Raw genomic sequence first — 108,222 nt, 5'->3', positions numbered from 1 at the left:
GGAACAACAGCTGACAGAGAAATGTGAGAAAGGAAGTGTGCCCTTCAATTCCAGCATTTTACAATGAGGGGGAAATAAAACCGGTCTGGACCTCAGCAGGCCTCGCAAATTCTTCCCAAGGTCGGACCATCAGTACTGAGAGAAGCTGCATGTCATACTCTACAGTCCTCAATTAGCAGGTTAAAGTTCACAAGAGTAGGACTGAACAAGTATGGCTTGAAGGGCTTCTAGGAGAAAGCCTCTTCTTTCTATAAAGAGCATGGCAGCACAGCAAAATCCTGAGGAACAATCAATCCATTTATTGATAAGCACATTTAAAAACAACAGGTTGACCAAAGTGCTGTAGATAGTAAAAAAGTAGCTCGAACACGCACAAAGAACAAAACAAAACTCAGTCACAATCAAAAGCTAGAGAGTAAAAATGTGTTTTCAAACGGGTTTTAAAAAGTGTCGGAGAGAAGTTTGGGTGCAGCAGAGGCCCGATCTGTGTTTCCTGTTTCCTGTCAGCTGGCCTGAGAGTTCTCTTTGGAGTATTATTAGTTATCAGATCAGAGAGGTATGATGGCGCTAATCCAGTTAGAGATTTAAAAACAAGCTTAAAAATCAATTCAACAACGTACTGGAAGCCAGTTTAAATGAGCCAAGACTGGGGAAATATGGTGTGTTTGGTCTGTGCAAGTGTAGATGTTTGGCTGCGATGCACCAACACAAGCACCTGTCAGCGTGGTGAATGTTTGCAGCCACACAACCTGTCCAACAACTAAAGCGTGGACAGCAATGACCAAAGGACAGCGGGTCTGTCTGATGTCTCAGTGTTGGTGTTGAAGACGGAGAAACTGTTTAAATTATGCAGTAGAACAACTATATGACCAAGTTCGGTTTTTTGTCAGCCATATTTGGGTTACTCATGTTGATTAGCATTAGCCGACTTCTTGGCTAATGCTAACTGAATGACCAGACCAGGGATTGGTCAGTCCTAGACCAACGTCATTATGATGCAGCACCATGAGTGATGGTTAACTTTCAAAGGGCTGGTCAGTAAGTTTTCTTTTTTGCTATTTGATTTAATTTCTTTCTGTTTTGTACGGCGCATAACTCGGAGCCCCTCTGATGACATGGTCCCAAAAATCAAAACATTGTGCCCACAAAATACTACTTCGTGGGCATGAAATATGTATAACGTGCGCACAAAATGCTTATCTGTGGGCACGAAGCAGTATTTTGTGGGCACGATTTATTGATTTTTTGGACCATGTCTCCGTACATAACAAATAAAGTAGTTTCATACAAATAAACCATTTGTGGTGTTGTTGCGATGTTGCAGAGCCTTATATATAAATGGCAGATGAAGTTCCTCATACTGGGTCTATTCTGCACGAGGTGATATTCAAGGATCAAGCACGGCGCTCATAAACAAGAGGCCTGGTCTTGTGCAGCATAAGATCAGTTTTGGCAGAGTGACGGTGAAAGAAAGTGAGACTCACACAAACAGAGACACAAATGACTTAAAAACATAAAGGGGTCTGGTCCCAATGTCCTCACACACTTTCAGTTGTTCTACTGTAATAGATAAAGTTGTGATGTGACAGAAGCCTTTACACAGAAATATACATTTTATCACAGTAAGGCATAGCTTCAGAATTCTAATTTATAGCTAAGGGTCACTTCCCATGTCTGTTGTTTCTCCACCAGTGGCTTCCCGCTGCCTGAATGGGTCTAATCCCACAGGGCTTTGGCCAGCGAACACTGGGGCTTAGCCGCTCCATGCACCCACAGGCCAAGAGCAACTGGGCTGGGTAGCTGGGTTGGGATGTTTTGGGGGCAGTTTAGGCAGCTTGTTAGGGTTCAGGGTTGCTACCGGATGCAGATGTACTTGCACTGGCTGCATTTCAGCAAAGTCAGCATTCTGAGGGTTTTTTCAATGGTTCAGATAATGCCCGTGTTCTCCATGTTTTCACAGCTCTGAAAAGCTGTTTTGGTCCACAAACTGGCGACTCATGCCCATATTCAAGAGTTTTTCATAAGAAAATAAAGTAGGTTGATCAGGGCAAACACTAATGGTAACATAAATGTTTACATTTAGTTAAAAGCATCCCAAAGTCAACCTGCCATATACACTACAATATATACTGGTCAAGAGTTTCAGAATGCCCCAATCTTTCCAGCTCTTCAAGTCATTCAAGTCCAATGAACAGTTTAAGGTACAAAGGTAAGTGCTGAACTGCCAAAGGTTATGAAAGGTAAGGTTGGCCAAAACTGAAGAATAATGTGCATTTCAGAATTATACAAAAAGGCCTTTTTCAGGGACAACATGGGTTAACAGTTTAAATCTGTTCTGCAGCAATGGAGGTTGATCAAGCCTTGAAAGCTGCTGCTACTAATTCCCACAGCTGTTCCAACCTTTCTGGATTACTTCCCCCTCTGTCTGCATAAAAGCAGTGCTGGGACACACTGATGTACCCTCGTGAGCATCAGCTGAACACTATTGTCCTGCAGAAAGTAGTGTGTTGCTACAAACATGGTGAGAAAGAGGCAATTAACAGTGGAAGAGACACAGACCATCATAACACTTATAAATGTCGGCCTGTCCTACAGAGAGACTGCAAGTCAAGGTGTCAGTGAGTCCAGTTTCCTTCAGCATCAAAGGCTCAGAAACTGTGACAGCAGGAGGTCTGCAGACCCAAAGACACGACTGACTCAGAGGACGAGTTTCTGAGAGTTAACAGCTGTGTGATCAGCAGCTCACAGGACAGCAGCTTCAAGCAGCTTCATACTGGTCGTAGTGAGAAAGTCTCAGTTTCAGCTGTGAAGAGAAAACTTCAAGCTGCAGGTTTGACAGGACGAGTTGCAGCAAGAAAGCCCGAATAAGACAAAGAGGCTCGTCTGGGCCATGAAACACCGACACTGGACTACTGAAGACTGCAAGAAGGTTTTATGGACTGATGGATCAAAATCTGAAACCTTCGGTTCATCACGCAGGATCTTTGTACACCGTCAAGTGGGTGAAAGGATTATTAGAAATATTAAAAATTAGATTAATAGATATTTAAGTTACATACTCTCTTCCCAGACATAAAAACATTTACAGCAAATAAAATGATTTGATGACAGGTCTTTAAAAACGAAATTAAACCTTTAAACACACACAGTGCACATTAACTTCTTGTCTTTAACATTTTCCATGTTTCAACCTGAGAACATTTTTTCTCACTCTCACTGTGTCAGAAGTATTTCATCTAATCTGTATAGTAAGTACCACATTACAACAGTTATATTGTAAGGGTAAGGTTCTTCAACAACACCGTGTGCTCTGCTGCCCCCTACTGGACTTTCAGAATATTTTCTTACTTATATACTGTCAGAAAGTATTACTTTAATATACGAATAGGTATCTATTATTATTATTATTATTATTATTATTAGCTACACATTTTAATACTTTTTTTCCCTTTCACAGAATTTTCCTGTTATTTTAAATAGATATCAACACAATTACCAAAGCAGAATTAACACGTCTAACATAAAATGACAAGAAACACCAATAACTGTGAATGAGGATTTTTTTGGACGAAAACTGTTTAGTTTCTGGTTTGTTTGTTTGTTTTTCAAATTAAAGACTAAAAAATATTGTTGCAAACCATTTCCTGGTGACTGCCATCATCCTCCAACAGCCACTCACTATTAGTCAGGGAATACTGGTTCGTTCCTTGTGTTAGGAGCCTTTTTAGGCTTGAATCAGAATAATTTGTTGTTCCCAGAGGAAATTATGTGGTCACAGTTGCTCCTAAACAGTAAGTCATGGTCAAATTTATTTATATAGCACTTTTCAAACAGCCGAGGCTGCACAAAGTGCTTAACAATATGAAAGTGGCATTAAAAAGCAACAATGTAAAACAATAATAACAATAAAAACAATAATAGGACAATAAAAGAATTAAAACAATAACTAAAACTAATTCAAATAAGACCAAAATGCTTGGGTCATAGTGTGTTAAAAGCCAGGGCATAGAAATGTGTCTTTAGTAATGATTTAAATTGCTCAAGTGTTTGTGCAGATCTAATATTTAAGGGGAGACTATTCCAAAGTCTGGGACCTGCCACAGAGAAGGATCTATCACCACGGGATTTGAGGTTAGTCCGTGGGATGGACAGCATTAGTTTTGAGCTAGACCTCGTGGTTTTTCCTGGAGCATAGGCAGAGAGGAGCTCAGACAGGTAAGGAGGAGCTCAGGCATTAAGTGACTTAAAAACAAAAAGTTAAAGTTAAAATTGGATCCTGTAGGAGACAGGAAGCCAGTGTAAAGAAGCTAAAACTGGGGTTATATGCTCTCTCCGTTTGGTACCAGTTAGCAGGCGAGCAGCTGCATTTTGAACCAGCTGAAGACGGTGGATGGAGGCCTGATCTAGACCATAATACAACGAATTGCAGTAGTCCAACCTGCAAGTAAGGAAAAGGTGAATAACACGCTCAAAGATGTTAGCCGGGAGGGATGGCTTTACCTTGGCTAGCTGCGTTAACTGAAAGAAGCAGGACTGAACTACTGCACTCACCTGCTTATTCAATTTAAAAGAACCATCACTGTAGACACCGAGGTTTTTTTTTACATGTGTTTACAATACGAGTAAAGGGTGCCCAGAGTGCTGTCGATATGATTAACGTTGTCAAAAATGACAACCTCAGTTTTATTTTCATTTAGCTTTAAAAAATTAAATGACAACCACTGTTTGACATCATCAAGGCAGCGTAATAAGAGCTGCGGATGGTCTGACCCTGCTTTTAAAGGTAGATAAATCTGCAAATCATCAGCAAAACAGTGAAATGAAATGCTGCACCGCGAGAAGATGGAGCCCAATGGCAACAAATAGAGTGCGAACAGGGCAGGACCCAAAATAGAGCCTTGAGGTACACCGTATTTAAGAGGGGCTATTTTGGAGTTGTGGGGGCCCATATTGACAAAAAAACCTTTCTGACAAATAGGACCGAAACCACTGTAGGGCAGATCCTTTTAGGCCAGCATGAAATTCTAGCCGTGATAACAGGATGTCACGGTTGACCGTGTCAAATACTGCTGACAAGTCCAACAATAAAAGGGCAGCAGTGCTGCCAGAGTTAAAAGAATATCGTTAAAAATCCTTAAAAGTGCCGTCTCAGTGCTATGTAGTGATTTAAAACCAGATTGAAATTTTTCAGAGATCATATTAAAATCAAGGTGGGCCTGCAACTGTAGGTAGACCACTTTCTCCAAGACTTCAGATAGAAAAGGAAGCTTTGAGATAGGCCTGTAGTTGGACAGAACAGGTGGGTCCAGGTTTTGTTTTTTTAAGAAGAGGCTGAACTACAGCTTGTTTAAAGCATGATGGGACGCAGCCTGTAGCAAGGGACGTATTAATTAATCTCAGGATGAAAGGCCCAACAGTATTAAAAGTGCTTTTAAGCAAGCTCGGGGGGAGACAGTCAGAGGGGCAGTGTGATGATCTTGGGTTACTAAGTTTCTCTTCTTAACGGTATAAATGAAGGGTGCTGGATTTGCGCCCTGGGATGTACGGCTTATCTACCGAGCAGCATTAGAGTGAACAACACAGGAAGATGATCAGAGATGCGCAACTCTGATATTTCCGTGATGCACACATCCAGCCCGTGGGAGAGCACCAAGTCCAGTGTGTGACCTTTTTCATGCGTGGGACCAGTAACCCACTGGGTCAAGTTAAAAGAGTCAACAATATTTAAAAAGTCCTTGACCAGAAGTTTAGAGTCACAGCAGACATGGATGTTAAAATCAGTTTTTCTCAAATGCTAAAACACATTTCACAAACATGTTCCCCAGTGTCTAAACACAACCACACCGTCCCACTGCTAAAATCAAACTTTCACACCAAAAGAGCAGCTTTCAAAAATGTGAACACATCATTACACACTACAGCAAAACAACTGAAAACACAATGCTCAGTTTGTGAGACGGTTCTTTGTTTCATAACTGCCAGTGCATATTTTAGAAACCACACAGTAACGGATCGCCATAGATCTCTGCAGAGGCGTTTAGATTTGTGAGTTTCATATGAAGAGTATAAATCTATAAAAACATCCTGCATGTAAGTACACTACTGTAACACAACTCAATGCAAAAAAGGAATCTATTGCACACAACAGTACTCCTGAAAACATGGTCAGGGTGTGAAGTTTTTTTTATTTACGTCATTCACACCACTGTGCGGCATCATGTCGCTGAGCTGCATCGGGCCACATCACCTCATCCACATCGCAGGATATATTGTCTCTTGCCAGGCACCGTGGGAAAACGCCCTGGAATGGCGAATCCATCCTTGGAAGGCCTCCACTGGGATGTCAGCACAGGCCAGCTCCATTGCCCTGAGGAGGTTCTCTCTTGTGTCTGTCATAAACCTTCCATCTCCACGATGAGAAGAACTCCTCTATAGGGTTCAGGAAAGGGGAGTAGGGTGTCAGACAGACGTTTAAAAAGTGGTCACTGTTGGCGGTGAACCACTCTCTGATTTGGTTTGTTCTGTGGAAGCGGACATTGTCCCAGATGATCACATAAATGTGATGTGCGGGTCCAGGAGGATGTCTTAGCTCCTCTAGGAAGGTGAGGAGACGTTGGGTGTTGTAAGACCCAAGGACAGCATGCCGGTGGACAAGCCCCTCTGAACCCATGGCCACACAAAGGGTAATATTACCCCCCTCCCCGTTTGCCAGGGACCTCAGTGATGGCTCTTTGGCCAATGACGTTACGGCCTCTTTGCCTTAGTTTCTGCAGGTTGAAGCCAGCCTCATCCAGGAAGAGGAACTCATGAGGTCTGGCCATCGCGTCCAACTGTAATATCCTCTGTGACAATGCACAGGTGTTCAGAAGAACAGTCAATCAGGTAGCGCAGGATTGTCCAGAAGTAATGTAGGCCACTGAGCAACACAGTATGTCCACTGACTGTACTGTGGACATGTATACTTACTTGTAACGCAGGTCTTTGTGTCGCGCAGAGTGGCGCTCAAAGGGAACCCTATAGACCTGTTTCATCCGCGTGTTTTGGCGCCGGAGAACTCGGTCTATTGTGGCCAAGCTGACATCGTCAGTGTTCTCAAAGTTGACATTATCAGCAATGACTTTGTCTCTGATCTGCTGGAGTCTGATGAGGTTGTTCCCACGAACCATATCCACAATGAGGGTTTCTTGTGCCGCTGTGAATATGGCAACCCTCCCACCTCTGTGGCTTTCTTTCAGCTCTAAAGAAACATGTGTTGTCACATGTGTTACAATACAGTCTGATTTGAAACCAATAGCCTACTTTCACAGGTTTGTAAAACTGTATTGTGACAAAGAAAGCGATCGAGTACCTGTTGTGTTGTCTGAATGCTCTGATAGTGGCCACGGTGACCCTACTCAGGTTTGGACGGACTCAGTCCTGCTTCAGCCTTTGTCATGACACGGTCAATGACTGCTGCTCGCATCTCGTCCGTAATGATGGTGCGAGGTTGTCTTGCTCTCCCTCCTGGACCTTCTCCTCTCTCATGTTGGCCTCCTCCTCATCGGCCTGCTCCTCTTCCTCGTTGGCCTGCTCCTCTTCTTCCAGGGCCAGCTCTTCTCCCTCCTCTGCATCGACTTCCTCCTCCCCTGACTCTGCCTTCATCCATGGTGTTCAGGCATCTTCAGCATACTGTGCACTCTGAACTTGCTTTTATACATGTGGTCACAGCATTAGCAACAGGTGTCTTCAATTTTGAGTCGTTGTGTGTAATGAATGACGCCAGGTGTGTTCATTGTGTTCAAATCTTGCTGACTGTGGCAAGCATGTTGCATCACATGAGCTTTCATTTGAGAATATGAGCAGAGTTCTTTTGCAACTTGTGTTTTAGGAAAGATGTGTTTAGATTTATGACAACGGAAGATTGTGTTCTGTGACTCGTGTCTTCATGTGACGTGTTTATGATATTGGTAAATGATGGCTAGATTTAGATGTGTTTAGACAACTGGTCATTTGGTTTAGAGGATTGTCTTTTGTGTTTTAGCATTTGAGAAAAACTGTAAGAACAATTCCAGCCATAAAACCGAAACACTCTTTGATAAAATCCTTATTAAACTCTGGAGGACGGTATATGAGGACACACAGCAAAGGCACAGCAGAGTTCAGGTGTAACTCAAACAGCTGGAGTTCAAAACTAGAAAATGAGTCGTGCTGTAATGTTTGATGGCAATGAAATCGAGCGTTGAACGCGGTGGCTAAGCCTCCCCCCCGCCAGAGGACCGAGGGAGGCTGAAGAACCAGTTCAGACTCACCAGGTTGAAGCCATGTTTCTGTCAGAAACAGAAAGTCCAGCTGTTGTGACTTTAGGAAGTCGTTTAATACAAACGTCTTGTTTGCTAATGATCTTACATTTAGCAGAGCCATTTGGAGTGTGTAGATCCTAACATCAGATGGTCCAGCTCGGTTAAGTGTGTGAAGATTTCCGTGGTCCACGCCGCATCCACGGGTCCGAGGCCGCTTAGGGAAATAGAATGCTGAGAGCGCGGATCAAGTGTCGTGGGAGCTCCAGGGACAACAGGCAGGATCCATCTAAAGATGCACTCTGCTGGTCCAGTAGCTCCACGAGAAGCACGGAGAAGAGCTCGGACTTTGATGAGTGTACCAGCCCGCTTTCCTCGGCGCTTCTTCCAGGAAGTGGTGTAGGAGTGTTGGCACAGATAAATCTGAATACAGGGTTATACATAAAAAAGTGGTGGAGGAGGCCCATAATCATCTCCTGTCTCTGTTTGTTTAAGAGCCAGGTCATACGATGCTTTGATTTCTAAGAGTAACTGGTGATTGTACACTCGCAGAGCGAGGGCATTTTGGGATAAAATAGAAAAGGATAAGACCAGCCAAGCCAAAGCAAAGCTAGCAGACGGACGTGTCGCCATCTTCCTGTCACTAAACTAAATGAAATAACACAATGTATCTCAAAGTTACAAAATATAACAATATAGTTCTAATAAGTATAAATAACTATGTAACTATATATATATAAACATTCCTGTATTTTAGACAAAATTATGTCTAACCTGGGGACATTTAACCCTAACTTTACATCTGTGCTATTTCACATGCTTGCTCAAGTCTTCCAACAGATAGGACCGAGAATGTTAAGCTAGCTTTAGTTTCTGCGGTTGATACCAAACTGTCTCATATTATTGCTCAGTCTCACTTTTAAAATGAGCATGTTTCACGGTAATAAGCATCGCAGTTGATGCGTGAGAAAAATGCTTCAGTGTGAGAAACACTGTAACACCAAGAATAGTCATTTGTAGAGCTAACACATAGTTAAGACACAGACTCAAGAGCAACACAATTTTATCTTATTATTTCAAAAATGATCAAAAATCAGTGACAGTGTTGACTCAATGAAATGTATTTAAAATACTTTCTATTGTTTTCTGCAACAAGTCAAATTCCACGAGGTTGGATGACGATTAGAACCTACTTGGCGCCATATGTGTGACGTAATATTGGCGCATACATGTCTCCCAGGTCAGACTCCTGTCAAGGACGTGAAGTTTGGGACACACTGGTCGTTACACGCGTGTAATTCATGTAGGTCAAATTATGCACTTGCAGTACTGCCTGTATAGGTGGCGCTCTAGAGCCATTTAAACTTCCACGTCCCGAACCAATAAAATACCGACATTTTCCAGACCAGACCTGACGTGTGCGCAGAAACCCCTGAGTTTGTGAACATGTGTGTGCTCTCTGAAAGGCCAGTCGTTTACTAACATTAGAAGCTGCGCAGAAACAGGCAGCGCTCCGATCAAACACTCGCAGCCTCCCTCTAAGCTCCAAGCAAACTCTTCACACACACTCGCTGTTCTAAATGCCAGAACTGCGTAAAACCAAGGACCACCGTCAATGATATAATAAAACACGAGACGTGTTTTATTTCTTACCCTCAACACAAGTCATTCAATAGAGAGCGAGAGAGAGAGTGGGAGGGGTGGGGGGAGGACGCGAGCGCTCACAGCTGATTTCCGGCAACACGTTGCGTGAGTGGACGGTGCGGGAGGGGACAGGAGGACAGCTCTCACCTGCCGCACGCAACTTTTATCGTGTGCGTCTCAAGGACAGTTACGGTCCGCGCCGGGTTAGCGTGTCGCGCAGCGTGGAGGATGGGACTGTAGTTTCGTGGAAACGCGCACCAAAATAAACACAGCAGCAGCACCGGGATCAGCGACACCGTGCCGAGGACAGGAGCATTAATCCGGGTAAAAGCACGCAGGCCGCGCTGATCGCAGCGATGATGAGAGACTCGGAGCGGCCCGAGCTGGAAGACGTGGCCGAGGAGGAGGACGTGCTCGCTGGGCTGGAACACTCCAGGAGCGCACAGGAGTCCGGTGTCTCTCAGGTGTGTGCTGCTCTCCTTCCATGCTTACCGCGTACAGGAGCCGCTGCTGCAGGCTGCCGGCGCCCGTGTGAGGCAGCAAGCTTTCATCGGAAACAACAGATGTGTTTTGATTTCAGGTACCCAAACAGAAAGAGCTGAAGGGGGCTGAGCAGCAGCTGGCGGTATCCCAGATGGAGGCAGAGTTCGTGCAGCTGACCTTCAGGAAGCAGGTGTCTTACAGGTAGGAAGTCTCCAAACAGACCGGAGGAGTGAACGTGGCAACGAAACACTGATAGTCCCCACGTTGTCTGCGTGCTGGGACTTGCTGTGGAAAGGCACAGTTACACTTTAACAGGAGGTGAATTGTTACCCACAGTGAAGTGGTCACCTGACACTGACACGCACACTGTTCCAGCTTAAGATGAGGTTATATGTGCTGTAAGGTGCGAGGTAATCAGTGGTAGTGCACACTGAGTAAGAGGCTGAGGTGAGCTTAGTGATTCTCTTCCTTGCACTTTCACCACAAATCCTGATGATTATGACCATGAATGTGACCTGGTGTGTTCTCAGTATAGACGTGATGGCAGCCATCATCAGGTACATGGACTGGTTCTCATTCATAGACGCACTCTTTTCTGTGCTTTCCAACATTCACACTCTGAATGGCTGAACGAGACGAAACCACCAACCTTCCAATTAACAGATGACCTGTTGTGCCTCGGAGCTACAACCACCTCCAACAGATTTCCCAACTGAAACTATTAAGACAATAAAAGCATGTGCACGACTTTGCTGCATACGAAACTGGCGCATGCACCGACTGGTGTGACAGAAGAGGACACTATGGAGGCTGAAAGAAGACGATGTACAGACATAACAGGCGTGTTTACAAACTGGCTTGAAAAATTGGAGGAATCAGAAAGAGAAGCAGTGAAACTGACGAGTTGATTGGTCTGGAGAGCGCTGCTGCAGGTGACTGCTGTGCATGTATGTGTGCCTCATTCAGTCACTCAGCCTGTTCACAGCCAGAGAAAGGTGACCGTAAGGGCTCCATTAGTTTAACTCGCTGTGTTTAGGATCAATGTTCGAATCCATTTCCTGGGTTACCAGGGTGACGCCCTCTAACACAGCTAATGTAATTGGTCTCCTGAAAAGGAGCAACAGGAGCAAAGTAATAAGTGAAGCTTGTAATCTAAAATCCATTTTACCATCTGATCCTTCTGTGTTTACAGAAGCGGCACCACACTGGGCTGGCACTGTAAACTGGATTGTCCTTTTTGTTTTCTCATCAATGAAAGAAAGAAATGAGTCTGTTGCCTTAGAAACTGCAGTTACGATCTGTTTGTCTTTAATCTGATTATTGGTCCTCGTCTCCAGCTCTCCTGTCACTACTGCAGCTAAAAACGTGCACTTCTATTAAACGCTGAGCTGGTGTCCAGTGTTTCACTGGTGTCAGGTTGTGTTTTAGTTTTTCCACCTCCCGATCAGGCCTCGCCGACACATGCCGCTTGTACTCAGGGAGGATAAACAGCAAGCGCTCCACGTGCCCGAGATGCACTGAGCAGGTCTGGGTGAGGAGAACAAAGTCAGATCTTCAGATACAGGAAGTGAAAGTACTTTTACATCAGTGTCATGATAAAGCACAGTGAAGTCACGTGTGCTGCCTCCTTCATGCTCTCTGCATCACTACAGCCTGATAATAAATAGCGGGGCATGCTGTGAGCTACACGCGTGAAAAGGTGACTGCAGACATGTCTGACCTAATTTTCCTGATATGATTCTCGGCCTGTTGCCGGTGAACCAAAGCTAATACGGAGCGACGATCTGAGGCGGTGGGCAGGCGTCTGTTTTCCTCACGAGCTCTGCTGTCAGATATGAATGCTCTCCAACTTCCTTCAGCTACTGACGGACTTGCTGTTGATGTATTTTGAGCAGGACTGCAAATAGCAATGATTAAAGTACTTGCAGGGACTTTATTGGACAGTTTTTAGCCTGTTTCTCCTGATTCTTTTTTCTCCCCTCTCTTCTTACTTACACTGATCGTCTGTTTAGTACGAAGGTTTTTGTTTGTCTTGTGGGACTCGAGATGTACCCGATGAGTGATGTGCTTCTTACTCTTTTCAAAAGAAAGAAGTGGGACATGCATATGGAGTGTCTTTGAGCGCAGCTGCAGCTGCGTGTGCTGACTGAAGCTGTGGCTGTGGATGTAGCTTCTGTTCTGGCTTCACCTGCATGTGTGGTTGGATGTATGATGCTGTGCTGCACTTTACTCCTGCTATTAATAGACGGTAGAGCATTGTTAGCTCACATGGGATGTGAAACCTTTACCAGATGTGTTAGCCGTACTGCACAAACATCATCTGCAGGCAGTATTACGCCTGAAACATTTCCTCCAGCTGTGCTGGTCTCTCATGTTAGAGGCGATTGATAAACTGAACTAAATCATGACAAACACCCACCTGTCTTCCTTCAGATTTCCTTGTGTTCCCTGTTGAATCTGCCTGAGGTCCTCAGCACTTTCTCTGAAGTGTTCAGGTGGAACACTTCAGAGAAAAGCTTTGATGTTCTCCATCCCTGCACTGACGTTCTCAGTGGAACTGTTCATCAACTAGTTTCTTATGTCACTGCCACCATGAGGCATAATCTCAGCATAATTTAGTATGGTCTGTAATCCACATGGGATTGTGTGTGTGGGGGTGGGGCGGGCTGCCTGGCTTTCAGCTCTCCTGACTCAGACGAGTTATGTAAGGATCATCTGTAGCTGTTGCCTACAAAAGTGTGTGTTGCTGCGTGTATATTTCATGCTGTGAGATAATCTACATAAGATTCGAGGTCAGCCGGAATTCCATGAGCATCAACACAAGTGTGTGACATGAATGAAGTCCACATGAAGCAAGAACGATCGGATACAGTTTGCAGCTGCAGCTCCTGAAAGGCTTCAGCGATTCGAGCTCGAGGCAGCGCGTTTCATTTTTGGTGCTATTGATTAAAATGTGTTTGTCCAAAGTTGTTATGTTGTTGTTTTTAGTGTCTGTGTGGCAGCAGAGACACTGTTCATGCTCGGTGCCTCACAGCTATTACAGTAGTGCTGCTGCATCATACGAAGCCTCAGCCGAGCACGTAGCCTGTAGCTTCATGTTGAATAGCCTGATGCAATTATGTTACATGTAGACATTTTAATTATTTGCATTTCTTATAATCAAATGGTTTTGCAGGGTGTAAAAATTGCAGAGAAGAACAAAACCTTGGCGCTGTGTTTTGCATGATGACAAAAACTGTTACAACAGTCAGGAACATGTCAGATGTGTGTGTCTGTGTTTGCATAAAACAGGCTTGCTGTCGTGTTTGTATTTCTAACCACACGCTGACAATGGCAGTCAGTGACAACAGGCCCGTGCACTCCACGCAGCTGCAAACATACAGAAGCAGCTGGAAGGAAAGGCCTGCACATATGGAGCAGAGGCTGATAACAATCAGACATTAGACGCTGCTTCCCTTGTGATGATGATAGTAATAGTAACTGGAATAAACTGCGTCTGTTCTGTAATTAGATGAACTTATTCTGTTTAAAGGCTCGATGGTGAAACAGACAAAGACGGGCAGATTGGTGCCACCTCCACAGCTCTGCTGATGGCGTCCAGCTTGACAGCTCACTCGTGCTGTGCGTCTGACTAGCTAGTCACACGTGTTTTATGTCCTTATCTTGTGAAACCTTCAGGAGGAAATATTGCTTTTCTGTACACAAGAAAGTAAATATAATTATGGATTTTAATTAGGACACTCATGCTCCTGCCACCCCCCCTTTTTTGTCGGTGCTGTAGCTCTTTTGTAGCACCATTATGCGAAATGCTTTCTTCTTACACAAGCTAATAACCTGGGGCTGTGTTCATAAAGGACAAACAGCCGTGCGTGGACAAACGACAAAAGAAGACCAGCATCCTGATTCCTTCCAGTGAAATTCAGCCCAGTGTTTACTGAAGGGGGAACAGAAGGGCTCATGCTAAAGCTGGAGCAGCATTTCCACAGAACAGGGAACGTGAATGCAAATTCACATTCCCTGTAAGTTATTTTTGAATGTGTGTATCAGTGGCCTAATATAGCACAGTTGTTATCTTTGATATGCTGTAGAGCTCTGTTTACAATCTGAACAGAAGCTGGTGGGTGTGCGAGCCTGGAGGAGAAGGGACGATCCAACAGAAGATTTCAGAGACAGAGAAGACAAACTGAGCTGTGGCTCACTCTGTTAGCTACAAACATGGAGCGGAGGCTATTCCAGGCAGGTGGAGAAGAATACTGAGCTGATGAAGGAAATCTGGTTGGTTCGTCCAAGTCAGAACAACAAAAAAAAGTTGTTAAAAACAGACGGAGAAAAGAGTTAAAGTTCAGGAAATGGGACTGACTGAATGAGCAGAGTGTACTCTGGGACAATGTTCCCTCTAATGTTTCATGTGTCTGAGCGAACACACAAACTCCCTGAGTTTGGACCACTGTGAGCAGCAGCAGGCGTGTGCACTGTGGTCACGCCAGCATCAAATCCATCCAAGTCACATGTTTATTAAAATAATCCAATTACAGCATTTACATTTATGTTAGACGACTTTTAATTAACTGCTTTAGCCCACTTACAATGAATATTTAAAATATCTTGTTCATGACCTGCAGCATGTTAACACTACTGGAAGTAAAAATAACTTCAACTCCAATTTTGAAAACACAACTTTCTTTATTTTTTAATAAAGCTCTGACTGTATGATGAGTCTGTGGTCTGGGAGAGAGTCTGTAACTCTGTCTGCAAATACAGTAAATAATGACCAATGTTGGGTAATTAATTATTTTGTTACTTCTTCAAAAAAGTAACTGAGTTATGCAAACAACAAAGTTTTTTGCAGCTATTACCTAAAAACAAACATTTCAAACTATTTACAGAACAATCAGCTGTTCTGCATCAACTCTGATGCCACACAAATTATTTGTGTCGCTCCAAAAATAATTTGTGTCCACTATGAGATGAAGGAGAACAACAGCCTGATACCTGCAGGCCTGACAGCAGCAGATGTGTCACTGCTGTAACACCTGTAACACTCAGCAGGCGCCTCATTGTTCTGACACACACAACACTACTGACTACACTACACACTGACTACACACTGACTACACACTGACTACACACTGACTACACACTAACTACACACTAACTACACACTGACTACACACTGACTACACACTAACTACACACTAACTACACGCTCACTACACACTCACTACACGCTAACTACACGCTAACTACGCACTAACTACACACTAACTACACGCTCAGTACACGCTCACTACACGCTAACTACACGCTCACTACACGCTAACTACACGCTCACTACACACTAACTACACGCTAACTACACGCTAACTACACACTAACTACACGCTAACTACACACTAACTACACACTCACTACACACTAACTACACACTAACTACACACTCACTACACGCTAACTACACGCTCACTACACGCTAACTACACGCTCACTACACACTAACTACACGCTAACTACACGCTAACTACACGCTAACTACACACTAACTACACGCTAACTACACACTAACTACACACTCACTACACACTAACTACACACTAACTACACACTCACTACACGCTCCACACTAACTACACGCTCACTACACGCTAACTACACACTAACTACACGCTAACTACACACTAACTACACGCTCACTACACACTAACTACACGCTAACTACACACTAACTACACGCTCACTACACGCTAACTACACGCTCACTACACGCTCACTACACGCTAACTACACGCTCACTACACACTAACTACACGCTAACTACACGCTAACTACACACTAACTACACGCTCACTACACACTAACTACACGCTAACTACACACTAACTACACGCTAACTACACGCTAACTACACACTAACTACACGCTCACTACACACTAACTACACGCTAACTACACACTAACTACACGCTAACTACACGCTCACTACACGCTCACTACACGCTAACTACACGCTCACTACACACTAACTACACGCTAACTACACGCTAACTACACGCTAACTACACACTAACTACACACTAACTACACACTAACTACACGCTCCACACTAACTATACGCTCACTACACGCTAACTACACACTAACTACACGCTAACTACACACTAACTACACGCTCACTACACACTAACTACACGCTAACTACACACTAACTACACGCTAACTACACGCTCACTACACGCTAACTACACGCTAACTACACGCTAACTACACGCTCACTACACACTCACTACACGCTCACTACACGCTAACTACACACTAACTACACGCTCCACACTAACTACACGCTCACTACACACTAACTACACGCTAACTACACGCTAACTACACACTAACTACACGCTCACTACACACTAACTACACGCTAACTACACACTAACTACACGCTAACTACACGCTAACTACACGCTCACTACACGCTCACTACACGCTAACTACACACTAACTACACGCTCACTACACACTAACTACACGCTAACTACACATTAACTACACGCTAACTACACGCTAACTACACGCTAACTACACGCTCACTACACACTAACTACACACTCACTACACACTAACTACACACTCACTACACGCTCCACACTAACTACACGCTCACTACACACTAACTACACACTAACTACACGCTAACTACACACTAACTACACGCTAACTACACACTAACTACACGCTCACAACACACTAACTACACGCTAACTACACGCTCACTACACGCTCACTACACGCTAACTACACGCTCACTACACGCTAACTACACGCTCCACACTAACTACACGCTCACTACACGCTAACTACACACTAACTACACGCTCACTACACACTAACTACATGCTAACTACACACTAACTACACGCTCACTACACGCTCACTACACGCTCACTACACGCTCACTACACGCTAACTACACGCTAACTACACAAGATTTGCGCTAAACGTCTCAAATCTCTCACATCTCAAACACGCCGTCCCTCCTAAAACTTCCCCCTCCCTAAACAACTAAAGGCCATGTTGCCATATCGTTTTTTGATTGGTCCACATGGTACATTTTTCCACCAATAGGAAAGGCTGGGAGTTTTGTTTTTGCTCACAGGCTTTTGAGCGTTTTCCTTATAAAACGCCGTTTTTACCGTTTCTTGCTGCAGTAAACATAAACAACGACAGTATTCAGGAAGAAAACCAAACATTGCAGATATTTTATCATAACTCTGGTTTTACGTGGCCGATCAACACGATTTAAAAACTGGTATAAAGTCCACACTTTGTCCGTCAGTTGTTCGTCTGTCCTGCTCATGTCTCCAATGGTTGGACATTAACCTGGCTTCACTCCACATCAGCCGCTTTGCTAAAACACCGGTGTCGCACATAAGGACGCTGTCACAGCCTGTCAGCGACGCTGATCAGCTGCGTATATACGAATGTGAATCGCATCATTGGCTGGACTATGGTGGCATCGTTCTGGCATCGTTCTGATCCCATACAGGAGCAGCCAGTCACTGACTCACACTGCAGAAGAGGATTGTTAAAGTTTTAATTTTAATTTCAATTCAGGTTAGATTTGTTTTGTGGGCAACGCAGATTTTCTGTGCGCAGAGACGTGCCAGCAGTGCACAATTGTGCACAGCGCAGCTTAGAGGGAACGTTGCTCTGGGACTATTTTTTCGCCTTAGTCTGGTCAGTTTTTATTGTTCCAGCCAGTAGCTGCAGCTACGCCTTTAGTTCGTAAATCTTCTCGTCATCACTGGCATACAACGGTGTGGCAGCATACTGATGTTCACGCTGATGTTTGTGAGCGGCACGCATTGGTGCATCAGCTGAACCTGCTGAAGCAGTTGCAGAAAACAGCCACTCCTCTCTCGTCTCGCGTCATTGGCTGCATAAAACAAAAACTCTTCTTTGTAAGCGTGCAATAATAATCCATAAGGCACCAGCTCTAGCATGGTGACTAGAGATCTGTGGCCTCCTTATTTATTATAGCTCTGGCACTACCTATAAGCAGAGAAGAGTGGCAGAGTAAGTAATCTTAGTTCAGATTAAGTTAGATCAGGTGTTTTGAGAACTGGCAGCTACATAAAGGATATGCTGTTAAACGGAGACTGAAGGGCAAAGGCAGGTGGAAGCTTGGGGGAAAACTCAGCCAGTGGTTCATCTTACCTCACGTCAAAGCTGTGTTATATTTGTGTTGCAATCAATTTCAGTTCAATTTTCTGTATATAGCACCAACTCACAACAAGAGTCACCTCAAGGTGCTTAATTCTAACTGTAAGCAAATGACGTGCGATGTGCTAACATGGGGCCAAGTGGCTAAAAACGCTTCAAAACACCAAACCAGCAGCATATACAGGTGATGTGAGCCATAGATGGTCAGCGGGTAACTGTGGCGACAGAAGAGCTTCCTGGTTGGTGACCTTTGACACAATTGATTAAATTGGCACGATCAATGTAAAACTCTCTCCTGTCAACGTGCGAGAGGAGCTCATGTTTGTGTTTGAAGAGTGAGCTTTCTGTCCCGTGCTAACGTCAGGATTTCCCTCGGCCTTGGCCCCGGGGTCTTTTGGCAATTCATGATTTGCTTTAGTTTTTAGAGAGGCTTTATGACTAGCTGTATAGTGAGCTCATAGTGCTTTGGTCATTTGTTCCTTTGTGCCTTTGAGTTTAATGCCCTTGCATAGCTTTGGTTCATTATAGGTTTGTTAGTTCCCTTTTGTAATCCCTGTCTGTTCCCTGTGTCTGCCTGTGGTTGGCTGGTTCTTCTGTTTAGTTGTGTCTCCCCAGTCAGTCCTGTCTCTTTAGTTTAGCTTTTTGTCTGTCTCAGTGTCGTGTTTCCTGTTTTATGTGCTTTGTGTTCACAAAGCAAAAGCAGATGTTGTTTTATGCAGTTTGTGTCCCTCCGTTTGGTAATGAAGCAACAGCTGCAAACCAAATAACTCGCTGCAGTAGTGATGGGATTTCTGGCTCTTTTTAGAGAACCGGCTCTTCAGGTTGTTTTGTTGCTTTAATTAATTTATTATTAACAACAATATAAAATTATACACAAAAGGAATTACTAATGTAAAAAAAGTGGTTTTATTTATATATGTTTATATATAAATATATGCGGTGGCCCCTAGAGACAAAGCACGTACAAACTCCAAAGTAGGGCTGGGTTTTAATAATCGATTCATCGATTAAAATTGATTCTGGCTTGGATAACGTGATATCGATTCATTAAAATCCTGAATCGATTTTTTAATATAAATGTATTTTGCCCGAAACTCCAGAATCTCAGGTGAAACGTCACAAAATTTTGACAACCACCAAACATTTAAAACAGTAAATGAGAGCAGGTACAGGCTTCTGTACAAAGACGTAAACACACAGCGCGACCTGCAGATCAGAATCAGTGAGATGTGACTTTCTCACCGACGGCACGGACACGGTCGGGGCTGAAAGCCGACAGCTCGCTGATTCTGGTGTTTCGGCAGGTCCGCGCTTTGTGTTCACGCCCTTTTTGCGCTGATTCTAAAGCTGTTAGTTTGATCTACCTTCAAACAGTATTGACCGAACCAGCAGCAAAAGAAGATCCAAACTACGCTTCACATAAACATCGTCATGGACTTTCTCTGACTGTGTACTGTGTACTTCAAGAACAGTTTCCCGTCTATCCCTGAAATCTGTTTTCTGCATTATTCGCTTGTTTGTTACGCACAAGACTACCGTTATTTACAGGCTGTTGCCGATGTTTTTTTTTCCTTTTACTTCTGAAAAGAAAACCTAATTTCTGCAGTTCAACAGGCTTCTGAACAAATTGAAACTTTTTAAAATTATGCAAAATGCAAAACGCTGTGTCTCTAATAAAACCGCTGTAACTTCAGAGGTGATGTTAATAACTTGATTAAATGTTTTCTTTCGTTTTTGATCTACTGCAGAATATTTTTATAAAATCCAGGCCAGGAAAACCTTCATGTTTTTCTGTGTTTTATCTTCAGCTACTTTGACACAAAGGCCTCTGCTGTGATGCTCACACCTTTGATAAAGCCTTGCGTGTGTCAGCTTCCTTTTTATAGATACAAAAATATGTAAATGTACTGATGATTTCCCAGATTCAAATTCAATTGAATCGAATCGAATCGAATCGTGGATCGATTCTAGAGACGTGATTCTAGAAATCAATGACGATACCCAGCCCTACTCCAAAACACATTTCTAGCATGAACTGAACTTCCAAACAGAGCTACAAGATCACTTAAATTACACAATTGAAAGCATGTGTGTATTGTTTGTGTATTTATACACAGGCACTCATATATATTCAAATAATTTAAATAAAGTTCATTTACCTGTTATTACCACACACCAAATCCGGTCGTTGGTACTTGCTGGCTTGTGTAGCCACGAGTTAACAAAAACTCAACACTGCCCCCTAGCATCCTGGAGCACTTCTGTTGTGTGTTGTACGTGTTTTGAAGTTTGTATGTGCTTTGTCTGTAGGCGCCACTGTAAACATACTTTTATTTATTCACTCCACATAAAATGTAATAAATAAATCATATAATACAAAAACCAACTATTCACATTTCAACTTTTAACTAATTAAATTTTCAGCTTTTTCCTTTTACAAATTTAAAGTGAAACAACACAAAACACTGCAAACCACAACACAATTAAATATAAATTAAACTATGAAAACAAAAAGAACATGCATATTCTCTGTCATATGGACCTGCATGAATAAACTTTCTGAATCCTTTATCATCTGCAACCGAAAATAGCTGTGGATGATTACTATACCTTTCTAATGTGACGTTGTTGTCCCTGCTCTCTCTCTCTCCCTCCCGCTCTGTTCCTGTGCTACTGAGTGTAACTACTGCCCCTCCCCCCTCTGCCCAGCGCAAAGCACAAGGCTGGCGTGCAGAGTGAAGCGGGAAAAAGTGAGAGAGAGAGAGAGAGAGAGAGAGAAAAAAAACGCCCACGGATCCCAATAAGGAGTCGGCTCGCGTCGTTCACTTGAAAGAGTCGGCTCTAAGAGCCGTTTCGTTCGCGACCGACACATCACTGTAGTCAACACCAGCTACTCTGATAGCACCGTTTTTGTTCTTGGTGATTTTATCCACTGTAAGCTGCACCTGTCACTGCCTGATTCGGATGTTCAACACGGGATAGGCGAGTGCTGCGAGTGCTACCTGCAAATGAAAGACCAAAACAGTAACTGTGGACAAGCACAGCGCTGCCCCACAGAGAGCTGGTTTTGTGGTACTGACTGAATATTTTTCATCGTTCTGACATAAATGAGGCTGTAAAACCAATAACAGATCATTCATTTCTGCACAGACTGAAAATCAGTGCTGAAAATCATGCATCGACAGGAAGGAAATTTCCCTAAATCCTGATCGTGTAGCACTTCGATCTGTGCAAGGAGAAGCGAATCAGCTTTCGAGTGTAGCTAGGAAGCCACAGATGGATATTTTAGAGGAACACTTCTATAACTCCAAAAGTGTGGGTTAGGCTTTGGCTGGTGGTTTCACCAGCTGGAGTCCTTATCACTGAGTGGAGATTATGACGGCCTGTCACCTGATCCATCCGTCTCTGTCTCAACACGTCAGCTCTAAGAATTCTTCTGACAGAATTTCAGCTTTTCTTCTAAAGACGGAGCAGCCGGCAGCAGCTTGGTGTCTGTATTTCAGCAGTCCGTAGATACTCACACTGTTCCTGATGTTTGTTATCATTCCTGCTCCAAAGAAGGCTCATCCAGCTGATTTTAATGACCAGTATCACATACAACTGTTGTGATGCTTTGGTTTCATGGGTACTGAAACTGCAGATTAAATCCACTACGGTTTGCCTACAGGCAGGGAAGAGGTGCAGCTGATGCTATAAACAGCACGATGCACTTGGCTTTCAAACACCGAACACCTCACAGCTCATGCTTGGCTGTTTTCTATTGATTTGTAGCTCTGCGTGTCATCGGATCCAGCCTGTAGTTTGAATTCAGCAGCTGTAAGGACTGAGCGTCCATCCTGAGTTAAGTGGCATCATGTTTTTTAAACAAACAGAACAGAACTTGATGGATTAAAGCCAATAAAACTTAGAACTGCCAAAGTCTAAACAGCAGCTACAGGATGGCTGCAGCTCAGGAGGTAGAGCAGGTCAGCTACTAACTGGAAGGTTGGTGGTTTGATTCCTGGCATGCCAAATATCCTTGGGTAAGATACTAACCCCATGTTGCTCTCTGATGCATCCATCGAAGTGTGAATGTGTGTAAATGTTAGATACTGAGCACTTAACAACCTAGTGGTCAGCCACTAATCAGAAGGTCGGTGGTTCGATCCCAGGCTGCATCCTGGCTGCATGCCAAATATCCTTGGGCAAGATACTAACCCCGTGTTTGCCTACTGGTGGTGGTCAGAGGGCCCGGTGGCGCCTGTGTCCGGCAGCCTCGCCTCTGTCAGTGCGCCCCAGGGCAGCTGTGGCTACAATGTAGCTTGCCATCACCAGTGTGTGAATGTGTGTGTGAATGGGTGGATGACTGAATGTAGTGTAAAGCGCTTTGGGGTCCTATGGACTAGAAAAGCGCTATACAAATGCAGACCATTTACCATTTACCTAGAAAACGTGCTTGTGTGAATGAATTTGCTCAGAGTAGAAAAGCACTATATAAGAATCATTCCAGTCCATACATGAAGGATGTGCCTTTAACAAGAAAGAGGATATAACCATTTCCCATTTTGAAATATCCTTTCTGTTCAGTCTGTATGTCCCCTAACACACATGAGTAGCAGATATGATCTAATCCTGCTCAGTAGCCAGAGGCTCAAGTATCTGTAAGCTTGATAAACTGTGTGAGAACTTTGCAGATGAAGGAGGAAAAACACAAGCATGACTTTCACTCCTGGCTGAAGATTGCTGGGAGCGAATAATCCATAAGTGTTTTTTTATGTACATAAACACATAAAATGTTGTGCTGTAGTTATCATATCTTTCTCTGATTTCACTAATGTTGCTCTTCATGTATCTGTCATAAATTACACACTGATGAACACACTGGGAAGTGAAAAGCGGCCTATCAGACTGAAGTTCTCTTTCTACGGTGAAGGAAATAGTTTTATGTGCCTCTTATCAACTGAAATTAAGCCTAGTTAACATCAGTTTGCTCATGTGTAAGGACACATGCATTTATTAAAACTTTGTGGACACGTGATACAAACAAGCTGACATCGGAGCCAAACACTTGGCAAGCATGCATTCAAATATTTTATCTGCATTAGCCAGGAAGCAGATGGTTTTCATTCCATGGATATACATGCCATGGGCTGATCTGACAGGTCTGTGCTGTGATGACTGACAACAATAAATGCTGTCATGGGTCAGCTGCATTATACTGGAATGGGATGTTTTTGCAGAGAGCAATAACTCATCACAGTTTTGTTACCATTCCTCCTCATTTCTGTCATGATTACTTTGCTACATTCAACAAGGAGAGGACTAGTTAGCATTAGCTATCAGTCTGCACGCCCTCATTCAGAAAGTAGGTCAATCAATGTCTCTGATCAGTACTGTCCCCCACAATGGACAGAAGATCACTTAAAACTAAACTCTATCATCTGACTGAAAGTAAGAAAAGTATGACAAACAATGATGTGATTGTTTTGTGATGAATAATCAGCAGTGGATCAGGCCCCACGAAGTCTGTTCAGCACTGTCGCTCTGTGACAACACCAACAGTAAGACATGGAGCTGACAGTCAGCAGGACGATGGTGCAGATCTATACTCGTGACTCGTCAGCGTCTCACATCACGCTGAATACTTAGTGTAACTCTAATTCTGGGAACTCACGTGTTATTACAATACAGCTGTATGCAAGGTGTGCATAGGTGTAGTGAAGTGTGGCTACATGCAAAATGAAAATATCGCAGTCTTGTATAAAGAGCTTTACAGTTTTATTGCAGATCAAACCTCTAACTGTGTAATCAGTTACCTGCTCCAGTGCAATATGTCCCAGCATATAATTTGTTAAAACAAACAAGCTTCACAATGAAATGCTTTTCCTTAAATATGTAGTTATGGTGACCATGTTGGCTTAAAGAGAATCAAAGTTGTGGCATTTGACTGGTCCAGTGTCCTGGGTGTGACCTTTAAATGGGATGGGTCCACAGTCCACTCTGCATGCAGCAGCAGTTTTCAATTCAATGTTATTTATACAGCGACAAATCAGAAAAACAGTCTCCTCAGTGTGCTTTATACTGTAACGTCGACCCTACAATAATACACAGAGAGAAAAACCCAACAATCCCCTATGAGCAAGCACTTTGGTGACAGTGGGAAGGAAAAACTCCCTTTTAACAGGAAGACAGAACCAGGCTCAGGGAGGGGCGGGGCCATATGCTGTGATTGGTCAGGGAGAGAGAAGGAAGACAGGATAAAGACATGCTGGTTCCAAACACTCACAGCTTCCTTCCACAGACCAAATACATGCTCCAGTTCACAACAGCTGCCACTCACAGAGCTTCACACTGTAAGATAAATAGCCTACAATATTAGACACTCATTTTAATGGCAATAATAACAACTAGTGACAACATTCACTGTTGTCGAAATGGTAAATGGCCTGCATTTGTATAGCGCTTTACTCAGTCCCTAAGGACCCCAAAGCGCTTTACTACATTCGGTCATCCACACATCCACACACACATCCACACACACATCCACACACTGGTGGTCGAAGTCTTCAGACCAGTGCAGAATTTTCAAATCTGTAAACAGAACCAGGATCAGCTGGCTCTGCCTTCACTGCTGCAGCAAAGCGGCATTTACAGAGTGCTTCTCTGATCTTACATAGACAGTCTTCATTTTCATATAGCACCGTATTCTATGCACCTAATGTATTTGGTCTGTGGAAAGAAGCTGGAGTACCCAGAGGAAACCTGTGCTTGAGGAGAGTTAAACCAGGAACCTTCTTCCTGTGAGGGCACAGTGCTAACCACTGCACCATGTTGTCCTAATTGAAAACCCATGTTGCTGCACACGTATTACTGTAACTGAAACATACGTTGACACATAAGTGAAACATTTGCTTATAATAGTATAAGCAGAAGAGTCAGGACTGAGCATGTCCCAGTGATCGATTACTCTGGACTGTGTGTGTTTATGAACAAACGGAACAAATGAACTGTGAACACAACACTTCCACTTTTCCACTGTGTTATCAGTTGTCAGTGTCCCTCTGACTCCGTAAATATCATCTGTAGAGAAGAAATGAGATGATCGGGCTGTATAGGGTTATGGTTACGATTCAGAACCTGAGCCCTTCTTTACATAGAAACACAGAAAATGGGTCAGCTGTGGGTGTTTGGAAGTTAAAAGGATTTCTCTGAATTGTGTGTCATGCTGCTGAGTGGCTTTTTATTTGTCATGGAAATATGGAGTGGGCGAAGTGAAATAGAAAGGAGAAGAGCAGGTGTGTGTGTGTGTGTGTGTATCTATATATATAATATATCAATATGTGTGTGTATACACAAGCAGTGTGAATGCTGCCTGGATGCTAATTCACACGTCCTCCGCTTGTAGGGTTGCCAACTCCCTGAAAAATAAATAAGGGACACCTCGTGGCCAGGGCCGGGCGACCCAGTTGTCTTCACCCTTCCCAGTGTGGTGAATTTTCTAGCTCTTTTTTTGTGTGTGAAATTATTTTTTAACCATTTGACTTGAATTTGATTTAAGCAGATGCATATTCTTTGTGATATGAACACATGTGAAACAAATGATCATTTAGCCATTTATTTCTAGCTCAAAATGACAACATTAACACAGTAAAACAGGTCTCTTTCTTAAACAGAAGCCTGTCATGCTTAACTTTTGAGAATATAAGTAAATCTTTCTTTAAAAGCACTCTGTCCTGCTTAACTTAAAATAATAGAAAACAATAGAAAGAAAAACATTCTTGTAACAGTGCACATTTAGTGCATTTAGTACAATCGGCTTCAGCTGAGGTATTATTTCAGCTTTTCTAATGCTAATCAGCTGCTCCTGTTTGTAAACCCGCTTGTTCCCATGATTACGCATCTTAACTCATCATCATTATTCATCTATGTATTACTTTTATGTATTAGTGATCTATTTGTTGTAATCATCTATCCTTGCAGTTGTTTATTACACAAAATAAATTATATTATCACACTTCTGGCCACATAGCGCTGATATTCACTGCACATGCCCATATTAACTTTTTCCAGCCAGGTGTTTTCCTTTTCCCATTCTTCCCTTTCTCTGAGGGGAACAAACATTGCTGCTCTAATGCTGGGCTCACACTGTGCGGTTTTAGGCCCATTTTGAGCCGATTTTTGAGTCGTGCGACCGTTTTGGTGATCGGACCGATTTTTGGCCTTCATCGTGCGTCGTGTAGTATACGTGGGGTAACGAGAAGTGATTAACACCTCACGACCAGCTCCCGATCATCAATCGCTCGTGAGCCGCTCACACTGCTCGCGCGCAAACACGTAAACGCCGTGAAAAAGACGGAGCAGCACAGCAGTGCAGCGTGTGATCTGGACACAAGCGATGGAGGAACAACTTGTAGAACTTTGGAAAGCTCATCCGAGCCTTTTCGATGTGGCCTCACAAAATGATCACGACCACAACAACCGTGAAAATAGTTGGATCTACATGCTGCTCAATCACAGCTGATCAATGTTTTTCATTAGCAATTTAGCAAAGTTGATGGTGGTGGTGTGTCTGTGTGAGTGAAAGACAGAGAGAGCGAGCGACAGATTGTCTGTTATAACCTTAATTTTATGGACGCACAGTGTGAGCACTCAGGTCGCATCAGAGCATCGGGCGGTATAGTGTGAGATAGTGATGGCCAAATGAAGCTTTCCGAAGCACTGAAGCTTGTATTGAAAAACGGTTCATTACTCGAAGCTTTTCAACACAGTCCTCTCCGGTGACATCTGGTGGTGAAAATTTTGAAGAGCAGCTTGAATCTGCAAAATAAAACGGACTGCTCAATCATCACTGCTCACTCAAGAGTGGAGTTCTCTCTGATATTGGGCCACCGTTCCGTTGCTTTGAACATGTAATTGGTTTTGTTTTCTCGATTGGGGGGCTGAAAAAAATGTAATGCGTATCTGCGTAATACATTTTGATCAATAAACTTTCCCTATTTAAACATGCACTATGGTGTGGCCTTTCTCTGCTCATAACTCCTTGATGTTGGTAAATACAATAAGTGAGCAATATATATAATATACATATGAGAATGCACAGCACATTATGGAGTATGCCCCTGCTGTGAAGTCCTGCCTCCATCTACTTGTCGTTTAATCACTGGACAGCTGGACAGGTTCATACAAAATATTAGATGAGGCCAATTGTCCTATACATATTTTTGACCTAGGGGTGGGATTGATTGTGAACTGGAAAGGGAAAATGCTTAGGGAGCTGAGTACGGCTGCATCGTCACTGATTTGTAGAATCATTTTGATTCGATACAGGATCCGATTCAATTTGATTGGAATCTGGAAAGTTTTGCCTCAGTCAGAAATATTAAAATTCTGATCATTTAACAGTATATATCCATAATTTCGTATCTATTAAAAGAAAGCTGACACATGTGAGACTTAATTAGAGATGTAAACAGAGAGTTATGAAACCTGCAGCTGCAGAAGCCAGCGGAAAAAAAAGAGGCAAACACAGCGCGGACCCGACGACGCACCAAAATCTGACTCTGACGCGTCGGGTCCGCGCTCTGTGTTCACGTTTGTATGCAGAATCCGTAAACCTGCTCCCAGTTACTGTTTTAGCTGCATGGTGTTTGACGACATGTTGTGAGGTTTAACCTGAGATGCTGGCGTTTCAGGCATAATAACGTTAATTTACAAATCGACACGGGATTTTAATGAATCAATATCACTTTATTCAATTTAGCATGGATTGTAATCAGAAAGGCGATAATCAAAACCCACCCCTAATCAAGAACTTGCAAAGTAAAAACATGATCTATGTCAGGTAGCCCTTTTGTTATTTACATTTAAAAAGAGGATTAGTGTTACTGTGCGCTGGCTGAGTCTGTTTCTTTTCTTAGAAATAGTTTCTCCTGCCCTGGAGAAAATCCACTTGCATGGAACAGAAGAGGCTGTGGAGTGCAGGAACCACACTGCAAGCTGGTAGATATGCAGGTATTCCTGGGTCCTGCAGACTATCACCTAAAAACAATAAACAAAATGATTTTCTAAACTGTAGCAATGTAATGTACGTATAGTGTCAAATACATTTTTGTAGTCTTCATTAGCTTTAATTCACATGGAAGTGTTCCTGAAGTCATATGCTGTAATGATATTTCCATTATGAAAACATGATTTTGGACATTTCAAGTTTTTCACTTCGGCAGATAAAATGAATTGAGCAAAATCAACTCAAAATATCTCCACACGCCAGAACGTCCTCTCTTCCTCGCTGGCTCCATATCTGTCAGTGGAATGATCACCTCTTCGCTCTCTGTCACCATCAACACACTCCACGAATCCCGTGGATGATTCACTTCCTTATATCCGTTTGAATCAGGTACCGAAGCAGTTACGTGCGTAATGAAGCTTCGGACGTCACTGGTCACGTGACTTTTGCCAAACGACACAGTGCTTCTGAACCAGTGTGTTGTTTTTTTCGACACACGCTCCGGAGCGTCAGCTTCAAGCGGGCCATCACTAGTGTGAGACTCTGCATCGTGACCTACCAACTTCTAACCCCTGCGAGTCAATCATGCAGTTTGAGCAGGAGCTGAATAACGTGACTGAAAAAATCGCACAGTGTCTGCCCAGCTTTAGGTGTACTGTCGTCCGAGACTTGCACCGCAGTGACGGCGTTTGTTTCCCTGTTGGCCATGCTTCTTGTTGTGGTCATCTGTTGTCTTCCGGTATTTTCTCCGTAAGCGACCTTTCCTCGACCAATGAGATGAGCGGTAATCTGAATTGTCATACTCGAATTGTCATAAGTGTGCTGTCAGCTCATTGGTCACAAAGCAGGAGAGGGGCTGGGAATTATGTTTTCAAACAAAGCGTTAATTCCATTAACATTTATAGACTACTTTTGATTCTCACTGTATTACGGGACAAAGTGCGTCCCTTATTAGCTCAATACGGGACGTGTACTTTTGTTTCGAAATACGGGACGATTCCGTATTTTAAGGGACGGTTGGCAACCCTATCCGCTTGTTGCATGCAGACCAGTTCTTGTAAAAAGTATCACAAAATGAAATTTAAGATTCATTGCAAAATGTTTGCACAGAACAATCCTGGTCTGGTGTGGACTCTAAATCAGCGGTCTCCAACCTTTTTTGCACCACGGACCGGTTTATGCCCGACAATATTTTCACGGACCGGCCTTTAAGGTGTCGCGGATAAATACAACAAAATAAAACTAGTACCGGTACCGAAAAAAAGAACATTTATTCATAACACACGTGAAAAGACCCAGGAAAACCGAGTAAACGATAAAAATGATAACAAAATAACCCTGAAAACTGATAAAACCCTGAAAACCAGACATTTCACACCTGAGCCTCAACTCTCGCGGCCCGGTACCAAACGACTCACGCACCGGTACCGGTCCGAGGCCCGGGGGTTGGGGACCGCTGCTCTAAATGATCAGCTGTTCTCAAAACTCCGAGTTTCCTCAGAGTTCAGGGTTGGGCAAAAGCTGCGAATATGTCTGCTTTTCACAGTAATTCTTCTCCACATTTAATTCTGCGCTCACTCACTAATTCTGACTCTGTCTCACTTTGTTTGAGGCAGACATCAAGGTGCACGTGCTGTGTAAGAGGCAGTGGACATGTGATAAGTGAGGTATTAATATTTGCTTATTAAAAAATGTGAACGGCATTTCTGATCGGATGCCTTAAAGCTGTGTTCGTTTCCACATCGATCGAGCGGTGAGTTTATGGTGTGCACGTGATCCTAACCAACCACCACGTGAGAGCTAAACGGCCCGTAGTGACGTGCGGTCTGCCGTCTCGATGTGGGAAGGTGCAAAGCTCTGTACAAGCTAGCAACACACCGTGAAATGAACGTTAACTGCCCGCGTCCAGAACCAGAACACGGCACCTTCTTCCTGTATTTACCTTTGTGGCTCCCGCCCCAGATACTTCTGGCCAATGAGCGGACTGAATATTCTCACGTGGTTTGTAGACACGCCTTTTTGTTTGCTTGAAATGTTGTCTGTGAAAAGAAACGAAAACCACGGAAAACGGTACAAGTTTACAAAATCAAGAACGGATTCAGACCACAGTAAACCCACTACCGGCGTGAAAACGCCCCGACGAGACAGTGAAATCTGAAAAATTTTTCCCGCGTATTAAACCTGTCAATGAGCTGATGTTAGAAAGTGTAACCCTACAAAACGGAAGCAGGAGTCACGGCCTCTTCGGTGATGGTGTAGCTTGTATTAGTGTTGCAACATCCGAGCACTGCTGAAACCACACTAACGACTGTCTGGTAATCCCGGGTTAAAGAAACTAATCTAAAACAAATATAGCAGAAAGTAAAATCCTGTCACGGACCGAGTGGCTGTCCGTTACACAGCACCCTCATGTGGGCATTTACAGCAGGGCAGAGACAACGGCTGATCAGTGTCGCCAAAGTCTGTGCGTGAATGTGTTTCAGTGACGCTGAAGTATAGAGCCAACGCAAATGTTCAAGGTAGACTCACAGCAGGCTGCGTGCGCAACCTGGTTTATAGTAATGACCTGCAGAGAGAGCGAAGTGCAGCAGAGAGCAGTCAATTTGAAAAATCTCTCACCAGCAAACTTTTTACTCTTTCTTTCTTTCTTTCTTTCTTTCTTTCTTTCTTTCTTTCTTTCTTTCTTTCTTTCTTTCTTTCTTTCTTTCTTTCTTTCTTGTGTGTATAAAACGTTTGTATAGTGAACAGCAGCATTAATTCATTTGCAGACATTCAGTCAGGCACGTGACAAGGCAACTCGCGCCGAGGCCCTGATTGTTTTCATTATCCACTTCCTGGGTTTAGCCGGCCGAGTAGTACTACACAGGATCAGTGTGTATTTACCAAACTGCGCGTGCAGCAGTTCGCTACAGTAGTTATAGTGTTTGCGCACGCGCGTCAGTATCCACGTTACATGAAGTGTCATTAAACTCAACACGAATCCAAAAGGAGGAGGCGAAGAAGACTGAGTGTAAACTTTGTCAGAGGAAGAAGTGTGGAGGGTGAGATGCAGAGTGAGTGGCTGTGAGCTGCTGCTGCTTACTGCAGGCGTACATGTGGACGGCTGGGAAGGATTAACTCTCCCTCAAGACGCACTAATCCGTCTGTAGACTCACACACACACCTTGTCTCTCTTGTGAACGACCTTTGGTTTGTGGATTATTGACTTTGTAGCTTCTGCTGGGTAGCCATGTTTGAAGTCCTTGACCAGCTCGTAAGTGTTGATTATTATTCAGGCTAACAGTAGTTGAACTGCACTTTAAGGCTTTACTAGAGTTGTGTTTGTTACATCACAATTCTTTAGACACTCTAGTAACAGGTAACTTTTGTCATTACTGCTAGAACTCTTTTAGTGTATGGGTCACTGTAACTGAGGCACAATACGTTTAGTTGAGCTGTGCTTTAGTACTTAGAGTAGTGTTCTTAAGTAACTGCAGGAGAACCATGTAGTGTCTTGTGTAAGGACACACTTCAGTTACTGACATGTTGTGATTGCTGGTGTGGTCCTTTAATGATATCTCTGTGGACACAATGTACACTCACTCTCTGTCTCGTGATTTCAGGTCATATCTCACATCTGTATAAGTTGAGTGAAGCTGGTGTCATTGAGAGGTAGAGTGTAAAGGACTTGCAGGCAGGAGGAATAATTAAAGTGGTCCTGTGGGAGTTCCTTTGTAACACAGGAGCTGGACTGACGTCATAAGTGGACTCGTCTTTAACGTCATGCTTTTCAAAGACTACCCAGAAATCCAGGAGCGTTGCAGGTCGTTCTAACACAATGTGAGATCACAGGACCTGAACAGACTCTCTCATGGATTCGGAACCGGGAGCAGGTACAGATCTGGAGCACGACACTGACCCGGAGGCCTGCAGTGGTGAGCTTGAAGAAACCAGTGTGGACACAAACGCAGAAGGGGAAGGAACGTGCTTACAAAATGTTAACGTAGATGATGGAGACTGCAACTCTGCATCCTCATCCAGTTCCTCTTTGCCTTCTTCCTTTGCCCCCGGTCCAGCCTTGTTGCCTCTTTTCTGTGTGGAGGAAGAGGAGATCCACAGTGGCTGCTCCAAGTCCTTCACTGGATTCAAGCTGTTCACCAGGAGGTAAGGCTGAAAGAGCGACAAGACCTTAAGAGAGAGTTGCACTTTGTTGGTGTAACATCTGTTAATGACCAGTAGGTGGAGCTATTGCCTTCTGTGCTTCAGAGACCTTGGCAGGGCAGATATGCCTGAAACATGCTCAGAGGCAACACACACACAGGCTGTAAGTCTCTGCACTGTTATTTCCTGCTCACGCTGGCACTCACAGCAGGATTGTTTGTGTGCAAATGTGCATCTGTGTCTGTGTGTATAACCTTGCCAGTGGTTTACTAGTGATCCTGTGGACTGGGAACACAATTCCCACGGCAACGGGGGCTGTAGTTGTCAGGTCAACAGAAATAAAGATGACAGCTGTGCTTCCAGCTTGGTTAGAAAGTGTCAGTGAGTCACTGAGCGTGGTGTGCAACTAGTGGATAATCTGGGTTGCTGTGTGTGTGAATAGACTAAATAATCTACATGTTAAATGATGACACTGATTATGAAGATGAACCTGGCATCAACGTGTAGATGTTAGGTTGTAGCTTGTTTTGAGCAGCCACCTGTGCTACATGGTGACGAGTACCTGAAGTACCGCGTGGGCCCGAAATATTCCCACTTTCAAGGTAAAACCACAGCAAGCTTTATCCAATGTGCTGGAGTTATTGTGGAAAAACAAACCAAAAAAGCCAGGCTCAGGTTGGAACCTTTTCACGTTTAGCTGATGTTAAATAGTCTGACCCGTCGGGACCAGTCCCCTCTCAAACGTCCAGTTCACAGCCTGTAGTTAAAAGAAGGCAGGATGCTGCACAGCGAGAAGCGTGGCCCCGTCCACCTTTGTTGCTGTCATCACATTCATAATGACCTCACTGTCACATGGTTGGTTTTAAGTTAAACACTGAACATGTTTTCTGTTGTGAATCAAATCAAAGTTTAGGACTTTCTGATTTTTATTAGTATTTAACGCGGCGTCCCGGCTGGAATTGGGGATGTATTTTTAGGTCTGATGGTCATCTGTTCGCTGTTCAGTGCTCTTCATTGTTCCCTCCTGCGCTGGTGTAAAGACGTCCTTTGCAGCTCTGAGTCATAGACTTTGTGTTTGAGTGGGTGCTTTGTGTTTCGTCTATCCTCACTGTACACCTACTCTGAATAGCTCGGTGTGCCTTTGAAAGACTGCGGTGTCATAATCACTCGCTGTGTGTTACTTCAGTTTCCTCTTTCTCACAGAGGCTGGTTGTATGTGTGTGTCTGTGTGTGTGTCAGTGTGTGAGCATTTATCAAACAGCTCTGCACTCGGCTTGTCAAGGAAATACAGTAGTTATTTTAGTCCTCTCTCAGGCTCTCCGTGTCTCAGGGCCACGCCCACTCTCTCTTCCTCTTAGCACACGCCCCTAACCCCCCTATGTGCACACACACACACACACACTTCCCTCCCCTCTGTTCCTAATAGCCGTCACCGTACACCAGGGTTTAGTCTAAGCTCGACAAATAAGAGGCGTGGACTCACGGATGGATAGTTTTCTGCTTTCTTTGACAGGTTGGCTTTTAATTTCTCCTTTTGATTTTTGAATATTTGTTAGGTTAAAAAGTTTGCTACATGCTAACTTAAGATGAAGTCAGTGTTGAGTTGAGTGAACATTATTTCCACACAGTCTTAACAATAATAATAATGTCTCAGCTGGAGGGTTTGATAGTGAAAGAAAGTGTTGAACATGAGGCTGAATCCACTCACACTGAGTCTGTGTTCTTGCAGGCTGATGCAGTGCTGTGTTCTTCCTTGTTCTTGTGACTTCAAGCAGAGAGCAGAACAGTAATGATGAGTCTAGCAGGCATACAGGGGCACTTGCAAGATGAGCTGACATCTTTGCACAGCTGTAGGTTTTGTTCATATAAAGAGTTTAGACTCCAGTGTAGCAGGAGGCCACAGTCGCTGTCCTGTAACGTGTGTGTGTGTGTGTGTGTGTGTGTGTGTGTAACCCAGTAGTTCATCTGGTAATCCTAAACATGTAATGGCTACATTCATTTGTTCATCCTGTGTTGCTCATGCGCTCATTTTGGAAAATCTGTGACATTTTCTCCGAGTTGAAGAATGTGCAGGAACATCCAGTGCTGCGGTGCATGTACGACAGTCGGAGGCTACACACAGTGGACGACAGGCAGCGTAGCTCTGACAGGAACTCCGTCGTTTACTTTAGAGCAGTCAGAAACTCTGAAAAGCTTTCTTCTTTTTGGATGTCTGTTTCAAGTAATTTTGGTCCGTATTCGATTAATATTAATACGTACAAACGCTGACAGACCCAGAACCGTCTTGCTGTGAGGTGACAGTTCTGATTACTATTATATACGACTGTCCACAGTGGAGTGACGAGTTTATTGCAGACTGTGCAGCACTCTGTGTTTTAGCTTCTTCAGCTTCAGTGCTTTGCCTCCATCTCAGTATCACATCTGTAGAACATCTGTCCAGAGGCAAGCAGCACATAGACTTTCTGTGCCCCACAGAGTCCAAGCGACGAAGGGGTGTAGCTGTCCGAGTGTTGTGGGGGAAGTGCACTCGGAACCAAAAGAAGATTTTATTCAGCAATTGAAAGTAAAACGACAAACTTGTCACTCGTCAAGTGGATCAAAGCCACCTTCCTTGACACATAAATATCCTGTCGGCTGTGTGCAGCTGCACCAGCTCCACACAGAGTGGGTGGTACCCAGGTCAGGGGCACACCCTGAAACTGAAATGTGTCACAGTGCTGTTCTACATGTAATGTGCATTTCTGAGCCAAAGGCCAGCATGCTGTGGAAATTAGCTGCTCCCTTTGGATCGTGACTCTTGTATCGTCATGACAATGAAAGCATCGGTGATGTCAGATGGAACCAGAAGAGAGACTAGAACTGAAAGGTTGACGGAGTGTCTGTAGTCTGCTTTCAGATGACACTGTGACACGTCCTCTGACTGCCCTGCTGTTCAAATGCTTGTGATTAGAGGTATGTTAGCACCATTACTTACGCACGTCTACGTGTGTTTGTTAGTGTGATTTTAGTGACTTTGCCTCGCTGTGGTTTAGAATGGAAGCGTGTCACTGTTTAGCCTGACAATGGTGCAGAGTGGTAATAAGAGCAGGGCGCAGCTACCAGACAGAGGGACAATGTCAGAGAGTCAGTGTATCAGCTCTGTGGGCCGTTGTTCCTGTATTATTAGACGTCCCTCGACGCCAACATCATCAGTCCAACGTAAACATCTCAGCCTGACTGTTTTGCTGCTCTGGATCCTGAATGTCTCCCAGTGCGCTGTGAAGGTTTCCTGTGGTTGGCTTAGTCCCGCCCCCCACCAGGCTTTGGGTGCATGTGAGGGTGGGGGCAGAGAGGCAGAGGTTATTTGCATTCATTTAAGAAAAAACCTCTTTGCTAGCTGTCTCACTTTGTTGTTGTTGCCATTATTATTATTGCTATTATTAATTTTGACTCTGTTTCCAGGAAACGTTTTCCCAGTAACTCGGTGTGTAGGTGTTGTTTTGCACAACTGCAGATCAAAACTTTGGGATCAATAAAGACGAACCTGTCTGTGCTTCTGTGGGAAAAGTCTGATCTATGCATCAGAACATGAGGGGGGCTGGGGGCTAAAAATGAAATGTAAGGAGCCCTTTACATGCACTTTACATATAACCACTTAATCAACCACATCACATTCCAGTCAGTGTTTCCTCAGTGCCAGACTGCGCTGCTGTTCGGCTGTGTAACACACGGTGAGCGTTGCAGTGACGGCAGGATGTGGCACTGTTCTTGCTGGATGCAGCTGGATGCAGCTGGATGGCTGAAGAACTTTGTGAGCTGCCTTGCATTCAGTATCTGTGGTTGTATATGGATGTGAGGCAGATCCACATGTGTTCCACCTGTTTCACCTTCCTGCTGCACGTGTACATTGATGCAGTTTTATAAACGGATTGTTTTTGCAAGCATCTTATTAAGAACATGAGCTATAGTTAAATTACAGTTCTTGTAGTCTTGCGTTTGACCGTCTCTTGAAATCAGAAATAGCTCTTCAGTGATGGAAAAACGCAGATTGTGGTGCAAAGCAAACAAGCCTGAAGCGGCAGAAATGACTGAAAGTCCTACCTGTGGTTCATCTGATGGCTCAGGTGGCGTGCAGAGCATGACGGCGTTCTAAAGTTACCTTTACTTTGTCGCAGGCATAAGCGCACTCATTGCACTTTATGCTTTTTCTTCACATAAAGTCTGGAAGGCATTTATTAAGGTCAATATTACATATTGTAAAATTCAGCCATTGATCTGACAAACGTTAGTCTCAGTTATTGCTGCATTTCTGTTTGTTTGTAACAAATGTTACAAACAAACAACATTTTGAGAACGTTCTTGTTACTTTTGGTGAGAAAGCAAGTTATTGTTTCCCGTCACTGCACGCCTTCAAAGATGAAACCAGTTTAAACAGTAACACATGACAGAGTCCTATTGGTGGATTAATCACCAGGATGTTGATTCAGACGCTGCCTGCAGTGGAGGTAGAAGAAACAGGCTGAGGTAAATCTACCATCATAGCTCACTGGGGCAGCAGGCGACCACATGCTATACAGTATGGCTGAGAGCGGCCGGCCCGGGTTCGAATCCGACCTGCGGCCCTCCCCGTCAGTCTTCACTGTTTCTATCAAATAAAGCCAGAAAAGACCCCAAAAATCTGCCATCAGGATGTAAAATAATCTGATTGCTGTGTGTGATAGCTGCAAAGCCCCTCTAATAATGAAGTGTTGGTGTATAGAGGTGATTGCCACATAGCTCTGAGGCGTTGTTTCACTCCAATAGAGGAAAACCACATTTATCTAGAGCACGCTTTGTGTGCTTGCGTTGCAGACCACTGCTTTTCATGTAAATATTTAAGCCAACAGATCAGAGCTCTGCAACGCCTCACACCCTTTGGCACACTTACGGACTAAATATCTTTAATTTTTGGTGAAGTGTAAAAATAGTTTCCTAAAGTAGCTGCTCATTGTAAAGATGCTTTCAAGGCAGACCTGTTCTTAGTGTCCTCTTCCCTTGTACCTCAGCCATTTATACCACCAGACCATGCCACAGACTGAACGCTGCACATATCATTTATTGCACTGCTTAGTGAGAGCGGCACATCTTGAAATGTCAAGGCTAGCTTACCAAGATGGGATGGTGGAGCCTTATTAATGTCACATTGTGGGTTCCACCAGCCAATAAGAAGTATTTTTAGCTGCATGCACTTAGCCAGTCAAACGATGACGTGCTGTATCAAATTCTTGGACGGAGACCACGTTTGTTTCCTGTTTGCAATGACTGTTATCGTCCCATGATGATAATCATGTGAATACTTGGTCGGTTATTGAGAATAGTCTAAATCAACCCCAAGCACACTTTAAAGCAGACTTGTTGTTCTTGTGATTAATTTCACAACATTTTTCTGGCACACTTTGGTAATTTCATCCCACAGTGTCAGTGAGAGAATTTGAAATGACTGTTGTTAATGGAAATGAGTGCAGAGCTCGTCCACAGTGGATGCCTCGGAGCACCACGATGTCAGCATTGTATGTATGTTGAATGACACTCGAGGGAGAAGACTTAACATCCAGCTGAGCACTCTGTGACCTGCTGCAGGATAACTGTCACTGAGCTGTGTCATTTAACTTGAAGAAGTAAAGTGTTGGAAAACATTTAGAGCACATATTGTGTCATCTCTCTGCATCCCAGAGTCCCTCACTTGACCAGTGAAAGTTACTGGGAGTGTGCATTGGTCTGAACATTTGGAACATCTGTATGTAAGCAGTCAAAAACCCTGCTGGTGTTCACAAGTTTGTACTAAAGCTGCACATACTAGTAAATTATCCCAGCATGCAAAGTTGTGTTGCAGGGCATCACTTGAGCCCAGCTCCGAGCAGCAACGTGTTGATGCGTGAGTACGTGCGGCGGTGTGGCTGCGCGTACTCGCGCCCAACTTCAAAGTTCTTTGAGCGTTTTCCAAAGAGTCCAACTGTCTGTTTTAGTGTGTTTTACATTAAAGATGGTGGACTGTGGTTGGCCCCTGATGCATCCATCAGTCTGCTTTTCCACAGCCCTGCTGATTATTCATTCAGCACAGTTAAAGTTTGGCAAGCACGCCGCGAGAGTATTACCAGAAACACAACAATTCGATTTTTCTTCTAAGTATGAAAAGAGCCTTAAGGTTTGAAATAAAGCAGAAAAATGGTAACGGTGCTAATAACTGAAGGAACATGCACTGCACTGAGACCGCACCTGTGACACACAACTGTTCCAGCTGTGTGGTGTGGTTGCACGGTGTTCTGCTAAGCACCCAGTTAGTGCTGGGAAACTGCAACTGCTCTGTGGGAAGCTTGGCTTTGTAGAGCGACAGCAACTGGTTTGGCTGCTTGAAAAATGCACGTTTACATTTTTAAAGATTATATAACAAAAGTATTTGTTGACAGCTCGACTGCGGGGATGTCTGATGGGTTATTACCCTGTACTTTCATCCCATCGCTGCCTCACTTTGGCCCATTGTGGGATTAGAGCCGGAGAAAGAAGCCGTTATGTAACAGAAAACACATCGCGGAGGAAAATATTAGAACTCGATTAGAAGGAACTGTAGACATATCCAGCCTGTTACTGTCATATAACTTGTGTGTGACTCTTTTGAGCTTATCCCAGTTAAAAAACAACTGTTGTGTTGGAAACTAAGAAGTTGTAGATTAATCATCCGCGTCACATCAGCCTGCAGTAAGTCGCTCTGGTTCTGATTGTGGTTACGTAACCGTAAGGATCAAATGTGCCCACATTCAAGATTCAGAATAGAAGAAATGTATGTCAGTGTGATGATCTCTGAACGTAGTGAGTGGCAGAGCCGTTTGCTGCTGAATGTCAAGCTGATTACTGTAAGCGAACAGAGGAGGTTTCGGTGGGCTAATGAGTCTGTGATGGGACTTCCTGTGATACCCGAGGTTTCAGCTTCACGGTTCTAAAACGCCTTTTTCTCGCTTTACTGTCCTCATCCGATGCGCTGCGTGATCTTCAGTTTGCTCTTATACGTTCAGTTAGTCACACCACATGTCAAATGTTCTGCCCCACTGTTATCATCTCATCTGTCGTCTCGAGGTTCGTTTGTGGTGGTGTGTGCTTCGCTCTGTTTCTTGTAAATTCAGTGTTAGAAAAACGGAACTAGAACAGAAACGGTTCAAAACCGTCTTAAGTTCCATCCAGTCATCTTGGCTGACTTTCATTTATAGAAAATGTTTTCTGTTATTTATTAAGACGAGAAACACAAACAAATATCTTTGTACAGTCATGGTGAATTAAAGCACAGCTTTAAGGTTTCATAGATCCGTAGTTTGCTGGTCTGGAGCATTCAGGTGTTGAGGAGGAGGAAAGACATCAGCAGTGATCTTAGAGAATATTTAAAAATGTGACGTGTTGGTGTTCATCTCAGGTTAACTGGTTTGCCAGCAGCCGAGCGAGCGGCTGAAGCTGGAGCTTATTGCTGAGTATAATAGTGTGAGCATTAACAAACTGTTGGGTTGCTGATGGGCGAACACAGAACAAAGCCACGGATGGTAAAATGAGCTGGTCGTTCACCGCTTAACCGTGTTGTTCAGACGTGTGACTCGTACAAACTGTCTATATGCTGAGTCTCATAATCTCCTGATTAAATATCTACACTCATTTCCTGTTTGCTACCCACCAAGCCAACGCTACGAAGCATGCTTCCTCACTTCACTTATTTAAGGATGAAGAGCCTTTTAAACAATCTGCCTGTTCACGCCGCGGGAAGCTCCACGTAGAATTGATTTTTCTAGTTAAAAAGCAAAGAAAACGCTGCGTTTGGTCACAGCTTCGTCTACTGAGGACTTTTCTGGTCTTGCTGACTCTCGAGGATCGTATTGTTTAGACAGCGTCGGCAGCCGCAGGGCCCAAATTCATATTTCAAAGACCACAGAAGATGAAGTTTATACAAATACTGAATAGCTGGCCTATGTGCCACACATCCACAGGAATCTAATTTTAACCACTCGCACACTTCAGTCAGTGGTTGGAGGTCAAATTGATGCAACATTTTTCAGTTGCTAAGTATGTGGCTATGGTCAGATTTCAGAGCTGAGCTTTGGTTTCATGCTTTGTCATCTCTGAGGGCATAAATTGATACTTCTCAGAATCAGGAACTGAAATTTATTTTAGCACTTTTATATTTACATTTGACTTCTTCTGAAGAACCACAAAGATTAGATTGACTGATCGAATGTTACCTTTATTTAGTAACTCTAACTCTAATTTGAGTGATTCTTCTGACTGGAAAGTGAAGCTGTGTGTTTTATTAAGATACGTGACACTACAGTCCACCCTGCTGTGCTGCGACACACTACGGTCCCTGTGCTCACACATGAGCCTTTTCATTGGAAGCAGCTTCACAGCTGCAGTGAACAGTGTAGCTGCTAGTAAAGCAACTTATCAGTTAAACGTTTCACTTTATATTGTAACGATCCTACAATAATGATGTGACCCTGTATGAGCTTTAGTTTATATTTATGATACAGTAGGTCTGTGTGTGTGTGTGTGTGTGTACCTGTTTAGATGTCTTTGTGGGGACCAAAATCCCCGTCCTCACAAGTTTGAGACTCAAAATGTGGTTTTAGTATCAGGGTTATGGTTAGACATTCATTTTTTAAGGTTAGGGTGAGCGGCCAGGGAAAGCATTATGTCAATGAGATGTTCCCACAAGGACATGAATACATACCCGTGTGTGTGTGTGTGGGGTGTCAGATGTTTTGGTATCAATAAAGTTTTGGTCATAATTTGATTGACTTTGAAGAAAGCAGCACTGCATCATGAAACAGCAAGTTAGATCATCCAACCTGAGAACAGCTGATTGAGTCTGATTTGTTTGGAGATTCTTTTAGTCGTTAACCTCAGTAAACTCCTTGGTGGGAACATTTTTCTCTGTTAATGAGAAATGACAGATTTCTGTAACGGCCTGTTTGCCTCTGCAGCATTTCCAAAGGAGGGCTGGAGAGTCAGAGATGTCCAGCAGTAGCTGTACCAGCTTCGAGTGGAGGAAACCAATCTTCGGTCGCATGGATATCTGATATCTGACTGCTAACCCGCAGTCAATGAAGACAAGGAAAGGGCACTGTGTGTTCTTTACCCAACCGTATCTCATCAGATGCATTTTGAGTAGCAGTGTACTATATCGCTCTCCAAGACGAGATGGATTTGTTTTTCCAGCGACACTTTGGTCGACGCCAAAAAAGACAAAAGCATTTTGCTGCAGTGCGTCACAAATGTCCCTCTGTTCAGGCCAGTAAAGCCAGGAGGCGCTCCAGCGTCGGTCTGCCCTCTGTAGCATTAGTACAGTCCAGACGCTCCTCTGTCGGTTTGCCTCTGGTTTGCACTGACCAGCGCAGGCGCCCGAGTGTTGGCCTACTAGTGGCTAGTGGACAGAAGCGACAGTCTATCATCGAGCTTGGGCTAACAAATGCAAGTGAAGGAAGAGGAAGACATCGTCCCTGCTGCTCAGTCTCCTGTGCACGTCGTTCGAAAGTGAAATCTATCGAACCTCATTTACTGGGATCCTCTATGTTACTGGCAAGTGTAGTGCATATGGGCACAGGACTGCAAAAGGAAGAAGAGGATGAAGAGGGCATGGATGTCTCCCCGTGCTCCTGTTCTGAGTCGGGTGAAGAAGAAGAAAGCGATGATGAAGCTGATGAAGAAAGCTTCACCCTGGCAGCTCACAGGCACCTAACGCAGGCTGTGGTTACGGAGAACATCAAAGCCCGGCCCTTGCTCTGGCCTCCTCGCTGTCTGAGACGAAATTCCTCACACTTGCTTCCGGCAGACTCCGTGTTTCAGGACAACGAAGCAGGGTTTGGCGTCTTCGGCCGATATAATCCATTAGAGTCGAGTCTCAGTACAGCGAAGTTGACGAACGCAATGTCGACTTCCGTGACCAGTCCCAGCCTTGGCCAGCCGGCTCCAGCAGGCCTGAGCTTTGATGTTGGGGCGGCTGCAGCAGATGCTACCTCATGTGGCTCCATGCTCCATAAAGGCTGTTCCTCTCCACTAGATGGACCCCAGCAAAGCATTTATTACAATCCTTACCAGGATACATGGGACAACTTCCTCTCGTATGTCTCTCTCTCTCTGTCACACACACACACACACACACACACACACACACACACACACACACACACACACACACACACACACACACACACACACACACACACCTAACATAGACCTGACAGAACTGGTGTTTTATGTTTTGCAGACATACATTTTTTTTCTTCAGATGTTAAAAATATACAGTGACATGTAACTAAATAATAACTAAGCAGCAGTGTATTATTGTGCTGGTTCAGTTTGATTCTATAGTCAGACTAATTTACTGGCAGCATACAGTGGTTTGCAAAAGTATTCGGCCCCTTGAACTTTTCCACATGTTGTCACATTACAGCCACAAACATGAATCAGTTTTATTGGAATTCCACATGAAAGACCAACACAAAGTGGTGCACACGTGAGAAGTGGAACGAACATCAGACATGATTCCAAATAGAGCAGGGCGATATGGCCAAAAATATTTATCACGATATATATTTGAAAATTTGCGATAACGATATAACCGACGATATAATTGATGCGAGACAAAATACAACTCCACAACATTACTAGCGCAAAAAGACAACCTTCCATTTATTTTCACTTAAACAAGCTGGTTTTTATGTACATTAAAGCTTTATAAAAATGTAACAGTGCAAATGCAAATTCCTTGCTGAAAGTTTAACCAAAAGGCATTTCCAGTAGAAATGGGCTGACATATCCTGAGCATAACCATGTATAATATCCACTGAAGTTAAAAAGAGGTGCTTTGCAACATTAAACTGCAGTGTGCAGTACGTATTTTTCGGACCATAAGGTGCACGGGATTATAAGGCACATTAAGCGAAACAAAGCAGTCAGATAAATCAAACTTTATTAAACTCATTCTTCTTGCTTCCTCCACTTCTGTACCATTGATTCATTAATGTTGAATTCTCTGGCAGCGGTTCTATTCCCATGTTGTTGCAGTATATTAATGACTAACCTGGTATTGTGGATGGATTATCTCAGTTGTTCAGGTTTCCTTGTAGCATCTGATTCTGCCACAGGCACAATTTCGTTTTAAAAGCTCTCACTGCAGCGTACATATCTGTGATGATACGCCCCCGTCCCTGAAGCTGCAGGTTCAGCGCATCGAGATGGCTCGTGATATCACACATAAAGGCCAGTTCACACAGAAACTCTTGCTCCCTGAGCTCAGCTGTGTCTTGCCCTTTGCTTTCCAGAAACTGAAATATTTCCTCGCGTAGCTCGAAACATCTGTTCAGTACTTTCCCTCGGCTTAACCACCTCACCTCCGTGTGATATGGCACGTCTCCGTATTCCGAACCACACTCCTCAAGTAGAGCTGGGCGATATAACGATATGTATCGCGATATAACTTTTTCTCGATAGAAAAATTAAACTATCGCGATAGACCTCGCCGCTCTTGTCCTCTTAAAAAAAAAAAAAAAACAGCCAATCCAAATTAAGTAGCGCAGAGCCGAACCAATCACAGCCGCAGCGTCACGTCACGTGACTTGTTACGTACAGCACAAGTGCCAAGCCGCACGTGTGTTTGTTTGGGAAGCAGCCAGCGCGTAATGGAGGAAATGAGTGTGCCGACTAGAAAAATCAACCGAGCGTGACCTTAAGAGAAAACAGATGATGGTTCCAACGCCGGAGAGATTGTCGAACGGAAGAGCCATAGAAGCTCCGTAGTGTGAAGGTATTTCGGCTATTTCAAGTCTGACAAAAAACAGAGTAGCGTGCACTGTAAATTGTGCCGAAAGCAAGTCTGGAAATACAATAAACTGGTGCATGCGTCACACTGTGCGCCACGTTATTGTTTCGGTGAAATGAATTTCTACAATACTGTTAATTCTACTCTCTGCAGTGTTTAAATGCTTACATATACACAGTTACTGTCCCTCCACACATACGACTCTGTTCTGCTTCTATGCCCCAGCTTTGTTTACTTTTTCCCACCGAGGCTTCTAGACTTCTGATTGGCCAACATTTCTACATGGTTAGGAATCTAGCGCCACCTGCTGCTTTGGCATGTTCATAGCAGCGTTTTCCTTCATTTCTGCCTTTATGTGTGGACGGGATTATTTTTTAAAGCGAAAACGGAAAATCTCCGTTTTCAAAAATACCCGTGTACGTGTGGACGTAGCCTCAGTGTCTGACTGGAAGCGCTAATTCGTCATTCGGCTTTTGTCAGACTAAAGTAACTGTTAAAACTGTTTGAAAAGCTCAGCTATACAACAAGGAGAGATTGAGAATTTCCTTTTAGTTCTCAGTTTATTTGATATTGACAAAAGTTAGTCAGTTTTGTCTGTTCTTCTGTAAAACAAACTAAGATTTATTTTTAGAATTAATATTTTGTTTCTAAGTGGAATTGACAGTTTAGTCTGTTTCGTTTGTTCTATTTTGAAACTTAAACGCTTTAGCGGCTGCCTTTTGTGTAGTTTGCAATATTTGCCTTTATTTATCTGAAAAAGTCTCATGTTCCTTAAGTACATCTACCCTGTTGAACTTATTATGGGAAATAAATATTTAAATAAAAACAAGCTGCTGATTATTTCACATTTTACTTGTGAGCAACGGCACATTTAAATCTTACAAATATAGTTATTTGGCTGATATCGTGATAGATATCGTTATCGCCTGAAATGAAAAAAACATATCGTGATATGAAAAAATCTCATATCGCCCAGCTCTATCCTCAAGAAAAGATTTGAATTGGCGGTGATTCAGGCCTTTGGCTCTTATAAAGTTAACTACTCGTGTTACTGCGGTCATAACATGTTCCATCTTTAGGGCTTTGCCACAAAGCGATTCTTGATGTATGATGCAGTGATAAACAGTCAGCTCACCTGCACAGTTCTCCGCTCGCATCTTCTCCCGTACCCTGCCCACCAGTCCGCTCCTTTGACCACACATCGCTGGTGCACCATCTGTCGTTAACCCCACAAGTTTTTCCCATGGCAACTTCATTTAAGTTAGACATTTGGAAACCTCTTCAAATATTTCCTTCCCTGTGGTTGTTCCATGCATTGATTTTAATCCTAAAAGTTCTTCCGTAACACAGAGAGTTGAGTCCACACCACAGATGAAGACTGAAAGCTGGGCAGTATCAGAGGCGTCGCTGCTCTCATCCACAGCGAGGGAGAATGCAACGAAACTGTTTCCCTTCTCCATCAGCTGGTTATTTAGATTGTTGGCAAGTTCACGTGTGATCAGCTACTGTTTCTGCTCAGGCTAACATTTAAAAATGCTTGCTTTTTCTCTGGGCACACAACGTCGCAAACTTTCATCATACAACTTTTCACAAACTCTCCCTCACTGAAGGGCCGGGCTGATTTTGCGATCTCTGCTGCCACAACAAAACTAGCCTTTACAGCAGCCTCACTTTGTGATATGGCTTTTTTGAACATAGTCTGTTGTGAAACAAAACTTCTTTTCATCTCTTCTGCTTTCCGGCGCCTTTGAGTCATGTCCAGGTCCTTGTACTTCTCTTGGTGTTTCGTTTCATAGTGTCGTCTAATGTTGTACTCCTTGGTTAAAGCCACATGAGCTCCACATACAAGACAAACAGGTCTGTCTTTTACATAGGTAAACAGATATTCTGTCTCCCACCTGTCCAGAGAGCTCCTGTTTTCGTTCTTTCTTTTCGCCATTTTGGGAGAGGTAGCGCGGCAGTATTCGCGCGGTTGCTATGACTACAGTCAACAGAGGAGAGGGCGTTAATGGGTCCTGTCCTGACTGACGCGCCAAAACGCCAACAGAGCATTCTGGGAGTTGTAGTATTAGCAGTACATGCGCTGTATAAGACCGGCGGGCCAGCTCTAATAGTAATTTGGTATGGCCTTGCGGGCCAAATATAATTAGGCTGCGGGCCAAATTTGGCCCGCGGGCCAGAGTTTGACACCTATGCTCTACACTAATGAATATTTGAATGTCAGTGATCACATGACACTGGCGTTACCGTTGCAGGATCTGAGGGCTGATCTATGCTGCTGTGTTTTTCACTGGCAACTCAAATCAAACTTTGAGCTCCTTGGTGAGATGAAGACTGGAGGTTAGAGCAGCTGACTAGCAAAGCGCGAGTAGCTGGTTCGAGACCCTGAACAATGCTGGCGTTTCCTTTCTGAGATACCCGACAGAAATAAGAATGAGAAACCACTTGACTTCACTATAGTTACAAATACCTGCTTCAGTCTTCTTGTGGCAGCTGTGGGAACAACATCTGCACAGTTATCACACACACAGGCTAATTCTCTCAAACCCTCACAGTAAAGTTTGTGTTCCCTGAAACAAACTGCAGCTTCTTCACTAACCGTCGCGCCTTCTGCTTCACGTACAAATATAATCTAAGAAAAAGAGCTTTCTTTCAGGCTGCCGTGCTTCATAAAGCACTAAATAAAACTGAGCTGCATATTGAATATTAAAGAAGTCTGTGGAAATGTTGAAATGACACCATAACATAGAGCTGTGGGAATGTTTGTATCACACACAGCAGCGTGTTCAGAGCCCTGCAGTCAAAAAAGATGCAAATTAGGGAAAATGTCTGATGGTTTTAGCAGAAGTAACGTCCATTTCTACCAACCGACCCTTCATGATGATCCGTCACTACATGTCAGACGTGGTCAAACAGTTGGGACGTCACAGCAGTATGTTTGTGTGTCTGTGGCATGTTCAGGATGTGTGCAGTGAGCTGCAGGCACCAATCAGATCTTAGAAATGCTAAGTATTGGCGTGGAGGGCACCCTGTTTGGATGGGTGTTGGTGATCAATGATGCTTTAATACAACCTCTTTTTATTAGCCTGTGATAAATGTCTAAAACGGTGCATCGTATTTTAATACTCAGTCTGTCAGAAAAATGACAAATGCTACACAATTTTGTGGCAAAACACAGATGTGAGTGTGATATGAAGTAAGGAAGGGTTAAGCTAACAGGCAGTGCACCATTATGCCTGTTAGGGGGGGGCAGGATTTTGCTTCAGTCCATTAAAACAAGTTTTGAAATCCCTGCTAGTTATTTTGCTCTGTGGCTGCTTTTTACATTTTTCTGACGATTATGAGCAACGACTGTTTTCTACTAAGCCGCCTGTTATCTCAGTGTTCATCGTGATTAACAGGCAGTCAGCAGCCTGGCTGGGCAGCTGAAGCTTCTGCTACGTGTAGTTGTTGGTTAGACTCCAGTTATGCTCTGATGCTGTACATCTGCCCAAACTGGGACGCTTACGTGACTTCTTGTTACCAGTAATACATAACATGCAGTCACCAGCACAGCCGTAACTGCCCACACACTTGCTGTACGTGCGCTGTGTTACACCCACGCACCACCGTGTCAGCCAGAATCACAGCAGTATGAAATATGCAGAGCAGCTTCTGACTCACACGTAGCTCGTGCTTTATGCAAATAAATAATAAACATTTCTTTTCCAAATGTGAATGACTTTGAATAGTCAGTGTCTTCATATTTATTGAAAATGAAAAGGGAAAAATGAGAAAGGCCCAAACTCCCCACGCTGCTGTGCAACCTTCATCGACCTTCTTTGTGTTAGTGTGTCTGGTGTTTTCCACAAACAGATTGGTACCCTGAAACAAACACAGTTAATGGTAAAAGGTATCAAAAACATGACTGAATCGTGAGCAGGGCTGTCTGGAGATATGTTGGGCTCCGTCTGTACATGACATCATTTATGACCATTTGAAAACGCGTCCCGTCAGAGACTTTGAGACTGTGAATGCGGAGTCTGAAGACTGGGTTGCTTTGAGGCCATTTGGCAGAAATCTGTAATTCCCACAATAATAAGTCACATTTTCTGAATCCTAACAAAAATACCTACGTTTCGATGTATGATTTGTGTAGGGTAGGGTGAAAATTGAGCGAGGAAGAAGAATTTGGTCAGACGTGAAGAACAGATTCAGAAAACTAGAGTGGTGCGCTGTAGCTGAGCTGCATAGCAACCATAGCGACGCATGTATTTTCTGAAAAATCTTCACGGTGTCACTGAAAACTTCAACAGGGATTTTACGAAAACGGTAAGAGACACGAAACAGCTGAATTATTTGGTAGTAGCCCAATAATTTGAGTGCATTTTAACGTTGGAGTGGTGTTTGTACGTGAAAGTGTGAGGAAGGAGTTGAGCTTGAAAAGAAGCAAGTTTGAGTGCAATTTGGGATGTTTGCCATTCATTTCAATAGGAGAAAAAACTCATAAAAAGCTTAATAATTTAAAATGTGTAAAAGTAATAAATACCAACAGATATAGCCTTCATAAGCAGAAATAGCAGAATATTTTAAAATTGAACCATGAAAGTAGCACAGAAACTGTGGAAGTGGTTTAACAGCAGAAAACAGGAGTGACTTGAAGATTAGGAACTCAAGAGATGTCCAGAGATGTATTCTAAGACACTTCTTCAGCTGAGAGTCAGAGAGGAGAAACACAGTTTTACTTGCAGCAAGAGCAGCCACAGAGCGCTCGCACGGAGTGAGGGCTCCGGGACTCTGCCCTGGTCTTTATACATCAGCAGGTGTTTGTTCCTTACATTGGTGTGTGTGTGTGTGTGTGTGTGTGTGTGTGTGTGTGTGTGTGTGTGTGTGTGTGTGTGTGTGTGTGTGTGTGGGGGGGGGGTCAATGTGACCCCATAAAGACTCCCCTAAACCTGCTGGTCTGGACGTCCAGCAGTTCATCTAAACAAAAGGCACTTAGACTAAAACAGACATCGTTACGTTTATCCTGCCACAAAACAATAAGAGAAGCTCCGACCTCTCCCACGCCCCCAGGGTGTGCATGCCAGAGCGCTCTGGAATGCACACAACAGCCTAAGTCATCAAAAGGTCAACATGCAGTATTCTACCACATGCAAACTTATCACTAAAAGCTTATACTGACTGCTAAGTACAATTTTCCATTGACAATAGTGTAAATGCCTCAGCACTCACACGACTGCTTGCACATGTGTGTGTGCGTGTGTGCATAGACCTCCACATATGTTCCTGTCACCTTTTGTTACCTTGACGACTTTGCGTTTTCTCTGTTTTCTCGGACGCTGACAGTTTTCCTGGTCTTTGTGTTTCCAGAAAAGCCATAGCCAAGTCCGGTCTGCACCATCTCCCCTGTCAGCCCAGCACATCCTCTGTGACCGACCCAGAAGCAAACATCTCCAGCACTGTGGACTGGACTGTGAGTGTGACGGAGACGTACAGGGTCGGCTCTTTATGCCATGTCAGACTGCTCAGCAGAACTGCTGGATTATCAGGAGAGGGAAAGCTACGGCTTTCATAGGCTTAGGAATCAATCATGCATTTCAGTGGGTCTTCAGTCCATCTTGTGTCTGCCAATGAGAAGCACATTAGACTGAATCATACTGTATGAAATATTAACATTTGGGTATGGGTTTTTTTTCTTGCTAGCTGATCGTGGTTCACTCACAGGATTTTTCACAGTGATTTGAAATGTCTTCTGTCAAACACTGTGCACATTTCATCAGTGAGCTGATACTTCAGATCTTTCATTGACGGTCCGTAGGAACCGCAGCTCTTCTTTCAGCTTCTGTCCTTTTCTTAGCTCTTCTTTGTCTCTCTCCATGTTTGTCTCTGTAGGAGGTAGCTGTGTATGGAGATCATATCTGGTTTGAAACAAACGTGTCTGGAGACTACTGCTATGTGGGAGAACAGCACTGTATTGCCAGATTACTGGTTAGTATCTGCCTGTGTGTTTCCAGCCCGGCCGAGTTCTGTGCAGCCGCCTGCACTCACACTGCGCTTTGTTCTGTTTGGGGTAGAGTGTGATTTATACATGGCTCCAGGTTTTCTTTACTGTGTTACACTGAATGTTTATACAGTCGCATGCTTCCACGTGCACCTGCTCAATGTCTGCTGCTTTCTACAAGTCCTTGCATTAACATCAACAACTAAGCAACCGACTTACGGAGAACACGCATAACAATCTGGAGGAGATCAGTGTGAAAGCATCTCCTTGCACAGTGTGTACTGGCTGCTCAGCAAACATACTGTTAAGTTTTCTTGGCAACAGCTTTAAACAAATGACAAGTTACTGGAAGCAACAAGAAGCAGAATTTAGACTGGTCAACCCCTCCATCTTCTGTGGACGCAGTGAAACAGCTATGAGCACCACCAGCTAGCACCACCAGTTAGCAGGTGTGCATCACACTCCCAGTCCCAATTAGGGATGGGTATCGTTTAGGTTTTATCCGATACCGGTGCCAAATCGGTACTTTTGAAACGGTGCCGGTGCTTAAACGGTGCTCGAACCGGTGCTTAAAGAATGGAGAACACAAACCTCTCATGTTTTTATTTTTAGCAGTCTCTTTTTTTCTGCAAAATGATAACCACCGTCCAGCCCCACGCACGGGGCGATCCGCGCTAACTCACTAATGGAGATTTACCACACCCGCAGTAGATGCGCTCGGTGTGAGGTCTCGCAGCAAGCTATCAAATACGGCGCATTTCTCGGCTTTTAAAACAACGCTATGCGTCGCCAGGTGTTTCGTCAGATTCGAGGTCTTACCTCTTTTGCAGAGTATCAGCTTAAAGCACTTGTTGCTGCTGAGTTTGCACCTTTTGTTGTGAAGTACAGCCAGACTTTGACCGCTTCGCCTTGGGCGTTTTTAATCTGTAGCTCTGCTCTAAAAGAACCTGGGCCCGCCTACTATCCTTGGAAAGGTAAAATGATTGGCTGGAATCCAAAGTGTATCACAGCTCAGGTTACTACCGTTCATGCCATAATGGCACCGGATATCGGTACCCATCCCTAGTCCTAATGGGACACCCTGAATGAGCAATGAGCTGCACTCGGTGTCTTTATAAAGTGCTGCTGGTAAGAAGAGACGTTACAATCTTCACATGTGAGACTTGCACAGTAAGAGCTCCAACATTTTATCACGGTTTAGTCAACATTCCCAAAAAGCCTTTGACAGAATTCCCATTTATTTCAGGGATAACTTTCTATAGAGTGAGATTGTTATGTTGCCTGTAGTTTAATGACTTCATCTGAAGTTTTTCAGTTGTTTTTCTTGATTGGCGAGCGATATCTAGGGTGTTTGGGCTCGAACACGTGCATCCAAGTTCTGAGATGGAGATGTGAAGGACATTTGGATTAGTGACAACAAGATCCTCCTTCAGACTAGAACAACCTAGCACACCTAGCCTATCCAAGCATGCCAGCTTCTGTCTCCAGGAGAAACCGTCCACATTGTCTGCTTGGCTCGTTCTGCTCTGGATCAGTGGAGTTCTTGTGTTTCTCTGCATGTTCAGTCTTGTAATGGTAGTTTAAACACAGCAGCGTGCTCTCCACAAACTAAGCACACAGCTCCACCTCTGACACTACCACATAAACACTTAAGTGCAGCTCTTATTAAAAACTTTACATTCTGCATCAGTCTCTCTTTTTAATGTGAGCCGTTAGCGTTCAGGGATAGCAAACCAATATCTCCCACAGGCTGTTCCACCACATTTACAATACATCTGTAAACTCATGCACTCATTCATGTTTGGTGGCTGGAGAAACCTGCATGACGTATACTTGTTTCTGTCTGTATCCTAATTCCCGTCGACCTCACTCATAAAAATGTTGACTAATCAGATGCAAATGACCTTTGACCTTTTCAGTTGGTGATGGGAGAGCATTTTCACTACTGTGTTTTAAAAAAATCAGTGCAGTGCTGCTTTTGTAAACATCTGTAAATATGTGAAAAGTCCAAAGGTTTGTAAAAAGATGCAGCCGAGTCAGTGCCACAGGCTGTGCTGGTTACAGGCTGCCTTCAGTGTCCGATCACAAGGAAATAACAGGGTTCTGTTGAAAATAGCCGTTCTGTGTTTGAACCATGAACTCGTCCCAGGTTCTCCTGTATTCTGTCTTATCATTCAGTGACATAGCGACAAGTAAATCAATAGATAATATAGTTCTTGTAATGTGTGCATATGAGTGAGACCTGCCCACCTCCTGAGCCACTGGACTGAAAAGTTATTATTTCCATTTGCCGGCTGTATGAGGCCTGAACCCCTGAGTGCTTTGATTCATCTGGGATAGTAAACGCTGTGTTTCTATAATAATAACATGCACACTGAGGCTGCTCTCCTGCAGCACCGTGTCAGCTCATATCACTGTCAGACACATGCTGGCTGTATCACACGCACAAAGCCGTCATATTTTTAGATACTGTCAAGTCATATCATTGCTATGTTGTGTATCTGTGGTGGTTTCACTCACGTGGTGCAGGACTGTCTCCCAGTGGTCATAGATGGAATTAAGGCTTCATAGTGACTGCTGTTCTTTCAGGCTCATAAAGCAAATGAACGACTACAACACAAGAACCCTGTTTTTTTTCTCCTGTTCATGTGATTTAATTGTTAATCAATGTTTCTATTCAGAGCTGATCACCTTTTCCCTTTTTTCTTTGTAGCAAAAGTCTGTCAGTCGAAGGAAGTGTGCTGCCTGTAAGATCGTCGCTCACACCGTCTGCATAGAACAACTGGAGAAGGTATAACGCTGCCTGTGAGGATACATGAAGACACAGAGGTGTATATTAGTCCTTATGACTACCAGTAAGGTGAGTCTCTGTCCCAGAGACTCTGTGCCTTTATTATCGCAGAGAAGTGTGAAGCAAACTGAACGCTCCCTAGAGCAGGGGTGTGCAGCTCCAGTCCTGCAGTTTTTAGATGCATCCCTACTCCAACACAGCTGAATCCGATGGTTGGATTCCCTCCTCAGCAGCCATCACGTTTGGCCTGATAACAAACCATTCATTAGATTCAGGTGTGTCGGAACAAGGATGCATCTAAAAGCTGCAGGAGCGCAGCTCTCCAGGACTGGAGTTGGACACACCTGGAAGTCTAACATGGATCCAGTGTTGATTGCAGCTGGTGATGATTCTGTATGTCAGTGCAGTCGAATTCATCATTTGTAAGCAGAGGACAACAGGTTGTGTTTGACTGAGCGTCCTGTCTGATCTGCAGTTTCCCGGCTCTAAAGCTATTCTTATGGATGCCACGCTACCCGTCAGTGACCCCAGCTTTAGAGTGAGATACACAGAACTCGTCCTTGTCTTCTTTCTCTGTCCTCTCTCCTCCTCTCTGATCCTCGGCCTGATGCACAGGTTGATCGTGGGTGCTCTGAACCTTACATCAGTCTATTATAATGAATCACTGCACAGCAGCATGGGATGAGGGGTGGCATATGCCACTCAAAAATAATTATTGTTGATGGAGATGTCATTTCCACTGGGAACAGGTGTAGGTATTTAGACACTGAGTGAATCAACGTGGAAGCTAATCCAGGGCAGACACGTCCTCTGAAAATTCTTCTTCTGTCAGGGTCCTTTTTTCTGAAATCCTTCAAATTTGGTCCTCTCGTTTTTCTTGTGGTGTGACAATCTGATAATCTTGACGGTTTGGGTGCTTTGATCTGAAAACACAAGGAGGTCATTGATCTGAAGCTGCTTTCTGAAAGTGTTCTGGTGTAGGAAACTATCAAAAAGGGCCACGATTGGTTGCAGACACAATGCCAGGATGGAGGTAGCGCTACACAGTGCTAACTAAAGATGTGTGTCGTCACACCTGTGTGACGTAATTCTTGCTTGGGGGGTCCCGTCTGCTTGTTCCTTTCTGTCAGCGAGTCCTGTTGAGGAAGTCATGACCCTTAACTGTAAGACACATGACACCTAATTGGCCTGGTCCCACAGGCGTGTCAGTGCTGCTTACCCAGGAAGTGTGCCAGTCAGAGGCCCAGTGTTCAGCTGTGCCGTTAGACCCCGGTAACCCTCTTCTTCTTCTCTGCTCCAGATTAATTTCAGGTGTAAACCATCATTCAGAGAATCAGGATCCAGAAATATTCGAGAGGTGAGTTCTGGTTTCTTTCTTTCTCTGGGGTTCAAACCTGCTGCTGCAGCTGGATCATCGTACAGTCACAGCTATAATCACTCATGTTCGTTGAATTCTGAGTGTTGTAAATTTCTGCTGTGTTTTTTGTGTGTGCTCAGCCCATTGTGGTTCGCCATCACTGGGTGCATCGGAGACGACAAGAAGGCAAATGCAGACAGTGTGGGAAGGTGTGGAAATGATTGTCTTACTGACGAGCAGTAGCGCTGTTGTCCTAAACATCTGCTTTGCATCTTTAACTGAACAGGAGTGGAAACAAGTTTAATTGTTATAGCAGTTTCTCCTTCTGTGCTTTCAGGGCTTCCAGCAGAAGTTTGCGTTCCACAGTAAAGAGATTGTTGCCATCAGCTGCTCGTGGTGCAAACAGGCTGTGGGTACCAAACTGATGCCGTTCATGTCTCCAGAGCTCAATAAATGCACATATTATAACCATGCATCTCTTCCATTAGTACCACAACAAGGTTTCTTGCTTCATGCTGCAGCAAATTGAGGAAGCTTGTCCAATGGGTGCTCACGCTGCCCTCATAGTGCCACCAACATGGATAATTCGGGTCAAACGCCATCAGGTAACGCTGTTCTTAGTGCTTCCATCCTGCTTCAATTATGAGGTCATTTTGTTGTCTGCTGTCATTCAGGCAGCCATCAGTCAGATCAGTGGTTTCATGTTACTGCAGGTCCTTTAAGTGGTGTGTGGATAGAATAAAAGGAACTGTGGGGAGTAGTGATGGCAGTACAAATGATGAAATGATGTGAAATCAGCTGCTTTTTCTCCATCTCACAGTCATCGATGAAGTCCAGCAAAAAGAAAAAGAGAACATCGTTCAAGAGGAAAAGCAGCAAAAAAGAGGTTAGTCTTGTGCTACAGGGTGGGCTAAGGCACACTGCAGAGGAAGCTTGAACTCTGGCGTCTTAAGCAAACAGCGAAGCCTGTCTAGTGTTTGTGAGTCTTTGTCATCTTAAATCAACACACGAACACTTTATATATTTTATTTTTGGAAAAAGAACCTTTGAACAGCACGTTTCCGATGATATCATCCAAACACGGAGGGCAAGCTCAGCCCCGGTTCACATGCTGACATCTTTGTACAGTCCATGCATCAACGTTAGTGCCTTACCTACATTTATACACGTTGTAAAGATGCTATATGACTCCATTAAAGGCAGTACAGTGGTGCGGTGGTGAGCACTGTTGCCTCACAGCAAGAAGGTCCTGAGTTCAGTTCCACCACCTGGCCAGGTTTGCGTGGGTTCCTCCGTCCACTCTCCATGACGTTAGTGGGGTCAGGTTAATTGGTCATTCTAAATTGCCCACTGGTGTGAATGTGAGTGTGAGTTGTTGTTTGTCTCTACGTGTTAGCTCTGCGACAGACTGGCGACCTGTCCAGGGTGTACCCTGCCCCTCCCCCTAAGACAGCTGATATAGGGAGGAGCCTATCCCAGCTGGGACAGACACAGCCAGCGTCTGTGAAGCTTCTCGGTCATCCAGGCCATCGTAGTCTGAGGAGCTTGGAAAGAAAAGCGTCTGGACGTTCGAGTTTCTTGAAGACGTTTCTTAGAGCCGAAGAAACTTCTCAGTTCTAAGAGACAATTGGTGGAGAGTCCCAGATTTAAGCCCTATGAGTGTCCCCAAGGCCCATTGTGAAACCTGGCCCCACCCTATCATGTGGTCTCCTGAGGTCAAGTGGCCCAGGATGTGAGTGGGCGTTAAGGCGTCTGGGAAGGATCTCAAAGCTGTATCATAGATGGCAGACAGTTGGTGTGATAAGCCCCGCCCTCTGTTCAAAGATGGTCGTTCCGTCACAGCGGACATAGATGCTTCTTTCACTCCTCTTTCAAACTTCGATGACCTGGAGGCTGAGGACCTTCACAGCCACAGCTGGGAGAGGCTCCAGCCCCCCCGTGACCCTGAAAATGATAAGAGGATGAATGGATGGATGTTTTTACGAATAGCTATAGATGATTGGAATTGATTGTAATACCACAATCAGTCTGTTTTCTAACTCTAGTTCTATTTTCTTCTATTTTTATTTTAGTTTTTTGTTTTAGTAAAAGGTTGATGTGAGTGTGCGTAAGATGCACTCAGTTTATTGAATTCTCATAAAGTCAAAGCAGAGCTTCTTCCATGTTCACTTCATGTGTAACAGGACGTTTATGAGGAGGCAGCAAATCGGGAACAGTCTGCACTGTTCTACAGTCACACATTAAATATTGTTTCTGTGATGATGACTGGTTAATAAAGCCTGTTTTTTAGGACATGACTTGCTTTTAGTTTGGCACAGGAAACCTTCAGATGTCTTCTAATGAGAAGCTAAAATAGCTTTTAGTTTTCGGTCCTTAATTCTATTTTTTAAATACTGCAGTGAACAACAGCTGCTGTGCTTTTGACCATCTGAGCAGATCCTGTTTTTTCTCTGACAGGACGGGCGGCAGTGGAAGCCATTCATAATCCGACCCATCCCATCACCACTTATGAAACCCCTGCTTGTGTTTGTCAATCCCAAGAGTGGAGGAAACCAGGTACTCAGATTTGAAACAGATCCACACCAGTGCAGGCATGCAGTCAGTGGCCTCGTAGTAGTCCTCTTTTTGTCCAAAATGATTTAGATCTAGTGTTTTTGGCAACAGAAAGTTTTACATTTTAAATAAAAACAGTAAACCACAGGACAAAAGCTGGAAAAATAACTAAAATATAAACTAAAACAAAGTCAATTCTAAACAAAAGTAAAATAATAACTTGGTGTAGTTAACTAACTCATTACCAAAGAGAGAACATTAGTGATCAATCGTGTCACTGTTGATGTTTGAGGCCACAATGAAACAAACATGAACATATCTGTGGACTCACAGGAACAAAAACTGTGACGAAGTGTGTCTGACTGACTGCTTCTCTGTTGGTCAGGGCACTAAGATTTTGCAGTCCTTCATGTGGTATCTGAACCCCAGACAGGTGTTTGACCTGAGCCAAGGAGGACCAAAGGAGGGGTTAGTGTCTCACACACATACACATATACATGCACATATACATGCACATGTACATGCACATACACATATACATGCACATGTACATACACATATACATACACATATACATATACATGCACATATACATACACATATACATGCACATGTACTGTACATGCACATACACATATACATGCACATGTACATACACATATACATACACATATACATATACATGCACATATACATGCACATATACATGCACATATACATACACATACACATACACATGTACTGTACATGCACATATACATATACATGCACATATACATGCACATATACATACACATATACATGCACATATACATATACATGCACATATACATGCACATATACATGCACATATACATGCACATACACATATACATGCACATATACATGCACATATACATATACATACACATATACATGCACATATACATGCACATACACATATACATGCACATATACATACACATATACATACACATATACATGCACATATACATGCACATACACATGCACATACACATATACATGCACATATACATGCACATATACATGCACATACACATATACATGCACATATACATGCACATATACATGCACATACACATATACATGCACATATACATACACATATACATGCACATATACATGCACATGCACATACACATGCACATACACATATACATGCACATATACATGCACATACACATATACATGCACATATACATGCACATATACATGCACATATACATGCACATACACATATACATACACATATACATGCACATACACATATACATGCACATATACATGCACATATACATGCACATACACATGCACATACACATATACATGCACATATACATGCACATATACATGCACATACACATATACATGCACATATACATGCACATATACATGCACATATACATATACATACACATATACATGCACATATACATGCACATATACATACACATATACATACACATACACATATACATGCACATATACATGCACATGCACATATACATGCACATATACATGCACATATACATGCACATATACATGCACATACACATGCACAGTTGTGTGAAATAATGTTTTCCACCTTCCTGATTTCCTATTTGTTGTTCAAGGTTAGTCACCCTTAATGTTTCAGATCATCAAACAAAGTTAAATATTAGATAAACAGAAGATAATATGAGTAAACACTAAATACAGTTACTAAATGAAGCTGTTTATCATTGTTTATTATTAAAGGGAAAAAATTCCACCCCACCCTCGTTTAATGTAAATTAACTGTGGTATATGTGGTTTACTGTGGTGAAGCTTAAACCCAGGCCTGATTACTGCCACCACCTGTTCTTAGTCAAGAAGTCACTTAACTATGACCAGCCTGACAAAGGGAAGTAGACCGAGACCAGAATGAGAGCCATTATCCACAGAAGGCAAAGACAAGGAACGGCGGCGAACCTTCCCAGAAGTGGCCAGCTGGCCAAAATTACCCCAAGAGCACAGTAACGATTTATCTAAGAGAGAAGCATCCAAAGAACTGCAGGCCTCACTTTGACTCCACCATAAGACAGACGCAGGGCACAACTGGCCTGCAAGAGTTCTGAGATGAAACCCACTGCTGAGCAAAAAGGAACATAAAGGTTCGTCTCAGTGTTGCCAAAAAAACATCTTGATGACCCCCAGTTTGAAAAGTGTTCTGTGGACTGAAGAGACAGAAGTTTAATTTTTTCAGTGTGCCTCATCACATCTGGCATAAAACTAGCACAGCATTTCAGAAAAAGGAACATCATACCAACAGTAAAATTGGCTGGTGGTGGTTGTGTGATGGTCTGGGGCAGGACCTGGGAGCCTGGCTGCAGCAAATGGAAGCATCAGTTCTGCTGAAGCTTTCTGAAGCAGAATGTCCGGCCATCTGTTTGTGACCTCGAAGACGCTTCTGTTCTGCAGCAGGATAATGATCGAAAACACACCAGCGAGTCCACCTCTGAGTGGCTTAAGAAAAACAAAATGAAGACTTTGGAGTCCTGACCTGCATCCGATCTAAAAGGCTGTTCATCCTCAAAAACCCTCAAATGAGGTTGAATTACAACAATTCTACAAAGATGATACTTGTGTTGTCCTTGTCTAATATTTGAATTTGTTTGATGATCTGAAACATTTAAGTGTGACAAACATACCAAAAAACTCAGGAAATCGGACACTTTTTCACACCACTGTATATCTGCTGTGTTAGAATGAACTGAATTAACCATCGACCTTTGTCTTGTAGTTTGGAGCTGTATCGTAAAGTCCATAACCTAAGGATACTGGCCTGTGGAGGAGACGGCACTGTAAGAATGACCACATGCACACAGACATGTACCATTAATATGTTCACTTTGCAAAAGTCATGTGCATTTGCATTCAGCTGCCGCCTGGGAATAAATTATTTACTAGGTGGAATGATTTCTCTTACCTCTATTTGAAAATAGTCTCAGATATAAGAAAATATGGTAAATTGCTGATCATTAGCTACGAGTGTTTTTGCACTCCCAGGACCTGCTGGACCAAGCTTTTTAAATGTGCACATTTGCTTCTTGTCTGAGCTCATGCTTGGACAAAACAGTACTGTAATAGTAGTACAGAGCCCTGCTTAAACCGTTCTTGCTTTTAATCAGGGTGTAAAACTACAAATCAAATGAATTATAATGTGTATTTAATTTGCATATTATTTAGAAGTTGATAGATGGATGGATAGATTTCCAGTTTCAAGCTTTCGGCTCGGCTTCCCCTCATGAGATCTGGTTTAGTGATGCTGTTCTTCCTCTGACATCACAAAGTCTCAGACCTTTGCTGACTGGAGACTTGGGCTCTTTATGCTCAAAATCTCTAGTGATCAACTTTCTGCAGAGCGCTTTAGAGGGCTGTCCCTGCAGGCTACACTAGCTGCAGGTTGATTTAGTTGAATGAACCTCTGACTGGCAGAATAAATGCATGAGTGTCATCTGAGCACTGCTTCAAGGAAACCTTACTTTTTGTACTAAGGAGTTAAAATGTTCAAAGCCACTAATTAGCTTCCATTTGATTGGTTTAGACAGGTAGTACAGAACAGTCTGTTTCTGAGCAGTGTCTTTATTTATAATCCAACAGGACTAAACAATCAAACAATAAATATGTCATTCATATCCTATAAAGTCTCTTAGTAAAAGCAAAGTAAAGTGTAACATGGAGCATATTTAAGCTGAAATCAAATTCTCATTCTTCACACTCTGCTGTGAACTGTTCCATTCGCCTGATGAGGGCAACAGAACCACATCATCTGCGAAAAGCGGAGATGAGATTCTGAGACCTCCAAAGTGAAAGCCTTGTGCCACTTGGCTACACCTAGAGATGCAGAGCAGAGGGTGGCTCTGGCAGAGTACATCACCAACCGGAAACAAGTCCAGCTTATTGCGGAGCTGCAACGGTTGTATAAGGATTGCATGGCCCGAGGGACATGGTCACATGCCTTCTCCAAGTCCACAAAGCACATGTAGACTGGTTGGGCAAACTCCCATTCACCCTCAAGTATCCTTGAGCCGTTAAAGAGCTGGTCCAGTGTTCCATGACCAGGAACATTACCTTGTTCCTCCTGTATCCGAGATTCAACTAACGGAATGACTCTACTTTCCAGCACCCTGGCATAGACATTCCCAGGCTGAGGAGTGTGATCCCCCTATAGTTGGAACAACCACCCCAGTCTGCCAATCTAGAGGTACTGCCCCTGACCTCCATGCAACATTGTAGAGGCGTGTCAACCAGGACAGCCCTACAAGATCCAGAGCCTTCAGGAACTCAGGGCGAACCTCATCCACCACATCGCCCTGCCACCAAGGAGCAGTTTCACTGCCTCAGTGACATCACCCCCAGAGATAAACGACTCGTCCCCCTTGTCGGGCGGTAGAAGTATTCCTTCTACCGCCCAACAATGTTCTCAGTTGCAGTCATCAGTACTCCACCCGTACTATGCACCAACTGCCTAGTGTCCGCAGCTCAGTGCAGCAGCTTGGGCAATGGAGGTGCTGAACATGGCCCATTCAGACTTATTGAAGCTCTGCCAGAGGTGTGAGTTGAAGATCTTGTGGTCCAGGGCCTCTGCTACACCAGGTCTGTCCAGTATCCTCCCCCGCCACCTGATCCAACTCACCACCAGGTGGTGATCAGTTGACAACTCTGCCCCTCTCTTCACCCGACTGACCAGAAGATATCCCGCAGGTCTGGTGATACGATTCTAAAATCAATCATCGACCTGCGGCCTAGGGTGTCTTGGTGCCACGTGCACTTTTGGACGTCCTCCGCGTAGGACAACAGAGTCTCCAGGTGGAGCACCCTCAAGCACTTCACCCAGGGATTCCAAGAAGGCTGCGTTTCTGAACCGTTGTTTGGCCACAGTCAAGACCCATTCCCCGACCCGTAGGCGCAGGGAGCAAACTCTCTCGTCCACCGGGAGAAACCCCAACGTAGAGGCAGCAAGCCAAGGGGATACAAGCTGCCTTTCACCAGGGGCAACTCCAGACTAAGACAGAGTCCAACCCCTCTCCAGGAGACTGGTTCCAGAGCCCAAGATGTGCATTGAGGTGAGCCCGACTATACCTTCCCCACCAGGGAGGTGACATTTCATGTCCCAGTCACTAGTTTTGGTAGTCAGGGATCGGTCTGCCAGGGCCTGCTCCTGGCTGCCACCCGACACACATTGCACCCGACTCCAACAGTGCCTCGTGCGGGTAGTGGGCCTACAGGAGGATGGGCCCATGTCCTTTGTCGAGCTGCACCTGCCCCATGGACTAAGGCCCGACCACCAGACGCTTGTCTCGAGGATCCTCCCGAGGACTGGCTCCAGGGTGGGGCCCCGGTAACCCTATCCCGTGCAGTGTGAACTGTTTCCTCAATGTTCTACTCATAGTGGTCTTTTGAATCGCTCTTTGTCTCCCCCCTCATGTTGACAAGCTAAACAAGCGGCTAAACAACCGTTAGCGTGGTTAGCTCGTTAACGTGTTAGCGCTGTACAGCCCACGCACAGGACAGACTGCGTTAACTCGCTAACGGAGATTTGCCATATTAATGCGGTTGTGGTGTTAAAGTCATTTTGTGTGTGTTGTGTGTGTGTGTGTGTGTGTGTGTGTGTGTGTGTGTGTGTGTGTGTGTGTGTGTGTGTGTGTGTGTGTGTGTGTGTGCATTGAACCAGGTGGGTTGGATCCTATCCTGTCTTGATGAACTGGCATTAACCCCCCAGCCTCCGGTTGCTGTGTTACCACTTGGGACAGGAAATGACCTCGCTAGGACCCTTAACTGGGGAGGGGTGGGTACAAACTAAGAAACACACACACATCTAACATGAATAAATCCAGACTCCAGTCGCTGGCTGCTGGAAGTCAAACTCCTTTGTATCAACATTTATCATGTCTTCTAACTCTTGTGTGTGTGCCATGTTTTTACGTTTAGATTTACCTCCAGTCTGTTTATAGGTTTGGATTAACCCTGAGTTTCACCTCCTGTAGCGTTTGATTTTGGAAGTGACAGTTTTTTTAAAAGTAAAGAATGAAGTAAAAATGCAAAGTGTTTTAGTGAGCCTTTGACTTGGCATGAATTCTACAAGTGTCTGCAAAGTGCTGGATGGATGGAACAACATTCTCCCCAAATTTATTTTGGTTTGTGGTGGTGCCTTAAACATAGGCACATAATCAGCCACAGGAGGGGCCATAGCTTTTTATTTATTTTGATGTATTTTAATTTTGTGCTCTGCGGATGTTTGTACGCTGGAAAGCATGCTATGATGAAGGTGAACCCTCAGAACTTTCCTTAAATGTGTCACATATCTGTATATTTGTGCGTGCATTTCTGTATGTGAATGCATTCAGGGCTACACGGATGAACCTCTGTCTAAGATCCTGTCTCATGTGGAGGAGGGAACAGTTGTCCAGCTAGACAGGTGGAACCTCCTGGTTGAACCAAACCACAGTGCAGGGGCTGAGCCAGATGAACAGCAAACTGATAAGGTCAGTGCATACGCACGCACATGGACACGCACACAAACCTGGGACTCTCTACCATTTGGTTTTGGAACTGAAGTAGCTTCTCAGATGACAAGTGAAACATCTTCAAGAAATGTAAAGAACTCCAGATGCTTTCTTTCCAAGCTCCTTACAACACACACACACACACACACACACACACACACACACACACACACACACACACACACTCTCAAGCAATGGCTTTACCAATGTGACCTCAGCTAACCTGTGTGTGTGTGTCTGCATGGTCTCAGCTTCCTTTGGATGTTTTCAACAATTACTTCAGCCTTGGATTTGATGCCCATGTGACTCTTGAATTTCACGAGTCGAGAGGTACAAACACCACTGTGACACAAAGATTCACATTCTGACTTGTTGTTTGGTGGCTCTGCATGTGCTTCATTTACTGTCTGTGACTGTTTCAGAGGCCAACCCAGAGAAGTTTAACAGTCGTTTCAGGAATAAGATGTTCTACGCTGGGGTGAGTTTACCCTCAAGTTTAAAATCATGTTGGAAGCATGTGTCTTTAATAATGATCCAACTTAAAGGACCACTGCTCGTTTTTCAAACTCTGTTCCAATCAGTCAATCATGTCTGTGTGACTGGTGCAACCAATAAGCAAAGAATAAGGGCCTGCTTTGATTTCATGATGCACTCCTGCTTGTCTCACACAGACGGCATTCTCAGATTTCCTGATGGGAAGCTCCAAAGACCTGTCAAAGCACATCAAGGTGGTGGTGAGTAGCTGTCAGCCAAACCTCTGTCTGTCCGATTCAGATCTTATACACCGTATTCAGATACAGTAGAGTATGGCCCAAGCAAGAGAGTACTTATCATTGGTAACTGCAGTGTGTGCACACACCCAGTCAGAGGTTTATGGAGCACTCAGATAAGAGGAAGTGTGTGATTGGGTGAGTGTGGCATGTTGTATAGAGCACTTTGAGTAATTGGGAGAGTAAAAAAGCTCTATATAAGAATCAGTCCATTCACTGTCTGAACAGAGTTTCGTCATGTTACGTTTGCACTGTTATGCATGTTCTGGCGCATGTTGTTATTACAGGGCTTGATTAAGGCACAGATTAGGCTGCCATCTGGGCCAGCAGTGAGTCTGCAACTGGCCCGTGGCTGCACACCACCTACAGATGGCCCACATACTGCCTTTGGTGGCCCAGATCAGGTTTGCCAGAGGTAATCCACACATGGGCCAGCTCAGGACCACCAGTGTGTCTGCAACTGGCCTTGTGCTGGCCTATGTGTGGGCCACCTCTGGCAAACCTGATCTGGGCCACCAAAGGGCCGTCATTCTTTGCAGTATGTGGGCCATGTGTAAGCACATTGTGTGGGCTGGATCCGGGCCATACCAGTTTTGCTATGTGGGGAAGTGTGAGTAAGGATCAGCTGAGTGAGGCGGTTAGTCTTTGTGCTTCTCTTTGGCATTTTAGGACTTTTTCCACGATGATGCCAAAGTGATGAGTTTAAGTCCATCTGTATCTCTCTTCCTCTCTTTGTCTCCCTCTGCAGTGTGATGGGACAGATTTAACATCAAAGGTTCAGGACTTGAAGCTACAGTGCCTGGTCTTCCTCAACATCCCCAGGTCAGTCAGTGTACTGACAGAAAACTGCTAGTTGTACACATTACCATCTATGTAAGCTGTGACTAGTAACACAAAGACATACATACCAGTCAGGCTGCCGGGTGTGCAGCATTAACAAATGTAAAGGGTGCTAGATCCTAAGTCAGCCCTATCAGGAGAGCTTTGGTTACAAAAGCATGTTGTGTTTGTCATGTGTTGTTACATTAATGGCGAGAGTCCAAAGGCACATTTCCTACTCAGATTAAAGAGAAGCAGAGCAGCTGTAAATATCATAAGAGAACTGCAGCTGTGGTGTTTGAGCAACGTTCATTCAAACAAATACAGAGCGTTGGACACTCACGTTGAAGCAGGTGTTTCTGTGTTCGTGATGGTACTTGTTGTGTTCCCAGGTATTGTGCAGGCACCACACCGTGGGGTAACCCCAGTGAGCATCATGACTTTGAACCTCAACGCCATGACGACGGATACATCGAAGTTATCGGATTCACGATGACTTCACTGGTATGGCGTTCTCTCTGTGTCCTGGTAACCATGGTTACAAAGGAGGATGACCAGCTCCCACCTGAGAGCCTTTGTCTTGTGTTCAGTTTTGTTTTTGATTTAGAACGCATCTAAAAATCTGTCATAATTACAGAATTATGACAGATTATTAGGTACACCTTGCTACTACCACATAGATACAGCAAAGAGATGGAAACATCATCATATTCACATGATAGCATCACATGGCTGCTGCAGATCTGTCAGCTGCCTGTTCTTGATCCCAAACCCCATTCAGTACATCACAAAGGTGCTGTGGGGCTGATGAGTACAGTGAACCCACCTTCATGTTTGAGGACCCCGTGGTCAGCAACAATACTCTGGCAGGCTGTGGAGTTTAAACAATGCTCGTTTGGAACTTGGGACCCAAAGGGTGGCGAGGGGATATGTACCAGCAGCAGCTCGAACGGTTTAAACCAGGCAGGATGGAACTGTGCTCTTTGTTCTTTACACCACACTGTGTCATCAATCATCACGCCGGGCATCGTCTTCCAGTCTGGCTGTCCAGTGTGAGCCTTTGCAAACTGTACACTCAACTTCCTGTTCTTGGTTGATAGAGGGGCAAAAGCTGTGTTCTGCTACTATAGCCCGGCTGCTTCGAGGTTCAGTGTGTTGTGCATTCAGAGATGCTCTTCTGTATCCTTGGTTGTAACATGTGGTCATTTACCAATCAGCTCGAAGCACATTCTCCTGACCTGATACGTCAACGTCAGGTTATTTTATTATCAGAGGCTGCTATTCACGCTTGAATTCAGCTCTATGGCCAATTTAAACTCACTAGTTAACCAGCTGGTAATGTTTGTTGTGGGCTGCAGATGTTTCAGGTGGAACCTCCTGGTTGAACTTAGAGTTTCACTTCGATGGGACAGGTCTACATTTAGCTTTTTCTGTTTACGTTTTCTGATAGAAGCAAGGATCTGTCCTAATTATTACATAATTATTATTATTATTATGTTGTACAGCTGAAGTCCTTTGATGCAGAGCTCTTTAATAGGAGCTTTAATTGGACTTAGTGATTTGAAACTTCCCCCATAAGTGGGAGTGTTGTGTAAAAGCACTGTATTCCAAGCAGTCTGAACTCAAGTTGTTCTGTGTGTGTGTGTGTGTGTGTGTGTGTGTGTGTGTGTGTGTGTGTGTGTGTGTGTGTGTGTGTGTGTGTGTGTGTGTGTGTGTGTGTGTGTGTGTGTGTGTGTGTGTGTGTGTGTGTGTGTGTGTGTGTGTGTGTGTGTGTGTGTGTGTGTGTGTGTGTGTGTGTGTGTGTGTGTGTGTGTGTGTGTGTGTGTGTGTGTGTGTGTGTGTGTGTGTGTGTGTAGGCTACTCTTCAGGTTGGAGGTCATGGTGAGAGGTTGAACCAGTGCAGAGAAGTGATCCTCACCACTACTAAACCTCTCCCGGTGCAGGTAAATGGTGCACATGAGCCTCGTTCTGTAGCCATGTGCTTTTTAATATTGAATGTACACCTTTGGGCTGAGGTAACATCCAGCACTGTCACTGAACCTGCTTCCTGTTTACACTTGTACCCATCGTTCCCACTGACTGGCTCTCAAGTAACACCTCGGTCTTCTGCTGATGTCTAAGTACATTTGGGTATCAATCTGTGGGCTGCTTAGCTGATTGCATTTTTGATTGAGGCTATTGCTTTTGTATTGCTTTTAGGTGGACGGTGAACCTTGCAGACTTGCTCCATCAGTCATCCATATCAGCCTCAGAAACCAGGCCAATATGGTTCAGAAAACCAAACGGCGAACCTCTATACCACACCTCAACGAGTACGTTCTTTTTAGTCACTCACTGCAGCAGCAGCCAAATCCAACCCTGTGAGCAGCGTGCGTTATATGACACGTGCGGGTTTCACTGAGCATTTGCTAAAAGTCTTTGGGCCGTGTTTGTGTCTCAGTCAGCAGCCGGTCCCGGAGAGGCTGAGGATCAGAGTCAGCCGGATCAGCATGAGTGACTACGAGGCTCTGCACTACGACAAGGACAAACTACGGCAAGCATGTAAGGAGAGACACCCTCACTAACATCTGTGTGTCCACTCGGTCACATTGCTGACGCTGTGAACGCATTCTGCTTCTGTCTTCATATGCACGCTTCACTCATAATGTCACAAATATTCCTATGTTTTTAATCATATGACCTGTACTTAGCAAGAATATGCCGTGGCTTCCTTACTGGAAGTTTATAACATGATGAAGTTACTCAGTTTGGGTTGATCCGCACAGACATGTATGTCTAAGTTATAGGACAATAATATTTATATCACTATTATGAGGCTGCCAGATAACTGAGGATCCCTTCAGTTTAACATGCGGGACAGCCCAGCCTGCCACATGCTTTCTGTAGCTGTTTGCCAAACAAATATTTTCATCCGTCTCAGTCAACATCCAGGGACTCAGCTGAGGACACTGTACCAAGAGTACTGTTGGATCTCATGTATGGGTTCTGGTCTCGTGGCTGTATTGTCACTTATCAAGTAAAGTGTTGCTGATTGGCCAACACAACACTCAAACACCTGGAATTTGGCTGAATTTCCTGCTGGCTGGGATGCAAGTAACTGAATTTGATAACATCAGCTCAAAGAAGTAGAGACAGGAGTACATAGTGATGAACCTGCCACACACCAACTTTTTAAAAATATGTAATTAAATGAAAAGTTGGCTTGGAGATTCAATAAACCGTCGGCTTATGTAGCGTAGCTGAATGACAGCAGCATCTTCAGGCTGACAAGGAAATAAAAACTGCTCGATGATTGAAAGGTGGAGAAGAGGCGTGAAGGTCAACATGCTCATTTTCAGCCATCTCAGTCGTTCCTCATCGCTGTGCTCGCGTCAGACCTCCTCGTTTCAGTTCATGCTGCACAGACAGCAGAGAACAGCGCACGTCTCCGATGTTTCAGGAATATAGAAAGGGACGGCTCTATGATCTTCCTCATTAGAGACAATTACAGTCAGTGGGCTTTGCAGCCGTGCACATGCAGTGCTATGTCAGACCACATGGTGGCGCTGTTACCTTTGTTGTTACAAACAGCACGTTTCATAACACTGTAAACTGGTAATAATGGTAAATTTTATGTGTTTCATTTGCAAAGACAACATATGATTGCAGGTCTTTGCCCAAAGTGGAAACATCGATATTAATATTTTTCATTGCTTATTAAGAATTCATAGTGGCATTACCTCATTGCTTTGTTTTCAATATATTTCCAGCATGTTTTGGTTTCAGATAATTAGCGTCATATTTTATGCCTCGTTCTCTGTTCTCGCTTGCAGAAGTTTTCATTATGTAAGTCCATCTCTGCTCTCAGCTTGTAGATGTGTCACACTCAGGGAGACGATTCAAAAAAGAAAAACATTTCATAGCCAGAGGCTCAGTGTATCATCTCAATGCCACTCCTGTGGCTCTGTGTGCACGCTAAGCACAGAATAGAGACTCTTAATAAAGGTTGAAGGATGTTTAATAACTATACGGTTTCATTACATTTATTGTTACTACCATCTGTGAAATGTGAAAACAGCAGCTCACTTTTAGTTGTAGCTTATTATCTGTAAGCTGTGACTGTGTTTCCAGTCAGGCGCCGAGTCAATAGGAAATAAAAGAGAAGAGAAATTGCGAATGTGCAAGCTGCTGAATCGAAACCACTGAAAACAGCACAATAGAAAGAGAATAGAAACGTAAAGTTAGCAGTGCTGTAGTACTGTTCGCACTAACACTTCCAAACACTAGTAGGGATCTTTAGAAGTGTTGGAATTATGGCTAACTGGAGGTAAACACTGCAGTCTGAGAACGAAGGCGTTCTTCTCTTTGTCTGAAGGTTCACAGTTTCCCTGGAAAACAATCTGCCTGTTTTACTGGTTCTACATGTTTTTGCCTTGTCTGTTACTTGAAAAGGTCAGTGTGTGCGGCTACAAATGCAGCAGCTGCCTTTGAAAGCAGCGCTGTGGTGACTGTTTGAAGGTGTGTCTGGCTAATAGACCGCTGTCCGCGCCTGCTTTCAAGAAATATTGTGAGAGAAGTCAATTAGCAAAAAAGTAAACAAGCCACACTTTTCTTGAACCTGTCAAGCTTTCACTGGGCTGCTGTTAGTGAAGCAACCGTCGACTTTGTCTCCCTCGCTGAGGTGTGTGTGTGTGTGTGTGTGTGTGTGTTCAAGTCTTCACGCAGTCTGACAGCTTTTCCAGCACAATGAGCTGTGTGATGTTCAGCCAGCAGTGCTGTGCTGGTGCAGGCTGCTGGCCTGGGCTGCCTCGTGGGGCACTTTTTTTCTTTCAGCATCCACATCGGCTTACTGATGGGAAGCCAGCTTGGTCAGGCTTATTTATTAAAATAAAAGTTACTGGTGCCATTATCAATTTGGCACTAAATACTAAATTCTGGCCCTGGATGAAAACCATCTGATGTGCAGTTGTCCAATATGTTGTCATTTTACGGACTCAATGACTCATTTTAAAGAAAACGTCTTCTGCTCCTGCTTGTGCTGCTCGTTTTGTCACAGGGAAATTAAATTCTTACGTTAACTGAATGAAGGTGTTTACTTACAGTGGGGGAAACAGTTTGCAGTTCCCAGTTTGGCCCATAGGAACCACAGTACTGCCGACCGCTCACATGTATACTTTGTACCATTTAAGTGCGATCCCAGCTCTGAGTCACGCTGCTACATGACCAGAATTAGACTCTCAGGGTCCTGAGGACTGCAGAGTGTATAAGTAGATATCAAAGTGCTGGTGGATAATTGTCCTGTTCCTCTGTATCTCCAGCCATTCCTCTGGGACTGATCGTGGTTCCTGGTGACAGTGACTTAGAGACCTGCAGAGAACACATCCAGCGATTACAAGAGGTAAGAAGAAGAAGAGAGAACAAGAGTGGCAGAGGAGATACGTTGAGATGAAAGGGTCATTGTTCTGTGTTATTAAATAGAAAAGTGCAGTGACACAAAATCGTGAAGAAGCACGAAAACTCTTTTTAAAAGTTGGAGTAAAGCTAATTAAGCTCCGTGTCTGTGCGTGAGTGCGTTTCCTTCTACATTCCTGCTCTTATCTTTACCTTTAGGACTTCTGCTCTCTTCATCCTATACCTGTGGGACTGCAGGTTGGTAGTAAAATGTCGGGCTTTATGTTCTACACTTGTTTGGCTCAGAGACACATGGGAAATAAAAGCTTGCTCAACGCTTTTGTATTCTAGTTTTAATCGGAAAACGGACTCCTGTAGCAACGAAAGCCGAATGTTTACAGTAATCAAGAACATTTAAAAATTTAGTTTTTCCTTTTGTTGTTAATGAAACTGATTATTTTTTTATTAGCTTGAACGTTTTGGTTGGTTAAGAATCCCCCTGAGAGGTTCATCTTGGTAATATTGATTTCTATGGTGTGCATAGCCTGAATATGAGAGCATCCAGAGTGAGTGTGTCTACAAAGACATCTGCAGTAAAAAGTGTGACTATTGGCCAAAATATTACTGACTTGTTCTGTTGTTCTATTATCTTTGAGTGCAGTTTTATTTAACTTTATAGAAAAACTAGAATACCATAGTTGGGTTATTGACTACTACTGATAGAAGCATCCAGAATAATCCTCAACGTCTTTTAGACCCCATTCCTACAAAACTGCTCAAAGAAGTCCTGCCATTAATTAATGCTTCGATCTTAAATATGATCAACCTATCTCTAATAATCAGCTATGTACCACAGGCCTTCAAGCTGGCTGTAGTTACACCTTTACTCAAAAAGCATCTCTAGACCCAGCAGTCTTAGCTAATTATAGGCCAATCTCCAACCTTCCTTTATATCAAACATCCTTGAAAGAGTAGTTGTCAAACAGCTAACAGATCATCTGCAGAGGAATGGTTTATTTGAAGAGTTTCAGTCAGGTTTCAGAGCTCATCACAGCACAGAAACAGCTTTAGTGAAGGTTACAAATGATCTTCTTATGGCCTCTGACAGTGGACTCATCTCTGTGCTTGTCCTGCTAGACCTCAGTGCAGCGTTCGATACTGTTGATCATAATATCCTATTAGAGCGATTAGAACATGCTGTAGGTATTACAGGTACTGTGCTGCAGTGGTTTGTATCATATCTATCTAATAGACTCCAGTTTGTGCATGTAAATGGAGAGTCCTCTTCACACACTGAGGTTAATTATGGAGTTCCACAGGGTTCAGTGCTAGGACCAATTCTGTTTACATTATACATGCTTCCCTTAGGCAGCATCATTAGAAGACATAGCATACATTTACACTGCTATGCAGATGACACCCAGCTCTATCTGTCCATGAAGCCAGATAACACACACCAATGAGTTAAACTGCAGGAATGTCTTAAAGACATAAAGACCTGGATGGCCGCTAACTTTCTGCTTCTTAATTCAGATCAAACTGAGGTTATTGTACTCGGCCCTGAAAAGCTTAGAAATATGGTATCTAAGCAGATCCTTACTCTGGATGGCATTACCTTGGCCTCCAGTAACACTATGAGGAACCTTGGAGTCATTTTTGACCAGGACATGTCCTTCAACGCACATATTAAACAAATATGTAAGACTGCGTTCTTCCATTTGCGCAACATCTCTAAAATTAGAAATATCCTGTCTCAGAGTGACGCTGAAAAACTAGTTCATGCATTTATTACTTCCAGGCTGGACGACTGTAATTCATTATTATCAGGAAGTCCTAAAAACTCCCTGAAAAGCCTTCAGCTGATCCAAAATGCTGCAGCAAGAGTCCTGACAGGGACTAGAAAGAGAGAGCAGATTTCTCCTGTTTTGGCTTCCTGTTAAATCCAGAATTCAAAATCCTGCTCCTCACATACAAGGTCTTAAATAATCAGGCCCCATCTTATCTCAATGACCTTGTAGTACCATATCACCCTATTAGAGCGCTTCGCTCTCACATTGCAGGCTTACTTGGTAAAAGGTAAACGTGTTAGAAAAAGATGGAAGGTTAGACAAATAACATCATCGAGCAAATCGCATCATTCTAGCTGATGAAGATTTGTTATCTCAAAATAAAAAATCTTGAAACTTCTGTTTGTACCATATGTAGGTTTTGCTCTACACTAGACAACTGTGGTAAAAATGTGAACGAGTGTGGGTTCAGCCTTCAGTAGAAACATTTCTATGCAAAGTCTGACCTTAGGAAATATCAGTTAATACAACAACATTCATTTTTAGGTTTCCGCAGAGCAGAGCCAGAGCAGCGGTAACGTCTGACAGCAGGGTTGCTGAAGGCATCAGTCGTCCTCCGTCCCTGATGGAATATTTACTCCATCACACAAGCACCAGACACAGCACACAGATATAAGAATAAGAAGACAGTATGGGCTCCGTGACACAGTCACTTCCACGTGGTGTGTCTTAACAATGAGCTTCAGACATTTCACGTGGACTTAGTTTCTCTTCCACATAAAGTCTGATCGATATTTGCTGCTCATTCTTGCTGTTTATTCGAAGGCACGTGGACACAGTTATTAAAGCGAGTGTTGTATTATATCCTCCCATCTATAACAGAAGATGAGCTAAATACGTTCTGTTAAAGTCAGTTACACTCAGCTGCTCTACTTTTTTGCTGTCAAGATTTCATTTCGTAAATGAGAAGCACAACTTTAGATTGAAACTAATTAACTGGAGAATATTTGTGAGTCATATATTAGTATAATCAATCAATCAGTACAAGGAGACGAGCACATGAGTTTACACGATAAAGGAAGCCAACATTGAAACATACACACATACATGTTTAAGTACAGACTCTCCTGGAAACTGCTGAGAAGTTTCATTATGTGCTGCAGCATCTTCTTTCATGATATTCTTCTCACCACGTTTCCAGCTCAGTTTTCAGTTCGGCCAGGATGGAAAAAATGTCTGTAGACCTTCCTCTTTGTGTCAGATGCTAAATATCACATGAGCACGAGCAGTGTCCATTATGGTTGCGTAATGTGCACATAGTTTCTATGGAAACCTGCTGTACTGTATGTGTGAAAGAGCAAAGGAGTTATGCTACCAAAGAAATGAAGCCAGTGACCTTACAGATTTCCTGTCTGACCAGCTTTTAGTCTGCCAAACTCTGGGATCTGTTTACTACATCCTGAATCCATCTTGTTAATGAAAGGCTTAATGATTCAAACAAACAACATATACTGCCACACAGTATATGAAAGCCAGGCTGAGATGTTTGATGTTGTTTTCTTGCTTTAAAAAGTCAGACGTGACACTTTTACAGATGTTGGATGAGCACAATAGATGAAATGGATTTTTAATGAGTCAGCATCAAGTCAGGTGTTACTGTGGGGAAAAAACGAGGTCTTGCACCGAGTCTGCAAAACTATGACTGCAGATTCTTATCAGCATTTTAGGTGTGAGAGTCTTACACAGGTGTTCCAGTTTTAGCAGATCAACCACCAGCCTTGAAACCAACCTAGTTCCATCTGTGGTTGACAGGCTGTCTGTATATAGCTCTCTTACTTCCAGAGGCCGTTCTCTCATGCAAAACATAAAACTAGAATAATCTGGCCTCCCCGTCTACCACCATCAACCAACCAAATGTCTCTTTTAGCCACGATCGGTAATCTTCTTTACGCCAGGTGTTGAAAGCTGTGACTTTCTTCACTCATTCAGACCTAATGCAGCATTTTGTTAACAACTCTGGTAGAGCTATCTGTGTTAATGTTGTTGTCATAGTCAGTGTTGGCCTTATCACTCCAGTTCTACTTAAATAAGATTGACTCAATTGGGACATCCAGCGAAAATCCCCCTTTTCAAGAAACTGCAGCATTCATCTTGTTTCAGAAATGAGTGCAGCCGTTAGCTCCCAGATTATATCCCGTACTATATATTCCCCAACTCATGTGTGATGTCAACACAACCAGGTCTCTTCCGGTGCCTCACAGACGCTTCTAAGCTCGGTGACAACCGCTAATAACACTCTGCAGAGCTAATTCTTGTTAGCTTTTCTGTCATCCACCGCTGCTTTCTGAGCAGTATTGTTGCCAGCAACCGATTCAGGAAAGTGGCTTTTATAAAAATGGCTGTTTAGCAAAACAAAACAAGGCAACATTATACATAGAAAACAAAACCAACTTTCCAGTCTCTCCTCAAATGACAGTTTACGTCAGCATGGCTGCAAATTGCTGAGCGCTATTTCCATTCATACCATCCGGACACGTCTTCACTACACTTTATTCTCCATGTAACCCCTAACACTGTCAGAGAATGAATTACCACACGTCTCTGTGTTTATACACTGGCTGCACCTACATGAATAAAAGTACTCTCAAAACAAACAGAATCTGAGAGATGGGGAACTAAAACGCACCGTGAGGTGACATAATGTAATCTTTGATTCCTGATAGCGTTTTGTTTTCAAGGAGACTTTCCCCATGTGTCTCAGTGTGACTGCATGATGCATGCTGTGCTGTATCTGACTCGGTTTGAGTTTCTTCATGTGTTGGTAACCTTGAAGTATTCTGATTACTTGTGTATTTCCGTGTGGTATCTGTGGTGTCGTTTGTGTGCAGCAAAGTTAATAGTTGAGTTTGACCTGGTGTGCAAAGTATGTTGGGTTTGTCATATAATCCCCAAATTATTAAAAAAGTTAGCATGAATACTCAGTTACCTGGAATGGTAGATGTTTTTCATTCATTCGTGTACTAAACTGCACTGCCTGCTCACGGTCTCTTCAAGTCGATGATTTTGTTCTTCTGACTCAATCAAACAATTACACAGTACAGTTCTGATTTGAGAGGTCTATTTATAGCTGTATTCAGATATCAAGGGTTGTTGAGCAAAGATTAAAACCATTAAATCTGCACAGCTAATTCTAGTTACTTGTGCTTTAGAAAACCTTTAAACTACCTGAAGCTCCAGAAGGACTAGTCACAAAGCAAAGCCAACAGGTAATTGCTCAGGTTCTAGAAGTGAATCACTCTGAACTAGGTTTCCAATGGGCATCTTCGGTAATCAATGAAACTGAAGTTAGAGTAGTTTGAACAACTAGTGAGGTTGCTGGGCTACTGCAATTCCAGCTTTACCCATTACTTAAGAAATCTACACAAAAACTCTAGTTGTAGTCAGAAGTTTGACTACACCTCATGGACAATTCTCCTTGTCAAGTGTAGATTTACACAAGTTGGGAATGTTTCTTGGAGACATTTCTAAATTCATCATTTCAAACAAATGTACACTACACATGTGCTACACTCAGATATGTCACAGTTTTGCCTGGAAGTCTGGAAGAAGATCCGTATCGTCACCTTGAAATCAGAGGGAAATGGTTACAGTGTGCATCAGCAACACCTGAACCCGTAATGAACTGTTTTAACTCCAGTGTGACTCTGCACAGTGAAGCTAGTTTCACATTGTGAAACTGCCATTTTGGACTAAAGTAGGCTAACATTAAGTTCCTGGGACGATGGTCCCAAAGCGCTGATCTCAAAACTGTTGCAAATTTGTGCCAGGAAACTTGGTTAAATTAACCTGTCAACTCTTCGGAAGAATTGCTGAATATCCAACGTTAATTATGCCCGAAGCTTGTTGATGGCCACCGAAAGTGTAGTTAAAGGGACATTTCAATTCAATTCAATGTTATTTATACAGCGCCAAACAAGTCGCCTCAAGGTGCTTTATACTGTAAGGTCGACCCTACAATAATACATACACAGAAAAACCCAACAATCATATGACCCCCTATGAGCAGCACTTTGGCGACAGTGGGAAGGAAAAACTCCCTTTTTACAGGAAGAAACCTCCAACAGAACCAGGCTCAGGGAGGGGCGGGGCCATCTGCTGTGATTGGTTAGGGTGAATATTTAACCAAATATTAGCAGCGGTGTGTATATATATATTTGAGCCTGTACTGTATAAGTGCTGTTCACCTTGTGCATATTAGAGAAAATCCAAAATAAATTCAAACTGCACCCAATTATTGTTTTTTAAAGTCGTTAAAGATGCTGTACAATCATACCAGGCTGGAAACAGTTCAAAGAAAGCCAGACATTACCGCGACATTCATGAGTCAACCTCTGACCACATCTCTCATCCAGAGCGATGGAGCCAGCCTTCATTAAAAACGAGTAATTGATTGTTTTCATTAGTATTACAGGATTTTGATATTCAGGGGGTATAAACCACAGCCATCAAATGAAAATGACTATGCTTGTAATAAATATATAGAATATATGAAACTTTTAAAATTGAATTAAGAACAATGTGAACTTTTTTATATTCAGCATTTTTGAAGATGCACGAGCATTTCAACACATTTTTTTACGACTGTAACAGGTTAGTCTGAATCACAAAGCTTAATGATAAGTCTCAGGACTCGGCGAGCTCACCTGCTCAGCGCTCCAGCGAGTCTGTATCAAGGATCCTCTGTTCTTCCTCCCTCTCTGCTCTTCCTGTGCTTGTGCTAGCCGAGGGGGATTTGCTGATGAGATGCCACACTGTCATGTTCTGTCACCCTGATATGTGTGTTGTATGGGATGTAGCTGCTGCGCTTTTATTGAACGCTAGCCAGTGCAATCTGAGTTGTGTTCATAAGCGTGCGGCTTCTCTTTTCCTGTGGTTTATATTAACAGACTTTAGAGACAGACGGCATCACAATAATTAGTGCTTTGGTAAATGAGTCTGTCCGTCTGACTCTGAGTATAAAGTCCAAAATTTATGAAGCAAAGAAGAAGAAGTCATTTCCTACTCAATATAAACGGCATCATTCGCCATTTAGAAGCTGTGCAGTTGTTGATCAAAGGTGAAACCCAGTTTTCAGGCAGGTTTCACAGAGCGTGCAGAGAGCTCATTCACTTGATAAAGAAAAACAGTTTTCTGTGCTCTGCTGAAAAGCAGATAAAGTCCATTACTTGAGTGTGAATCTAGTGAATGCTGTATTTAGACAAACACTGGATGAACTCAGCCTGTCGGACACCATGTATCCACATCACAAGCTCTTCATCTTCCTCATTAGGTGAAATCAGAGCAGCACTAACTGTAAATGTTATTTTTAACAACATCCTAATTTTATATAGGCGAGATCATTAATAGGAGAGAATTTGGGAGTTGCTGTCAGACTTTGTGTTGCGTAGCAACCAGAATAATGAACGCCTGTTTCGCAGTTTGATCTCCTGCTCTCTGGTGACTGTTGATGCTCACTGGTGCAGTTTGTGATGGAGCGGGAGAAAAAATAGCTTCTACAACCACCTACCGAGTAAACTTTTTGTGTGTTGCAGGATATTCAGTATTTTGAATGTTTTTCTTTGCAAAGCAGAGCTCTATAATATGCATACGCCCACATAACAGCTGTAAAACAGAGCTTGGCTTCTGCCAGTCCATCCAATCTGTTCTTTAAGTGGAGCTTTTGCAGGCTCTCACCTGCTGAGTACACCTAGTACACGTTGAAGGGGTTATATATCCAGTCTGAACTGTGGGAGTACCTCAGGATCCACCGAGGAAGAGCTGGAACATATTATTGGAGAAGGATCACCTTGGTTAGGCTGTTGCTGCTACAGCTGATACCACAGCTAAAAACCTCACAAAATATATTAGTAATGCCCTCTGCATTCATTCAGTGTCCACAAAATGAAAACATATTGAGGAGCTGTTCTGGTTGGCAGTCGCATCTCTCTGTGTATCTCGGCGAACCTTTCTTGGCAACCTGTCATCTAATTTGACTAGAAAAGGACTGTGTTACAGTAAGGCAGTTTATTGTTGCTGTGTGCCGGTAAAGCTGCTGCCATGTGTTACATCGTTTGCAGCGATTGGCTGATCCTGTCTCATCTCAGGAGAAAATGAGAGACGAGGCATCTTGAAGCAGTGACAATTAAAACCAGCATTTCACTTGAGCGAAGTCTGCTTATTATTCACTCCGGTATCTGTTCCTACAGTACTGTCGGCATTTTACTTCACTCATTCTTTGTCTGCTTTCTTTGAACTTGCTGCAGAATAAGGGTTAAGTAGGACAGTGAAGACGGAGAAAGCAAAGAAGACGCAGTCACTCAGATAAGTCAAACTTTTTAGAAGCGTTTGTAGGTTTTCTTTCAAAGCCTGCAGGCATTTTACTCAGCTTGAGACTGGTACCGAACATGACAGCAGGATTAGGCAAGTAAAGACAAACAGCGGAGAGCAGGAGTGTTTACTCCAGCGAACCTTTCTGTTACCGTTTGAGAGGAGAAAAACACAACTTTCTTTAGCTGTCCTCTTCCTGCCACTTCTACTGGAAGGTGACTTTTTCTTTCTGCAGTGCTGAACTCAAATGGGTTACCTGGCAAATCATTAAATGGTTTCATTTACTAGGAGCCACACAAGTCACAGTCTACATTCAGCTGGGCCACTCCATACCAGGTCCTCTCTGATCTCCCTGAAAAACATGTAGGATGATGATACATTTCTTTATAAATTTGAGCTCTTTGTAATGTGCACATACAAATATTTTCAAAGTACAATTTTCAGTGGAGCCAGAGGACTATTTAATCCATGTCAGGCAGATAGTTTTAGGTCAAATATGACCTCAGAAAGATGGGATTTCAAAAGTCAAGCTTAACTTCAGCTACACTTAAAAAATCAATAGTTTGGCACCACCATCTTTGGCATTTAAAAATACATTTTTCAAAGCTAGGGGCTGAAATCTGGCGCACACTCCCATAGTTGTACAGAGAAATGCTCTCAAACACATTAAAGCTTGAAACATAAACAACAAACAAACATATTGAGTTTATTGAGTGATATTCAAAAAAAACCATAAAGTAACAGCAGTTTTATTTGCTTTCTTCTGATTGTAGGATTCCTTATACTTCAAACGACTCTGGAAATGTTACAGGGGGACAACATAATGGCCCTGAAGCTCGCGTCCACCCCATCTCTCATATCTTCTTGTTACACGTAGAAACCTGGAATCAGAAACTTAGAAGTACTTTAAATACATCTATAAACAAACGGAGCATGCAACAAGTGACTTTAAATCCTGCGGGTAAGGAAATCCCAGGAAGTTCATCTGGACGCAGCGTTGTGAGAGAAATGTTTCGTCCCTCATCCAGCTGACTGCAGATTTCCAACCTTATAAGCAGCACATCTGTAAACCTACAGGTGGTCACTCAGTATATATCTATATTTTGACAAGTTTCCAATGAAATACTGATGGGAGGTCACGAGCTCTATAATAAACTTCTGCACAGATTGTAATTAGATTATGTTCATTTGCCATAAATGAACATAAAACTATAATATGCAAATATTCCTGACCCTCAAATACTTTCAAAGGTGGTGTGGATTGAAAACACAGCAAAGAATTTCCTGTGGGGTTGAGTCGTTTGTTTGAGAAGTCAGACAAAGTCAGCCAGAACTGATGGTGTGTTTTTAGTCAGTGAAAAATAATGATCGATTCTGCTGTTTCACTCATAATCCGGTGTATCTGTGGGACAGACGCAGGCTTTGGTCTGGAGATCTTAGGTGACTGTGTTGTACGGGGGCAGGAGTTCACAGATACCAGGCTCAGACCATTTACTTCTCTGTAAACAGAGAACAAGCGTTCAAACTTCAGTCTACAGCTAACAGGGAAACTGAGCAGGGAGGCAGGAATCTCAGTAATGTGCTGTCTGTGTTTTGATCTAGTTAAAAAGTCCTGCTGCTGCATTCTAAACTAATTGGAGACTGGATGTAAAAAAGGCTGCGCCATATCAACATACAAAAAGTTGCAGTAACGAGGCTGTATAAAGAAGTGCAACTTTCTTCTTGTCACAAGTTTTTGACATTATGACTCGAGAAGATAATGTGAGTGGATGTGTACAGGACACATCCAGGGCCTGCTGTATCGCACCTGCTCACAGGGAACAGCGATTACGTCTGCTTTATCCTGATGCGACGTTTGTTGTTTGCAAACTGAAATCTATTTTTATGACTAAAACTAAACTGGTTTGCTTTGTAGAGGATTTTGTATTTTTATTGTACGTTGTTTGCTGTAGGATGTGAGGATTAAACCTGTCACAGCTCTTTATTTTTTAAATTGCCAAAGACAATTTAAAGGTCTTCAGTAGGCAGGATGTGCCCACTCAGTAAAGGCTCATTAAAAAGACAACCTGCTGTTGCAGAGACCCCTTACAACTAAAGCTGGATGTGAAGTGAAAAGTAAGCTACAACTTCTTGAATGCATGTCCATCCATGGGACTCGGCCCTAATGTGCGATGACATCATTCATCTTATCTTAATGACCTTGTAGTACCATATCACCCTATTAGAGCACTTCGCTCTCGCTCTGCAGGCCTACTTGTTGTTCCTAGAGTATTTAAAAGTAGAATGGGAGGCAGAGCCTTCAGTTTTCAGGCCCCTCTTCTGTGGAACCAGCTTCCAGTTTGGATTCGGGAGACAGACACTATCTCTACTTTCAAGATTAGGCTTCAAACTTTCCTTTTTGCTAAAGCATATAGTTAGGGCTGGACCAGGTGACCCTGAATCCTCCCTTAGTTATGCTGCAATAGACGTAGACTGCCGGGGGATTCCCATGATGCACTGGGAGTTTCTACTTCACTCACTATGTCTTAACAGACCTCTCTGCAGTGAATAATACTTGTTATTAACCTCTGTCTCTCTTCCACAGCATGTCTTTATCCTGTCCTCCTTCTCTCACGCCAACCAATCACAGCAGATGGCCCCGCCCCTCCCTGAGCCTGGTTCTGCTGGAGGTTTCTTCCTGTTAAAAGGGAGTTTTTCCTTCCCACTGTTGCCATAGTGCTTGCTCATAGGGGGTCATATGATTGTTGGGTTTTTCTCTCTGTGTGTTATTGTAGGGTCGACCTTACAGTATAAAGCACCTCGAGGCGACTGTTGTTGTGATTTGGCGCTGTATAAATAAAACTGAATTGAATGATGTATTGATGGTCAGGTGTGATAGTCCCTGAGTGTTTTGTTGGTGCATGTTTCTGTTCATGTATATTGTGTTAGTCTTTATTAAATCTAAATAGCTAACAGTCAGACCTGATGAGGGTCAGTAATCTACTTTAATCTACTTTAAATGTGAATGCAGCTTGTTAGGTCTCGCAGGTGTTTCTCCAGATTCAACAGTAGGAGAATGTGTAAAAATGACTCTATTTATTCATTTTAAAACCAAATCCCAACAATGTTGTGATGTCTGGTAATCGTGTTATATTTTCATGGCTTTATATGTGGCCCGAAACAGATATTCATCATGCAGTAAATTTGGAGGAGATTATTTGCAACGACTACTTTTGAGCTGAACAAGAAGCCATGACTGCTTGAAAAACAAGACTCAGTATTACCAGAGGATCTCGTCCTCGCGTCGGCTCAGCTTCTGTTTACTCTCTCGTCCACTGACCTGTAATCAGGTGTCTGTTTGTCATTCAGGAGGAGGCAGCCAAGCCGAAGAATCTTTGCTCACAGAGATTGTCTCCAAAGTGGTGTTTCCTCGACTGTAAGTATTACTTAATAATAGTAGTTTTTACCTTTATGCTAATCATTACCCAGTATGATGATATTATGGTGACATCCTGTTTCATGAGTATGACTTATACATAAATACTCTTATCAACACTCATCTTGCCTGTTTGAAATGGCAGTTACCAGTTCAGTTTTGATCAGCTGCCTGTTGGTCTTTAATTAACTTGGATGAAGCTCAGATCAGTCATGCATGTTTTTGCTGCTATGGATGTGTCATATAATGAATGCATGCATTCATAAGCATAATGGCAGAGGAATCATGTTTATAGTCATTTACAAATGTTGCAGATTAAGTTTACTGTCTTCTGTTCTAAGGCAGTGATGAAGTCACATTACTGGTGTTTTTTTGTGTTCCACTGGGAGAAATGGACAAACACACAACTTGTTACATTTTGAGTGCCCCTTTTCAATCTTGTGCAAGCAATACCAGATCTCTCGCACCACATGTTGCTGTGAAATGTGTATCTGATTGTAAGAACGCAGTCAGTGACCTACAATCAAGATCTGCACTCTGCTTTTGTTTTGTGTAGATTTCAAATGTTCAAATTGTTAGAAAATCGTATCGTAGGTCCATGCAGCATTATCACAGGCAGTGTGAGCAGGACAAATGCTGACACAGTTCTCTAATGTAAACAGGTTTCTGTGTTAGCACTTCCTCAAAATAACATAAAACATAGTCCCATCAGATCCTGGGTTTTGGAGAATGTCATGAATATTTATCTCTCAGAGCAACTTGCCAAAAATATCATAGAGAAAGACCAGGCTTCCTACACAATGCTAAATGTGCATGCACATTAACACAACCCCCCCCCACACACACACACCTCTGCCTGGGTTGTGTCCTGTTGGCATTGAGCAGAAAACTGGATTTAAAAAGATGCAGCATCTACCTGACAGAGAGATAAGGAGGATGTGTTTGAGGAGGGCGCATGTGATCAGTGCTACTTCTGCTCTAACCCAACAGAGGATTTACACACATGGCTGATATGTTTAAGTGCTTTTGAAAAACTACATTGTTTGTTTGTACTTTTCACATTTGTTTGTTATTAAGTTATTTCACTGTATGACTGTATTCATGACATCAAAGAATTTCATCAGTTCTTCCTATATTAGACTATATTTCCTCCACCAGCTGCTCAGATGGACAAACTGCACAGAATCTGGCTTTAGAATAACATTCCTAGAATGGTGTGAAAGGAGTTGTGTTACCAGCTGCTGGGCTGTGCTGGACCACGAATTAAACTGGTCCATGTTCATTATAATGATGCAGAACAAAGGTGAACTCGGTGCAATGGGACAAAAATGCAGTCTGGTTAGAAAGTCATTGTTGCATCACAGTAGTCATTGATTTGGTCTTCACAAAATGAATGCGAGTTCCCTATTACACTGAAATAAAATACAATTATTTTATGGTGTAAGAAACAGCAGTTTCTCACCCTGTGGGGGCAGCGTCTCGTCTTGTTACTCTGCAGGCTATTGGTTTCCCACAGTAATTGGCACAGGAGGTGGGAGCTAGCATATGTACAGATTAACAATGTTCAAAGTTATTTGCTGACCTGAACCTTAATGACCGCCTGCAGCAATCTGCTTTAAATGAGCTGAGTTTGAGACATGCTTACAGGAATAGTAATTTTCCCACGTTGTCTTTATTTGGCTAAAACCGTCTTTTTGTGTCTCCTCAGCCACGACAGCCGATCGTTTCTACAGGATCGACCGAGCACAGGTAAGGTTTCACCACCTGTGTTCTAGTTTTTAGTCATTTTCACTCCGTGACCTTAATGATGCCTTCTCGTTTGATTCTTTGCTAAAACCTTCAGGAACATCTCAACTACGTATCAGAAATCTCCCAGGAAGAGATCTTCATCCTGGACCCTGAACTTGTTGTCATGACAACTGTAGGCACCTCCCCCTCAGCCATGGCCGACCTGGTTAACCCCGCCCCTAGCCCAGTAAACAGCAGGTAAATCAGTTGTGACTAAGCTGAATTTTCATTAAACATTTTTTCTTTGTTCCATTCATTGCAGTGCATAATGCTGGAGGAGGAGAAGGAAAAGCGTGGCCTTACTTTGACTCCTTGAAGTAATCAATAAATCAATAGAAATAGTCTGCCAATTACAGTTACTTACAACCAAAATTTACATGAGAAAAGTATTAATTATTCTTCCTTTGATAATTTTCTTATAACAGCCTTTTAAATAATTCTGTGGCGAATTCTGTAGTTGGACAACAACCACGACAGTCCATAAATATAGATGTTTACAATGATCCTTTTTAAATCAAGACTTTAGTCCCCTGGCTTAGCAGGTAATTATACCCCATGCGGCTGAAATGCAGCCACCTGGGCTCGAGTCCGACCTACGTGCTCTGGCTGTGTGTCTCCCCCACTCACTCTCTGTAAAAGTTAAATAACCAACAAGAAACCCTCTATTATTATACACAAAATAAGCTGATTCCAAGAGTCATCTCGTATTGCTGTCAAACGAAATACTCTGTAGGGCCTATTTCATGACCTAAAAGCTTCTCCAGGGACAACACTTCTAGTCAGAGCTCCACTGATGCTTTAGTCTACACTGCTGCTTCCTCCTCCGACTCACCTTCATGCTCTGTTCCCAGGTAAAGACGCACATTAAACACAAATGCGTCCTTAATGTGTTTTAATGTGTGTCTGTTGCTCTCACCCTGCTTCTATGTTTCTGGTTCTAAAAAATGAAACAAAACAAGGAAGCCAATGTTGTGGTCCATGAAAGTCAGTCTGTTGTTTCAAAGACTAAAGCAGTGGGCCAGGCCAGACCTGGGGAAAAAGTATAGATTGATGTCAAAAACCTGGGTCCTTTTTAAAGTTTTAATTATTATTTTATTTCATAATTTTATTTAAATATATAAAAATGTAGATTTGGGGGATTGGAAGTTCCTAGTTCAGTGTGGCACTTTGTGTTTTAGTGCCTATAAAATCTAATCGTGCATAAATGGATGAGTTCAGTTTCTTTTCCTACTGAGAAAATCTGTCATCATTATGTTAGCTTGTGTTTGCATATGTTTGTGTCTGTGGGTCTTGAGATCTGTAGACAACACGTTTGTATTCTACTCGTATTTTCATATTATTGACCATGTACCATAGACTCGTGAAGGTTAATTCCTTACCTTCAGCTGTCTGTTGATGCTCCATAAACAATTCTCGTGAGGCAAAATGAGAAGAGGGTAAGCAGATTATGAGTGAGAGGATCAAGAATTTCTGGGGAGAAAACTGGTTTTATTCAATATTTTCTTACAGTAAAGAAATCCCATGAAAAGAACCAAGCCAAAGATGTGTTTTTATCTTCCTGACATCTCTGTGTTTGCCTGTGGCACTCGGCTTCATTGGTTTGATCTAAGGATGAAAATCTTGAAAAACATTCCTCAAATACAGCACCAGTGAAAGGTTTCAGCACATCTATTTATTATAAGACTTTCCACTGTTTTTTCCTCATGTTTTGCATTATAGAGTAAAAAGATCAAAATAATTGAATAACACATTTGAATTTTCTAAAACATGAAAATCCTCAAACTTTGTAGTTCACTCATCCATCTGTCACTCACCTGAGTTCAGATCACCCTGCCAGCCCGGGGGGGGGGGGCAACAAAGTGTTCCCAAGCAAGGTAACAAAGGTAATCTCCCCAGTGTGTCTGGGACCTGCAAGAGGCCTCTTCCTTGTAGGACATGGTCAGCATACACAAGGCATCCTAATCAGATCCTCAAACCATCACAACCTTCTCCTTTCAGTGTAGAATTCCACTCGTTCTCCCTCTAATGGGAGGGTAGTGGACCTGTCTGTGCCTCCTGAACTTCATGTTGAGTTCTTTTGCTTTAAGCTCGTTCAGTTTCAGGTTATTTTCTGAGCAGCAGTGGGACAAGTTCTCTACCTCCGCCCTGTAGGCTGTCTAATCTCCGTCAGACATGAGTGTAACCACGGAGGTGTTGTCGACATACGTTTGATGACGTTGGGTGGGTGGTGTACAGTCATGTGTGGACAGGCTGTACAGTAGGAGGCTTAGAAGGCAGCCCTGTAGAGATCCGGTGCTGAGTCACAGTAGAGTGGCGAGGTGGTGGCCGAGTCTGACTGATCGGGGCAGTTTAGTGGTGATGGCATCTTCCATGGACCGTTTTTGCTCAGTAAGCAAACCGGTTGACACCATCCACTCAAAACACTTGATGACTTGATGTGAGGGCTGTAGGTCTGTAGTCATTGACGGTGTATATTTCAGTCTTTTGAATGGGAATGATGGTGGAGGCCTTCAGACAGGTGGGAACAGTGGCATGAGTCAGAGGCTGAACAGCCTGGTAAGGATAGCTGCCAGTTGATCCGCACAGGCTTTGTCCACAGTCGCTGGGATGCCGTCAAGGTCAGCAGCTCTCCTGGGGTTGAACTCTCTCCAGCCATTTTTGTTCTTGCCGCGTCGCTTGTGTTGCGGGTATCTGGTGATAATTTTCACATCACATCCTGTTTCACAAGACACAATCTTTGTGGCACATCGGGTGGTCGTGCAGCTCTGTACTTTTTTTAAGATGGCGAGCTGTGCCGCGACTGTCGCAGCTGGGTTGAAAACATGAGTCTACGATCGTGCCGTTTTTTACCGCCATTTATATGATAATCAACTTCTTTGGTCTCAAACTGAGCAAAGAAGTTGTTGAGCTCCTCTGCTAGTGTGAGGCTACTGTTGGAGCCATGGCCTTTGAAGTTCTTGAGGATGCCTCTCCAAACCTGGCTGTGGTTGTTGTGTATGAGGAAGCCCTCTAACCATGAAATTCATCAGATTGTGCTGAAATACAGTGCTTGTAAATGGTCATCATCATGAAGTAACTTGACACCTAGTGCAAGACTGTGGCTTTATGAAGTGTTTCTAATGTTTTTAGACAACAGAAGAGTGTTGGAACCGTGTTGGGTTGACTCTGAAGGATTGGTTGCTCTTTAAAGGAAAAGATTATTTCAAATGAAACTTAATTTATATCTCAAATTAAAATGTATAAATATAATTACTGGAGTCACTTAACAAAGAAACAAACTGCTAATGAATAATAAATAATTAACCAGTTTACTGAATACTGGAATGCTTTAACCCTTTCGTGCTGCCTGTTTCACTGGTCTGAACTAAGCTTCACTGGCTAAACAACAGAGATGTCTGAGATGTCCTTGCATGCAGATTCATTTGAGGCATCTGTGACAGCCACATCTGTGGTTAGTATCTCAGATATTTATTATTTCAGTTACAGCAACTATAACCAGTTAAAGCCAGCTGACAGTAGATGAATCCATATCTAGGGCTTTAAAACACTTAGACTCCTAACAATTGCCACAAACAACACAATGTTTTGTAGAGCACTGTGGGCGTAATTGCATTTGCTATCACTCCAAAATCCAAATAACTAATTTTATAAATGTCTAGCCATCAAATATAATATGATGCTCACTCTCAGACTATTATCCATTCTCTACAGAGCAGTGCACTTGTCATGTTTTTCTGCTCATCAAGTGCTGCACAAATACACATCAGTATGTTTAGAACACTAATTATTATTATTATTATTATTATTATTATTATTATTATTATTATTATTATTATTATTATACAAGCATGTATTGCAATGTTTCTTTCATCATCTTTTCACTAGTTTCACACCCACTGTATGTTTTTACAGTCTTTGCACAGATTACATCAGTTTTGTGTAGCACAGTGTGCAAACTGGTACAGTGGGTCGTCACTTCACACAAGGTGGTCCTGGGTTTGACGCCAGGCTGCTTCTCCTCTGTGTGGAGTTTGCATGTTCTTCCCGGGTAGTTCAGCTTCCTCCCTGGGACCCTGTGACAGCTGTGACTGGCTTCAGCTCTGCTGCGACTCTGTACTGGATGAAAGGAAGGAAAATGCCTGTAAAATGACTTTTGCCATTTGTCTAAGTAGGCCTGGGATTTGTGGCCTATTACTTCCTGTTACCAGTTCCTCTGATGGCCATGATGTATCAAAAAAGCTTTTTTGGCATTTTACCCCAGCGGTATAGAAACAGCCAAGAAATGTGGGGAGGGTTAGCAGGGGCGGCCTGGCAAGGGATTCGCCCGGGGATTCATTTAGTTCTTGTGGTATGCACTCTAAGCACTTTAGGTTTTCACTCATTTTTATCCTGGATTGACATTCTCGTCCGTACAGTATCATAAATGCCACAAAAATGCAGCTAAAGCAGCATGAGCTCCCATGAAGATTCTCATAATTAGTTAGTTAATAAAGAACTGATTTCATTACTAATGTTAGTTTTAACAAACTGTTAGAAGGCAGCTTAGAGCCTGAATTCTATTTCTTGTCTTTTGTGTGATCTGATGTGTCCCAGTCACAAACTATGACCATCAAGTAACAAATGTTACAAAAAATGTTACAAAAAAACCTGTTTACTGTTTCTCCTGGCAGCTGAGCGGCTGTGGCCATGTGAGCTACAAACTGTGAACACACATTTGCATGTGGAACAGAAAGAGGCAGTAAATAAAGTAACAGGTACAACATGAGTATAAGCATAGCAACACAACCTGCTGATCCTGACAGTAAATCCCTTTGGCTGTGTGTGCGTGTGTGAGTGTTGGCGGGTTGATTTGCAATGCTGAGTGCACCGAGTGGGAGGATGAGGAGGAGAGATGAGATCGAGGGGCAGAGTGAGGGAGAGAGAGGTTCAGGAGGAAGATAGTCAGGAAAACAGTGGATGGAGAGAGAAACGTAATGCATGTCAGAGCACTCCAGAGTCGCACCAATCTACTGTATTTAGACACACACACACACGCACACACACACACACACACACACACACACACACACACACGCAGCACAGCGGTTTGCCCACGCAGGGCCAGAGGTGAGCGTTATTCCTCCCACTACAATTACTTTTCTCTGTTCTATTTCTCTCCGTTCCCCTGTCTCTCTGGCAAACACACTGAAGGACACCTACACACAAAACATTTAGTTTTTTAAATGAATTTTGACCTGAAAGCTTCACTTACTGTCAGTTTGGCATCAAGACTGACATAATCAGGAGCTCAAGAATTGGAAATCTTTGGAAAATTGGAGTCTGTTTTGTGGGAAAAACTTAAAACCGTTGTAAGAAAGTTTCTATTTTGTGTAGACTGACACAGACACAAAGATGATGCTGAGCTTAACAACATAAACAAAGACAGCTGAGCAGTACAAATCCTTGACTTTAGTCTCTGTTTTGTGCTGGGAGCAGCAGCTTTGGAGCTGTGGCTGCTACACAAGACATTTCACCTAAATGACCAAAACTTATATATGCAGCTGTTGATCACACATACAGAAGATTCTGCTGACATAGATTTTTACTTTGCAGTATCATCCATGATCAGATGTTATTGTGTTTGGTAGGTTCAAGCAGGGTACACAGTGTAGTAACCAGCTGGTTAACCTCAGACAAACCTAAAGCTTCTTTATCCTGGTGAGATGAGTCAGCCTTTTATTCTGTTAGAAAAACAGAAACACAATGGCGAAAACGAAGACGTGGAAAACTCTGCATACAAACGTAAAACAGACAGAGGACTTAAATACACTGAAGGGTAATGAGGGAAGTGGAAACACAGCTGACACACATGAACATGACGCCACAGGGGGAGCAAAACTAAACACACTGAACATGGACCACAGGCAACATCATGGGACATGACATGACAACACACGCTTGACAACATGGAACACACAGACATGAAACATGTGACAGACTGGGGAGACATGAAACACAAGAGACACATGAGAACAGTCCATAGAGGACAAGACAGACTGCACAGACAAAGACTCAAAACTAAAGGGAGCTTGATGATAACTAAAAATAACACAACAACTCAACATATCCAAATGTAACCTGATGAAGAAGCAAACCATCAGGAATCTGCTGCATCAATGAACAGTCAGTTAAGTCCTCTTACTCACACTTCTGTGCTTAAACTGATTCCTGCTTGGATGCCACTGATGGATACCGTGCCATCATACTGGTGTTAACAGTGAGGTAGAGTAAAAACAATGTTAACACATCACAACAATGTGTTTTTAAGGCAGGCTGAGAGTTTGTGCAGATACAGCAACATGATGCTGCTCCCACCTCAGAGAACTGGTATTACACAGATGACCACAAAGGTTTGCTTTTCAGGAAAATGGGAACAATGGTAGAGCAACCACATCAGTGCTGGGATAAAGCACTATGTGTGCTCTCTATTTTCTCTTGGTGCCATAGATTTGGGACTTTGTGAGACTCCCTCGGCTGCTACCAGTTTCACATGTTTTGAAAATTCAGAGAATTTCACATAGCGGCTGTTTCTTCTTGCTTTGCCCCAAGCTTGTCCTACTTTCACAGCCCTTAAAATGCTTTATACTTCCTTCCTCTGTTCTCTACCCATGCCTTTACCTCAATCATGCTCATTATCACACAGTTTACTTCTTTAACCACACCGACCAAGACGCTGCAGACAGGCTGAAGATGTTTTGTTCCTCATAACGTCCCTGTGAATCTCAGATCTGTCTGAAACACGTCTCTCTGTAAAGTCATGACTGGTTCATCATTTCTCTCTCTGTGTCAAATATTCACAGGGATGTTGTTGAGATCTCACATGCAGGTGTTTTCATGCATACGTGAAGCTTCAGAGCTCAGTGGATCTGTGAACTGTGCCTCTTTCTTCTGTCCAGGCAACATGAAGTCCTGGCTGCATGCTCACTCTACCTTTGTTTCCTTTGTGTTCTGCTGTAGTTCTTCCCCAAGGCAGCACATGAACAGTGACAGCACAGAAGCAGAGGTTTTGATGCACAACAAAGAACCTGTGACCAGCAAACTCAGCCGGTTAGTGACTCTTAAATATGCACCGTGTTTTTTACGTGTTTGGTGTCGCAGCTCTCGTCTGTTTGGCTTCCAGCCTGCAGCTTGCTGGGTTATATTTTTAACAGTGTCTCTCTCCAGAACTAGAGATGAGGGATAGTCAGGTTAATGACCACAGAGGAATCAGTGAGAAAGAGGAGGAGGGTCTAAGCAGTCTAAGACCCTTCAGCTCTGTGGCTCTTTTTATCCTCTTAAAGTTGTTTTTCTATCAATCTGGCCATGTGTTGTGTTACTGCACAGCAGAACAGCGTGGATGGTAATGTAACTGTTGAAGCTAACCGTTGGAGGTCTAAGTCATCATCAGTGATAACCCCAAACAAATCCTAACCCTAAGTTTTGACTTGGAAAATAAATAAATCTTTCTGGTTCGTGTCGGTGAATATTTTCCTCGTCCACCGACTGCCAAGACATGAAAGAACAACTGACCTATTCTGCTAGCAGCAGGTTGGGTTTATCACTGATGCTGACGTCAACCCTCAGACGTTGTGAAGCCCTGTTGGTGCATCCAGCCAACGATGCCGAGATAAACACAGACTGATCTTGAAGATAACAGCGATGATGATCAGAGTATATGGATGTATAAATGTCTGTATCGTCTCCTCAGCTTAACCAAACTTTGTCTGTGTGATGATGTTTGTGCAAAGAATACGAACATCTATATTTTTTTAAATGATTTATTATAACTTCCACATGTTTGGATTTCTGCATGTATTATGTTCAGTTCATCATCTCGAAGTCTTGAAAATGTAATTTTCTTCTAAGCTTTTGTCAATAATAAAAGAATAAACACATATACCCATGTAAAAAATAAATATGTAATAAAAATTCAAACTACTAACAAGATGCTTGAAATGAAGGAACGCGATCAGCAAACACCATTACTCCAAATATAAAACATAAAATGCACACACATCGAAGCCGGCCATATAGCTTTAACAGTGTTCATCTATTTACAGCAAAGAGTATTGATTTGACTATTTAGCATCAGTGAAACCTTTTAAATGTATTCTGCAGAGCGGGCTGTATCCATCGTTCCAACACAACAGCTGCGGATACCAACCAAAGGCAAAAGTAAGTATGCTTAAAAACACTTTTAAACCACTTCATCAGTACACAATACCTCTACACAAACAGTTTTTTCTACCTTTCATCAGGCTGTGAACGCCTCATAGCACACTGACTCCTTGGTTAGGACCAGATTAGCTTGGTATTAAATGATTTTATATAATTGATGTTGAAACCAAGCCTCCCGAGTGTGTGTGTGTGTGATGCTGTCCACAAATACACTTTATTCAGTTCAGGTCACTTTTATTTGTATAGCGCCAAATCAGAACAACTCTGAGATCAATAATACAGACAAACCCTGTCGATCATATACAGGATATATCTGTGTCTCTGAAGCCTGCCTCCTTTATCTTTATATACGTTAGAAACTGTGAGCGATGCATTTACAGTTTCTCATGTATATGTATGAGGCAGGTTTCTGATTTGGTAGCTCGGTCACAAATGGCTGTCCTCCTCTAACCCTCATGTAACTCTACTTAAGCTGCACTAGGAGACATGATGGGCACTCAGGAGTGTGATGTGATTTGAGGAAGACTGTTCTTGACGGTGTGATGTGAGTTAATGTTTTGCTAATAGTTTTCATCCATTAATGATGAAACCAGTCAGTTTGAGTCAAGTCACATATCTCTGCTCATTAAAACATAATAGTACTCATTAAAGCGACAAAGTAACGTGCTCATTAAAACGTTTTTGCACTGAGTAATGAGTACAAGTGGTTTTGCACCCTAAACAGCTGTGTGAGAGATCACTTGCTGTACTTGTGATCTTAGGCTATAGTCTCTGTTTACACAGCACACTGGCTCTCGGTCTGGGAAAAAAAACATTTTTGTACACGCACAAATTTGCAGTAGAGCAGTTTATTTCTGGATGAGGAAGTATAAAAAGTCTTTCCTAACAGACTGGTGTAACATGTGTGGCATCAGTTGAAAAACATAAATTCAACTAGAAAAAGTTGCATTTCCTGCGAAAATGCAGTGTGAATGCCTCGTAGTGGAATCTGCTGGAAACAGCAGAAGTAAAACTATGTGCTGAGAGGAGGTGAAGAAACTGAAAATTCTGCAGGTGAAGAAGCAGAAATTTGTACTGAAAAGAGGTGAAAAAGTTAAACTGTCTGCTGGAAGGAAATGTTGCCATGAGCGGGATTCGAACCCGGGCCTCCTGGTGTCACAGCTACTCATCTCACTGAGCCAAACTGGTTCTCAGGTAACTGATAACAGGTGAAGAAACTGAAAATTCTGCTGAAAACAGTTTAAAAAAAAGTTGAAGAAATTGTTGCCATAAGCGGGATTCGAACCCGGGCCTCCCGCTCTGAGAACGGCTGCTCATCTCACTGAGCTAAAACACGGCTCAGCCCGGCAAGCCAAACTAGTGATCACACTGATAATATGGTCCTATTCAGCAAAATGGGCCAGAAAATGGCACAAAAAGTATAACAGTTATGAGCACCAAAAGATATAGCAGGAATTAGCGGAAGGAGAAGAACAGTTTAAAGTTTGAATGGTGAAAATCGGCTGAAAACTGAGGGAGGAGTTAACCAGCAAAGGTCCGAGCAGCTAGAATAAGGTAGAAGAAAGAGAAACAGGATCTCAATAGTGTGAATGAGTTTGTTATTGGACTCCATTTTTAGACATTTCTTGTTAAGTCAGGTTTGGGAATCAGGCGTCATCACTGACACGACGCTGGCTGGTTCTACCCTGAGCGCAGTCTCCAGCGCCATCCAGCTGTGTCACCTGCCAAAGGCCCTGTAACATACTGAAGGATGCTTCACCCTGCGAAGACAATGGGCGCGATTATATCACATTCCTGCTTTGATGCTGCCTCTGGAGCTGATCCCACACAAAGCACTGCTTGCATCATACGACAGTTCCAGCAGAAGTGGAAGTAGAGGGTTTCAAAAGTGTCCCAGAAATAACATGGGGTTATTTTTGAATTAAAGATACATGAAGCTGCACAGAGCAGGTGAGGAGACGGAGGGATGGCATGTAGAGTCTGCTCAAACTTCACAGAGACTGAACGTTTACTCTGGAAACACTGCCGGCTTGAACTGACCCACCCAATCTGTTCTTTGTTATAATTTATCCTTATTTTTTCATATTCATATGTACTGAAAGTGTTAAACACCAAACGGCAGCAACAAGATTCCTTCACTTTCTGCCAAAACCTCGATTTTGATTTCACTGAAAACAATGAAATTACGATGGAATATCCAGGCCAGCTGATCGCTCTCCACAAAGAGCTAACAAAGCAACTGAACTGTTTTCAGACAAAGGTTTCAAGGTTGCATTAAAGCAGATATAACCCATCCCCTGCTCTCTGACAGATGATTATTGGCATGCAGCCTATTCATACCTGACTGAGCAGTAACATTCAGACTGGAGGCAGAAACCAGAACGCTGCTGCTAGTCTGGCTGCAGTCTGTGTATTTGTAGGCAGTCCGAGTCAGGCCGTGATTGTTTGGAGACACTTTTGCCTCTGACCAGGCGACTTGTGCAGTCATCTTGTGATGGTTGCATGCTCAGACTCTTGGTAATGAAATTGTTGCCATAACTACTTGAATCACCGAATCCAAAAAGATTCAGTGCAGCCACTGATGTTTCCTGGCTGAAAGCAGGTTGCTGTGCTGTTTTTACTACAGTGTGACTGAACCATGAAAGAACACAGTAGTTATTTTGAACAGGTGATCATCGTGTTTGCTGTCATTGTTTCTCCAGATGGGAAAAGAGCCAAAAGATGAGCGAAACAGAAAAGGAGAGAGAAAAAGGTAATGCACACACACAGTATCGAGGGCTTAACTTGTAGGACCTGACTGAATGATGTCTGATTCCTTCACTCAAACATTTCGCTCCACACAGAGCTGAACGTGTACCTGACAAGTCTGTGTGAAAGACAGAGAAGAGACTCAAAAAGACTCTTTTCTTCTCTGACACATTTCCTCCGACTCGCTCTGCCTGCACTCGTTCTAGCATGCTGGGAGTCGTGGCCGTGGCTTCCTCTTCTGTCAGCACCTCTGTGCTTGTGTTTCTTTGGGATGTTGCATGTTTTCACTTGGCAGCAGGTTTGTGTGTTAGATGAATACGACCCAGTTGTTGCTGTCAGTTATTAAAGATAAGATAAGATAAGATAACCTTTATTAGTCCCATCATTAATAACAATAATAACTGCTAATACAGGAGTGTTATTCATGAAAAATGCCAGTTGAGAGTGAGCTGCTGCATAGGGACACATTCATATTTCCACTGGTCACGTGTTTTAAAATGGACTGATTCTTATTCTGCACTCAGAGCTTTATACAACACGCCACATTCAGCCACACAAGCACCGTCTTCTACGCTTTAAGTGCTTCTAGCTAACATTCACACACTGTGGATGGACGCATCACAGAGGGGGGTCGTGCTCATGCAGACTGAGGGAGCCAGGGATCGAACCACCAACCTTCTAATCGACCTCCTGACCTACAGCTACGCCGCTACACCTACTGAATTGCCAGAAATTTGGATATCATGTATCCCATTGTTTGTGGTATTTTTACATCAACCATATGCTCAGCATCTGCTTCAGAAAAAACAGAGGCAACAAAAGTCTGTACAAATTGTGTAGTTCCAAAAACACCTGAAGAAGAATGTCACACTGACAAAAGGTCAGGAAGAGGATTTCCTGTAAAAAGACTGGACAACAAATAAAAATAGGGAGGGATTACTCACGTTCAGTAATGAAAAAATAATGCATCCCAACAGTTATTCTACAAATAAGTTCTCTTTCATGAGCCACAGCGAACCATGTGATTAAAAGGAATGATGTTGTGGGGTTAGCAACGCTTCCACATCCAACCCTCTGTCGCTGTTCATAGTTCAGCCAGGAAGACAAAAATCCATTTACTGTAAACAAAGGCAGGAAATCCCAGCATCTTCACCAGGAAGAGTGTGACTCTGCTCTGCAGTCTGACGATTCCAAATTTGTCACAACTCCTCTGTGATTAAGAGTGGAGGAATCCAGCACTCTGCAAACATGTCCCAGCGTTTTACTCTGAAATGAACACATTTAGTTTAATGTGATGCAAAACAGTAACCATCAGTGAATGTGACTCTATGGCTGCTGCAGACTGTAAAACACTAGCCTCAGTTTCAGGTGCAGCACAGTGGATGTTCAACACGTGAGGCTCGGCTTTGTCCTGTTGTCGTTCCGTTTGTTTTAATGAAATGTGACTCCAGGCTTTCTTTCTTGCGTACATGCATACATCTGCTTTCATCCACACGCACACACGCAGCTCCCATAAGGGTCAGACAGGCTGACTGCATCAAACTGAAGAGTTCAATGGACCAAGTGACGTGTGCGAGTGTTTGTGTGTTTGTGTGTCCTCTTTCTACCTTTTCTCCTCTCTTGTGTCGTAAGACTGAATCTTATTTTCTCTGGTTTACTTAATTCTTTCCCTCGGCTAAATTCATTTAATTCACAGTGTGTGTTTGGTTTTGTTGTGTGTGTGCGACTGTGTGTGTGTTGTTTTTGATTTGTCTTACAGCTACAAACGCTCTTAGAGGTTTTTGAAGTCTGCTCGCTTTCTCTCCCCCTCCTTTCACTCACTCTTTGCACCCCTCTCTCTCTTTCTGTCTCACTCTCTCACACACACACACACACACACACACACACACACACACACACACACACACACACACACACACACTAAGCCTAACATAACTGGATTAGGACTCAGCTACTAAAGAGAGAGGGAGTGAAAGCAAGTATTGAGGTCAACCTAATAAACATTCATCTCATATCTCGGCTTAGACAGACACACACCAACCAACTGTTTCACCCAGTAACAACTCTGAACAGTTTTCATGGGGATGTTCAATATAATGATGATCCTTTGTGGCGTTATCTAATCACTCAGCTACTGCACTGTAGCCACAGAGTGGCTGATCCCTGTTTGCTTCATAATTTCCATTAGAACAGAAAATGCCAGCTATCACTACAAACATGACTCAGTAAATATACCAATTATCCATGTAATAAAATAATTATTGTGTCACAGCACTGAAGCTGTTGTTTGTGATGCTGCTCAGGTGTTTCTAATATTCTGACCCTCGTGGATGTAATTTACTGCCTGTACATGTTTTTTGTACGGACACGATGATACGATGTTTGGTTGTTTATGCAGATGCTTTCTGTAGCGTGACAATGAAGCTGTGATTTTGTGTTTGCGTTCTCTCTCTGTCTCGTAGAAATGTTAATGGATTGTGTGAAGAACAAGGACTTGAAGAAGGTAAGTACTGATAAGTGCTTGCAGATTTATTTATTAGTCCGCAGCTAACTTAAGGAAGTTGCATGGAAACACGTTCCTCTGAGACACCTCTCTCACACCTTTCGCATCCTTTCCATGTGTTAACAGCTAACAGTAGGATTAACATCTCACTGTGATGCATTTAGACTTTAATTACAAATTTAGTTTGTCATCGTGTTAAAAAAGCCTTTCTGTTAACGTTTATCTCGCCTGTATATCACCTGCAGCTGCAGGAGCTGCACCTGAGGGGAGCAGACCTCACGGTCCTGGACCAGTCAGGGTGGAGCTTGCTACACCATGCTGTTAGTACAGGAAGCAAGGACATGGTGCGCTACATCCTTGACAATGGTAACAGAAAAGCATCGAGTGGAGATGAAGATCTAGTATTTACAGTAATGAAAAACATGCTGGTGCAGTTCTGTCAGGCTGTGGCAGAGCTCCATCCATCCATCCATCCATCCGTCTGTTCGTCTTTTTCTATTTGTCAAGTCGGTGGGATCAGCTCACAGCGCTATGACTGTGAAAATACTGCCACCACTGTTGCTAATAATGAGATGATACTGCAAACTGAAGGTTAAAAAACCAGTTTGCATAGTTGGATGAACCCCGTGTCTCTACAGTCACTCCTCCTTCTCTGTTTTCCAGCACCAAGTGAGCTGATTGATGTCACTGAAAAGCTACAGTGAGTATGTGAAACATTTAGATGTTACAGTAGGAACAAATAACTTGAGGCGATTTGTTTTGGGCTGCATGTTAACACTAGTCTTAGAATAATAACGAGGTTTGTGTGTTCTCTATCTGCAATGAAGTGACTGTATTCAAGCTTTGATGATGATGCCAATGAGCTCTGGTCTCTTTCTGTTGCCTGGCATTCCAACAAGTGTAGAAAACATTAAAGAGAATAAACATAAAAGCCAAACAGAATCAGCTGGGTGCCTCTTCATCAGCTGTGTTTCACTCCCAGCATACATGAAATACAGCTCGCTCTCTTCTTTTCTCTCTGGTGCTGCATCGTGGACCACCAGTGGGGAAACGGTTCTTCATCAGGCTGCGTCGCTGTGTCACAGGACTATCTGTCATTATCTGGTGGAAGCAGGAGCCTCACTCATGAAAACAGATCTGCTGGTAGGTTCAGTAGCATTTACAGTTCTCCACGACTCTGTTAAACAAAAAGGAAACGCCCTCCTTCTTTGTCAGTGTCAAATTGCTTTTTATACTTGCAGACGGACTCCTGATTCATGTGGCTCACAATGACAGAACTACATACAAACAGTATTTCTGCCCTCGTTACTGGATATACTGAGTATCACCGATGCTGGCTGCAAAATGGAGATGTCCAAAAGTTACTTGACGATGTTTCAGTCACAGAGATAAAATTAGTGGGTTGTAGATTTTCCCATAAAGACGTATACTGGCACAGTCTGCTCTTCTGGGTAAATAAGTGACTCACCCCTCTCTTAAGCTTTAGGCATGACTAAAGCTTAAGAGAGGTCGGGTGATGCAAGAAGACGGTGCTGAAGCACACAGGTGAATGTACAACGAAGTGGTTTAAAGGGAAGAAAACTGCATGTTGTGACCAATCTGTGCAGAAATCCTTTCAAAGCTTCACACACATTTTGTTCCATTTTGTCTTTCTCAGCCTCGGAGTACGTCGAGTCTTCTTTACTTTAATCGTTTCAGCGAAGGAGCACAATCCACACAGCTAGAATTTGCCTTTTCAGAGAATAAAGCACCAACACAAATGTGTAGTGAACAACACGTATGTGGAGAACGTGTCGGAAACACTCGCTCAGGAAGCATTTCAGAGGGGAGCTGATGAACGACTGCACGTTTTGGTGAATGCAGTGCAAAAATGGCACTATTGCAGTGGCTTTAGCACATGTTTGTGTTCTGGTCTCAAATGTTTCTCTTTTAGTTTTTCTATGGAGGTTTTAACTGCATAGGAAAAGCTCTTAACTCACTGGACTCAGCAATGACCTAGATACTGAGGGGAGGAGAGGGGGGAGGAAACAAGAGAAGTTTTAACATTCACCATAAAGTACTTTGTTTCATCTTAAAACGTCTCTGCACTTGGACTCTCTCCCGCTTGGCTCTGGCTCTTCCTGGAGCGTAAACCCTACCCATGGCTCGACCACTGTTATGGTTGTGGTTAGGACTGGGCGGTGCATCGAGTTTTTAAATATATCGATATCTTTTTATATGAGATGTGACAATATTGTTTATGTCGATGTAGTCTGTTACGTTATAATTATACTTGTGGAGCTGCAAGTTTGCCTCTTTCGTCCACTTTTGTCTCCACGCTGCGTTACTCTGCCTCTCCCCCCCCCCATCGCTTCACCTGCAGGCAGCGACAGGACGGACACGGCAGCTATCACAGAGGAGCTGCTCGGCAAACAGAAAACATTTGAAGATTATTATTTTAGTGCTGCAGTGCTACTCTAAAATGACGTTAACGCCGTAACTGCATTAACCCGACAAATCTCCGTTAACGAGTTACCGCAGGTCGCCCGTGCGTGGGGCTGCACGGCCGTGCAGGTAGCACTACCAGTATTTTCACCATTTACAACAGCAACAAAAGTGCAAAATGAAGAGTGTGTGAAACAAGCTGCATCCCAGACCGTCTCCCAGCATCCTGCCCCGAAACAAACCACCTTACAAAACTCGTATACCGTATTTTTCACACTAAAATCCTTTCATTTTCTCAAAAATCATCAGTGCGCCTTATGCATGAGTTCTGGTTGTGCTTACTGACCGCAAACCGATTTTATATACACGGCGCTCAGCAATCTGTCAAAAATGTTTTGGTACAACTTTGCTACGAAGCTGCAGCGCTTGATGGATTGTTGGAGCATTACAGATACCGTAGTCAGGAGCGGAGTGATACGTACTGTGCTTCAGCGTAATGTTACCGTACTGTGTGCGTATAAGGGCCACAAATGGCAGCTGTAAGAGACACGATTACAAAGAGGGTTTCAAACTCCAGGCTGTCAGTCACGCAGTAGAACAGCAGCTCATTACACTCGGCGTCTGTTAGTTTACATTTTGACTGCACGATTGTGATGTTTTTGTTGTGCACAAAAACAACATAGTTTTATTTTATTTATGGAGCATTATTATTTAACAAATGCTGATCATTTATATAAGTTTTGCACGTACATCTGCGCTGCATGTTAATAAAACTGCCTATGTGAGATCTGGGACACAGCTTTGACTAAACTCTCGTTTTGTTCGTACTTTATGGTTTTAAATAAATATTGAGATATATATCGTATATCCAGCTAAAGATCGAGATATGAATTTGGGCCATATCGCCCAGCCCTAGTTGCGGTCATATTTTTTTACCATATATTGTAATTAAGTAAATAGATTTATGTCCCAACAACATGAATACGACACAAATGAAGCACCCACACTGTAAAGCAGCTTCTATCCTCAGTTCTTTGGTTTTCAGTGCACTGCCGAGTCTTGATTGGTGAGCTGGTTGCTCTGTGTTGGGCCGCCTCCGACACAGGGAAGCAAATGAGAAACGTTCCTAAAAAGCTTCGTTTTCTGCGTTTATATTTCTTTGTATGCAATGCAACATTTCAGAAACTGGGAGGAACCTGTACAGTGAAGGCAGCATTACTGAGCAGCATTAAACACACAGTTTTGTTTGTTTGTTTTGATCATGTAAACAGTTTAATGCAAACCAAGTTTAGTGGGCTAACACAAAGCTCTTTGTCATGCAAAAATATTCATTTTTGAGTGTAATGTCTCTTTTTCAGGGTGATACTCCTAAGAACAGGGCGGAGAAGGCTGAAGATGCTGAACTGGCAGCGTACCTGGAGAACAGACAGCATTACCAGATGATACAGAGAGAGGATCAGGAGACGGCTGTCTAAGATATTGGAACTCTCCTTGAACTGGACATGGATGAAGGTTTTTTCTCCTTCCTCATATTGACCAGACACAACGTGTTTAATGCCTTTGTGCGAGCTGAACTGGACACAGGTCCCAGTTTACTGCTGACAGCCCTCAAAAACAGGTGGAGAGTGAAGCTGTGCCAAACGTGGTTTAAATAGCAGGGCTGGCGTTAACTGCGGTGAAGCGACGCACATTTTCAGAAGTTTATTAAGTCGTTTTGATATTTTGATGTTAAATAGCTTAGTAAGAATAATAATATTGATTTAGAAATTTTGTGAAATTCTCTGACTTGGAACATCAGTTTGGGGGATTGCGGGGTGGGTGGGGCTTTGAAGAGTCATGTTCATATGGTAATGATTTACTTTATTTCTTATGATTATTAAATACACAGCAAACACAAAACCTAAAACTGTCAGAAGCTACAGACACTGTATGTGTATAGATCACACAGGATGCAGACTGATGATTAAAAAGTTAAATGTCCTGCTGATGCGTTCAAGGCCAAAGTTCTTTGTAGTAAAATACACATGTGACTAATAAACATCCGAATCACTAGCTGGATAAAAACCACACACACTTTGTAGACGCATATTGTGACCTGATGTTAACAGGATACAAAGCATGAAGAAATTAAACATTTTCCAGTGTCGAATTCTTTCATTTTTTTAAAATTCATTTGGATTTGAATATTGAAAGACACAGAAAACTTTTACATCTACCAAATTCACAGATGTGTGTTAGGACGGCACGTTCAACATGTCCAACATCCTCCGCTTTAACATTTATTGAATGTCCAACAAGGACACTGAGAGCAGAGCAGCCTCGGCCTCGCAGGGCTGGATACTGGTGAAAAGAAGAGTTGGTCAAAACCACAAGTGTTCATCCTCTTGGGACCATGAATACCTCCAGTTCATTTTATCAAGGTTATTGGCGTCATCAGTATAAATGCTGTTAGATTAATACTTGAACTAAGCCTTAAAATATTTTCCAGTTCTGTGCTTTTGTTTCATAAATGATGGTGATATGTTCATTTATAGCCACAAAACTCAAACTGGTGGCACTACCCTCGTGATTCCTCTTGAATAATTTCAGCACAAATAACCACACGTATTGAATGGACGTAACAGTGGATTGGCAGACGCATGCTGCTGCTGTAGTAGGTGGCACAGGAAGTGCTGTGCGTGTCGCAGACGTCAGTACCCCAACAGAACCTGCAGGAAACCACCAATGAGTCGAGGCTTTACTGGAGACGCAGTCCTTTCCAGGTTTAACGCGCAGAACTGATGTGTGTTGTTTGCACATTGTCACCACTGCTGTGATCGTGGTTTGGTAGAACACACAACACTGACTGTTATTATAAGACATGGATCATAAGGCCCTAAATATTCAACACATCTAGAATTAAAGCCTTCACGTCTTTGATCATTCCTGTTAATAAAGTTGATTCACCACCTGCATGTCTGCCAAAACCATTGACTGAAAAAACTGTGATTAGAGTGGTTTTTCATTCAGTGACTGTGGGGCAGGTGTTATATTAAAGTATAATAATGTCAAATTAGATCAAATCGATTTAAGTTAAATAAATCTAATTAGATATAACAGATGGAGCAATTAAGAAATATATTTTGGAATATTTACATCTGTAACATTGATTTCATCAGCGGTTTGCGACTGCAAATGAAGACGTAGCTCATCGAGAGCTTCCTTAGTTTCATCTTTATTATTGTTTCTGTGTATTTTAAAGTGCAGTAACTATTAGGCCGTCCCCTAACAAAGAAAAGAAGGTGTTGTTTTTAAATGTTTTAAATGAATGGGTAATTATACGTTGGCACAGTGATGCAGTAGTCAGCACGGGAGCAGCATAGAGATCAAGAAAATTCGTGTTTTTTGTTATGTATGAAGACAAAAGATCAAAATTTAAAATGACTCTAAACGTGGTGAGGACATCTACAAGCAACAAATAAACATGTCACCACTCATTACATGGCTCTTTGATTGATTTTAGTTTTACGTCCAGACTTTCCAGCAATACTAAAATATTTGAACAGGAAACAGGAAGAATTACAAAATAAAGTTTTTCACACTGCTTTGACATGAAGTAAATATGTGCAGAAACCTGTCTATTTTAATGTTAGTTTACTTTTGGGGGATTTCAGTGACTTTGTCAAAGTGTATGATAGAATTTACTGTACAAAGTTTAGACCCGAGCGCAGCACCTACTGAATCCTTTCAAACCAAAAGTCTGTGCCCAAGTTTACGGACTTTTTTGTTTTGCCTGTAACTTCCAGCATTTGAGCTTTTTTGATGTCTTAAGGTTTCTTTGCATTGGAATTCTTGTGATGTAAAGTTAGGATTTGTTTTTCAATCATCTGTTGCCAATGTTGTTTTTTTTCAAGGCAATTCTTTGTTCAAACATTTGTATGAAATAGTTTAAATCGCAATTATCAACAATTATGTGTTTTTATCTTTCATTATCTCCGCATGTACTAATTGGTTTTAACTCCAGTTTGTTTTTGAGAGGAATGTAAAGATAATAAAACAAAGAGGTAGTTTGTTTTTTCATGGTGTCTTTTGCTTTTTATGCATGTAAAAGTACACCCAAAAAGCCATTAAAGTTTTTCAATTTCTTCCTGCTCACGAGTGATGATATTTACACAAAAACATTTCATATTCAAACTTTTATTATAAATGCATGTAAATATCAGATTGCGAATGCCTTGAAGCTGTGGACTGACAAAAATGTATTGTTTGTTGCCAAGTTTAATGGCCTCTCCACATGCTTTCTAACTCTACCATTGCTCCTACGATCTGATTTTCAGACGCTAGGATAGAAGGATGCGCTCTGCCAGGTGAATACAAATGCAGTCCCTGCATGCCAGCCTGCTCGTGTGATACTTGACTCTCTGATGCAGAGATGTTATTTATTTTGTGAAGGAGTCAAACTCATTCAGTTTGTAAGCACACAATAATTCAAATATCTGAAAGATTCACTTGAAATTTGATTTGCATCGTTTCTGGTTTCAGCTGTTGGACTGGAGATGTCAGAGTCCAGTAAGCAACAAGTCAACTTTCTCTTTTTTACCAGTTTCCCTGGTTGCTGTTACTGAAGTCACCGTTACATACACAACATTAAATAAACAGAAAAGGGTGCAAACAAAACTAGATTGCATGTCCATTTCACACTGGACACTGTGGACCAGCGTGTCGATTACATGCTTTGCTGTGATATCGTTTAACAGGAGTTGTCAAATGTTAATCCTGGCATGCCCAGCATGGGGGTCACTGTTGTTGACCCTCCGTGTCTTTCAGAGCTCCTCTCTCAGAATGTTCTAGAGCTCCCTCTTCCTCACGCAGTATAGCTACAGCTATCACTGCAGCCGTTGTCTTCTGCTTGTGCAGCGCTTCTATGTCTGGTTGGTTTGTAAATGACCTGTATTTGTACAGCGCTTTTCTAGTCCCTAAGGACCCCAAAGCGCTTTGCACAACCAGTCATCCACCCATTCACACATCTACCCATGCCATCACCATTCACACCGGTGATGGCAGCTACATTGTAGCCACCCTGGGGCGCACTGACAGAGGTGAGGCTGCCGGACACTGGCACCACCGGGCCCTCTGACCACCACCAGTAGGCAACGGGTGAAGTGTCTTGCACAAGGACACAATGACCGAGACTGTCCAAGCCGGGGCTCGAACCAATTACAAGGCTCCCAACTCTTGAGCCACGATCGCCCCCTAGATGCGGGGCGATCTTGAGCCACGATCGCCCCGCATCTAGGGACAAGACCCCCGGTTTGGAGCATCTTTGCACAGCCTACACCTGGGGTCTTGCCTGGTATGGTAGACCTTGTTCCAGTATTGCCATGATTAGTGCCTCTGTACTATCTTTCAGTCCAACTTTATCCAGCCACTGGTAGGTTCTCTGGATGTCACTTCTTCTATTTGCCGGTGGCACATGCTGTGCAGGGGCCTGTTCTTCTATGATGATTCCTCTCATTGCTGGTCTTCTTTTTCAGGGTTGCGCTGCCTGAAGTATTCACTAAGCATGTGGTCAGTTGTGGCCATCTTCCTTATGGAAGATGGATGTTCATGGTCTCATCCTGGATAGTGGTTCTGGCCTCCTCCCTTCCGTTTACAGTCTCAGAGTGCTGGACTTGGGGTGAAACCATTTCCTTGTTTTGATCAAGGTCAGTGGCTTCTATCAAATCCTTGGCCAGCTTTTTCTCCCAGTTGGGTATCTGATGACTGGCATAGGTGTTGATTGCCCAGATCTTGTTCTTCCCACTCAGGTAAGTCCTAAGGAGTTGGCTTACTCTCTGCAGGTATTTGGTGGTGCGGCTATCCTAGCAGCCTCTTCATGGTTCTCATTTACCTGTGGGGTTCCCAGGGACTTGGCTTTCCCCTGATGTGCTGTATATCCTGGTGGTGTGGATCAGTGAATTGACATCTCGTACACTCTGGCATACAGCTTAATGTCATCCATGTAGAGGAGGCGGTTCCATCCATCCATCCATTTGCTTCCGCTTATCCTTTTTCAGGGTCGCGGGGGGGGCGCTGGAGCCTATCCCAGCTGTCATAGGGTGAGAGGCGGGGTACACCCTGGACAGGTCGCCAGTCTGTCGCAGGGCCAACACACAGGGACAGACAACCATTCACACTCACATTCACTCGCACATTCAAACCTAGTGACAATTTGGATTATCCAATTAACCTATCCCCACAAGCTGCATGTCTTTGGACTGTGGGAGGAAGCCGGAGTACCCGGAGGGAACCCACGCAGACACGGGGAGAACATGCAAACTCCACACAGAAAGACCCCGGCCTGATGGTGGAATTGAACTCAGGACCTTCTTGCTATGCGGCAACAGTGCTAACCACCGAGCTGCCCAATCCACCACCATCTTTCACCCATCTGATCTTAATGACCTTGTAGTACCATATCACCCTATTAGAGCACTTCGCTCTCGCTCTGCAGGCCTACTTGTTGTTCCTAGAGTATTTAAAAGTAGAATGGGAGGCAGAGCCTTCAGTTTTCAGGCCCCTCTTCTGTGGAACCAGCTTCCAGTTTGGATTCAGGAGACAGACACTATCTCTACTTTCAAGATTAGGCTTCAAACTTTCCTTTTTTGCTAAAGCATATAGTTAGGGCTGGACCAGGTGACCCTGAATCCTCCCTTAGTTATGCTGCAAAAGACGTAGGCTGCCAGGGGATTCCCATGATGCTCTGGGAGTTTCTACTTCACTCACTATGTGTTAACAGACCTCTCTGCATTGAATCATATCTGTTATTAACCTCTGTCTCTCTTCCACAGCATGTCTTTATCCTGTCTTCCTTCTCTCACCCCAACCAATCGCAGCAGATGGCCCCGCCCCTCCCTGAGCCTGGTTCTGCCGGAGGTTTCTTCCTGTTAAAAGGGAGTTTTTCCTTCCCACTGTCGCCAAAGTGCTTGCTCATAGGGGGTCATATGATTGTTGGGTTTTTCTCTGTATGTATTATTGTAGGGTCTACCTTAAAATATAAAGCGCCTTGAGGTGACTGTTGTTGTGAGAAATCTGGGACTCTCCACCATTTGACCTTAGAACTGAAGAAGCTTCTCGGATGAGAGGTGAAACGTCTTCAAGCAACTTAAAGAAGTCCAGACGCTTTTCTTTGCAAGCTCCTTTGACTGTAACGGAATACAGTTACTCATATTTTGTATTTTAAATACGTAACGGCGGTACATGTATTAACGGAATACATGTGGCGGTATAACACTCCCCAACACTGGGTGGTCATGACAATTTTCATATTAATGATCATGAGACAGACCTGGCAGCCCATTGTTCGTCAGTCGTGCTAGTTTCAGTCATGCAAGTGTCCTGTTTATAAGGCTGACCTGCAGTCAGCTGACACTGAAGTCACTTGAATGAGTGACGAAACGTTTCTCCCCAGTCGACATTTTGGGATCCGTCTTGGATGTTTGTCACTGTGATTGTTACTGGATCCTGTTCAGGGAAGTTGCAATGGTATGCTCTTAGATCCACTGAGCATTGAGTTTGTGTGTTGCGTCCTTCTCTTATGTGTTCTTCCATTGCTCCGTCTTCAGCCTTGGTGGGGCTGCACTCATATTGAATTCAAAATCCTCCTCCTCACATACAAGCTCTTAAATAATCAGGCCCCATCTTATCTACAGTTGTGCAGCAACAGCTGCCAGTTGGTCTGCACATGTTTTAAGAGCTCTTCCTGCTACACCATCAGGACCAGCTGGCGAAGAACTGGTTTAGGGTATCAGGTAAGGTGATGTCCAGGGAGTTTGTTTGTGTGCGACTGTCTTTGTAGCCAGTGAGTGTCTTGATCCCCTGCCATGTATCACATGTAGCACATGTGATACAACTTTTCACGGCCACTACAACCTGGTACCAATTCCAGTTTGGGCAGAGTGTAAACACCCGGGGGACACAGCTGAACAATGTCTAACTGACAAGATGGGAAGCAAAACTGAACATCGCAGATACAAGACAAACACTCAGACTCAGGTGTGAACTTGACACTGGGACTGGGGACAAACAGACAGGGAGACATGAGAACAGAAAGGGAAAGACACAGGAACCAGGAATACAGACATCCTAACTAGATAATACAGGGAGAGCAGGCAGACACGAGGACGTGCCTGGGGAGACGCAGGAGATGGGACAGAGACAGACTGGAGACCAAAGGGAACAAACAAACAAACAAGAGCCAGGGACTAAAAATAAACTCATTATTTCACT

General features: G+C 43.2%; 1 protein-coding gene across 7 annotated transcripts; it reads left to right on the top strand.

Moving 5' to 3' along the window:
- Window positions 1-10,028: 10,028 nt before the first annotated feature.
- Window positions 10,029-102,124, top strand: LOC113015958 (diacylglycerol kinase zeta-like). 7 transcript variants are annotated; one of them, XM_026158349.2, is made up of 37 exons: window positions 10,029-10,384; window positions 10,501-10,604; window positions 49,910-50,012; window positions 50,432-50,527; window positions 53,254-53,331; window positions 53,807-53,869; window positions 54,632-54,688; window positions 54,829-54,897; window positions 55,026-55,097; window positions 55,177-55,293; window positions 55,509-55,574; window positions 57,146-57,244; window positions 57,627-57,709; window positions 60,024-60,084; window positions 62,958-63,071; window positions 63,631-63,768; window positions 64,041-64,119; window positions 64,212-64,267; window positions 64,461-64,523; window positions 65,308-65,381; window positions 65,771-65,882; window positions 67,235-67,321; window positions 67,578-67,690; window positions 67,819-67,919; window positions 70,676-70,755; window positions 70,968-71,006; window positions 82,250-82,316; window positions 84,025-84,065; window positions 84,160-84,302; window positions 91,101-91,190; window positions 92,241-92,297; window positions 95,003-95,052; window positions 97,511-97,551; window positions 97,797-97,917; window positions 98,215-98,251; window positions 98,595-98,694; window positions 101,334-102,124. In XM_026158349.2, the coding sequence occupies exons 1-37, from the start codon at window positions 10,277-10,279 to the stop codon at window positions 101,448-101,450; spliced, it is 3,096 nt and encodes a 1,031-aa protein (XP_026014134.2). In that variant the 5' UTR covers window positions 10,029-10,276; the 3' UTR covers window positions 101,451-102,124. The 7 variants fall into 7 exon arrangements, with proteins under 7 accessions (XP_026014134.2, XP_026014131.2, XP_080153863.1 ...); XM_026158346.2 differs by lacking the exons at window positions 10,029-10,384; window positions 10,501-10,604 and adding exons at window positions 31,452-31,858; window positions 32,208-32,748; XM_026158341.2 differs by lacking the exons at window positions 10,029-10,384; window positions 10,501-10,604 and adding exons at window positions 34,161-34,258; window positions 41,721-42,857.
- Window positions 102,125-108,222: the final 6,098 nt, after the last annotated feature.

The sequence above is a fragment of the Astatotilapia calliptera genome, chromosome 23 (assembly GCF_964374335.1).
Source record: "Astatotilapia calliptera chromosome 23, fAstCal68.1, whole genome shotgun sequence".
Taxonomy (NCBI): Eukaryota; Metazoa; Chordata; class Actinopteri; order Cichliformes; family Cichlidae; genus Astatotilapia; species Astatotilapia calliptera.
The sequence above is the reverse complement of the archived record's forward strand: the minus strand, read 5'-3'. Positions and strand labels throughout refer to the sequence as shown.

Coding starts and splice junctions, on each gene's coding strand:
- LOC113015958 (XM_026158341.2), top strand. CDS start 41,938: ATGGATTTGTTTTTCCAGCGACACTTTGGTCGACGCCAAAAAAGACAA. Junction 64,120..64,211: donor TGAATTTCACGAGTCGAGAG/GTACAAACACCA, acceptor TGACTGTTTCAG/AGGCCAACCCAGAGAAGTTT. Junction 70,756..70,967: donor ACATCCAGCGATTACAAGAG/GTAAGAAGAAGA, acceptor CTTTACCTTTAG/GACTTCTGCTCTCTTCATCC.